General features: G+C 38.4%; 2 protein-coding genes and 1 long non-coding RNA gene across 3 annotated transcripts; 2 read left to right on the top strand and 1 right to left on the bottom strand.

Moving 5' to 3' along the window:
• The first annotated feature begins 14,967 nt into the window (after positions 1-14,967).
• Positions 14,968-52,470, top strand: SLC27A6 (solute carrier family 27 member 6). Its single transcript, XM_053968780.1, has 10 exons — positions 14,968-15,965; positions 23,882-24,088; positions 26,183-26,341; positions 27,392-27,516; positions 37,717-37,911; positions 44,457-44,547; positions 46,286-46,484; positions 47,070-47,167; positions 49,200-49,330; positions 51,389-52,470. The coding sequence occupies exons 1-10, from the start codon at positions 15,452-15,454 to the stop codon at positions 51,563-51,565; spliced, it is 1,896 nt and encodes a 631-aa protein (XP_053824755.1). The 5' UTR covers positions 14,968-15,451; the 3' UTR covers positions 51,566-52,470.
• On the bottom strand, positions 31,204-67,084 carry LOC128802432 (uncharacterized). Its single transcript, XR_008435421.1, has 3 exons — positions 67,019-67,084; positions 43,890-43,989; positions 31,204-31,571 (listed from the first exon to the last, which is right to left on the bottom strand). It is a non-coding gene; the product is annotated as an uncharacterized LOC128802432 (long non-coding RNA).
• Positions 67,085-67,451: 367 nt separating this feature from the next.
• Positions 67,452-83,795, top strand: ISOC1 (isochorismatase domain containing 1). Its single transcript, XM_053968781.1, has 5 exons — positions 67,452-67,803; positions 77,992-78,111; positions 78,282-78,485; positions 78,866-78,982; positions 82,346-83,795. The coding sequence occupies exons 1-5, from the start codon at positions 67,528-67,530 to the stop codon at positions 82,490-82,492; spliced, it is 864 nt and encodes a 287-aa protein (XP_053824756.1). The 5' UTR covers positions 67,452-67,527; the 3' UTR covers positions 82,493-83,795.
• The last annotated feature ends 19,235 nt before the right edge of the window (positions 83,796-103,030 follow it).

The raw sequence follows: 103,030 nt of genomic DNA, 5'->3' as shown, positions 1-103,030 counted from the left end.
ATATTACAGTATGCTGTCTACCCATTGCTGTCGCCATTCTTCCTCACCCTTTTCCTCCATATTCAATTCTTTACCAACATTTAGTCTTCAGAAAAAGTTAAAGAAGAGCAAAAGACAACAATTCTGCTCCTGGCTTCTCAATTAAAAGCCAGTGGTTTATTCATCTGCATGTGTGAAGAACAAATTATGTCCCACTTCTCTCCACCTGAAAGTGTTTATCCTTAATGTTTTCAAAATGCCTTAGAAATTACATCTATTTTGTTTACAGTTCAGTTCAAATTGTATTTTAATTTCTAGTTTAAGGAACAAAAGATATGCTAACAAATTCCTCTCCATCAATGATGGGACTACCAGTATGTTTTTTTTTGGAACCAGTACTTTTTTTGCTACCTGTACAAATGTCTTGATAAACTAAGGAAGCAGTAAGATGCAAAACATGTAAGGAACTAAATGCAATAAGGAAGGAATTATATCTACACAAGAAGAAAATAATTAATCAGCAACTTCGTGAATAGAAAGCTGTACTGGGTAGAGTGATCAAATCCAAAGACATGACTTCCAAAGTCAGCACATACAAACCAAGAGTGTTTATTCTCCAGCAGGCTGCATAAAGCAAGCTCCCACTGAGGTTACCCTGGGTATGAAGCACAATGGCCAAGATGATTTGACCTGCAGAAAACTTGGTTCTTTCTGCAAGTCTAAGAATTTCTAGAATAGTGTAGGGCACAGAGAGGAATTCAGCTATGTTTGCATTTCTCCATGAAGGTACAACCAAAATGCTGACAGGTAATTTTAATTACCTCTACCACCCACATAATTAAGGACAGCAGCTGGCTCTGGAAGTGCCAGTCTCTTCCTCCTAATGGTAAAGTTTTCAAAACTGAATGTTTTGAATTGCACCTTTATCAGATGTACAGACAACAGTGAAGTAAAAGTCCTCAAAAAGCATTCCATTTGCACATGGGTCTCCCTTCACTCTCCCCTGGGCCTGCAAAGGCAGAGAATGAACTTTTGTGAGCAGCAGAGACTGCTTCAGCATAGAATTATCTCTGGATGAAGAGCTCTCAATGCCCAAACAGTGAACCAAACTATACTTTCAAGGTCAGGAGAGCTGGGCATTGTGCAACACTTTCATACATCAGTAGGTTCTCTTAGACTGCTGAGGAGGCTGAGAAATAAATGTTGTTCAAAGTTGTTTCAAAAAAAATTATCTCAGATGTGCCCTAAGCTTCTAGTCACTGTATAGCTTATTGTGGAATTACTTGAAAACATTTTACTGTATTTCAAAGAAAGCAATCATCCAGCCATGGTCAGCATTCATAGGAAACCACATTTCACATGGTACAGGGATTGGTTGCCTGTGTTGTTCTCACAAGCTGTATGTGTTGGTGAAATAAATATCAGATATACACTATATTTACTGTTGAATTTCTTTTAAAGTGAAGACATATCAGATGACTCTTTTTGGCCTCTCCCTACTCTATGTTTTGTATTTTTGTTCAAAAACAGGAGGAATTTTATCTCAGGACTAAAAGTAATCTCCTCTGTATGCATCAATAAGGTCTAGGTGACCTGCCAAAACTCAAGATATGTAGGGTTATTGTGGTAAGAATAGAAAGAGATTGCAGAGTATTTTTCCATACACTTTCATTTGCTTTACTGTTCAAAGCCTTCAGTCACCTCCCAGTGTTGATCTTTCTTTCATGTTTTTTCTTTCTCCTTCAGTACTTTCCATAATGGTATCTGACTTTGGCATCTTTTCTGGTTTTTTTTGCATTTTTTCTTTCTTGTATCAGCAAACACCCAGTTCAAAACAGTATCAGTAATATCTCTTCATTTATTACTTCAAATTTGATGACTTTGCTTTTGTTTTGCAGCAAGACATGCATTCAATTTTGAAAACAATATTACTTAAACTTATTTTCATAAAGGAATTATCTAATGAACTCTACAAAAGCCTTAAACAAATTACAATAGTTGAAACTTAGTGTTTAAGCTGGAGTCAAATCACCATTACAGAAATTAATGCCAAATATTATAATAAGAATTTTTAGTAATGAAAAGCTTTAAAATATTTTAAATATATAAATATTTAAAATTTAGTACCCCTTGCCACAGATGGGTGTGAAACAATAGTAACCTATCAAACAGAAGACCCTTAAATAAATTGAGGGACTGAATATTTAATATGCAGACCACAATATTTCTAGCGATAGGAACAATAATCCTATAAAAGGCAAAAAAAAAAATCCTTTGCACATTATTAATTTCAATAGTAAATAGGGAGGATACTAATTTCTCTATTCAAAGCCTGGATGGCTTTTAGGTGCAAGGACTTCAATCTGCTAATAACGCTGAGTCTTTTTTTGAGATCTGAAGAATGAGGGTGATACTTACATGCTTTCACCATGCCAGGAGCACAAAAAAAATCACCAAAGAAGTTTGGAAGTAATTTTGTTAATATCTGAATATATGAACTACAGCAATATTTAAATAAGTGTCTATACATACCACAAGTGATTCAGTCTATCAGCTTAATGCTGCCTTGTGTTAAGCTTATGCACCAGAAGGACAGAAAGAAATAGCCACAATTTGAATGTAAGCAAACTATTTGGCAAAGATATGCTTTGCCATTTTTCTCAAGAATCTTCTAAAATTTATACTTCTAAGATTTAGAGCTTGTTTTTGCCACTGGTCACTTTTACCTACCTCTATGACACATCAGTGCTGGTCAAGTTCTGCAGTCTGTCCCACTTAGCAGCTGAATAAATTTCCTACCCTCAGTGTTCCTGCCCAAGCTGGTGTCATGCACAGAACAGTCCTGCAGCCTCCAGAGAATCCTTGTATTTGGGCTGATGTGCATCACCATATATTAATTATTCTACTTTTCCCAGTACATGATTTAACTTGCACATGAACCATCACAGCCTATGAATAAATCTGTTCTTTTTTGAGTTGAAAAGCAAGTTAAATATTCAAAATGTTCTCTGGGAGATAAACTCAAAGAGAGAATATTACATAAGGGAGGGAAGGCATTAAAAGAAAAACCAGCCCTCCCACTTATTCCTCTAGAAGATACTGAAGAAGTTTCTTAATATCCAGTCACAAATATCTGGAGTCTTGACAGCTAAGCAGCACAGGCACCTGAAAACCTTGCATACCCAGAAACCTGAGATGTTTTTAACCTGTGGAGATACTAGGCAGTGCAGAAGCTCCAAGCCTCAAGCAGGTAAACAAACTGCCAGAAAACAGGCTAATATTAAAAAAGTCTTTTTCAGGCTGGTTTTATTCAGGGACAGCTGGAGGGTTGCATATTATTCTAATCCCCATTTTATCTGATGATTTCAAAACATTCTAATGGTTTTATGTGGCACTGCTAATTTTATCTGACATTGCCATTGTTCCCTCAGGCCTAAAAACAATTGTTATTCTGTTTCCTTTGCTTGGAATAGATGAACTATGAAATCTTTACACACGTCAAAAAAGTTTGACTTCTTCCAAAGTGCAGCATTGCATTGGTTTCCCTGTTCCCGGGCAGCTCCGGAGAGCCCGGCTAGGGCGCTGTTTCTTGGTGGGATCAGGACTGCCACGCATCCCGGGCTCTGTTGCGTTCAGTGCACCGGCAGTAGGGTTGACTGCACTCTGTGGCTAGGTGCTAGGTGCTAGGACGAGACAAAGAGGCAAAGGAATGCCCAGTCTGTCTGCACGGTTGGCTGGAGAGCTTTTATTGTCGCGTGGAGCTGCAATGGAGAACCACGGCTGCTCCCTAGCACCACATGGAGAAAATGGCACTGGGACTGGGAGCGCATGGGATTTTATAGGAGGTGGGCAGACGAGGATGGAAGCCCTCTTGCCCAATGGGGACAGGCAACGTGGCGATGACGTGGACCGCGGCGACCAACGGGGATGCGACAGGGGTGGATACAGGGCTCCGGGATGAATGGGGACACGGGGAGGGGGTAACTGACAGGGAAGTTTCAGGAATAAACAGGGGGTGGTCACAGAAGTGATGTGGGGAAGCTCCAATGGCAGGCTGCCTGGAGCGAAGCATTGCGGGGGGAACAGGGGTGTACAAAGGGGTACACAGAACCAGCTAACTAACATCATAAAACTAATCTGAACGCAACCCGGGATGCAACACCAAAGCTTTCTACAAGTAGGGTTTTAATTAATAGAACAGTTACAGAAATCAAATGAGAATTCTCTTACTGTTAGCATATTATACTGATTGTGCTATTTTAAGTCAAAAGCAACAGAAATACATGTAGTTTTAAAAGCTATTAATTAAAGAAAAATTGTATCTTAGAAGCAACAAAATATATTTCTATTGTGAAGAAAAAACCTAAAAGTTCCTTTGCAGCTCATTAAAAAAATTATATACTGTTTTGAGAGTACCAATAAGGCACATTTTACCACGTGCATCATGATGATTAAACTTTGACAGTCAAAGGAAGCTGCTGGGAATATATTTATGTCCTTCATACACAGCAGAGAGGAATAGGGGTGAGCAAATTTCAGTCCAAGTATTCTGACCTGTTGGTACTTAAATATACCGAAATAGTACAAATAAAAGATTTAAAACTTTTAAGATGAGGGATCTTCCCTTAATTGCAGATGGGCTAATCCCAAACAGACATAAAGAAACAATTTTCAAAGTAAAGTGTTTGATATTTCTTTACTTTACTAAAGCCTCTATTCAAGAATCATATTTATACTATCCTTACAGGTCCTACAGATACATAAAATTTTTGAAACTCCTCAAGTCAAAGAGAAAGATTAATGTGAGTTTTAAACTGATCCATATTTCTCAGTATGCAGACTTAACACTTCAAAAATATAAAAATATGGGGATATTTTAAATACTGAAATGTGTTTAATGCTAGATAATGCTTGGTTTAGTGTTTGTTTTAACAAATTTTTCATTGTTTTTCCTTGAATTTCATTTTTGCTTGGAGCATTTACTTGGATTTTATCAAATTCAGTGCAATTCACCAAAGATTTCTTTCAAAAGCCTTGAAAGAATATATTTAAATTAAACCATGTTGGCATTCTGTATTGCAAATAACTACATACACAGTTATTTTTAAACTAGATCACCCTGGAATGTGGAGTAATGAGTAAAGCAAGGTGTTTATAAAGTCATTCATAGCCTTCTAAATACCAGAAATCTGATAGCAACATGGCTTTTGTTACTTTTTTACCCTACGGGTATATTGTCAGATTCATTTATCCTCCACGTAGGAATTAAAAAATTTCCACAAAACATTTTCTGAAAGCAATACTGTTATCAAGTTTAGAAAGCCTTCCAAAAAAAAAAAAAAATTTCTTTTTTTCTTGACCATTATGAAAATAACAATTGCCATATGAAGTCTTGGGCCCATTTCATAACAGATACTGATTTTGTCTTCAATATTGTCTGCGTCTTAGAGCTCACATATGGTGACAGTTGTAGCTCTTGAAATAAAAGTGCTGAAGAAATGTAGATTATGTTCTAAAGCAATCTCCAGCATATGCTGCTTCTTCCTTTAAGACACATAATATCCTACAGTCCTGACTTTAAATTATAAACAGAATTGCAAGGATTAGCAGTACAAAGCTTCCCACATTGACAAAAACTACTACTATTTACTTTTACAAAACAGGTTATATAAAACTCTTGCTCTGTGTAGAATCTTATTTTCTATATACTTTTTACTTCCTGTTAGTTGGACAGCTGCATTGCCACATAGATATGAACAATACATATGCATTTTATATAGACTACAGATCAAAACACTTCAGTGCTTTTACCTCTGGACATAAAGAAAAAGAGAGCCAAAACAGTAGCATTGTTCTACTTACCTGAATAGGAAATCAGGAAAACAAGAAAAAAACTAATGAGAAAAACCACCAATATCAATATCTAGAAACCAAGATTCTCGCCACATTGAGCCAAGAATTTTAAATATACGGTATTGACAAGAACACAATAAAAATGAACAGAGTTAGATAATCTTAATGCAAGTATCACTTCCATTACAAAACTCCCTAATCATTTTATAGTTTGACTTGAAGCCTGAGATATTTTTCAGAAAGAAGAGGAACAACATTACGTCAAAGAGGTTAATGGCTTTCAGAGACAAAGATACTTACACAGCCTTACAGTGAGGTCCGTGAGCAACATGATAGAGTTGATGATAAGTGGCTTATTCTGCTTCTGAGTTTTAGAGATAGTTAATTAACATTTGGAGTCTGCCTGTTGGGAGGAGGAAAGGAAAATCTTTTTATTCAGCAATAAGTCTGTATTATATTCTGCCAGACCTGTCAAATGGCTCTTCTACACCCGCAGCAGTATTTAGCAATTTCAACTGACAATATGCTCCATGTAGAAAAACTGTTTAAAAATAACTGAACTGTTTATTGTGGAACCCTTAAAAGAGAAGCATATTAAATGGCTGATCCTTTACCTAGATTATATTTAGACATACCTCACACATAATTTTTCTGGTTTTGAAACCTCAAGGAGATGATTCTGGAATTTTTACTAAAAATTACTATGGAAACCTTTTTCAAAATACTTCACTAACCACTAGTTTATGAATACGGTATATGCAAAACACACAAATGAAATAATTTTGTTATTAAATAAACACAAACAAAGATGGAGCAACCAAATTGTGAGTACACTCAAAACTCCTTTAGAAAAGGATTTTTAGCAACTTTCAGACACAACATTTTTCACATTGCAAGGCAAGAGCCCAAAATTAATAATAAGGCACTAAAGCCCTTCAGAAAAACTGATGCAAAGAAATACTTTATTCCTGAAGTATATGGGCATAGTAAAGACTTCTGAACTTTAATTTCAGGCAAACAAATAGTCAGTATGAAAGTTGGAATAACTCTCAGGCCTTATGGTGTAACTATGATATGTTGTTTCCTTATCACCACTGCCCTTCCCTGAGTTCTCACAATGCAAAGAGCCTATATGACACATTTAGAAAGCAATGTAATGCAGAGGGACAGGGCACAGGAAAGGGGACAGGATGTGCAGCACATCACTGGCCTCTCTGGCCTTCCTACTGCACCTTTCCCTTTGTTTATCTTTGTTTTTTCTTGTCCCCATTGTCAGAAAAGGTCTGAAAAAGAAAAAAGAAAGAAAGAAAAAAAGAAAAAGGTTAACCCCCCCTCCAGCTTTTGCTGTTTTATCAGGTGAGAGGTCTTCACTGAGATACTTACAGAAAAGAACGCATGACAGAAGAGAGGTATTGCTATGCCTGTACCTGTGCTGTCTAGGCAGAAAGCTGTAGTCACTGCCATCACAAAAGTGAAACTCTTCTGCAGTTTGTGTTTTTTCTTGCTCCAGCTAGGCAATTGTCTGCTTTCATTATTACACAAGCTAGTCAGGCAAAAGCTTTCCTGCCTTGGCATAATGTTGCAATTGCAAAAGCAACTTGTAAGGTGATTTCCCCAGGCTGTTAGTTTTCAGTTATCATGGTTTGCAGACAGATGGAAATGTAGGAAAACATATCAACAAAAAATTATTCCAGTGGTACCATTTTGGCTGGTCATTTTTGTACATTGTTCCACAATCAGCTGACCTTGAAAAAGCTCACAGATTTCCTTTTGCTTTCAGTAGAAAGTAGAGGTCACTACCTTATGTTAAAGCCATTTTCAATGCTGTTACACAGTGGTACCTGAGTGAACAGTATTCTAGGGGAGAGAAGACAAAATGAGATTATCTTGACACTTATTAGTATCTCACTGACCACTAACACTTATGGAGCAAGTGGTCTGTTAACACCATTGAGACAAGACTACGAGTGTGCAAATAGCTAATAGGCCAATTGTTATTAAGTGGCTAAGCGACTGGCTTACAACACAGGCTACTAATGTATATTTCAGCAAGTCATTTATAAAAATGGCCCCTGCACACAGACATATCGTCAACAATTTCTATTTCAACACAATTTCTTTTTCTTGGCATGAAATCATTTTGCAACAAGATCACTCATATAGATGTAAGAAGTTATTCAACTCCATCCAGATTAAGCTGTTAGCAAGAAAGTGTCTTCCAGAAATAAAAACATAGCTATTTACTCAGATAATGCTGAATTTAAAAGTGCCTATACTTGCCTTGTGGTTACCATGTTCTTTTTCTTTTATTACTGGACTAGTATTTGAAGATACCTACATACTTACCTCCTCATTTTTAAGATAACCACTTAATAACAGACAAACCCCAGGCAGTTAGAAAGTAAGAAAATGGCCAATTTGTCTGAAATGTTCATGACTTAAATCTTACAAACACCATAAAATGACACACACAAAAGATATTTTCTTTGCATGTAGTAGAGACTGTATCACATAAGTAAAAAGTAAAGTTAATAATAGTAAAGTATGTGATTGAGTCACCTTGTTTGCTCCTCATTAACTTTCTTCCTACATTTGTTCCCCATTATCCTCATGAGGTTTATCAGTCAAGCTGATTGAATATGACAGATTTCATCTGCAGTTCATATGACAAGTTACCTGAATGAACATGAAAGTTTTTTTTTTTCAGAAACGCTTCTCAGAAAACTGCTGAAGATATCAGGCTCCACCAGCTTCTTAGAACCTGCAAGAATCAAGTAACAGGTAGTGACATAAATTTGCCCTAATGGCCCTGATCTCCAGCAATCACTTGGGATGTTCTCCTCCACCCAAAAGCTCCAAAGGGTCTAAGTTCAAGGTTGGGCAGCCACACTTATCTGAACTGAGCTGTCCTGCCCTGTGGATGGACATTGTCGTATTGTTGTCTCTGGTGCTACCTCTGGCCTCATCTCCTACCCTGGACCTGATCCACTACCATATCTGGGACTGCTGGCAGCTCCTATACTGAAGTGTCCCCAGCATGTTCAGGTGTAGCCAGACTGCGTTCTGGTCAGGGAGGGTTCTTTTGCCTATGTTAGGGGCATCCTCAGCACCTGTTTTGCTCCTCAGGCTGTTGAGTAGCTCTCCTGCTGCTGCTTGGTGACTCTGACTATGTTTAATGGAGCCACAGGAATAGGAAAAGGGGTTCTCTCCATCATCTCTCAAACTAAGCTGCCTTGTGAAGGGGGAAAGGGGAATACCAGAAAAAAAGGGAAGCATAAAAGCATGTCAAACATTGCCTCAAGCATCAAAATTTGTACGTGCCAGAAAGAGTTATTAGCTATGTTATTAGCACAACAATGCACCAAATCAATCCAGCAAGCTTAATACAAGATCACTTTGATTTAAAATCACATTGAACAGGATCTACAAAGAAGATGCTTGAGGAATGAGTCTCTTGTGCCACCAAATGACTGTGGTTTCAGGATTCAGTAATGCTGAAACGTTCAGAGAAGTACAAGTACCTGTAACTCTTAAGTACTTTAAATTCTTTTCTCCCTCTTCTGTTTTAAGTTGTTTCTTGGACTTTCAAAAGAGTAATTATCCTCTTTTCACTTCCACACCATAGAAAAGGAACATGTGAGAAGAAAGCTAAGAAAATGAGTCGAAGTTTTTGCTACTGAATTTAGAGAAGTCAGTATTTTTGCATATAGCCAAATCATATCAGATGGCAAAGTATTCTGAAAATGTTGTTCCATATAGAAGACCTAAGTTCTTAAAACACAAGAGACAGTATCATAACTGGTAGTACAAGTACAGGGAAGTGCTTCTAGCAAGAAGAGGTCACAGGAATGAACTATTATTCCAGCTAACATTGATAATATTATTGCCACGGTCATCAGATAAAATTTCAAATGCAACCAAAGCACAAAACAATGAAAGCACAAATAAGGGGCAGATGTTTTCTGGCATACTGTTTAACTATGTTGCAAACATGAAAGCCCAGAAAGCAGAGGCAAGTTGAAAACTATCTCTTGTGTGCCTGAAGGCACAGAAAGCAGACACCCTATTCTAACCCTTTGAAAGATGAATACAGCAGCCCTTTCACCTAGAAATTCAGCATGATAATGAAAACACTGAATACTTCCAACTGGTGCTTACTAAAAAAAACCCTGATCTGAAAGATACTTATTTTAAAAAAAAAATTCTTTTAAATTAAAATTTGTCTCCCTAGCACATACACACAAAACAGAAGCAAACAATGGTTATGGTAGGCATCTAGCTCATATGTGATTTCTTAGAGAGTTACATATTTTTTAAGTTTTGCTCATGATTTTCATGCTATATCTGATCCATGCTATTTTGACACTGGCCAACACGCCAGAATCTTTCCCTGACAATCACTGGAAGATTTCTTCTAGACTCTTATGTCATCCTATTCCAAGCCAGCTAAGATTGTATAAAAGAATGCTTTTGTCATTTGACATGAAAAGAAAAAGGAATTGGGATACAATGCTCTGCACTGGTAGTCTAGAAAAATTTAAGAATAACAAAAAAATTAAGGTGTAGAACTTTGAAAAAATAAAGGTATTTTCAAATCACCCATAACATGAGTCAAGTTAAACTACTGGTCAACAAAGTATCTATTTAAAGAATGTGAAAATGATAGCACTTTGTACTTAGGAGAGGTCTGTTTCCTTCTCTATTTCATTTCATGTCCTGTCTGGGGTTTCCCCACGCTTTCAAATCTTCTTGTTTACCTTACACCTTAGAGGACACCAGAATATTGTTTATAAAGGATTTATACTCAGATTCTACTTTTCATCTGTCTCTTATTTCATCTTTCTGTATGAACAATGACCTCTTCTTTAGAGCCATGTAAAGTATGCATCCCTTTGACAGGTCAGTGCCGTGTTTTATACATGATAAGCAGGAGCTGTGGAATGAGTAGAATCAAAACCACTGGTTTGAGATGATCAGACTACAATGTGAAATCCTTCTATAGAATTATTTTATTTCAAATGTATAAGCTTGCTCAATTCACATAACTTCTGGATGACAGTGGGACTGAACCCCAACTCTATCTTTTCAGAGACTCACTGTTGTGAATTAACTCCATCAGCAGTCCACAGAATTGTTCTAAGAGTGAAAAAATTTGAATATTTCAGTATGCTTCTTTGGAAGCTTGTGGCTAAATTTACAGTTGCTAATGTATATGGCTTCTAGTAATAACACATTTTCATGAATTCAGGCAAAACTACAAATTTACCTGTAGAGCCTATTCAAAGCTAAATAAAATAAAAAATAAAACATGGGGGTCTTAAAATTATCTATCACATTAATAGTAAAGCTTTCTGTTAATAAAATTTCATCTACCAGAGATGATATTTCTTACATCTTTGAAAGGTTGCCACAAGTCTGTAGTGCTGACATGCTGTAGTGAATTACTTGAGACAAGGCACTTTATGTAATGTAAGTATTTCAAATTAATGTCCTCACACAACTACAGAATAAACAAGCATTCCAAAATATTATAAAATATATTTTTACGTTCCTACGGATTTGAATCCTAAGTGTTCTCCTCTGATGAAAAGCTTCCATAATGTCTGGTCTGTGCCATGACAAACTTTACCTCCTCAGGTCTCTGTAATAACTGTAGTATGACTACACCATTCATTCTCCAAATTCCCATGGGACATTGTTAGTCAAGAGTTAGTTCTGTGTTAGTAGGCTGTTTCAGCATTATGACTTGCTTACTGGCCACTCAGACATCAAATTATAGTTTGTTTATTACTTGTTTAATTTTAGATTTAAGATTTTAGACTTTGCTAGACATATATTTCACAGCTAACCTGTAGAAATTAATAGATACAATTACTTGGATATTATTGTTTTACTTTCATGGTAATGGAATCGAAGAGTGAGATGTGAAAATCTGAAAATTGCATTTTCAAGATATTTTTATTTTTTATTTAATATTCTGGATTATATTTTAAAATAGAATATATATTTTAAATGCAATATGTATTTTGAAATATAAAAAAGGAAGAATTCAATTGTGGTGAACAATCTGCAAGACAATATTCAGAATATGATGCTCTTTTCTTCCTCTTCCATATTACAGCATTCTGACAATCTGAAAAGCCAGGAATCTAAGTCATAGACTTTTTATCTTGAAGGAATTTCTATTTAATCTCTTTCTGTTGTAGATTTCAAAAAATCTATTTCACATAAAAAAAAAAATCACTACTTTAAAATTACTTTAGTAAGAAATTAGAAAATAGCTGACACTTCAGAATTTATGCTATTATTTCCCCCAAGGGGACGAAAAACTCCATATATCAAAAAAACCTTATTTAAAATAGCTTTCCCCCCGCCCCCTAAATTGATACTTATGTCACTAAAATAGTCCAAGCAAATTCCCATGAGGATATTAGCCAGGTTCAGAGTTAATAAAATGTATGTACAGCGCCATATTGAGTTATTTGGATATTAAAAGGTACAATGTGTCAAAATGGTAACATCAAAACTACAGGTTTTTATGCTAAAGAAGCATTTCTGTAATCTGTATTTTCTTGCAATATTGAGATTTTGGTACAGGGAAATGCTTTATCTAAAAAAATTATTAAAAACATTAAAAAAAATACTTCCACATATGAGTTCCACCAGTAGAAAATTAAACTCCTTTAGATTTCACTATTGGGTCATAGCATACTCTCAGGCATCAAAATGTTTTCTGTTGAAGTGAAATTGAGCAGAATAATTACAGTGTACTAAATAATTCAGGGCTCAGTGGTTTGTCTGTGGTACAAGTTTATGCATCCTACATAATGTCAAAAGTAAATTAGATTCCAGCTCATGACATTTAACAATAACCTGATGAACAGGTAATTTCTCACTATATTTTTACAGTTTTGTTTACTTTAAAACAAATGTCATTACATTTAAAATATGAGAACTTTCTAGGGGTATTTTTTTGAGTTAAGCTTTGGAATAGTTTTAATTAAGGTTTCTTCACAATATGGATGTAGACTTGTAAGTACATGCTATGTTAGCAATTTTATTCTCATAGTAAGATACATTTTTTCCCAGACAACTGTTTTTCCCAATAACTTATTCAATGTATATGGTAACTCATGTTCTCTTAACTGTTCATATGTTACATTTAACAACCCATGCATGCAGATAATTGCATGCATTATATGATATGAAGTAGTTGATATGAACTAGTTAACAAGATATGAAGTGCTGATATGAAGTAGTTAACAAGAAAAAAATAATTTGAGCCATTCAAATTCTACACTGTTTACTTAAAAAAAACCCAAAAAACCCAAAAAAACAAATGTGCTTGTATTTCTACTGGATTAAGAACCAAAACTATAGAGAGCAAAAATATTGAAGGTGAATTTAACTGATTTCTAACCCATCTCCTAACTTTAGGCGCTGGACCAGCTACCATTTCACTTAGCATAGAGTAGAAACTGCAGATCCTTATGTTGTTGTGGTGTGTTTTTGCTTTAAATTTGTGTTTGCCCACTATTCTCCTCCCTAATCTCCTCCCCTCTCGAATTGCCAATCTCCCCAAGCCCTTCCCTAATTCCCTCCCTCCAAAGTTGTCAATCCTCCCTATCCCTACCCCTTTCTCCAGAATGTTCCTGGTCAATCCTCCCTGTCCCTATCCCTTTTTCCAGAGTGTTCCTTGTCTATCTTGTAGTATTCAATACCCCATTTGTTACTTTGTATTATTCCCCTCCCCTGCTCTCCCTGATAGGTTTATAGAATGTTAGTACTGCCCTAGATTCCTCCCCTGCCATGCCCTCATTGGTTGGTTGCCCTATGCCCCATAAATTGTTGTATAAAAACCTCTGCATACCCTCTAAGTCTTGTCTTGGGGTCCCAGGTCTTGGGGGTTCTTGGATCCTCATGTCATCCACCTAATAAATCCATCCAGTTATATCCCAAGACCCGTGTCGTTGTTATCTATTCCTGCACCAGACCAAGTGATAACTGGGAATAGCAGAGATCACAGGGGGAAGGTCACGCCCCTGCCATCGCTGCCCAGCATGCTACGACAGCCCGTGCTGCGACATTATGTTTTAATCTGTAACTGTTTGTGTAACCATCAAATCAAGCGACTAAGAGGGGCTTAAGCTGTAAGGTTAGGCATGTGGCTTGACTAAATAACCTAGTTTAGGGACATTGTAAGAGATTAATCCAATATCCCTATTCTGGCACAGGCAGGTTTGAATCCAATTCCAGCATGGCTTCACCTGAGTTATGTGACTTTTCCATTGCCTATTGATATTTCCTGGTGTGTCTTACCTGTTTATAACAGACCAGAAAATTACTGGAAAATAACTTATGCATTAGAGAATTTTCCTGTCTCCTTTCAGGAGGATATAAGAAGTAAGCTATTGCTCACGTTTGCAAGAACCTTGGATACTGAGTAAAGAGGATCAATATAATTTCTATGTAGAATTAACAGGAAAAGGGACAATTCAGAGACCACAAACCTACAACTTTTATTAGAAACTGCATATTTCAGAATACCAGAGTCTTTATGTTAAGGTCTTGCTCATCATTTCAGCTCTTGGGGAATTAGCAGCACTGATAACATCCAAGACACAAAATTCTTCCTGTCTGTTCAGGTGACATGTGGCAACATACTAATCATTAGTCACTTTAGTAAATACAGTGTTGCCTGGCTGATTTTTAGCTCACAGCACAGTATATTTAAAATACATCTCTCTTATCCACAGCCCATTCTGTATTTAGTTTACTTTTGTGCTCTATCAATTACCTATTGCTTCTCCTCTCACTCTTATCCATATGCCAAGAGCTTTTCATTGACCTGAGCTGCCGTATCTCCTGCTTTCTTTCCGGCTTCTTCAAAGCAATCTTTGCAAACAAGAATATCTGTCAACTTCTATCTTCCTTCAAATCATAAGTATGCATCTTCTTTATGAGATTCATTATTTATGCACATTTCTATAGCAGTTAACAACAGCCAAACTCCAGTCAGTCAAATAACTACTGTGAGTTTTTGTATAACTACTGTAGTTTTTGCGGGGCGGGGCGGGAACGGCCGGCAGGAGCCACCTGCCCCCAGCACCTCCCACCGCCCTCCCCCGGGACCGCGCCCAGAGCTCGCTCAGCCGCCGCCTCGGACCGGGGCGAGGCTTCCTGCGCTCGGCCGCCGCCGCCTTCCCCGGGAGCCATCGCCGGGCTGCGGCCGCCCGGCGGGGGTGAGCGAGAGCTCGCACCTTATGCAACCGGCTCAGGGAGCGGCCGCCGCCTCGCCGGCAGGAGCAGCCCGGCGCTGTGCGTGAGTCCCGGGGCCGAGGGGGGAGAAGGTGTCCGGCCTTAGCCGTGCGCAGGCGGTGCAGGCACTCCCGCCCCTCTCCCGCCGGGCCGTCCCGCAGGTGAGGCGAGGCTTAGGCGGGCGGGGGCTCCGGCCGTGCCGTGCCGTGCCGTCGGAGCTCCCTGTCTCCCTTGCTCCCGAGCGGTGTTGGTCCGGGCATCCCGCTGCGGAGGAGGTGAAGGCGGGAAGAGCCTCAGCCCGTGCTGGCCTTCGCCTCCGCACCCTGCCCGGCCGTGTGCCTGGCGGCCCGGCTGCGGGGAGATGCGTGGCTGGGACGACCTTTACCCGCTCCCAGTGCCGTCCTCCTGGGTACCGGGGGCTGCTGTCGGGATTCTTTCCTTGCACTTCATCCAGAAACTCCTCTTCCCCTACTTCTGGGCCGACCTGAGATACCTGCTCAAAGTGTTGACCTATGGGCTGAGAATGGAGATGTACCGGCTGCAGGGGAGGGTTGTCACCATCCTGGACAAGTTTGTGAAGCTGGCAGAGAAGCAGCCCCACAAACCATTCCTCATCTATGAAGGCACCGTTCACACCTACAGAGATGTGGACCGGAGGAGTAACAGGATAGCACAGGTCTTCCTGCAGCATGAGGCTCTGAAGAAGGGAGACACGGTGGCCTTACTGATGGGGAACGAGCCAGACTTCATCCACGTGTGGTTCGGACTGGGCAAATTGGGCTGTGTGGTGGCATTCCTCAACTTCAATGTCCGCTTCAGATCTCTCCTGCACTGTGTCAGTAGCTGTGAACCCAAGATATTGGTTGTGGGAGCAGGTAGGGTATACTACCCATTCCTACCTCCAAAGCTTTTAATGTCGTATCTCCCACATACCTGGCCCTCCTGATCGTTTGTTGGAAACCTGATTTAGAAATGTTCACAAAATGAAAGAAACATGGAGCTGGTGGGGGCTTCAAGATGTCATAAAGCTTCAGCCTCTCAGGCAGAATCAATTATATCCCTGCTTTGTGAACATCCATTTAAGGTTTTCTTAAAAAATGTGTATTGCAGGAGAGTTTTCGAGATCTAAGTACAGCCTGTTCCAAGTGTTTGTGTCAGTAAAAGTGTCTCTGAAAGCATTAAAATTATTCCTGTTAAGAATAATTTTCCATTACTTCTCAAATAGTCAAATTTAATCTTACTTAAGTAATGTAATTTATTCTCTTGTATTATCTGCCCATCCTTCTACTGATCAAACACACTGCAAAACTGGAAGGTCTAAATTTGGAGTGCAGAGCCTCTGCTGTTCAACTGTTTGCAGAGGTATGACAGTTTTCCAAGAATAAAGTTTCAGGAGTAGAGTACGTAGGAGGTTGATTCATAATAACAATCTTACTCTTGGTATTGGATTGTAGAAGAGATTGCTGTGTTTGAATAGGTATGGTATGGTGTGTGTGGTGCAACTTTCTGGAGTATTACATTTTTATTGAATGATTCAAAAGAATTTAAAATCTTGTTATAGGCATCCTAGGCATTGTACATTCAAATTGGGCTTAATTAGATAGATGTATAAACTGAAGACAGATCCAAAACATAAACTTGCCAAAAACTCATTTATAATGAAGTGAAAGTGAACCTGCAAGGCTCAAAGACTACACAGAAGCTTGACACTTGTTTGGAAGAAAATATATCTAAATATTGCACATTAATGTTGTCCCAGCTCTTTAAAAATATTGTTTCAAGTCTCCCTTGCCTTTTTTCTGTTGCACACCTTCTTGCTTTACTGCTGTTACACAAGTTGTGGGGTTTTACACCCATGACACCTAAATGATAGAATTTTCTTCCATCTGTTCTCTGCTGCTATGAAGTTGTGTTTTCAAAAATGCATTTAAGATTTTTCCCTTACATATTTTTAAATTATGAATCTTCTCATTCTGATTCTATATGGTTTGCTAGTTTAAGATGTCTGGTAATTAAATGAAGCCAATGAAACAAAAGCCAATTTAAATATAATCCAAATACATGATAACAAGGCTTCTGAACTGACAGCTTTTCATTATGCTTTCTTAATTTTTAAAAAGTCTTGTTTAGCTCCTTTTTATGAATATGTACTTTTGAGTGTATGAATTAAGGAAGGGAATTAATGTTCAGGAACTTCGTGCTTATTGACTGCAAAAAGGGAGAAACTTTGGATCAAAGCTTCTATCTGAGAGATGTTTTTATTTAAGTTAGGGGTAACTAATGGATGAAAAAAGCATTTGCCGAGCAGGGCTAGGAATTGTGTTTCTCTGCTCTTCATTTGCTACCAGCAGCTGATAGTAAGAGCAACTGTGTTGAACTAGGTTCTTCTGGGAATCTGCCTCTGCTCACAAGGGAAGAGCTGTGTGCAGACAGCTGATACAACAGAAATATCAACAAATTAGTTTCTCAGCTGGTATTTTACATTTTGGGCTTCTTATTTTAGTAATGGTTTTTAGTCTCTGCTGTAAGTCTGCCAGTCCCATGAGCCTTCTCAGTATTTGTCTTTGAGACTTACAGGCTCTTTTTTATTTTTATCTATGAAAGAAGTTAAAGCTGCTAGGTCCTCACCTATTGACCACATCATACAGGAGCCTCTTAAAAAGGAGTCCAGATTTGGCAACTGAAAGTTTATACACAGACCTGTGACTGTGAGGCCTAACTCATACCACTCTTGAAAGAAACGTATTGAATCTAATTATTATAGGTAATAGTTTCCCCCTAATGTTTATAAAAATTGCAGAGCAATGTTTAACACTGGGGTTGCACAGTCAGTTACATAATTCTTAGAGGTCTATTGAACATCTTTTCATACAGTGTTATTGTTAGTATCAAAGAATTCTTCTTCATCAATAGACATGAGTTGTTAATTTTCCTCCTGTGGCACCATTTTCACAGAAGTGTGGATAGTTTGAACATGGTATATTTTTTTTTTCTAAGTATTTACACTAAAACCAATCCACTTGTGGTCTAATATTTATCATTGCCATAGACAAGCATTGTGTCTGGCAATTAAGACCTTTTTTTTTTTTAAATCAGAGAATAGTATGTAATGGCAGTATTTTTGGACAGTGAAATTCTTTTTAAAAATTTATAGATTTTACACCCTCCACAAAGAAATGCAGGTTGACTTAGCATTTCTCTTTCTTGCAATAGTTACAAACTATATCTTCAGTATTTTGGATTACCTTTGGTCTTATTCATAGACTGCAGCACGGGAGAAATTATCCCCTTAACAATTTGACTGCCTGTGTTCAGCAAGACCAAATTTGCTCTTGAAATTATTGTCTGTAATAGCACATTAGAACAGGAACCTGTGTACAGGTTCTACTGTTATATCTTATTATATATCTAGTTAATATTAAGATTTCTTTTATGCTGAAGGGAACCTTCAGCTGCTGTCTGAAACAATTCCCACTGATGATTGTTTGTGGCAAAATCTTCCCTGCTCAGAATGCTATGTAGCCTCCTTTTGTGTGAGATGATTGCATCTTGAAGCTTTTTTGTACCTAATTTTCAAAAACACTTGTATTTTTTACAAATGTGATACTTCCATACAATTAGGCTTGATACTATTTATGGTTGCATTGTCTTTCATACCTTGTTCCATTTTTCAGGGTGCCTCTTATAAGATCACTTTCATATGCCATTTTTTACTCCTGACTTTTGTTGTGTGCCTGCATATTTGTCAGGCATTGTGGTTTGGTAAGCCCATCCAATTAGTATCTTGTCTTTGCTTCAGCACTTCGAATCAGACTTTCTTCTGTTCTGCCATTCTCTCTCTCATACTTGGATTGCTTTTTCTAAATTTAGTTCAGAGTGTTTCAGTAGTATCTAATTTTTGTGGGTTTCATTTTGCCTTAATGTATTCTATGAACTTGGCAACTGAATGTTTTATTCTTAAGCCCCAAATATGATATAAAAACTTAAAGGTTTTTTCCTCTTGTTGGTTTCTTATATGAAATGGCTATCTCTAAAAGTGTGGGGTTTTTTTCTATGACACTGATGCTCTTTTAATTAATTTAGTGCAAGCAAGTAAATTTTTTGTCTTCTCATCCAGGCTCTCGCTAAAAGGCAAATATGGATTCTATTACTTGCCAATATTTAGTCTTTCTGTTCCTTTCCAGTAATTCCATTTGCCGTAGTGTCAGAGAGAGAGAGAGTTTTTTACTTTAACTACTGTCATTTGTCTGCTATGTTCCCAGAGTACTTAGCTCTTGCTTTAATTTGTTGCTTCACCTTTTCACACTTCCATGCCCAGAAACATTTTCTCCCACCACTCCCATTTTGGGGAATGTTTCTTGAAAAAGATTCAAAAGCTAGAGTTTTAAACTGCATTTTAAATAAAACAATAGTTAACTAATTTGTAAGTCAATGAGGAAATTGTAAAAGAGAAAGAAAGAAACTGTATGCTCTTCTCTTTCAAAAGCTGTTCATTCTTACTAAATGTTACCAGACGATGCCACCCTTAATTGATTAAAAGCTGCTGGTTAAACAGAGAAGGTAAGGCACTGCTTAAAATGAAGACATGTTTTAAGGCACTATGTCCTTTTTGGCGAATATTCCTATTGATTGAAGACTTGCTTGAAGAAGGGATTATATTGTATGTGTTCTATCATTGTATCTATAGCAATCTGTATAGCAATACTACTAAAAAACACATACGGTTTAGTGACCCACAAGAAATGCACAAATGGAATTTATTTGCCAGGGCATCTCTAGTCTGTTCCTATTGGGAAGAGTTCAGCCCAGAGCAAGACATCCCAGTTTGCCATCATGGCTTCTGATGTAAGGATTCAGCTGTTAAAGGATTGCTTTCTAAACTCCGTGAGATTGATTTACATCAGTCCTGATAACAAAGGCTATTAAGGGAGTGTACATGCTGCATGGACACGTGTGGGCAGCCTGCTCTGCGTGGCTCTGCTTGAGCAGGGTGATCGGATTGAGGTGACCTCCAGAGGCTCCTTCTATTCACAGCCATCTTGTGATTTTGCAGTTCTGTACAGAGGTACATCTCCGAGCTGTATTGCATTTTTCTGGACAGAAGTTTTTACTCTTGGGGCACTAGCAGTGCTTTCTGCTGCTGTTGAGTGTATTCTGAGCTAGACAGAAGTATGTCTATATCCTGGAGAAAGAGTAAGCAATGTATTTTTTGTATTTGTAAATTAAGGTCATTTGATGTTACATACAAGCAGAAGTCTCATCCATCATGTTAGTCTCTGGATGAAAAAAATAATGGATTCTATTGAAACAACCTTTTCTTATACATTTGGAATAAAAAGCAATTTAGACCTAAACATTTAGTACAGGAGGACCGTAGAAAACCTGTGGAAGACACCTGCTCTGTTAGACACCATATCTCTTTGATCACTTCCACTTACTCTAGTGCGTCTTGTCCCAGATGGTCTTTGAGGGGGAAAAAAGAGCTGAGTGTTATTTGCAAGGTGATTTATATTTTGTTACCTTTTACTGCCTTCAGTGGCAATTCAAGATACAGCACTGATCCTGAGCCACAGCTGACTTTTCTACTATTACTACTTTGTGAAAAGCTGAGTCACTTGGGGGATCAAGTACAAGTAACAATTACTTTCTGAGGCCAGACAGTGTGGGGAAGAGTCCAGACTTGATATAACTTCCTGAGTGTATCAGCCAGGGTACACATCAAAGTTATGTAAGAACCATTTCATGGCGTTTTCTTTCTGAGTAACTTTCTGTTCAGTACAAACTGATCTCATAATCTAATGTATTCCTTTCATCAGCGTGGGACTGTGTCCTTGCCAACAGCTTGCGTGATCTCTCTTCTAGAAAATAACAAAAAACCTTTGTGCAACTAGAAGCCTAGGACAGTAGTTCAAAACATATTTTCCTTGCTTTCTCAAAAGATGTAACTGACTTATGTATTCATGTGAATATAAAGTAACAGTTTCACAAACTTTTACTGAATAATGCTTTAAAAGTAAGAGGAGAAAAAAAGCAAACAAAAGCAGAAAAACATATCCATCCTGATCAATTCCAGATATTTTTCTTCCTGGTAGGAGCCAAATAATTAGCAAATGGCAAATGTTTGTATACAAGCAATGTAAACAGCACAGATTGCCAAATTTTGTATGAGGAGACATTCTCCCAAAACAAGTTACCCAAAATCTGAATATACTTCCATAGCGTAAAAAATAAATAAGAATTATTTGAGTAAAACTCCAAGTTTAAATAGCAGAATTGCTTTACTGTAATTGCTTTTCTGTATGAAGTGCACACAGAAGGTACCTCTAGAAATATACAGATTATAGCTTTACAAGTGGGCTGTGTCTTCCTGACAGGTGGAAAAGATGATATGTAAAGACTAGACAGCCCTACATAATGTCTGGTACAGAAATTTTCTGTTTGGGGAACAAAATGTTAGTTGACCATTATTAGAATTATTATTTGGAAATATGTTAGTACAACTGAGAGTCATCTCCAAACATCCCATCTCATGTATGTTCCAAAAGTAATTTTCAGTTTCTGGCACTTTGAATACAGCTGTTTTAACTTACCTTTTTTTACTCAGGAAATAATTGATTGTTTCTACTGTTCTGTGCTATCTACTGAGGCATTTTTTCATGATAACTTTTGATTACAAGCTGTTCACGTATTGTTCCAAGTACTAGATTTCTGAGCACAGAAGAAAAATTATGGTGTCTAATCATTTAATTGTTGAATAGTAGTAAAAAGTTCCAGAGCCATTGGTTTTAAGAGTAAGTGTTTGGACAAAAAATTGAGAGTGTGTATGCTTAATATGATGATTAACCTTAATGTTTTGGGTAAATATGTTTCAGTCTGTTAAAAGGGAAATGTGTCCTCATGTGATTCTTGACTCTTAAATGAGTGTGTCTGCAGGGTTGAAATTAATAGTTCCCATCTTTCTTCCTTTGATGCACGAAAAAGGGAAAAAAGAAAAAGAAGCAAATCCTCTTCTTTTTGACAGACTTGCATTGTAGATTAAGCAAGTGCATTAATAAAGAATGGCAGAGAATGCTATATTCTCTTACTACATTTGAAAACAGAAATAGAACTCCAGCTACTTCCAACACCTCTATTTCTTCTGCTAGGTTCTACAGAAGTTATCGTTAGTATATTTGAGAGACATACATGTATAATAGGAAGACAAAAATCAATTTAAGAAAGTAATATGTATTATTACATAGTTATTCCATCACACTGGGTTTATTAATACGTGTTAGAAATGGTACATTATTGCTCAAAAATATGCAATAATTCCATAATACCACAGCTAGACAGAATTAATATGCCAATGAACCTTGGCATTCATGGCATCAGGTTTCCTGCAGTTAATACTACTGTTTTTGACATTATTTTCTATTCAAAATTTTTCACTGTTGCTCTCTATAGTGGGACTGTACTCCAATGATTCAAACAGGATGCTATCAGTCTTTCAGATTTTTAAAATTATTTGGGTGATTGCTTCCTGAATTATTCTGCAGTACTACAAGGTTAGAAAACAAAATTTTTAACATTGCACGATGTCAGATCTATTTGCTAAATGTTCATAAAATATATAAAACTTGTACTCTGCAAGCTTTAGGTTTGTAAAACATGTTTAGTTGATTATAGTAGGTTGTATATCTGTAATAGCAATTGTATGTTATTAATTAAAATAACTACATCAGTCTGTCATTATTAAAGCAGCTTTCTAAAAGATTAAAAATCTTCAGTTGTTTTGGCATAAAATTTATGCATATGGTATCCATATTTTATATTTGTGAAGTGAGTTTGGAGTTGACATCAGGGTTTCAAATGCTGGCTCTGGCAATGCCTCATTGTGAGGCTCTGGGTGAGTCATGTCAACTTTGTTTATTCAAGTTATTCAACTTTGTTTATTCAAAGTTTGCTCAACTTTATTTATTATAAAAACTGAGATAATAAAATAAATTTATACCCACAGGTATATTTGTAAGATTAATTACTTAGACTGAGATGCATCAAAGCCCTTAGGTGTAAATGAGTTGTATTGGAAACAGTATTGTTCCTGCTCTTGGTATGTTTCCTAGAATAGGACTTTAATGACTGTGCAGTCTTCTGAGAAAGTGGCATTGTAAAAATGCTTCAAAATATAAATACCAAATAGATTATTAGAGGATTGGCATCTCTACATATTTTCTTTTTTATTTATTCTGAGAAATACTTTTTTATTTACTCTTCTCTCATTGTTTCTTTCCTGATAAGTCAGCAGAATAAAACTTAGTTAAACTGCTGTTTCTTTTTAAATTAGTTACTTCTGAAAAAAAATTAGTTCTCCATAGGAGATTGCTGTTGAGGGTATCTGAGGAAACATGTACTGTAATTATTAGTTATGTATATATCTGGCTCCATGAATTTCTTCAAGATTTATTTGAAATTGAAACTTAACCACATTTCATTCTGGTCTTAACAATGACTAATCGTTACCTAAAATCATGTGGACAGTAGGAGCTAGGAATCAAGGCACACAAGTTTGCCTTGAGAGCTAGTTGACCATTCAATTATGTGGGATCAGCAGTATTTTTAGCATATTATAGCTTGTTTTCAGTGGATTTTCATTCTAGTTCATTGTTATTTTATTGAATCTGTATCCATTGAGGTGACTTGCATTTCTCTTTCTATTATAAAAAGTAAAACTTTAAGAGGAAAAATACTTTATTCTCTAGTTTTTAAGAAGGCATAATGGAATTAACATTATACCATGTTAATTTTTAAGATTTGCTTGGGACATTGGAAGAAATTCTTCCTAAACTTCAGAAAGATGTTAGTGTTTGGATAATGGCCAAGGACTCCACGTTTCCAAATGTGCATACCCTTTTAGATAAAATAGAAGCTGCATCTGAAGACCCTGTTCCAGTTAATCGATGCTCTGCCAACAACCTCAAGTCAGCTGTTTTATATATATTTACTTCGGGAACAACAGGTAAAGATCTTCTAAAGAGTCCATATTTTCCTTCAGCTTTCATCTAGAAACTTGATTTTTCTGAAACTCTAGTATCTCAATAGCAAAATGTCATGTTTCTCATCTGGAAGTATTACTATAGAAAACTGCCCATATTTCTTGTGTGTCTATTCGGTGGTTTACTGGTTTCTCTTCTTTATTTTTTACTGCCACATTGTACAAATACCATGAGAGACTTTACCTCTTATTACTTCACAGCTAAGGTGTTTATGAAACATTGCTTTTTTGGTCAGTTTACAATCATAGTAGATAGTATTTTGTGACCATATAACACTGCTTAGTTAAAGTAATTAAGATTTTTACCTAGAACTTTAAAAAAGAATCTTGAAACACACAAATAGACATTTGTTTTTCTTTCATTAAGTCATGTTTTATGCAGGTCACTGTAGAGACAGAAAATAGGATTAAGTTACTAGCCTTTTAGTTTAGAAACAGATGTCTGAATTGTGCTCCAGCAGCTAAGAAGCTAAGACTTAAAAAAACCTGATCGCTGACATGAAAGGCAGCATTGTTTTTAAGAGGAGTGGATTGGCATTCTCATTCAATTCAGCACAACAGTTTTAGCCACATGAAGACTGAAAATGCTTATATGGCTTGAGGCTTTGTTCCTTCATACAAATAATAATTTAATTAATTTGCTTCAGGTTCTCAGGAAAAATTAGGAAATGAGAACATCAATCTCCAATAAAAAGGTTAGGAAGTTATAAATATTGTCAAGAGGTGAGATTTTATTTGTAATACTACTAATAGAAATATGCTTAAACTTGCTTGTTAAGAGTTGGGAGTTAAATTAGCTAAAAAAAAAATACAGAATTATCTAAGTTTTGTTCTTACAATTAGAGTCAGACTATCTGTGTGAAGTCTCAAGTTTCAGTTATCTATAATTTAAAATATCTTTGAAATTTTATCTGAAATACATAAATATACATTGAATTTCTATTATGTACTATGTAACTAAAATCATAAGGTTTGTTTAGTCTGAAGAGTACGGAATAACTAATTTTGACTTCCTGAACATTTTCACATGTTTTGACTGATAATCTTAGTTAAAAGAAAGGAGTATTTTGCACAGTCTGTAGTAATCTCTCTGTAAAGGCAGAAGTAAAAACTCAAGACTGTAGAAAACTTCTTGCTATAAGCAATTTACTGGCAACCTAGGCATATTCCCTTTTCACTTTAGTGTAGAAAAGTGGAATAGCCTGGAGGGTAGCTTGACTCCACAGATGATACTGGCAGCTCTAGCTAAGTCTTCAAATGAACAATAGCTTTACAAGAATAGGTGAGAAAACTTTATGAATCATTACATTTTTTGAAGTATTGAACTGTTCTCACTGTTCATCATCACCCTGACTCAGACTGAAATTTGTGTGTGTGTTTGAGAACATATGTATTACGCAAGATCACATCCCCTACTTGGATTAATAGGTACAAGAGTAGTAGCACAAGAAGCCCTTGCCTGTGAGTCTGCATGTTGCTGAAGAAAAGTGCTGTGCTGAACTTGAAGGAGCTCATTCAAAGGAACCTAACTGATGTGGTCTTCTCACTAATTTCTTCTTTTTTTTTAATTTGTCATAGACTGTGTAGAGTTTAAAACAAATTGATATATGATTCTTAATCTCCTACTGTGTGGCCTACTCCATGTAGATCCCATACCTTTCTTATTTACCTTACAATCACTGTGACTCTTGCCTTAAGATCTGGTGTGATACTTCTTTATGTTAAAAGAAATCCATATCTACAGTAAATATTTTGTCCCTTCTTGCTTTATATAATTTTCTAGCAGCAAACCCATGAGTTTCTTCATGTTTCCACTTATTTGAATGGACGTGACATCAAACTAAATAGCAAAGAGACGAGGTTATAAACTGGCTAATCTTTATGTGTATATAAATGTGCAATATTGTATTAAACAGACAATTGTCTATTTATGGCCATATAAAAAGATGGTTGACAATTTGGTTACAGAAGTAAGAATTGACCCTTATAATTTTAGAGACTTTATACATAGATTCCCTTTAACAAATGCTTTAATGCATTATTTTGATTTTATTACAGGTCTTCCAAAGGCAGCAGTCATTAGTCATTTACAGATTCTTAAAGGAGCTGCTGGACTGTGGGCTTTTGGTGTTTCTTCAGAAGACATCATTTATATTACTCTGCCTCTTTATCACAGTGCAGCTTCTCTTCTTGGCATTGGTGGATGCATTCAGCTGGGTAAGGCTTGTTTGCTTTTGTTGTTAATAGAGAATTAATTATTATAAAAATGTATAAAACATGCTTAGATTCACTATCCCTAGGGAAGCTAATGCTTTGCTCAAATTCAGTGAGTAGTCTTTTTTGGAATAGTTGTGTATTTTGGGGAGAGGGGATGTTTTGTACTAACAAGGGATCTTTACAAGCTCTCTCTGTGGAGAAGAATTAGTTGTTGTAATTTGCATCACAAATTTTTTGACTTCTTTATATTTAGGTCAACAGGAAGTTAAGGACATATGCAGTATTTTGGCAGCGTATATGGTGCATTACTGAATGTACGACTAAGCATTGTACAGTAGAATAGAATTAAAATGTATTTGGTGAACTTAAAATATTGTAGACAAATACATTGACTACTACAGATTGTACAAGCTTTTTCGTACATTTTTAAATCCCATATAACTTTTTGTGCATTTGATTTGTATAGTGTTTTGACACTGGCAATAAATCAAATGTATTACTGAGACAATATAGATGTCCTCAATGACTCTTTTATAAAAGATTTATTTGGAACTCCATGGCAAATACTTTATTTCCTTATGCATCAAGTTCAAGTCAGAACAAGGGAAAGATCCTTGTATTATGGGTTAATTCTGTCTGAATCTGCATTAATGAATACTTTCTTGAGAAATAAGGCCTCAGCGATACCCACATGATTTACTAATCTTTTACTGAATCTTTTGGGTGTTTTCAGCTAAAAGCTTGAACACAAGAGTTCAGGTTAAACTCTTAAACTCTTATGTTACAACACCAACAGTGTTGTAAGAAGAGAAGCTGACTTTTTGTTTTTAAGCTCTGATCTATTGCATTGCTGTCTCAGCCAGGAGGCTGATTTCCTCTGCCTTCTTTGTCTACCAAAGGTGTGTTTGAACACGTCTTCAAATAAAACAGCTTAAATACCACATAGTTCTCTGTGTGAGGCTGCCTTAGTTCCTCATATGTTCTGGTTTATAGGTAAGCTGTCACACAGAGCAATTGCCTAATTTCATTTTCCCTGCTGTTTCCATAAAGGTGCAACCTGTGTGTTAAAAAAGAAGTTCTCAGCTAGTCAGTTTTGGAGTGACTGCAGAAGGTACAATGTGACTGTCATCCAGTACATTGGAGAACTTTGCCGTTACCTTTGCAATCAGCCAGTGGTAAGTGGAATCAAAGTGATGCCTATTTGTCTGTCAGTACATTTATTTTTCTTCATGTGAGTATGGTAAAAGGGAAATTAAACTGCATTGGACATGTTCTTCTGCCATTCCTTTTATGTGAGGTTCTGCAATATTTGGTGACATGTAGATGCTTAATAAAAATAATGGCTTGAATCATGAAGATATACTAAAAGTATTGTAAGGAACAATTTTGAGACTAAAGGCTGATTCAGTATTATTTGGTGAAAAAGTACTATTTCACAGCATTTTGCAAGGTAAGTTCAAAAAACCAGGAGTACTTTTCAATGCCTTTTCTGAATTTTCAGAACTTTATTTCTTGGCATTTGTGTGTGTAAGAGGTCTCACGTTTTGTATACTATGTATTAGCACTGTTTTGTTTTGTGAAATGTGTATATTCTAACACCATCTAAATAATATTTTTAAACTTGGAAGGGGCTTGTTCTAGATTAGCAGCTTTTTGTTCAAAGTGAAACATTTGCTTTTTTTTTCCAATGACGGAACTATTCTAGACAACAAATATTTAAGAGAACAGAAATAATCTTGTGAAAATATACAGAAGTTGGATTCAATGCAACTGTTACCTCTTTGAAAAGCCTCCCTATGCCACAATCATAATTTCATTTTGTTATTTCAAAAAAATAATCAGTGGTTTATTTCCTTTTCAGGGAATTTTATTTAAATAATCTCTTAGGAAAAGGTACCAGTTACTCAAAGTATTTAATTGGAAAATCATTAATATCATCTTTAAGCAGTATTCTAAAATAAGAGAATGCAAATCAGTCTTGGTTTCCAGCAGAATAATAATTCACGTTAATATCTTGTGTTGCTGACCAAAGAATGGAAAAGGTCATTGGATTGCTTTTCCCTTAGGAAAATTTTAAAAAGTATGTTTAAGCAATGGTGGGTCATGGATCTAACTGCTCTATCCATGTGTGCCTTGGTAAAGTAGAAGTTCTTGAATTAAAGGGAGCATGGATAATAGCTTGGTGAAAACCACTGGTGCTGATGAGAAACCAGAATAGTGATGCCTTCTCTGATAGTTTTTTGTGGTTTTTTTTTGGGGGGGGGCTATGTCTTGGGATTTTGTTTGGTTTTAATTTTTATTTGTTGGGGGGATTTTAACTTTCTAGTAAAATAAACAAAAAATTACTCGTTAACAAAAAATCAAGTTATAGATCATAAGAAAAGTCAAGGCATTGGGGAGGCATAGTTTTTATAAATTGTGATTTTTTTTTCTTCATTGTAGGCTAACTTGATTTCCACAAAGTCATTGCCCTTCTCTCCAAAACTTCACAACTTTTGCTGTGTTTGCAGTCTGAGTTATTAATTATGAACTTTTTCTATTCTCTTACTGTACAGGGAGATGATGGCTTCTTTTCACCACCCCTTTTTATCTTAAAGCACAAATTATAGATTAATATACTTAATTTCTGAAACAAACTCTTCTATTTTTAAATCTTTACCAAAGCATCATGAAGTTAAAGCAATTTTAAATTGTGCAAATAAAGTAATTTATACCATCCTTAACTATTTATATACTGCATACAGTGGTTATGCAATCATTAACTATTCATTAACTGTATAACTATTCTATTTGTTAATTTATGTGCATAGTTTCTAGGAGCTGGCATATCTAAACTCTTTCTTCTGTGAGGCTATAAGGTATTTTTTTGTTTTGTTTTTGCTTGCTTGCTAAGCCTCCTCAAGAAAAATACAAATTATAAAACAAATCAGTTTGACAGCTAGGTACTTGACGAAAAATATTAAGTATCTGTCATATTTAAACTGGAAGAGAAACATGCTTATACAAATAAGTGGAAGGTTTAAAAATATTTTATGCAATTTACTCTTAGTTTTCAAGTAAGTAAAATAATTTCCTAAATTGGATTCACTATTTAAGTTTTGTTAATGTAGAATTACTGTGTATGCTAGCAGCATGAGAAAGATGTGGCACATTTTGAAGTTCTGTTAGGATATTATGTGGGCAGTGTTCATGAGATTAGAGTGCTACAAAGTCCTACTAATCAACCCAGATTAAATCCATAGCAATTATCTTATTTTCTTAATTTGTTTCTTTAACACTAAACTTGAAATAAATGGTATATTGTTTACAGTTGGAGTCCATGCTGTGGCCTCGTATTTCATAAATTCTGAATTGAACTTTGGGCAAGTCTCTGTGGTAGCACATAGGCTCTTGGCTGAGCTTTCCCTATTGGTTTTGTCTAGTTTGATCGTTCTGCCTCCCACTCACATCTGCAAAAGCTCTTGAAGACTCTTACAGCAAGTTTTTCTGAGGTTACTCTGTATCCAGTTTGGTTTAGTAATTTGTTTGGAAAGAAGATTTGTTAGAAAAGGAAGTTGTCTTTTTTCCTTAGGTACATGGCTTTATGTGACATTCATAGATTTTGCTGGGTTTCCAAGTGAGTAATCCTTATGCCTGCCCTCTTCCAAACACTTTTTCTGCAGCATTTTGATTGTATTGAAAATACAATGACCAGCATGGATGTCTAATAGCCATCAGTAGCTACAAAATGGGTCCACCTGTAAGATACTAGCATGACTACTCCAGTGAAGAAGAATATTCAGAAAATTGATAAATTAGTCTTGCTGGATAAACTAGTCATTGCTCAAAGTTTCTATTAACAATGATCTGAAAAACTACAAGAGTATGGCATAGCAGATCTGCCTGTCTTGCCTCTTAGCAAAAGCTTCGGAAATACTTCTCTACTAGTCTGTGGATATATTTTTCTAAGACACTTGTAATTAATTTAAATTTTAGCATATGAACTGTTAACTAAACATTCCGAAGGCAGTTGCAGATTTATTTCAAATTTGACGTAATAATTTAATATTGCATTTATTAAATTTGATAATGCATTGCATCCTGAAGCTTTTGGAAAGATGGAAATGGTAATGCAGCATCTCTTTCCTGCTTTTCTGTATAGAAGACCTGCATTCTGAAAAGTGCTACAAACAGAGGGTAGAAATCAGTGTCCTTAACCATTATGTCATGTTTTCTATTTTTGTAAGCTGTGATGCAGTATGATGACAGTATTTGTATGATTTATGAAACCTTGCATGAAATAGGTAAGCTCTCTATTAAAACCAGAGTTCACTTCTGCTTCTATTCAAAGTCTGTGTCACAAATATTTGTATCACTGCTTACAATTTCCCATTTAATATGTGTCCTTCTTTATGTCCACTTGGTATTGAGACAGTGTTATCCTCTGGCACAGGTAATATTTCTTATTTCCTTGGGGTCACCTAAGTGTATAAGACCGTGCTTATCAGCTTTCAGACATTGTTTTGTTAAGCTGAGGCAAGACAGTCTCTTTACTAGGGATTAAGCTCTCTGAAATTACTTCAGAGAAGATGCGTAGGGATTTATTGTACTAAAACTCTTCTGTGTTAGAACAATAGTAGTTTAGAAGGCAAAAACAAGAAATTCAGTGCTACTGGGATAAGGAAACAGAATGAATATTTATTTCCCTGCAGTTGACCAAAGTGTTGTGGAAAGTGATATAAGGATAGGGTTTATGTCATTGCATAGCACCATCTATCACCAAGAAGCAGTTTTACTTAAAGGAAGGGAATTTAATGGTCACATAAGCAAGGAGAAATTAGTCAGTAGGCACTTTTCTACAATGCAGATTTTACTTGTAATCACATTTTATTTCCCATTAAAGTTTAGCTCAGTTTATGCTCAGTACTGGAAATTGTTCTTTCTAGTATCTTTAAAAGGTGGAGTGGAAATTTGTCTAGCCCCTTGCAGGTTTTTGGCATAAATATTTTGTTGAATACCTTAAACCAGTAATTTGACACAGTTACAACCAACCACATCTGTGCCTTCCAAGGGAATGCTTCTAAGAATCTCTACAAGTCATTAAAATTTAATTTACAGGAGGGAATTTTGCAATTTGTTTATTCTTCTAGTGACCTATCCTTAAACAAAAAAAAATCGGAAACCATTTGCATGTGTCAGAAGAAGACGTCATTCTTAATCCAAGTACTTCTTACTGCAGTATCAACAGTGCCTAAAATAAAATTGAAAACTGTTTGGACATAATGTTAGAGAAAATTGAACTTTTAGACTAAGGACATATCCAGCACAAATTAAAGCTTAGAAAAGGCCATGAAATTTGGAAGCTTGTATTTTTTTCTCTCTAGACTGTATCATTTGACCTTACAAAAAACAGACTGTATGTCACAGCAAACATTTTGCTTTCAACTGCCATAACTACAACAACAGCTACAGCATACAACTACAACACTGTTTTTGAAAAGTGGCTTTAAAACAGATTATATACCCACCTATTTTTCTTACTGCCTTCTGATACTTCTAGATGCTTGCATACCTCTCTTGGTACCCACAGATGATCCTGTGTCTGTTTCCTCATTCTCCCCACTAATAATGGTAAAAGGTTTTCAGATGTTCTTTGTGGAAAATATCTTCTGTGATGTCTTAAGAAGCATTTGTTTTTCATATACAAACAGCACTGAAGGCTACTTACAATGTCAACTACTGATTCTAGCATGGTGGATCGTGACTTATGAGGTCATAGAACTTGACCAATTCATCTCCTTCCAGCATTCAGTTTTTCCTAGACTTGTCTTTTGGGTTAAACAAGTGGAGTCATGCAGAAAATGTTTTTATATTAAAGCCTGGAAATCATAATCATACTTTCACAGAGGGAAGCTTCATATTGCTCACAGAATACTGTGTGTAACATGCACCACAAGAAATAACCTGTATGCGCTTCAATTCTCTGAACTGACCTTTGAAAAGTTTTTTGTGATTTGTTTTGACTAGTGTGCTCCTGGGACAATCACCAAAAATACAATTATCTACTTCATATTACTGGGTGGAACACAGACAAAAGTGACTTTTTGTTTGTTGGTAGATATTTGCTGAGGAGATGGGAGTACAGCTAAACAAAACATTTCCTGTTAGAAGAGCTAATTAAAGAAAGCTTCTTTTAGAATATAATTCTAATAGATTATCAGGAGATTGATTATTAAAAATGGGGTGAGAATGAGCTATATTAAATAGCAAGCAACCAGTTCTGAACTAAAAAGATGTCTTTTTCCTCCTTCTCCTGTCCTTTCTTGTGGTGCATCTCTTCACACCCTTCCTGTTCTCTTTTATTTGTATTTTCAAATTTGGGTATGTGTTTTGCTCAAAAGATCTAGTTGCAGTTTATAATTAGGCATTACTAAATAATGAACATGGATGTGCATCCTGAAAAATATATCTATAATAGTAGGATATCTCCCATCTTACAGTCTAATACAGTCTGTTGGATTGTCACAACTACCTGATGCTCCTTTTTCAGGGCTAGTGTATCAATAAAGGAATTGGTGAATGTGTTGTTACATACACACCCTGTAAATACTTGAATGGAAATCCTGTGTCTTCTGTGGTATCATAATTTATATTTAACTGATGTTTGCGTTCTCAGGCCCTGAGATTGCTTTCCATTTCATCAAGGCCATGATACAGAGAACAATTCATGCCTCCTTTGAATTATCTTTGCTTCTCTCCATTTGGATATTCCTTGTACAGAAATAATAAAAGGGCAATGAACTTGTTTTCTTGTGTTTGATTGAAGTGGCTGCTTTAAATGCAGCACATTTTTATGTAGCTGCAATCATGAATCCTTCCTGCACCAGTTCTTATACTGCTGATAGCACTCTAAGAGGTATTTACCAACAGCTTAATCACATAGATAGTCCAAGTAGTTTATTGAGAACACTTAATGAGAAAAGACTGCCAGATGAAAAATCCCAGGTATGTGGTGTTTAATGTAGTAAGGCAGATCTTGACTTGTCAGTTAGTTAATACACGAAAGAAACAAGCATGCAAGATGGAGACACATTGTGTCAAACTGATTTATGATGTGTGCAGATGTTTGGTACACAGTTCAAAGATCTTGGCAGAATGAATGGAAAAAATTTCCAGGTGTGTGGTAAGAACTGTTCTTGCTTATTAATGCATTGATGTCAATGAAAAGGGTATTGAAAAAATGCTTCACCTTTACTGTTAGAAATAAATGGATGTAAACTGAACCCCCATTTTATTTGAGAATCACTCTGAATTAAGAAAATAAAATCAAAGTGCAGGAAAATATATAGACATTTTTGGAAACCTTGGAAAGATGTTAGAACATTCTGTTTGTGTAAAATCTCTTATCCTATGAGATAAGAGATTTGTGGAGAGCTATTAGTAAATTCAGAAACACAAATCATAATTGAATTATCAGAGGACATGCAATTTGAACTTACTTGTGGTAGGTGGCCAGGGTAAGGCACTGAATCCTTTGTAAATGAGATTTAGTGATGAAATACGGCTTTTACCTTAGGAAGTGTTAATTTGGTACAGTGTTTTTGCAGTGGGCAAATAATATACAAGCACACAATTGCTGCCTACCAACTGTTGCAGGGCAGCTGGCTGACATGCCACAGCTTGATCAGGTGCCAAGAATGGCACAGGGATAACAGAGCTTTTCTGCTGGAAGAGAGACGTATTAGGAATTCCTTCTACTCCTTTAACTCCTTGGAATTCCTTCTACTCCTGTAACTTTATTTATTGTACCAAAGGTAAGCCAGTTGATGAAATGCCATCTGAAAATGGCAGAAGTTCAAAGCCGGTTTGGTCTAGTCAGTTTAAAGCATAAATTTCTGCATATTTATTTTATTTCTTTTTTCATCAGGACTCCCTAAGTGTTCATCACTGAACCATGTTTTTGTAATTTGATTGAATTATCATCTCTTTTCCTTCCCTTCTCTTACTTGCAGCATTTGATTTACTGCACAACTATTCAGCCACAGTGCCCATGGATACCAATGTGCCTGTTCTAAAGAGTTGGATTTCGGCAGTAATCAGGACAATAATATATATGACCAGGTTTGATGTTAAAAACAGATGACAGATGTTAGAATGGCTAACTCTGTTTTATTTACTCTGTGTCACTTTACATTGAAAGTTAGTTACACATAAAACTAATATGAACTAATGTCATATATTAGTTACAAAAAAGATAAAAATAGATAAAATATTGCTATATTAATTTACTCACATGTAAAACTAATGTGAGTAAAACTCACTGCTTCAAGTTTCTCTAATTTTAATAATTTTTTCATAGTTATTAAAACTATTGGGAGATGAAATTACATATAATTTCAACATCAACATTCTTGCAGTTGAAAGACTGCTAAATTCATTATGTCAGTTTTAATGTCTTCACCAGAAAGCCCTGCAGTATTCTTCAGGGAATCTTGTATTGACAGACAGGCACAACTATGGTGGGGCTGACTAAATCACAAATACAGCAGTTGCAGCAATGCAATCTAACAGTGGATCTACCTTGGTTGTGAAGAAGTGAATTACTCCTCCACCTTTTAAGAAATCTGCTTTCTGTGATCAGTTCTTGATAACATTATACACCTTCTTTGTATTTTTGCAAAAAGCCTGAGTGCTGTGACAGCATCCCTTCCTAAAGTGAAATTGTTTTACATTGTATTGTTGATGTTGATGATAGGTGTTAACATTGCAAGCAAAGTGGGATGATGTAGTCCTCTCAGGACTACTCTGCATTTTTTCCACTAGAGAAACAACTTTGTGCTGTATTAATATAAACCAGCCAAAGTAATGTGAGGAACTGAATTTACTGCATTTTTAAATGATATGGTATTTGTTCTTTTGGGAAAAAACCCCAAACACTACAATCCATATAGGCCACTGTCTTCTAGTTCATCATAGAAGATGAACTAGACTAGAAAAAAACCTGTCTTTTCAGCAAACAGCTATCAATGCTTTTATTTTTCTTAAAGTAAAAATAGTAGAAGCAAAGTCTTTTTAATACCTTGGTCTCTAGAGGTTTTGAATGTTCCTAGACTCAATTACTGTGTGTATATATATGCATATGTTTGTCTTTTCTGTTCATTGTGGAACAAAGAATTTCCTTGAAAGCTATTTTTTGTATCTTAGCAGAGGTGCAGTAGATTTAAATAATTCAGTGGCATCAGCAAGAGATAACTGCAGTTTGGCTATGGACACATTTCAGTTTCACATTTCATTTCAGTTTAGCATTTAAATTGCAAGGAAAATAGTCCACTTTGATTTTTATGTTGAGCTGACAGGAATATTCTAAAAATGGTGAACAATTTTGTGGAGGAAGGAAAAAAAATTAAAAGCTTTCCTGATTAAGTTCAAAGTATCACTGAAGCATTTTAGCTTAAAAAATAAGAATATTATTGTTGTTCATTGACAGTATAATGAATTTGAATATATAATATAACAGATGTTATTATTTCAAGTATGTAAAAACCTACACTCTTGCATTGTGATATTGTGTCTGAAGTTGAAAAAACAAACCACTGTAAAAATGACATCTGTGGGCAATTTTTAGATACTTTGTTCCAGGCTATGTCCATGTCAGATTTGTAGTATTGTGTAATGCAGCATTTGTTAATAATGATTTAGCATGAGTTCAGTGGAGTATGCGCCTATGTGTTTAGAAATTACTTTCATCTGAAGACAGAAGGGAAAAAGCAGGAGTTGGGTTCTTGTAGAAAGAGAGTTGTTAGTGCCCAGGGGAGGCTGGTGAGTGATGTAGTTTTGAAGTAAAATTGCGGGATAACGCTTCAGATTGTAATCTGCCAACACTTATATGTATCTGGTGAAATAGGTACTTTCCTTGCTGAATCATTTCAGCAAACGGACTTACTTTGCAGAAGACTCTAAAAATGAATGAATACATTTTTATCTTTCTGTGAGTTACTGTTTTTGAAGAAGGAAGAAAAAAAACATAGTAGTCTTTGTGATTTAGAGGAGCTTAAAATTCCGTTGTTTGCAATTTTTTGTTACAGTAGGAAGAATTCACATCCTCATGAAAAATCTAATTTGTCCAAGACATAAGCCTTGGAGGAACACTGCTGTGTACTCAGTTGATGCTTTTCTGTTTTTGATATCCAAATTGTTCAAAAAATTCCTGTTTCTCTCAGCTGACCAGATCTCTTCACAAAAATAATTTGCTGTGATTTTATGTGAGACTAGAGGTGTTCAGATGGGTTTTTACTATAAAGCCATAACTAATTCATACTTGTTTGGTTGGGGGTGGGGAATGGCATAATAGAAAAGTAGAAAATAGGAACTCTCTGTTTTCTATAGCCTATGTATGTGAATGTGTACATATCTGAATGTATGAAAAGAATGTGAACATGAGCAGATGTGTGCATTTGTATATAGAGAGGTGTTTGCATACATACATATAGGAGTGTAGATAGATAGAGGTGTATAGAGACAGTTGCAGTGGCAGAGTGCTGTGCAGTTCTGAAAGTATGTGGTACCAAATTGTACCTACATTTATTTTGAGCTCTCTCACTTCTAGAGCATTATGTATTGCAGCTTGAAATAATTGAAAAGAGAGTTGTATTTTAGAGTAGATGAAATTAAAATAAATCCAAACAGTATAGATATTTTGCTTTCTGGTACTTCAACTTAAATATGATTGTGTTTTAAAGGTGGTCCATGCAATCCCAATGTTTTGGAATGTATAAGTAAAATTAAAACATCTTACTGAACTGGATGCATACTATTGTGTTTGTTATGGTAAACATGGGACCTGACAAATGTAAAGATTCAAGATCACTAAGAGATAATGTATTCTGGTAACATTGAACAAAACCTTGCGAGTCTTAATATTGAAAAAGGTACAGAAGATGACTCATACACAATATGTGGGAAGGAACTGTTTCCTTATAATCAGTCTGAAGACAGAAGAAAGTAACTATTCATCTCTTCTGACTTTAATCCCATGACATAAATCATTCCCGTCTTTCTCTGTTCTTCCCAATTTTTTAATTCATCTGGAGAGAAATAGACTGAGACAATACAACATTGAAATTATGGCATTGTTTATATAAATCATTGTAGTAATTTTTCAGGAAGCAATTTGTTTGTTCAACAAAATAATAGGTTTTAGATTGCAGCTTACTGCTTTGCAGCTGTCCACCAGCTATGCCAGCCTTCTTTAACTTCCTGAGCATTATTTTTTCTTCTTTTTGTTTTTTTTTTTTGGGTGTATTCCAAAGAAGGGATGTTTTTCCCACAATATATGCACCAATCAAATGCTGTTATCAGTATACTGTATTTTAATTTTTTTTTTCTTTTTTTAACAGAAGGAAGGAGAAAAAAATCACAAAGTCCGACTAGCAGTTGGAAATGGAGTAAGAAATGATGTATGGAGGGAATTTTTGGAGAGATTTGGTGCTGTTAAGATCTGTGAGTTCTATGGTGCTACTGAAGGAAACATTTGTTTCATGAACCACACAGGAAAAATTGGATCTGTTGGGCGCACCAATTTCTTCTATAAGGTGACTACTTATTTGCATTCTGCTTAGTAGGAGTGCTGAAAAATTGTGTTTCTTAGTTCGAGTACAGTCATAAGTCCAAGACAGATTTTCTAACTCAGGTATTGCAAGTTAGTTGACCCTCTGTAGAATCTTGGCACCAAACCCACTTGTACACTCAGCAGTAACACTGAGATTTCTCTATAGAGTTCACAAGAGTCAAAAAGGCTTTGGGTCTCTTCTGACAGTTTTGAGTAATCTGACAGTTGCCAAGTATAGTTTCAGGTCTCTACTACATTAGAGGACAAAATAAAAAGTTGGATTTATTTTTAACACCTAAGAACTCCTCATAACTGAAATAAGGACACAAATTTCCTATTCTGATTTACTATTCTACAAATTATAGTTAGAGATGTGTTTAGCATACTGCTATGTAAATATTTGGTATAAATGGAAATTAATAATAATTAATATATTGTAATAATTACATACAGTAGCATATGGACATATATAAATTTAATAGATATTTTATACCTAGGTGCAAATAAACATAATTAACTCAAACTACATCTAGTCTGTATCAGTATTCAGAAATGTTAAAGATAACACAATACATATATAATCACTCTTGAGGTATTGTCACAGAGAATACTTGGCAAGATTATTAATTTTAAAATGCTATACCCCTTTGTCTACAGTCTACTGCAGGTGTTTGCTGTGTTCTAGGTTACTGAAACTAAAAAAAAAAACCTGTTCTGTATTTCATAGCTTTGAAAATGGCAGTCATATTTTGGGGAGGAGGATTACATGTTATTATATCACATGTTTATTTATATCACATATTATGACTTTCCTCCATCCTTCTGAGTAAATGAAGAATTAATTTCTACTTGAAATTCACAGATGGATTTTTTCTTTTTGATCCTGTAAGGACAATCTTTTAAGTGATTTGAAAGTCCCAACCAAAGTAATATATGTCCCAAGCTTTAGCTAATAATATGAAAGATGTCTAGCCTTTTTGCAAGGAGACAGCATATTTATCATTATGTTGCTGTTTATGCCAGTTTTTACTCTTCTTGAAATAAATAGTACTTCATGCATTGCCTAGAATTTTAAATTGAATGATAGCTATCTACATACAAGTCCTGTTGACTTAAATGACATTTGTGCTCTGTAGGAGAACTGATAGCAAAATGTCCTGACAAAACTTTTTTAAGGAGTAATGTAAAACCATTGTTTGGACATACAACAGAGCTATCTTCTGATGTAAATAGGTTTCTAGGCAGCATATGTTCCAGAGTCCTCAACTTCAATATTCCTATCACCCACCCAGCACAATCACTACACAGACTTGGGGCCAGAGGAATTCTTCACTTCTTGTACAGGAACTCAGTGAGGATTCTGGAACCACTCAGAAAATACCACAAGAGCTATTGTGTTGATCAGAAACCACTGAGAGCTCAGGAATTTAAGCAGATCATTCCACTGATTCTCTGTCCTACATGTCTGATGCTCTGTAGCAGACAGTGACTGCCCAATGCTGTTGGATATCTCCAGAAGTGTCCAGAACTGCTACAGGAAACCAGAGATTTAGAATTTAGGGAGTAGTAGGTGAACCAGGAACCTTACAGTTGATGTTAGTTTTTGTTTTAGACTTCCCGCAGCCAGATGCCTTATATTCTTACAAGATTTTGCATGTGTTCCAAACTTGTGTAAACTTGTTTTTGGTATTGCAGAACTTGTCAGCAGTTTTTTGTCATAAGTCATTAACCTGTTGGAAATACCATGTGAAGTCTACAGCAGATAAAGATTAAACTTGAAACTACCTTTATATTTATTTAATCATCTGTCTTTTTAATCAAGTAGTATGGGGATTTTGTGTGCCACACTAAATACATATTTTAATGCCATAGATAACTTCATTTTTCCTTATTTCAGGCATTTGTTCTGGGGGGTTTTCAAATACATTTTGGAGCTTGCAGATTACTAAACAATGCCTTCTGAAGTCTAGCTGCTGTTTGTTTTACTTCAGCCTAAATGACATCCACTAGACAACTAGTGATAGGTAAAGGAGAGCAGCATTATTTCTGATTTGTTGACTTGTGAATGACCTGAGACCGGAAGGAAAATCTGTCTCCTGCTGTAAAGTAGACAATGGCACAGACAAGGCCCAGCCACCCAATTCCTAACATTTGTTGTTTCTTCAAAGACACGCTACATCATCTTTTGAAACATTCTCTTGACAGGCAGGACAACATGAGATACCCTTTAACATGCTTTCTAGGGATTTCCTAAACACCTATTTCTAGAATAGAAAGAAACAGAACTGAGAAAATGGGAAAAAGGTTTGTGTGTTATACGTGTGATGTACTAAGGAAGAAACTTGCTCTCTTCCTACAGCATAAAGGCAGAGCTTGCAACAAAGTAAATGCAGTACAAAGCCCTGTAGATCAAGGTATTGGGAGTATAGAGGGAATAATAGCAGAAAGTTTCAAAGTATAACATTTTTAGTGGGGGGTGTAAGGGAGGAAGGGAAAAAAATATGGGTGCATTCTATTGTAGGTAGTGACAATGGCACAGTTTGTAAAGGTGAAATACAGATAAAAATTACAGCTTTAAGAGGCAACCTGAGCTCTCAGAGTGAGCAAAGTTACTTTTCTACCAGTAACTGCTAAGGGCTGGGGATAAATGCTTGTGGTAAATATTAAGGTTATACAGAACACATTTATTTTCATAAAAATATTGGAAAACATAAGGTAATAGGAAGAAACAGATGAATGTTACAGAAGTTGGCAGAAGTCACTGTATTTAAGATGTTAACTAAAAGCAGTGCTCTTGTTTTCACTTCTTTCTTTTCATACTGTGTTCTTTTTATAAAAGGGATTGGTTCATGTGCTTGAAAACCTCCCTGTAGAATATGAATAAATCTTTCAATAAAGATGTTTACACAGAGTCAATGAACAGAAAAGTAGAAGCCTCTGAATAGCTTTTCAGCTGGTGAAACTTAAAATGTTTTCCAAAAAATACAATGTCTTGATAATGTAATACAATGTCTTGTCACAGTAATATAATAAATTACTGTTTAATCTTCACATCTGACATACATATGTGTCTAGGTAATGTTAATAATCAATTATATAGGACATACATTATGTGTGTATTTATATAGATATGATATGGGAAAAATCTTGAAGACCCTCAATTGTGTCTTTCAATATATAAATCTCTTTCTTATACTGAAATAAATTCTGAGTGATGACAGACAACAAGGGAGCTTGGGATTAATTAGATCCAAGGAAGCTTATAATAAGGGCTAAAAATAACCCAGAGCATGTTCACCTGAAAAGCATTATGTTAAAAAAAAAAATGCAAACTTTATTTGTAAATGTAATTTCCCATTATTTTAAGCAAAGATACTCAAATTATCACAGGAATCAATATCTCTTACGCAAAACTGTATAGATAAAAATCAGCTTTGAGCTGGGAAACATTTAAATCTTATAACAAAAATAATTTCAGCATATAAAATTGCTTTCACACAGCCATTCAGAATTAGTATTATGAACTTTTTCATGCAGTCATAGAACTTGTAGCAGAAGACAAATTATTTAGTTTAAAAATAAACAAAGTTAGTTTAAAGCAAATTTTTAAATCCTGGAAAACTGGGTTGAAAGAAAGAATACTGATGTGTAAATCAAATAAATGGAAGCTCCTAAGTTCATTGGCTAATGAAAATTGATGTTGTTTCTTCTCCTTTGACTAATTTTGAGCTAAAATAATCTAAAGTACTACAAGTGTTTTCTAAGGTATTGTATTCTTATATGTCATGATTCAGTTAATATCAAACATAGCTTAAAAGATTTGTTTCTTGGTTTTGTTTACTTTGTCTCACAAAGTTGTGTGGAGTACCTATGCATCTGCCCTTTACAGCATAAATAAGGCATTTCAAGTATGTTTTTAAAACTGTCTCTAAAATGTGATGACACTATGCTCCAAATTTTTTTTCTTACATTTCAGTTTTTAAAGATGCTTGAAACTAAATCTAGTACATGTAATGCTTTGTTTTCAAAACTGATATTCTTCAAGAGAATTCAAAAATACTCCATCTCTAAAACCAGTAGTAAAAAGCTTGTGATCTCTATTTCCTGGTAAAGGTTCTCTGAGCATTCTCTGTAAATTGAAACATTAGGAATGTCAAAACTACTTTCAAAACAGTATTTAAATTCACATAATTTCCAATCAATTAAAAAATAAACAATGTGAGGGAAGCTGTTATTAGATAACATCTAGGCAGCATAGTAGTAGACAATATTGCACATTAACACACTGTCAGCTCACTAAATAGTGCTTTTTGTTTGCTACATTTATGTTGTGCTTCAGAGAATAAGATGTACATTAAAATGATGAATGTTGCATGCAGTATTCTGTGAAAATAATATGGTAATGTCTCAACAACTCAGGTCCTTGTCCCATTAGAATGTAAATAATGAGGTGAACCAAATGTTAGTCTGTGCCCAGACTAAATACTTTGCTGTGGGGCTTTCATTTTCTAGTATTTAATACGAAAAGCGAGCTGCTAAGAATCAGAGAATGATTTAGCTTGGAAAAGACTTTTGTGCAGGCACAGCTGTTTGCACTAACTATGTATATTTTCATTATGCATATTTAATACAAGATGTGGTTCTTTCTTTTAATTATGTATTTTCATTATTATTATTTCAGAAACCTGATTGGAATACGCCTCATTAATACTCTGAAGTTGTAGGCAAAAGAAGTATACAATATAGTATAGTTACATATAATAATAGTCTCAACAGTTTTTAGATAATCTCAGATACTGAATTACAGTTGCTGAGTGTTTATAACAAAATAATTCTTCATTCTTTCAGCACTCAAAAACTGCATCTTGTCAAAATACTACTCTGTATGATGCATTATTTTAAGCTATTCTAATCAGACATGAAAACAGAATTAACATTTAATTTTTTAGACCATTTCATTCTTATTATTTATATTACTCATTGCATTTGGTCATATAAAACCTATTAAAGTAATAAATATCAATGTAAAAAGAAAGGAAGTGAGAAAGAGTAGCATTTAAATGTACACAGCTAAAAAAAAAAATACCCACTGCCACTTTGTTCCTCAAGAATAATGAGTTGTTTTCTAATTGAGGCAAACTTTCTGGCCCTCAGATTCTTGACTTTGGTAAATGGTTTCATCTGAGGTTAATAAAAATAATTACTCTTCACTTAAATAAAATAGTGTCCTATTCGTGAATCATTACTTTATTTTGCAGGCTATTACCTTTTTCCTTTGGTTAACTGTTAAAAATATCTTTTTGTTTCAGACTTAGGGTAGAAGAAAAACAGTGCTGAACACTGAAAGGACTCAATGAACTAGTTTTGTCCATATGGGACTGAAATGGTGGGATTCATGTTGCTCTTTATTTAGATTTCTTTGAGAAAAAAATATTTATTTACAACATTTCCAATTAGGATAATGATGCAACTCTTCATCCAAGTTAGTGGCAGAAGAGGAAAGGTTTAGGTTTTAACATCCTGCCCTTTACTTCAGTCACTTCCATGTAATCCGCCTCAAGTTATACTGCATTTCTTTATTGTGAAGAGTGCAGGTGTATAGTAATATTTTATAAAACTGTTCCCCTATTGCTGAGAATTCTCAGGAGAAGATAATTACCTTGGTTTCACTACTGATATATATACTGACACTGATATAATTGCTGATACATTTCTTTTTGAGAAGGCAACATGGAATCCCAAGCAGGGCAAATTGTCTCTTTCGAACAATAAAGAGACAATTTGGACCACTTCAAACACAGTTGTCCAAATAGTGTCAGGAAGTGTCTCTTAAAGGTCCAGTTTGGATTCATATCACAGCAGAAAAATAAAGCAAAATAGTAGTCACATGCTGTATATTCAAGAAAAAAAAAAAAAAAAAGACAGAAGAAGGAAGAGAGTTGCTAGTTTTGCTAGGAGTACCTTGTCCTCTCCTTCAATTTGCATGGAGCCATGGAAGGATGTACTCTTCTGCTGGTGCTCATGTCCCATCACCATACCTGAGAAAATCACCATCACCAGCCTGAGAAAGCAAGAGGGCAGAACTGAGGCTAGTTTAGTAATAGTAAAGCCCAACAGGAAGCAAATTTCCCTTTGTGAGGCCTTTCCCTTGCCAGCTGTTTTCAGTGCCAGAAGACCCCAAGAACACATCATATCAGCCACCACCATTAAATGTCACTTAAACACTAGAGCTAAGGCTTCCATTATGCTCACTCACATTGCTCTTTCACTGATGATGCAGATCCCATAACTTGCTTGTAAGAAAATTAACAAAAGGACAGTTCTGTGTCTTCATTTAGAAAACTGTTTTGATGTTGCTTACCTCCAGGAAATGGCATAAATTTAACATACAGAGTATTTTCAGTTTTAAATGAAACTGCATTCTCCTTTCAGATGAGGAAGACTGAAGTACAGGTTTCCTTATGTGTATTTGCTGCCACCAGATGTCACTGTGTAGATGAGTAACTGATCACTTCTTCCCCTTTTTAGCTTTTTTTCCCATTTGATTTAATCAAGTATGATTTCCAAAAAGATGAACCAATTAGAAATAAGCATGGTTGGTGTGAAAAAGTTAAGAAAGGTAAGTATGTATTTTAATAGGCTATTACACCGTATTGAATTTAATAAAAATACTTCAGAGAGTTGTTTTAAGGAGTCTTGCTATTGTGTTATTGCATTTTACCAAATTAACTATTACTCTTTGCTCTGAAACAAAGCAATATTATTTTTGATCTCAGATAAAACAGCATTAAACATACCAGTGCTGATATCAGAAGCACTCAGGATCTTTGGATGAATTCACAGAAGAATAGTGTTCAAAAGTGATGCTATGGCATTATCTTTGAATTTACACTTAGTGACATCTGTGTTTTTTAAAGGAGGTTAACACAAGGAAATGGTTGCCTAAGATATCTACAGGAAAGACTGGTGGATTAGAGCAAGTGCTTTTTGATAAGAGATTAAGTGTTTCCAACCAGGTGATGTGATTTAGCTTAATAATTAAAAAAAAAAAAAAAAAAAAAACAACAAAAAACCAAAACTGCTTGATTATTGCTGTCCTAAAAATATTTTTCAAAGTGTTACCACATACTGGAGCATACATTGAACTGTAGGAAGGTAACAATTGAAACTGAAGCAAGAAAAATTCATTTTAAAGGTCAGGCAGACAGCTTTAATAGGGAGCTGAAACAGATTTTTCAAAGAAGTTATGAGATTCTCTAACAGTTGGTAATCAAACATGGGCACTTTGAAGATGATATGTCACCAAAAGGTGAAATTTTTATCTCTAGGGATGTCACACTGACCTGTGAAGGGAGCACATGCTCTAATAAGGCACTTGGTCTAATTTTTTTCCAACTGCACCACTCAGTTTAATGAAAAGTATTATCTCTGTCTATAATCTTTGTCTTACCCATGTCTTATTTCTTCAGAGCATTATGGCTGCAGTGATAGTACCAGTGAACTAAATACTTCTATTTTAAACATTACCAGTTTATGGGAAAAAAAGGCACAGCTCTTTTTTTAAGGAGGCAGTATTAAATTAAAAATTGTGCCTACTTTTGGAAGCATTTTGATATATAATTCTTGTCTCCACTACAAAGTAATGGAACTCCAAAGCTATATTGTTGAGAACCTGGTCCCAAAAAGGTTATTTCATACAATTATTCCATGCCCTGCAAACTAACACCCTGGTGTTACATGTATAAGCGGATAATCCTTTCCCTTACTCTTCCTACCTTGAGGAAAAAAATTATGTTAAATTTCTACATTTTGCACCAAAAAATAAATTGATGATTCTATATCACTTTAATGAATATTCTTAAGAAGCCACAGAATCTCCAAACATTCTGAGTTGGAAGGGACGCACAAGGACCAAGTCAAACTCTTTAAGTGAATGGTCCCCACAGGTTTTAAACCCACAAGCTTGATGTTATTAACACCAAGCTCCAACCAAGGTAATTTCAGCGTTCTCAGAACTTCTGAAAAGAGACTAAATAGGAACATAGTGCCTGGGCTGAGCACCTACAACACTAGTTTTTCATTAGGAAGCTGATAAAGCTTGTACTCGTCATGGAAATTCAGTAATATGTGGGGAGTCAATTCAATATTAACTTGAATTGTGCACTTCCAGAGGATAATAAACTACTAGTGAGTTTACAATTGATAGATAACCATTCTGGGAGAAAACTGGTGAGTCACCAGGAAGAAATATAAGTGACTGTGATTTTGCATGGACAATATTATAAGTAATATTAATGTCAGGTACAGAAATGTCTAATGATATCTTAGGTTTATAATCTTTCAACTTCTCTGTATAGGTGAGGCTGGTCTTCTGATTTCCAAAGTCAATGCGAAGAACCCCTTCTTTGGTTATGCTGGCAATAAAAGACACACAGAAAAGAAATTACTCTCTGAGGTATTTAAGAAGGGAGATCTTTATTTTAATACTGGAGATCTCATGGTTCAAGACCATGACAATTTTCTGTATTTTTGGGACAGGATTGGAGATACCTTCAGGTACAGTTATTGTTTCTTTTCATATTTCTTAATTAAAAAGATATATAGAATGGAATAATGTGGTTGGATTTGTTTTCAACTGGAACTGTTCGATTTATTGCTACTGTGATGTAGTTTATAATGATTCTGAAGTGGATGATGCAGGTTTAATTTTGTCACAAGTGTTCTATGAGTAATATTCCTGTGGAATTGCATGATTCATTTTCAGAATACTTCGTAGGAATTCCAGTTCTTTGATCATGCTTTTCATAAGGATATAACTAGTTATGGATTTGCTATGAGCAAATGAGGAAGTCAGATACTGATATGGAGAAAAAATTATCAAATAGCAGAGATTGGTCAGTTTTGATACATTTATATACACGTAAAAAACTTGGAAAAAATTGTATTGATCTTCAGTGGCCCTTACGGTGTTATAATGCCCAGTAGGGGAAATGAGTTGCAACATTGTCTTCTGGTGATCAAATTGTAATGTGACAAGTATGAAAAAATGTGAGGTAGGGTCTGAAATGAATGGAGTTTCTACTAAAGCTTTTTTAAAAGGACAGATGTCATGGGATTTAATTAATTTTACACACATTTTAGATGGAAAGGGGAGAACGTTGCCACTACAGAAGTTTCTGATGTCATTGTAATGTTGGACTTCATACAAGAAGCAAATGTGTATGGTGTGTCTGTGCCAGGTAAAAGTTTGAGTTATACATTTTGCTTCTCCCAGGTTCATTGTTAACCCTCATAACTCTTTCTATTTCATGTTTCAAACCTATGAATCATATTTGATTGAGTCATCTCTTTAATATCCAGCTAAAATGTAGATGCGGGTAATGAAAATATGACCTGATTGTGAATGAGCCAGTGAATTATGCATTTTTTATCTGTATGCAATGAGGAGTATTTCTGAAAGTCTACTGTGCAAGCATTTGTGATAGCTATATAACCTAAATTAAAATATAAAGATTTATTAAATTCACATCTGTGTAAAGTCCAGACATATGTGCCAAAATAAAATGTAAACAAGGTAATTCTGAAGTAACTCTAAATGAAAATATGTGAAGACATTTTGCTGTCTTATTTCACTCATGAAATAACTGTAAACAGTTAAGTTATAAAACCAATAAGAAAATGAAAAAGAATATAAAGAGAAAAATAATTTTTTTTAATGAAGAAAATACACTTATTTCTTTTAACAGAGTTTTTTGTTATTTTTCATGAGATTGTATGGGCTTTCTTCTCATTCATGCTAAATCTTTTTTTTAAACACATGTTTGGTCTCACTGGGATAAAAATTATTTTCTATATAGGAGACTCTCTGGTGCTCTGCTTTGACCAAACTAAAACAGTGGCTAAAACAGTGTTGATAAGTTGATAGTGCTTGGCTACCAGTGACCAGAGCTTGCACAGTACAGGGCTTTCTCCATGCATGAGAATGCTGGGGACAGCAAAAGCTTGGGAGCAGATGTAGCTGGTACAGTGGTCTGAAACTGACCAAAATAATATTCTGTATCATATGATAGCTATGCTTAGTTATTAAAGCTTGAGGAAAAGAAGCAGATGAGAGGTTTGTGGGTGTGATGCTTGTCTCCCTAGAAAAACACTGTATGCTCCAAGTAAGGCCCTGCTCTGCAGGAATTAGCTGGGACATCTATCTGATGATGAGGAATATTGAACGATGTCCTGGTTTTGCTTTGCTTGTACATGTATCTTTTGCTTTCCCTATGAAACTGCAATTACCTTAACACTTGAGCCTTGCTTTCCTTCACTTCCCATCCCATGGCAGAAGGGATTGAGCACAAAGCTGGCTGGATGTTTGGTTGCTGGCAAGAATAAACTCACCACAAAATGATAAAGGAGTTTAACATGAGAGAAAGTGTCACTTTCTCTCATGTGAAGCATGAACACTCACTTGAACAGTATTTTAAAGCCATAGAACATGAAACATAATGGAAGACTGTCTGAAAATCAGATTCAAAAGTATGAGAGTAATTTCCTGTACAACACTTACCTGTTTACCTACTCAGTTTATCTGACTGTCTTGATAATTGCACTTAAGGATAAAAAAAATCAAATTCCTTACAGATTTTGTAGCTTTAGCAAAGCATAAAAACAAATTGAAACAACTATAAGGTTGGCAGAACATCTCTGCTGTAACTACTAACTTAAAGTGTTTAGTTACTTAGACAGTTGAAGTGTTTAGTTAATTTTGATAGCTGAAGTTCATTGCTTTTACCTCTTTGTTCTTTACCAAAGACCCACAGTGCTCTCCTTTTCCAGACTAAACAATAAGAACTTCCAATTGCTCTCTCTATTAATTCAGATCCACAGTTTTGAGAAAAGATACAGGCAAGAGAAAGAGACTAAAACAGAAGAAGACATAATTGGCTACTCCAGGAAAGATGCTCTTCACTCTTGTTTTCAAGAGAGGAATGTTGTTGATGTTTATCCACATTTATTGATTATATCAAGCATAGGACTCCATTTAGTTTTACCCACCACACTCATTTACAGCATTATTGCTTAATTGATCACTTGAGTGATCTCCAAGTACATGTAATACCACATAAAATATGAATGAGATCTTGCAGCTTTACTGAAAGTCAGAATATGATATATGACTGTTGGTTTGTTAATGCACTGCGGTACTTTCTGTACAGTTTATCATTACAATGTCAACTTTATTCATGTTACAAAATTATCATCTCACTTCCTTTCATGCAGATCATGAAGGAAAAGCAGGAATGGCTTCTCTTATTTTAAAGCACAATGCATCATTAGACTTGGAGCAAATGTATAAGCAAGTAGTGACCTATCTACCAAGTTATGCTTGTCCCCTTTTCTTAAGAGTCCAGGTAAGCTGCATTATTGCCCTGCGTATACAAACATCTACATAATTTAAGCACAGAGATAGCTAAGTGAATAACAAAAAGTGCTTATTAATGTATCACTAGATTCGTTTTAGACCAGGTCCTATTTGCTTTCTTTATTAATGGAGTCCTGGAAAAGGGATTACACAAAAAGTCAATGAATTTGCAGATAATGTTTAAATGAGAGAAACTGTACAAATGAGCAAGGACGGAAATCATACAAAAGGATTTGGGGAGATTAGAAGCATAATCATGGTGAAAGAAAAAGATCCAGGTTTAAAAACATGAACAATTGCATCTGGAGAAAGGAATCTAAAATCCATTTCACTCAGTGAAAATGAGAGAGAAGTAGGGCTAAAGCAGGAGATAGTGGGCTGTGCACAATAAAAGGAATGTTATTTTCTGTGTAACAATGACAAACATTAAAGCATTTCAAAAGATACTAGGTAAATTGAAAAGGTGAATGAAAAATGTGTGTTATTGTTGCCACCATGGTAATCACCAAAGTCATCCTTATTTGTGCACTACTTTGCTCTAGTAACTGTCCAGTTTGGGGAAAAATAGTCCCTCTCAGAGATTGTAAAAATGTAAATATAATGGAGTGGACTACATAGAGCTAGGAAGAAATGTGTGAGTATCAAAAGCACACAATATTGATAATCATGATAAATGAAGTCTGATGAGCACTTGCATTTCTGGTAAGTGTTTTGCAAACATCATGATAAAGACAAACAGAAAAATGTTTCTGAAGATGTTTATGGAGGACTCCCCTAAGTTAAAGGAGCAGATGAAAAAAATAGTTATTGTTTAAAGAGAGAAGTTAGGGAAGTTGGTATCTTAGACCACCCAGAGATTGAATATTGGTTCAGAATAAAGAGGGGAAACAAAATCTGTGAAAGACCTTGAAAATGAAATATGTGTGTATTTATCTATCAATCTATCTCATAAGCCCAGGAAGATATCTTGCAGCAGCATTCTGATGTGAGCAAGCAAGATTAGACTTGAGAATGTTGCAGTAGTCAGTTTATGAGAACCTAGTCTAGATTCACTCCTGTACAGCTGTACAAAAAAGCCTTTACACTGGACAGAAAGAATTTGAATCTTGGGTATTACATTGATATTAAATATCTGGAATTTGAATTTAAATTAAAATTTAAATCCTTCCAATTACAGATGCATTGTTGTTGGTACAGCTGTCATCAACCAAGGAAGAAGGTAGAGGGTGGAACTTCAAGGGAAAAAAATTAAAAACATATTAAGCTTGATCTGACATATATTTTAGATGTCAGACCATTTCCTAGACCAACCAGAGCAAGTAGATAGAATCTGTAGGTATGCCTGGAGTAGATAAAGGGGCTCTTTGACATTTTTTTTAACATAATACTTAATTTTTTTTAATTCAGAGATTGTTTGCATATATTAAAAAATATAAAAACAGAAGAGAAGATGATGGAGAGAGGTCATAAAGATGATGGAGTAGAGGTAGTTAGAATAGAGAAGACAGTCTTATTACAGATGCCTCACACCGCTTTTCCAAGGGATACCATAGCACTGGAGCAGTCTGAAAACAAGATGTAGGGTCAAGATCCATCTTACCTTGGACCTGAATATGATTGTAGCTGATTTAGTACGTGATTCTTTCAACCCCTTCTGTGAGGTGACAATAGTCAAAAATACAGTAAATTTCTTGAGTTTTATCATTAAGGAGTTCTTGGCAATAACAGGTCTTACTTTCAGAAGCCTCACGGTGTGTAATTTCCTTTCATGATGTGCCCAATGAAGAACATTGATTGTCTTTGGCATGCTGGGGCTCCATACATCACATGTGAGACTAAAGAGACACTGCACAGGGATGCACATAGAAATGGGCTCTAGCTTTTGTCAGCCGTGTGTCTGGTCTGGGTCTGCAGCAGCACAAGCTCCGGTTTTTCAGCACAATGAGAATAAACTGACTTACATCAAGTAAGACTTTGAAAAACAAATGTTAATGTGAGAAAAAGAAAAGTATTGTTTTTGAATAATGTATCTTTTTCTCTACTGCAGGAAAAAATGGAAATGACAGGAACATTCAAACAACAAAAATTTCGACTTGTGGATGAAGGTTTTAATCCATCTACAATTACTGATCCTCTTTATTTTTTAGACAATTCTAAGAAAGCATATGTCTTGTTAACCAAAGAATTACATGACATGATCTTATCTGGGAAAATTAAGCTTTAATTAATTGACCATATAATAGGCTATTCTGTACAAGCTATTGTATGAGAAAACAATGCAATTAATTACCATTTATACATAATTATCCAGAATAATGGTTTTTTATATTTGATATTTACATTCAGGTATGTCTTTACTTACTTGATCATTATTTTTTACTTATCACTTTTTACCTCTTGAGACAAACTTCTAAGTAAATAACCTGTAAAACATAACTGAAATCTATTTTATATTAACTTTGGAATATAAATGCTGTATCTGATACTTTTTTTAGTACTAAATGAACATAAATGATACATGGTAGAAAAAGAATCAGCATATAAAGATATTGTGTCACATGTTGTGTCTAAAGGAAGAATATATGCCACCAACATATTTTTTTCTGTAGTTTACATACTTCTGAATATGCATTTTAAGAAGTAAAAGCTTGACACTGGTTGGAGAAAAAAATATTCTCTGCAGGGGACTTTTTGGATGGAATATATAAGATAAAAGAAACTGAAGCAGAAGAAACTCCTCCAAACAAACCCAACTACTAACATCACTGCTGAAATTTTTTTCCTGTCATAGTCTGTGCTCTTTCATTTGTTAAACTGGCTGTTCAGAGTGTCAAATTCTGAAAACAAAGCAAACCTTATCGAAATGTGTAGCAGCAAATCAACAATAGCCAGACAAAATCTGCATGCTTAATGGGGAAAATCATTTATATAGCATAAAAAGAATTATTGCATCACTTGTATGTCATGCATATTGAGTACCAAATAGCTTCCATACTCCTAGTAATGACTGCTAGAGATTATTATTTTATGAATTTAGAATATAGCTGAATTTTTAAAACACTAGATTTTATGTTCTAATAATTGCTTTTTCTAAGTTTTAAAATAAAGTATAAAATTATTTAAACCAAATACCATTCTATCTCAGTTTAAGTCTGATTGCACAAAGTCTGTTTTCTAGCCTCTTTTGATACTTTATTTGCACAATGCCTTCTTCTAATGCAGCATGATACCCACTTTGATCAGCCAGGAGCAGAATCACAGAATACTGAAAGGGTGCCTCTCCAACAGTGGGCATTTTAAGTCTCTTTTCCATCATCACAGTGGTATGAAACTAGGTTCTCATGAAAGAGTAGGATATAACACACTTTAAAAATAATCTTCTTGTGTCTACCTTTTTCATCTAATAAGATATTAGAACCTGTGTCAATTTTTGAACCTTGATTATTACTTTTACTGATTTTCTTTAAAAACCCAAACCAAGGATGCAGTGAAAAATATATAAGGATCATAACTTACTTATATTTTTGAACACAATATTCCTTATAGGACTGTCAGTATAAATAAGGAAGTTTACAATTTTGCAATTTACAAACGAGTGAGAGCTAACAAATACTTACACCAACATCATGCCTTATGGTAGATGTTAATGTAAAGTACATATTGGGGAATGAAGAGAACTTCCATAAGGATGGAAGGGGGTCACTATGATCTAGCATTTCCTGAGCAGTCCCATTTTTTCTGTTTCTTTAAGCAGTGCCCAAATGACTGTCTGTAGCTGAAAGCTGGGGCAGGGGATGTTTGCCACTTACTGAGACAAATGGAAGTGGCGTTACCTAGTCAAGAACTGCAAATTTAAGAATGAGGTATTTATTATAAAGTTAAACCCAACTTTGCATGTTAGGCTGAAATTTTTAGCAAAGGATTGGTTGTTGAAATCAAAACTACTTTAACTCTTACACAGGCATATGCTGAATATACTTCAGGAGTCCTTTTATTACAACAGTAAAAATTACATCCTTTCTATGGAAAATAATTATTTTCTGATTTTTTTTTTAAATATGGCACCCTGACATCCACAGTATCATGTTTAATCTTGTAGTAGAATACTAAAGAATTTAGCGAGATCAATTGCTTAGCTTTGGTAACATAGCACTTCTAAAATTAATTTAGCTTTATAATACTTGTTCCTATATATGACTAGTGAAAAGGTTTAATCACTTAAATGCAACAAATGCAAGAAATTAGAGGAGAAAAAAGAATTTTAAAAAGAAGATAACTCTTTTCCATTAAAAAAAAAAAAAAGGGAGAAACAAAACCCAAAGGCTTGTTCATGAGTGTCAGCATTTGGTCACTTCTTTTGTAGTGTATCTAAGATGAAGCAGATTGTTTCTGTGAACAGTGGTTGGGTCAGAGAAAGCACCAGAGGAAGAACAATGTCTGTGTGCTACCTTTCATGCTCTGTCCACTACAGGATCGGCCACCTGGTGTTTCCAAACTCTTGGGTACATTTTCAGCAGCAGTGGGAGACTCTTCTAACACAACAACCTTGGGAGCTTAAAGAAGTGTTTGTTTCCCAGCTGTGAGCACTAGTGAAATACAGAGTTCCAGCTTCTCCTGTGTTTTCCATAGTAAGTAACTAAAAGCCTGGGCAATCTGCCTATTTTCAAAGGTGAGTAAAACAGTACTGTTCCATGCACTACCCCAAGAAATAAGATGTACATGACATCAAGAAATCAACATACAGGCTCTGTATTTCCTAAGGGGCAAACAGTCTATTACTCTCAGTCCAGTAGTTTTCCTTCTTTTAGCCAATAAGTTGGGTGCCAGCAGATGCACTGAAGCATGTTCCAGCAAAATGAATTTTCATTCCTCATGAATACCTGACTTCTTGAACGAGCACTGCAGTTAGGCTGAATAATGATGGTGCTCATGTCAGACACCACAAAGTGTCTTCCTTTCAGAATGAGAAAATACTGGGACTAACCTGTTAATTTCCTACCTTTACACAGATCAATATTTGGACTGGCTGAGGTATGAGAGTTTGAGGGTTGCTGCAAAATGATGTCTCAGTATTTGTCTGGGAAACTTAATTTCATGTAGTAGGTGGTAAATAAGCAGATGAGGGGTGGTTGGGGTGTGGATGGAGAGTTGCACTACTAACCTCATATATTAAAAATAGAAGGAAGAGAAAGATTAAAATAAATGAAGGTAATTATTTTTGAGATTTAATGTATATATTGTTTCCCTCTGCATTTAAGGAAGGTCAATGATGCAAGAAATATTTATTAATAATATAAGAAAAAAGAGGTTCAAGTTACCCTTTAGAAATGGTTAAATTTTGGAAGGGTAAACACATATTCACTCCCTTGTCTTCATGAATCTGGCACAGTTAGTAGAGTTACAGTGTATTAATTTAAATAAATCTCAGGATCCCCAGAAAACAGTAAAAAACCACAAGCAGATCATGGCCTGAATCTTAATCTCCTTACCCAAGTGAGATAAATAGAGCTTTTAAAGAGAATTCACATACCCATAAGAGCCACCATAAAGAATATATTTCAATTGGCATACACATTTCCTGCAGATGACATACAGAAAACTCCAACTATTTAATTTTTTTTTTAAGGAAAAAAAGAGGTAAAGGCAGGAGGAGCACTCTTTCCTGCATTTTTTAAATTTAAAAGTACTGGATGGCTATGGGAGAAAAGACAGAAAAGTCACTCTTCTTAAAAAAATTAAAGCTCATTTTCAGTAGCCTGTCCCTAGCTAACAATTCAAGTAGTAATTTGATGTGCATTATCACAGCAGAAATAATGACACATACCAGTATGCAAGAAACTTATTTAGTCAAGACTAATTTCAAGCAAATAATGTCTTTCAATTTAATATCTGCTATCACAACAATTAGATGGAAAGATTCAGCAGACAGCCAAAGAAAACTTGCATGTGAATAGCAGCAATTTTAGATATAATTTTAGTGTGATGTGTATTATTAGCAGTACTGTTAATAACTGACAGCATAATGTGGCAATTAATTTGGCCGTAAAGGTAACATCAGAAAATCATCTGATTGTGTCCTGATACTCAGGAATTAATACTTTACACATTATACCCTTAGAAAAATAGATTATATTATTTGTGCCGTGATAATTTTAAACAAACTGGGTCATTAGCAGAGTGAAATGCAATTCCTATGCCACTAACAAATCCACAAGTCTGAGACTCTATTACCAAAGTAGACTTCATTGAGTTTCTCCAAAGGCTGCAATAAGCACAGCCCAAATCAAAAGGTGAGGAATTGCTTTTCCAATACAACAAAGCATTCCTTATTTCTGCCTTGCAGTAGGTGGTACACTGACCTATTCCCATTTGGAGCTGTTCTGGCACCATGAGGTTTGCATACTTCCTGTTATTCCATAGTCCTGCATGACAAGTGGGAGGTTTTGCATTACATCAGCTGGATCACACACACATATTTATAAATAAAAAGGCCACTTAGACTGGCAGAAAACCACTTGTTATTGTGTCTCCTTTACTTCGTGTAACTGATTCTGCTATGCTGACAAAAATAATGTTTCTTACAAGTATGTATGGACAGTGTTACCCATATAGGACAGTCCAAGTCTGGTAAGATGATTTTTGTGGTGGTTCTGTGTTTAAAATTCAGCTAAGTATCTCTGTTCATTTAAAAACCAACAAATCAAGCAGCCAACCAACCAAATAAAACCCCAATCCCCAAAATCCACATTATAGCAAATATAGTAGAGTATTCAATTATTTGAAATACATCTTGCAAGAAGGGAGTCAATCCCGTGATGGGAATTCTAATATGAAAAGAGTCCTGCTCATTCAGTGCAAACGGCTAAGAGCAGATAAACAGAACTGTCAGTCTCTTATGGTGCTTATGCTATGGAAGGGCATATATTTGGTTTTAAAATACTTCGTAAACTTGTGGATTTGATCCAAACCCACACAACTTATTTCATTATATAGTTATTTGCCTGACAGAATTCGCTATTAATCTGTTTTTGCCAGGCTTTCATGCATCATTGTTAACTATATGTGGCCAAAATATGTAGTAACAGGTGCTCCTATGGGATGGTAGATGACAGAAAAACTAACTGATGGCTTTCAGAGTAATGACAACAAAAGTGTTAGCTCTGATTCAAGAAAAAACGTTACATTTTTCTATTTATTCTGCCTTTTTTGATTATTTTCTCTTTGCTAATAACAAAACACACTTGCATTCCTAATTTTTTAAAATTGGTAATAGTAAGTGAGGAAATCAGTGATGCTGAAACTAGTCATGTCACATTAAAATTCTGCTGAATCAACAACACATACGTACTTTAGTAATCTCAGCACAGTTTTACACTGTGTATGTGAAATTTTACTCGGGGATTTAAAACAACATTGCACTTGTTATATTCTTGGTGTCTTTGAAAGCGTAGAAATTAAATGTGGAGGCTTTACCAGGCAGCAAGCTTTGAAAATCTGGGAAATTACTTAAACCACTCTCCAAACACGGGATATAATCAAAGTAATTTTAAAATCTAGCTAACTATGAGATCATTAAACACTTGTCTAGCTATCCAATAATTTCCAAACTTCTTTTTCCAAAGTAATTTCTAGTAGGCAGCTTACAGTACTTTTCTAAATAGATGTGTCTTCACTAAATGCTAATAATTTTCTCCACTGGGTGGGCTTCACTTTTATAGTAATACACTTGATCAATAGTACTTTAGTACTTTTTTTTTTTTTTTCCCTTTTTACCAGACATGCTTTTTCCACAGCTTTTGTGGTTTAGGCAGAAACACCTGCGCTATACCAGTCCTAGGTCATAAGAATCTGTGAAGACAGATTAATTTGTGCCAGACTGTACCAGACTGTACTCCCCATGTATACGGATTCAACTTTTTGGTATGGAAAAGCACAAAGATGGATCTCTGGGGAGATATGCCTAAGCATTAGCTCACTCTGATAGCTTCTTGTCCTGAAGATATGTGGGAACAGAATGCTACCTCAGATCTTGCTCTAGTTACATTTCAATGATAAGACTTCTCAAGAACTTAAGAAAATTCATAGAAAAATGGACATGAACATCAAAATTGTCTTCTGATATTTAACTTTTGTTATCCAGGAAAACTACCAGCTATTAGCTTTAGTGGGTGCATAAAGAGCTAATGGTGTCATTCACCTATCAAAATGAAAGGCATTTATTTATTTGTCAGCTTTTAAAACCAGCATGTAGTTTGCCTTTCACTTCACTAACGTTACTATGAAATTCAATACTTCTAGAGTACAATTCTATTCTGGAATTAAATGAATAGCATGTGTGTGGTTGAAAAAGACATCTCTTAAATATCTCAATCAGCTGCATTTCATGGTGCAAACTTTGGAAAATTTTTCCTGAGTTTTTAAAAATAAAGGTTTTAAAGAAATTCTAAATTGGCAGTAAACACTGTATATCCCAAATGAGACATTGCAATTTAGGGATTTGGAGTTGATTAATCCAATCAGATAAAGTGAGATACAGGGAGAAAAGATCAGGTTTCAAACACCTTACAATCTTCTGGTAGAGACATGTCATTTTCCTTGGCTATGTAAATTTTCGTAACAAAGTGGGATTAAATCCTGAGAATTTTTTTTTTAAAAGCAAGAAACAAAACACTAGCTATGAAATTGTGGAGTCCAGATTTGTGAGTAGATCCTTATTTCTGTAATAATCTAAATGAAAATCTTGCATACAAAGAGACTCAGAGAGTATCATTTTGGAAAAGTCTGGAATAAAATTCCAAAGGTATGGGACATTTTGAAGTCCTAATACTAAGAGCTCTTCCGCTAGATAGATAGATAGATAGATAGATAGATAGATAGATAGATAGATAGATAGATAGATAGATAGATAGATCGATCTATATTAGATTGGAGAAGAACAGCCTCTGGGAAGATGTTATAGAAGCCTTCCAGTAGCTGAACGAGGCTACAGGAAATTGTGGAGAGGGACTTTGTACAAGGGCATGGACTGATAGGACAGGGGAGAATGGCTTTAAGCTGCAGAAGCATAGATTTAAATTGGCTATTAGGAAGAAATTTTTTACTGTGAGGGTGGTGAGACACTGGAACATGCTGCCCAGAGAAACTGTGGCTACCCCATGCCTGGAAGTGTTTATGCCCAGATTGGATGAAGCTCTGAGCAGCCTGGTCTAGTGAAAGATGTCCCTGCCCAGGGCAGGGGCTTGAACTAGATGGTGTTTAAGGTTCCTTCCAATGGAAACCATTCAATGATTCTGTGATACTAAACAAGAGAGATCTAAGTTCCTGCTTTATTTGCAGCTATCATGCTTCAGGGGCAGAGTTGCTCATTTCACAGCTGAGCAGCTGCAGGAAATGTAGTTGTTGCAGGCATTGTTTCAGTGCCTAGCTCAAGAGCTCAAATGCTGAGTGAAATTCACAGGACACCATGACAGAGCCTTAAAAAATGTGAGGGAAGAGTTACGCACCTGCAAATAAGATCCACAGAAGTCAGTTCAAAGAAATGCCTAAAGTGATTAGTAGAGAACAGTGAGAAGAAGATTATGTCTTAAATCCATCTCCTGTCAGCACATAGGTATCTAATTCTCATTTGCTGGGAGCACAGAGATAATTGAGCTCTCACCTAGAATTACACAAAACCAATTTGTTTTGCAAATACAAAAAAATTCTACAGATCATGATGAAAAATGCAGCTATATACATTCAGCTCAGATTCTATCCAAGTATTTAATTAGAATAATACATTAAAGAGAGAAAATTATTTATTGGTAACGTGAAAACGCTGCAATCAGTATATCTCTGCAGTAACAAAGCCATATTCTGTCACAGGATAAGGAGAACCTCTTTTGGAGTATAAAAAAATATAACTCCATTTTCATTTTGCTAGTCACAAAAATCCAATTTTTGTGAAGAGAAACTTACATCTACTCAAATGCCTGTAATCTGCCATTAACAAAGTCGTTTTGTTCGGAAATTCACAGATCAAAGCAATAAGAAGTATGTTTCATCATTGTCTCAGTCTGGTTTTGGTGAATCTCTGCTACAACAAATACCATTTTCCAGGTATATTTGGAACTAGCTTGAGGTAGTAAGTTTTCTCCAGAGGTACAGACTATTTTAAAGACTCTCCTCTTTTGCTATATTAAAACTACATTTCTTTAGAGAAATGACATATACAGAAAGCAAATTTTTGCGAAATATTTTGGAGATAATTCACTTTGTTTATCTAGTTAATAATATTAAACACTACCTAACTAAAATTTTGATCCTATAGTCTGTATTTTCTTGAACCTCTCTCTGTGATGTTCAGTACAAGTTCCTCCTAGACAATTTTTGACCTAGTTAAGATAATCTCTGCCTTGCTTTGGTACATAAAAAATAGTGTCAGAAAAACACATCCTAAAAAATAGTTTCCAGGACTGATTGAGGACAGGGAATTACCAATTGCTTTTTATTTACACAGCCAGTGGATGACAATTACCCTCATGGTAGCTGCACTGTACATGTTTTGTTGGCAATTTCCACAGTCACGGTCAGAACCTGTATATTCAGGCATATTCACAATTTAAGTGGAAATCATTCTTTCTGCAACCCATAAATCACAGTATCTTGCTTCCTATCACCACCATTCGGTCTCTGTTTAAAAAATAAATATTTTAAGTATAGGAGCCAGCAGTACATTAAAACTGCACAGTGAAATCCAATACACTAGATAGCATTGTTGCATTTAATAAAAGGCCTGATGCATTCAAAAATATATTAAAACAAAAATGTATGACTCATTTTGATGATAATCTATTGTAAAAACAGTTCTACATATATGTTTCTTAACCTGCAAGAGAATTAGGTATTTGCTGTGACATGAGGATTGGAGTCACTAAGAAGCACTTATTTGAAAACATACTGTCATTTCTGAAACTGCAGGTTTTAGAAACCTTACTACAAGTTTTTCAGACAAAACTTGTTTGAAAAGGATAGAATTTGGGTTATAACTGGTGATTCACATATCTGGCAGGTGGTGGTCATTGCAGAGGCTGTCACTGCAAATTCTCACATTACACCAAGCAACACAGACAGCTCAAAGCCATAGCATTGCATTTGGCACTGGAGTTCTGCTTTCTTTTCTTTTTCTGAACAAAATAATAAAAAGAAATCACAACAACAACAATAAAACAAAGTGGCATCTGAGTATTTAACAGGATTACAGGTCTAGAAGAGTTATGTTGAACTAGAGACAAAGAACACAACCCAAAGAAGGAATTGCATAGAAAAGTCTTTCAAGAGTGGCTTGTGACTAAAGCTTATTTAATCTAAACATGTACAAGTCATCAAAGACATAAAAATAAACTATGGATCAAGCAACAGGCACAATACAGGCAACACTCAAAACACTCTTCACTATGGACACTGGTGTCCCATGTGACCAAACATTATTGATTCAAAGTTAAAATTAAGCAGAAACTAAATAACCTCCAAAACCTAATGTATATAAAGAGTGGAAGAGTGACTGCAAGAGATGCAAATCAAATTATATCATAAAAGAAGTTGTCCTAGGGTGATGGTATGGTGCTTGTATCCCAAATCGTGTGTTCTGTTTATGCCTGGTATTATGTTCTGTGCCTTCAGGACTGACTCTGAAAGTGAAGGATTGTTTTGTTTTGTTTTGTTGCTCACCTCCCGCCATGGTCTGTGTCTAGGAGAGGCTTGGCTGGTTTGGCTTGCTTGCTTGCTGGCTTGCTTGCTTTTGCTTTTGCTTTTGCTTATTAGTTAGTTTAGCTAGGCAGTCCAAATTTTACCCTGGACTGTTTCTTTTTCCCTTCCCTTTTGCTTTCCTGAATATCATCTGAACCTGCTCTGGACCTGGACCTGGGAAACATCAAGAAACACCGAGAGTCTGCATTTTGTGACCTGCAGCAGCCATCCCCAGCGCCGGAGACTGATAGCTGGGCGACCACTCCCAGGAGAGACTTTCTGAATTTGTCATCTCTTCAGAACGGTGAAAGGGTTTTGTCATCTGGTATTGTTTTTTTGTATTGGGGAGTGTTTTTGCTTGTTAAATAAACAGTTTTTTTTCCCATTTCTCTCTGAGGAAATCCTTCCCGAACCAGGTGGGGGAGGGGCCGTGGGGGGTTTGCTTTCTGGCGGCTCCTTCCGGAGGTCTTCTCCCAAATTTTGCCCTAAACTAGGACAGAAGTGCTGTAAGTTTTCAGGCTTATCAACCTAAGATCTCTGCCACTGTCATTAGCCAGCTTGACAAAAGGAGATGAGAAAAGCCCTCTTCTATTTGGTCTCTGCCTGCCTGACAAAGCATTTTTTTACATTTACATCAACAATGTTGGAAATCTTTTTGTAATAAATCTCAAAAGTAAATTTAAATTAAGTAAATTTAAATCTCAAAAGTAAATTTAATAAATCTCAAAAGTAAATTTACTCTTAAAAGTAAATTTAATTTTTTGACCAACATCTGGTGTAATTCCAAGTTATTCTGTGCCCTGAAAATATATAGTTGGAATACTTAATCATGAAGAAATAATTGCCAAATTTGGACAACTTTGTCTGCTGTGCTTTGTGATTTAATGGGAAAACATACTCATTAAGACTGTGCTTTAATAGAATTATCATATTTAATGCAAGTAATGAAGATATGTAATTATTTATATTCATAGAAATATGGGGCTACCATATCTGAAAATAGGTCTAAGAAATTTTATTGTAACATATCACTGTGAAAACAGTTATATGACTAGCCAAAGAGTAAGCTCTTTATATGTGGCTGCCTCATAATAGTGTAATTGTTCCCAGCTGACATACTTACTCCCGCAGCCCCCTGGAGTCACAAGGCTAGCCCAGATCTGAGAGAGCTTTGGGGGAAATATTTCAGGGTTAAGGCAAAAGATTCCAAAAGAGGCTCTAATCCCTGATGTGGTCCAAGACATTTATTCCATGAGAGGAAGAGGGGAAGAGAGCGAACAATGGAAGAGCAGGGCCTCTTCTAACCTCCTGCTCAGGAAGGGACAATTGGCTCACAGCCAATTGGGTCCAGAAAGGAAGGAAGGGTCAAACTAACATGGTTACAGCTACAGGTGTCTTTGTGCGGAGTGGGGGGGAACCATTCCCCAGAGCAATGCAGCACCCAGCTTCAATCCTTTAAATTCCTACAGGAAAAAACAGCTGAGTTTTGTAATTTAGCTTATATTGTGACATCATCATTTTTATAAAATTTGCTTTAGCAAAAGAAAGAAAAAAAACTCAGCAGAGTGCTTTGACAGCGTTATCTTTTTTTCCATGAGAATTTGAATTTTCACATCTTTTGTACTGGTAACATAGAAGTAGGGTCTTGTCTATTGGGTCTGTTTTGGCTCTACCTCACGGCACTGTATTACAGTTGGACCCAGTGATCATACAGGTCTATTCAGACCTAAACAATTCTATGACTCTTTGATTCTGTGGTTACCATTTTCACATTCTGCTATCCTGTTCTGAGTGCTGTTATATAGGAAGGGAATTTAAGATATCAAAATACAGCCTACAGGACATGATGTGGCTAACACTAAATTTCTAGCAAAAGCAACATTTTTCTTAATTGTGTACCAGAAGTGATGACATACTACTTGCAATGTGAAATGCCAGAGAGATGTGTTACAAATGCTGTTATGTGGCTTTTGTTCACTGTGGCCTCAGGCGGCTGGGAAGCCCGGCTAGCACTGCCCTTTGTGAGACCACAGCTGCTGCATGCACGGACGCTCCGGGGCTAAGGCGTTCGCCTTCCTGCTAGTGCCGAGCGCTCTGGCGTGGGTATACAGCTTTCGTAGCCTTACACTGAGAGGAAGCAAAGGGACGAGAGAAGGCACACTTTGCTCTGTGGGCCTGAGAACTTTTTATTTCCCGCGTGGTCGCAGTGATGGCTGGAGCGACCCTCCCCAGGTTGGCACGAGGCAAAATGGCGAATGGACAATGAAAGCATTGGGTTAAATAGGGGGCGGGTGGACAGGGGCGGAAATCCCTCTCGCTCAATAGGGACAGACAACAGGGGGAGTGACGTGGATCACAGCAACCTATGGGAACATAACAGGGGTGGGTACAGCATTCTGGGACAAATAGGATTGCAAAGGTGGGGTGATTGAAACAGAACTTTCAAGAAGAACCAGGGAGTGGCTACAAGATTGACATGTAAAAGTTCCTGTGGTAAGTAACTTGGAGCAAACCATTTTGAGGGGAAATAGGGGTACAGAGAAATGAACTAACTAACATTTATTAAAATCTCTAGCTGAACCACCCCAGCATACAACACTGTTACACACTTGTGTTATTCAAACTATTGAATTATTGAGTTTCAAGTACCATGTCTGTTTAAAACCAATGTAATGGGGATCATTGGGTACTTTTCCTGCATAGTGCATCATACTCTTCTCTTTCTGTGAAGCAAAAAATGTTTGCTGGATTTATAGGTCAGCTAAGCCTCATATTTGTAATGGTGTGATGTCAGCGCAGCGGGCCAGGATTGGGCAACAAGTTACATAGACTCCATGCATTTACAGAAGGCTGATCATGTTCTTTATTAAGAAACCCATTGCTTTTTTCTACCCTAGTTCACTACAGGTAGACCTAATTGGTCCTTCAATCCAAACACCATCACCATTGGCTAATTAAGAAACCACCCTTTGGTAAACAAATCTCCATAACACATTCCACATGTTCACAATACCAGGTGCAGCAAGTTAAGATAAGAAATGTTTCTCAGTCTTTTCTCTGATCTTCTCACAGACTTTTCCCAGAACAATGCCTGGGAAAGTTGTCTGTTTCTCTCTGTGGCCAGATAGCTGCTGCCACAGTGTGATACCTCTGCAACTGCCATAGGAGCTGTAAGATTAAGAGACACACTAAAGATAATTTAATCCAACATTCAGTTGGTGATGCTTGTAAAGTGTCCCTTCTCAAGTCTGGATCTCAGGGTGATCCCTTGACAACTGAAGATGACCAAAGCTGGCATGGAAAAATACATAGTCTGAGATATGCTTGCACCAGAAGTGATTTCTTCTATGGGACAATACTCTCCAAGCACAGACAGCTACAAAGAAAGAAGAATGAAAGAAAGAAAGAAAGAAGGAAAGAAAGAAGATTAAACTACCTGTGAAAAGACTGACTGTGAAGGTGCAGTGTAAGAGACACAATTTGAAACGTGAAAGATCCAATGCTGCACAATATGATACCAGCAGAAATAAGACACAGGCCAAGATTAGCTGTCACTTGGTAAAGACAGATTGGTTGTGTGGTAAATAAAGCAGCTATGGTGTTGTCTTTATGTGTGTGCAGGGGGCCTGGTAGCTGTGCTCCTCTGCCTGTAAGACCTCCCATGCAGGGAGGACCAGCCCCTGCTCTGGGTCCTTGACCTGAGAGGCAACAGAGAGAGCAATGGTCAGCTGCAGTAGAAAAGCCCCTCATCATCCAGATTTTGGATGAATGTGGATAATGCCTTCACAATTCCTTGTCATTGCACACATTAAATCCTGTTAGCAAAACTCTTTCTGTTATTTAAGTGAGCTTGAATCTGGTGAACGTACTAAAATATGTTATGTTGTTCTGCATAGTTGACTGATTTTTATTCAAATGTATTCATTATAGACAGCAGTTTAGCAAGGTAAGAACCTGCTATGGCTTATTTTGTTAATACAGATGTATCTGTCTTTCTGTAATGGAAAAAGGAAATCTATTTAAAAGGCACCATTAATGCACAAAATCACTACCCATGCTATGTTTTAGAAGTATATTTAATTTAAGAACTGCACTCAATTAAAATAAAGTACAAATTAAGAAATAGGAACCAGTTTAAGTCACAAAAAAATAAACATAATTCAATGGGTGTTCAATTTGTCACCTTTTCTTTTGGAAAACTGGAACCAATTCAAGTCAGCTAATGACTAGGCCATAAAATTGTTCACCCTGTATTCCTCTACTGTAACAGCATTAATGACTGTCTGTATCAATAAATCAAAACAGCATAACAGCAAGCATGGACAAATAATTAAAATAAGCCCTGAACCCAGACTACTGGATATTTTTTTATAGCTGGCAGGTGGAATAGAGTTGTATATAATTCAGCAAACACTCCCAAGTATTCACCTCATTTTTAGAAGTGAAAATTTCTTTTTTCCCCCAGCTACATATTGTTCTATGCAGGACACAATCCAGTGTTTAAAATGAACCCAGACAGACAGGCTCTCCACTCTTCTGAAAGTATATCTTAACCACACAGATGTGTTCACTAGAGTGAATACATAAGTTTGACACTATCTACTGTGGAAAGGAGGTGGAAAATATGTATGAAACTACTGAATTCATTGGAAATTAGAGACAGCAAAAAAAAAAAAAAAAAAAAAAAAGAGTATTTTAGCCTTCTGATTGAATCCTTTTTAAACCTTAATATGTGTAATTTCTGCCTCAACACAGTATAACTTCAATGTTTTTCCTGTAATGTGCAGGTGCCATTGCACATTTGTTTCTTGGGTAGTGGAAATAATCACTTCATGCTGCTTCAGTGCCTAGTGAGTACATGAGTGAGTAAATTAATAACTGCAAAAGATTACTTATCCTTGCAATTTTTAAATCAAATCATATCAACAGTGTATTTTCCAGTGGAAAAAACCCCAACAAACCAACAAACTAGTGAAAACATAATACTGTTATTTAACATGACAGTTCCAAATTTCTGATATCAGTAAAGCCTGAGAACAATTTGCATAAAATCATAGAATGTCCTGTGTTGGAAGGGACCTTAAAGATCACCTAGCTCCAATCCCCCTGCTTTGAACAGGGGGACACCTTTCACCAGACCAGGTTGCTCAGAGCTCCATCCAGCCTGGCCTTGAACGCTTCCAGGGACTGGGCATCCACAGTATCTCTGGGCAACCTGTTCCAGTGCCTCACCACCCTCACAGTAAAGAATTGCTTCCTCATACCTAATCTAAACCTACTGTCTTTCAGTTTGAAGTCACTCCCCTTTGCCCTGTTACAACACGCCCTTGTAAAAAAGTCCCTCTCCACCTTTCTTACAGGCTTCCTTCAGGTACTGGAGGGCTGCAATTAGATCACCCTGAAGTCTTCTCTACTCCAGGCTGAACAATCCCAAATCTCTTCACCTTTCCTCATATGAGAGGTGCTCCATCCTCCTAATCAACTCTGTGCCACACAAACATGAATTAACCTTAATGGTGCTGCCACTACACTGGCACAGTGCATGAAAATATCCACTTGTTTTTAACAGAGAATATTTTCTTTCTATGCAGGTATTACACTACTCAGATCTTTCCCTCAAGCCCACTTTAATATAACAGAAACTTTGGTAATTATGGCAAAAATATGGGCAATAATTTCAGCTGTCAGTCATGCCTGGAGAAAAAATAGAATATGGTAGAGAGCATGAAACTGCAAAGGAAAAAATATGCGTTCTATCCTACTCACTTCCCCTCATCCATGGATGGAGCTGGAAGCTCGAAGCCGCGGCTCGGGCACCCCTCGCTCCTCAGAAACGGACAATTCCGAATGAAGCCTCGTAGAGAACTCAGCTATCAGTCCCCGATACAGATCTGGGCTGGATCACCCTCCAAAGCAATCGGCCATGTTTCAGGCTCTACCAACAGGTTACCTTCTCAGGTTCCACGGGACGCGGCCGCGCCCGTCCCCGCCGAGGCTGGGCCCGGTGTCCGCCCGCGCTCCGAGCCCGCCTTGCACTGCGCACCCCGCGGTGTGCTCTACCCCGCGGTCCGACCCTGCGAGGGCACCGCCGGGGCCGCTACAGCGGCGGTGTCCCTTTGCCCCTCTCCAGGAGACACGGCCCCTCTCCGCCCGGACGAGGGCGAGCGCGCCCGTGTGGGGCTGCTCTTCTCACCGTCCGCCTAGGCAGGGAAGTCACCATGCCCCCGCCCAAGACACCCCGTGTCCGCCCGACGAAAGCTCCCCACTGGCGCTCTCAGCCTCGTGGGGTTGCGGGGCAGGGCTGAGCCCCATAGCAGGGAGGAGGAGCAGGAGCAGCCACAGCTGGGATTGGGGCCCGCCGGCACCGCCCGGCCGGCCGGGAGGGAGGAGGCGGCGGGAGGAGGAGCGGCGGCGCGGACCGCAGGGAGCTGGCGGGGCTCGGCGCGACGGTCCCTGAAGATGGCGGCGGCGGAGCCGTTCGCTGCTCCGGGCGGCGCCTCCGTGCCCGTCCTTTTCTGTTTCTCGGTTTTCGCGCGGCCCTCCAGCGTGCCCCACGGCGCCGGCTATGAGCTGCTGATCCAGAAGTTCCTCAGCCTGTATGGGGATCAGATAGACATGCACCGTAAATTCGTGGTGCAGCTCTTCGCCGAGGAGTGGAGCCAGTACATCGACCTGCCGAAGGGCTTCCTGGTCAACGAGCGCTGCAAGGTGCGCCTGGTCCCGCTGCAGATCCAGGTAATAGCCGGTGGCGCGACAGTGCCGGCCGCCACAGGTGCATGTGAGGGCGGGCAGCCCGTCCTGTCCTGCCGCGGCAAGCCCCGGCCCCTTCCGGGAGGAGTGAGGAATCCTGGAGCCGGCTGGGACCGTGGGCGCAGCTCCCACAGCCCGCGCTCATTTGTCTCTCCGTGGAAACTTTTAGTTTCCTAAGCCGGGGAGGCAGGTGCGCTTTGCGCCACACGTTTGTGGAAGCCGGCCTTTGCCTTCGCCTAGCCAGGACTTACTTGGCGTCATGAATGGGAAGACAGGTCGCTGAAGTAATCAAGGCTCTCCGTTAAATCAGGCGGCTGGTGCTACCCGGCCTTAGCCGGAGGTAATGCTGCGAGGTGGAAACTCAAAGAGTGCCGATAAAGTGGACTCTGCCAGAGCTCGGTATCTTGGCTTCTAGTTCATCAGGACCTCTGTATCCCTCTTTGCCTCAAAAAGCTCTTTCTGATATGCAGGTTTATAGTTTGGTAGTTCTGTAGCCACAAACTAGGAAGCCAGACTGCCAGACAGATGCAGTTACGGGTACTTTCCTATGAAGATACTATGTCCACTAGAGATTGGTGCAAGTAATACTTCCACTCGAAAAACATTGCTTCTTCCTTTCTCCATTCAAATTAAAAAAAAACCACACAAACCAAAACAAACCTCAGGATTAAACCCCACATCATTGCTGTTTGCATTCAGAACATTTTTTTAAAAATTTATAATTAGCAAATTTTTGTTTGCCTAGCCGACATTTCTCAGAAGTTGGAAAAGCGTTATCATAAGAGCTGAAACATTGCTTGTCTTCTCTTAATGTCTTAAGGAATGGCTGATTAATCCTGTTTGTAAACTCTGCTTAATCATAGTGTCTTGTATGCATAAACTCTAAAGGTGGTCTGTTTGCTTACAGTGTATATTAAGGATGCTTATGGCATATTTTGTTTTATTTTTAACTTTATGTATGGAAAGAATGGTTAAGAAGAGCAAACTAGTTGAATAAATTATTAACACTCATCATATTCCGTTTAAAACTTTTCTGTTTCAGTGTTGTAAACAGAATTTATGGGGGCCCAATAGAAAAACTGGAAAGAAACAGTCTTTCCAGCTTGCAAAAATAGTTGGTATATGTGTTAATTAAAGCAAGGATTTAAAAAGAATTTGAGTATTCTGGGCATATAACAGTGTTTCAGGTTAAAATTTGGTTCTCATTTGTGCATGCAGATCACTACTCTGCAAAGATTCCCTTGCAGATGCCTTCTGCACTGAAACTGTAAATGCAGCTCAAGCATTTGTAGCAGGACATACTTCTTGGAATAAAGGTCAGTATCGAGACAAGGATACATCGTTCCCAGGGTGCAAATGCGCTAGACAGCTTTGGCTGCAGGTATTCTGGATGAAACGTTGTATGCGTTATTGCCTCTTTGATTGTCTGCTTACACCAATACTGTTGCAGTTTTGTTGCACCTGTTGATATGAAAAACAATGGTAATTGTGTGTTTTTCCTTGATATGTTTCAGCAGCTGTGAATGAGCTGAAGATGTCTCAAATGAGACATCACAATGATGTCAGTCAGCTTGCCTTAAGCCAGAGACAGGTGCTCAGAGATCACTTGTTTGAGAAACATTTGGTATGATACAGACACAAGCTGAGCTTTTTAAGACTTTTAGGACTTAGTGATAGGAATATTATACTTTCTGTATATTCATTCAGGCATTGCCACTATTATATGCTCTTTTTTCCTTCCCTCCTGCTTTCCTTCCCTCCCTCCCTCCGTGATACTTTATCTGCAGTTACACACAACATTGATTTGTCAACTCTGTGTGTGGCATAGTCACTTGAATCACTGTTTTGGATGTATGTTTCAAGAGGGACAACTTTTACTCGCTGATGTGATTAGACTTTCATATTTAGAAAGATATTTCTGGTTTAAAATTAAAATTCAGAGATGCTAGCAGCTGTATCACTAGACAATAATTTCAGTGTTTTTATATGCATGTTTTATGAGGAATATGTATGCATCTAGTTGGAAAGTAGGATTTTAACCTTTAAGGCAGCTAGTGCCCGTAATCTCTGGTATGTTATCCTTCCATTTTGATTCCTGTGCAGGCCTGTCATAGAAGGATGCCTTTTGGTATAATAGCTCACAAAATGTCAGCATCAAATGATGTTTGACTGGGCTGTTTCAATTTCTTGTCCCTGCAACTGAGGGGGGCAGTAATCTCATGGAGAAATTACCATATGCTGCCCTTGGAAAGCCACTTCTTGAACTCAGTTCAAAGCTTGATCTGTACAGGGACATTTGCTCTTTCATTGTTTTATGCCTTTGTACCATCCTCATATATGTTTGGTCTGGGTGTCCTGACACAAAACAGTCACTTAAGCTTTTGATGGCCATGCAGTGTTAGGCAGGCTGGTGGGGTGCACTACACCATGATGTTCTGCCCAGCTGCCACTCCTCAACTTGAATCTCTTCAACTCCAGACATGCAGTGAAGAGGGACATTTCCTCAGGCCTCTCTCAAATGGAGGGACTACATCTTCTTTTTATAAATTTTAAGCCTTATAAAATTTTCTAATATTTGTAGTTTGGATGAGGGAATGCAGGATCACTTTAATCGTCTCTACATACAGTTAAATAGTGCTACAAAAGTTTTTGTATTTTCCTGTAGTGTTGTAGCTGCCTTTGGAGGAGAGAAATAAGGAAAAAGACTTTGGTGATATCCAAAGAAAAGACAGCTATATGCACATTACAGCTGTGTAATAGAGGAGCTTTCAAATACATAACCAAGAGAGAATATTTCACAGTAACTGTCATAACTTCAAGGTGGCTTCTCCTCAGGAGGACTTGCGCTCTGTATTTACAAACTGGTAAACCTTAAGTTACTGAAGCTAAAAGGGTAAAATTATTGCTGAAACCATTGCATAAAGCACGTCTATTTCAGGATGGTTTTTTGAGACAGGTTAGTGTTCTGGGCATATCTGTCTTAAATAAAACTGCTTGCAAAATGACATCCAACTTCTGCTGAATGATAAGGTAAATAAAATATAACAATTAATACACAGATTTTCATTCTTATTGGAAATACCCGATATTGCTCTGATAGTCTGGAACTAGAACTAACTAATTAACTCAGGAACCCAAGTCCATTTTCTGAAGCCAGGAAAAGCCAAAGCATAAATTGCAGGGATGTTATTTGGGGGTTTTAGGGTGAAATTATAAATTTTGATAAATTAGGACATTCCTAAATAAATAAGTTTTTTGGAAAGCAGCATGTGGGGCCTTCAAGAAGGGGAGGAAAAGGGCTGAAAACACTGAAAAAGGATTTTTTTTCCTCAAATCCAGACTCCTTGTTTGTTTATCTTTACTCTGCAACAAGCACTTTAGTAATTTTAAATTTTGCTGAAGACTTTTGTACTGCATTAGTTATATGTACATCATGTTTTTTTTAACTAAATCTGTCCTTTTTAAATGCTGACTTACATGTAAAAGGCTGAACATTGGCTTAGCATAAGATAAATATTTATGTTTCTAAATTGAAACACTTGTAATCTATTTTTCTCTTGAAGTACATCAAACTGAATTTATTCAATTTTTTTACATTTGAAAGATAGGCAGCAAAGTACAACTGAATCTTACTAATTTCCTTTAAGAAATACAGAAAAAAGGTGGTAGCTTCATTTTGTTGTTGTCTCTTTTATGCCATTCTTGAAATACCAAGGTTGTAACATCCCCCAGTCTGCCTTTTTAGTACGTAACCTTGATGTGAGATTTATGAAGTCACTAGTGATGTCAAATAGGGTTATTCCTTTGCTTCCAGTTTCTTGTTCATTACAAATACTATAAGGAAATTTCATTTTGTATGTATTATGATTTCCTGGACTTTGAACAGGTAAAGGACAGATAAAAAGCCAGTATATGTGAATATTTTTGTAAAGCTGAACCTGTAATTATAGGACTTCATCGTAATCACATTTTCTCTGATTAATAACAATAATGAGCAGAGATGATATAGATGTGGAAAATCACCTCTCCTTTCTCACCTAGGTCTTTTCTAGAGTAGGATTTAAAGCTGTATGTAACTCGTGGCAGCATACCTTTAAGTCCTGGTCTGGACGAGGTCCTAGAGATGACTTCTTTAGCTGGGTAAAAGAGCTGCATGAGGTTACTTGACCATTTGATGTACCTATTCTGGTTGTGTTGTGGGTAACCTTCAGCTGGAGGACAGAAAATCCTAACTAAGAGAAATGAAGTGCAACAAATGGAAATGCTTATGTACTGTTGAGAGGAACTTCAGGTCATTTGGGTTTTGAAAGGTTTTTTTTTTTTTTCTTTTATTTTGAGTTCAAGGTGTTTAACATTATTGTGGCTGAGTAGATGTTATATGCAGGGTGGATTTAGATACTGTGTGGCTGCAGTGGCTCACAATCCTTGCCCAGCCTGCCTCTTTCTGCAGTGAAATCAAACAGGTGTTGATGTGCCAGCCCAGGTTTGATGTTTAGGTGTAGTTCTGCCCTCCCCCAGCTCTTTGGAATGTTGCACTGGGGAGGTCTGGGTGATTTTCACTGCCAGGAGATGTGAAGTGGAGGTGCCACAGCATTCTTGTAGAAGGGGAGGATGGCATTGAAAGCAAGTGAGCTGTGGTAGTCTGTTATTTTACAGTTTGTTCTTCTGTAGTATGTTTTAATATTCCTTGTTATAAGTTTGTAGTGGTTCATTCTCTGTACCCCATTTGGCTTCCCTAATGGTTCAGTACTGAGTTGTTTACCACAGTTTTCCACGCCAAAATATATGTCAATCTACATGTCAATCCACCTGTATACCTCCCTTGTTCCCTTGTCTTACCCCTGTCTGTCAAAGATAGCACACTCCTTTGGTTCTGGAGTGTTCCCTGTCTTCATCCCTTCCTCGAAGCAGAATTGGATTGTAAGGTTTGCTCCCTCCCCATGTTGGCTTCTGTTGGGGAGCCCTTACCCTGCACCCCTCCCCGAATGCCTTCCTATTGGTCAAAGGTTGTGTCCTCCCAGTGTTCCCCCTACCCTTTAAAAGTAGCCCCTTCAGGTTCAGATTTGTCACTTGCTCTGCCCCCCTTGGAGATTAAATATTGGAGACTCAGACAAGTGTCCTTCCCTTATTCTTCTGCCTCGGTTTCCTCGTGCTCTGTGCCTCTGCTGTGCTACCCACACCGCAGCAATCACCGCCACCTGCAACAGTCTCGGCAGAGACTCGGGGGTGGCCACTCGCATGTCTGCCCTCCGGCCACCAGCGGGACAGCTAGCCGGCGAGCCTCCATCCCATGGCCGCTGCGAGCCAGACGCAAGTGAGTAGTAGGATTTACATGGCACAAAACAGAACTAGTAAACTAAACCTTACCTTTATACATAGCAAATACTTACATGAATTTATTTATGGACTGTATTAGCTACTATTTATGAAACTCAATTTAAAACTGCTTTCTGCTACACTCTGCCCTTCCCACATCTGGTCTTCCACATACCACCAGCAAATATTGACTCTTTGATCTTAGCATCTCTTTCTTCCAGTTTCCTCTTGTTCTGCCACAATTCAAACTGCAAGTTAATCAGAAATAAATAAGAAAATCAATATATGAATTATTTGTGTTAGACTATGTAAAAGCTTTTATTTAGCAAATATACAGTTGACACTTTATTTTAGAGAGCTGCTGGCATGAATCTGAAGGCATAAATTAAATCATATGAAACCAACTTGACAATAAAGAAAAGCAGATATAGTGCTTTTGCTCCAGCTCCCTGTGCTTTTTGACATAAACATATGAGTTTCAGTGGAAGTCTATAATAAGGATACTCTCTGGCTGGAAAGACAGTTTTCTTCTGCACTTCACTATCAAATCAGAATTAAATTGAATTGTGCTCTATAAAATGGATTCCAAATCCACTGTTTTTAATTATTCCATTGTCCTTATCCTTGACGAAACTTAGGGCAAATACTGTTTTTGCAGAAGATACCAGGCTGGAAGGAGCTACAAGCATCTGAAAATGCAGATTTCGGGTATTTCAAGACAAGCTGGAGAAACAGGGTGCAATAAGATGCACTTCAAAATGGAAGTAGCAATGTAGAAATAATCAGCTACACAAACAGAAGATGAGGGAGAGTTCAGGGGATGATTTATAAGCCTAAAATGCACCTCAGGAGTCTAAGTATTATCCATTATGAAGAGAGCAAATTATGTACTGGAAAGCACAAAATAAACAGGGCCTGGAAGGGCTGTGAATTGGCTGATATTTGAGGCCCTGCTAGAGCAGTGAAGTAGCATGGGCAGAGAAACACTGTTGTGACAGTCGTATTGAGTGCCTCATTCCAGACTGCAATTTGAAAACCGCCCCAGGGAGGACCATGAAAACCGTTCGAGTAAGAAATACTAAAAGCATTAGATACATTTTAGAATAAGCAGGGGGAGAGGAAGGCCTGAAGGGAGACCTAAAGGTCTGATTCTTGAGGTCTGGTAATTGTACATGGTTATCCATGTGAAGGAGGATGGTAATACTCTTGTGTTTCAAATTCACTGTGGACCTAGCTGGAAGTAACACTCATAAACGTGACCAAAGGAACTATGGATGAGAAAACACGGAAAGGTAAAGGTAACAGAGCTGTGGGATGGGTTTTATAGGAGTTCTGTCTCTGATGGGTCAGACCATGTGGTTTTCTATGAAGAATATTTGTGTTTGTTTCATCCTTCTGTAGGATGAAACATCCTGAACATCCTTCAGACTATGCAGCTACTTACAACTTTCCAACTCTATTCACATTTATTCCTCTGCTAGGGGTGGTAGGACCATCTGCTGCACTGGCAGAAGAAGGTGCGTATCAAAGCAGTAGATTAACATCACATTGGTCATTCTCTAGTCCATGATGGTTTGTGGTTCAGACAGATCTTAAAAAATTACAGAATCAGACTGTAAAAGACCTCTGAGATCGAGTCAATCCTGTGGCTGAACCCTGCCATGTCAGTTAGATCATGGCACCAAGTGCTACCTCCAGTCTTTCTTTCAACGCCGACAGTGACTCCACCACCTCCCTGGGCAGCCCATTCTAATATCTAATCACCCTTTCTGTGAAGAAATCCTTCCTAATGTCCAACCTAAACCTCCTCTGGTGCAGCTGTTAAAGTGATGGAAAGATTTAAATGAGAAAATAATAGTCTTCGCTTGTCATATAAAATGCTGAGACAAAATGACACATTTATGAGTAGGAACCACATTTATAAATATTTTTTTTTATTCCAATTATTCTATTTTTATTGCTGAGCAGTGGGAAAGTTAAATGTCATAATTGACTTCTGTGATGGTAGTAAGTGTCAGACTTGGAATGTGTCAGAGTAGAAGTCATAATTGACTTCTGTGATGGTAGTAAGTGCCAGACTTGGAATGTGTCAGAGTAGGTGCTCCCTGTGGTGTTGAATTGTACATTAATACTGCCTGCCAACTGCTTTTTTCATTGTTCAAGCAAATGGTATGGTATGATGGATAGTATTCAAAAATAAGGTGATTATTTAATTTTGTGTCCAGTCTTTCTTGGTCCCAGGCCTCATTCATTACCTGGTGTAGAGTTGCAGAAGTGTTACTTGGAAAAAAAAAATCTAGAGGGTGCCTTCCCTAACCCCTTGATCAAATCAGCTGCTGCAGTGCTGAATACTGAAAATCTCCTAGGATTGAAGATCTTACATCTGTGGTAAATTTTTTCAGTGCAGCTGAAAAAAATTCTGGTGAAAAAGATTTCTCTAAAACCTGTTGTGATGCTCTTTTGTTTTCCTGTGGTATCAGTGAGCTCAGTATTACATCATCTGCACTGTGGTTTTTACTGCATTTGCCTCTGTAACTGCTTGTACGAATAGTGTTGCTGTTTGGCTCACAAGGACTGGAGGAACCATGTTTATGAATGGTTGCTGCTTTGGCAGTAGTGGTGTAATGAATCTGAAAATTGAGGGAATTTAGCATCTACAATTGCTAGCATACAAGTAATTTTCCCAACAATTTTACCAGGCCATTGCATATGTTTAAGCATGGCCATTATTAAGCATGGCCTTGGGAATTGAGATCAGCAGCATTTTACTCTGGAGACATGTGGTGAATCAATGAAAGTTTTGGAACTAATATTTATCGATTCCCAATTCCTTTGTGTTGAGTTGACCTTGGCTGGCCACCAGGTGTTCATCAAACTACTCCATCACTTGTCCTCAGTAGGACAGAGGGGAGAAAATATGACAAAGAAGCTTGTGCATCAAGATAAGGACAGAGAGGAATCACTTGCCAATTACCATCATGGACAAAACAGACTTGGGGAAATCAGTTTGATATAGTGCTAATCAATAACCAATTAGAATAATTGGAAATAAGAGCAAATGTAGAAACATCTCTTCCCTATCCCTCCCTTCTTCCCAGGTTTAGCTCTACTTCCAACTTCTCTGCCTCCTCCCTTCAAGCAGCACAGAGGGATGGGGAGTGGGGTTTGTGGTCAGTGCATAAAACTTCACCTCTCCCATTCATTCTTCTCACACTCTTCCCCTGCTCCAGAGTGGGGTCCCTCCTCTGGGAGATAGTATGTCATGAGTAAATGTGCATCCTTCCCACAGGCTGCATTGCTTCCCAAACATTCTCCAGCATGAGCTCCTCTCTAGAGAGTCACAGGTCCTAGGAGCCTGCATCAGTGTGGCCCCTCAGAGTCACAGCCTTCTTTAAGGCATATTGCAGGCCTTCTTCAAGGTTCTGCTGTGGGGTCCTCCATGGACTGCAGGTGGATTTCTGTTCCGCTGTGGAAGCCCATGGGTTGCAGGGGCACAGCTGCCTCACCCTGGTCTGCACCAGTGGCTGCAGGGGAATCTCTGCTCCAGCACTTGGGGTACCTCTTGCCCCTCCTTCTGCACTGACCTTGGTGGCTGCAGGGCTATTTCTCCCACATATTCTCACCCTCTTTTCACAGCTGCTGTTGGACAGTGTGGTTTTTTTACCCTTGCTTAAATATGTTAGCACAGAGTTGTCACCAGCATCACTGATGTAACAGATCTGTCTTGGATTCAGCAGGCATTAGCGCTCTCTTGACACGAGGCTGTTTCTGGCATCTCACAAAAGCCACCCCTACAGCCTCCCCTCATTACCAAAACCTTGTCACATTAACTCAATACATCTGCACTCTTCCAAAATACATTCTTTTACAAATTTTGTAATTTTGTTTCAGTTTAAAACATTACAGCCTCAGATTGCAGTGTATGAAGTGTATATAGTTAATGGGTACTTCCCATAAGCTCTTTATTCCATTTGATTTATCTGTCTGGTGAAAAGCTCCTGAATGGATGTAATTTCTCTTGAGTTGCCTTACAACTAAATGATAGTATGTAACTCTTTTCTTTCCCTGTAGCTTCCATCTGAAGCTCTATACATTGGTTTGACAGGCAGTGCAAGTAATTTGTTTATGCAAATACAAAGCACCCTTTCTAAATGTAAGAAAATTAGGTATTTGGTTTATTTTTCTTATCCCCATCCTTCTACCCTACTTGGTACCTTGTATGAGGGAAACTCTAGGAGATTACTTTTGTCATTAAAATGTGTTAAGTTTGGTTTCTAATATTTACAGTCTTCTCTACTTTCATTCTAACCTTTGGACTTGTGCTAAAAGATGTCATAGACAAATCAAATTGCCTACACAATGGAAGTATTGAAAATATATGTACTTACAGTATTTGAAAGCAAGTGGAAGTCTGAATTTTTTTTAACTTTAATTTATCCTGAGTCTATATCAGTTCCAAGAATTGTGGATTTAAAAATGAATTTGAAGAAGGTAATTTTGCTTTTGGTATTTTTTCTTTTTTTTTTTTCTTTTTTTTTTTTAATGGTTTAGGCAGTATGTTCCTCTGCCCCCTTCAGAGTTCAGAAATATCCATGTACTTTTATGTTGACTGGTGCTTCCCACCTAATAAAATCTTGATTACATAGTGATGACTATACTGTACCATTCAGTATCAGCTATTCATTTGAATTCAGAAACATACCAAAATAAGGCTTGAAAAACTTTTCTCCTGTTTTGACTCAAAGTAACGTAAATCCATAATCTAGCAGAGGTATTGCAAACTCTTCCTCATTTTGCTGCATTTCTGAAAGGATGTCCACTGCCATGGAAAACATTGCCTTTATTTCATTTTTTTAGATTACTGCTTTGGGCAACCTGACACCCTCAAGCACTGTCTTTTTCTGTTGTGACATGCAAGAACGATTCCGGCCTGCCATCAAATACTTTGGTGATATCATCAGTGTGGGCCAACGACTGGTATGTTTGCTTTTTTTTTTTCCTGTAGTGAGTGAGTTTTGATTGCTCATTGTAAACTATTATTTTACACACAGTCTAACAATTACTTCATTTTAGGTAATAACAATGTCTTTGTTATTTTTTTTCTTTTTTTCTTTTATTTTAAAATGTTTTCCTTTTTCCCCTTACAGCTCCAAGGTGCACGGCTCTTGGGTATTCCAGTTATTGTCACTGAACAGTATCCCAAAGGTCTTGGCAGCACTGTGCAAGAAATTGATTTAACAGGAGCTAAACTTGTGCTTCCCAAGACAAAATTTTCAATGGTGTTGCCAGAAGTTGAAGCAGCATTAGCAGAGATCCCTGGTGTCCGGAGTATTGTCCTCTTTGGAGTAGAAGTAGGTGCTTTGCCATTCTAATACTGGTTTATGGCAATGTCTATTGACCCTCAAAGGGGGCATCACTTTCTGTAATGAAAAAAACAACTCAATTTATATTACTTAGAGCTTAGATATCCTCTACAGAATAAATTATTTTTGTGTTGTCTTTAATATTATCTCATAAAAGAATTTGAGATGAGATTCTTGTAAACTACAGGCACTTGTCTCAATCTTAACTGGCATTTAAAATGCATATTGAGTTCCCTTGTAGTGCCTGGTGTAGAAAAATACGTATTTGAACTCTAATTAATTATGAGCTCTAATTTGTGGTTGTGTTACTTTCATTTCATAATAATGGTTTGTTGGTGGCTTTTCTGCCTTTGATTTCTCCCCCGTAGACTCATGTCTGTATCCAGCAAACAGCACTGGAATTAATTGGCAGAGGTCTGGAAGTTCATATTGTAGCTGATGCCACCTCGTCAAGAAGTATGATGGACAGAATGTTTGCTCTTGAAGTAAGTTTCTTAAGGCTTTTTTCACCTTGGGTTGGTATGTTAAGTTCTCTGCTTATTGTAAGCTAAGAAGGAATTTCTATGGGCAAAGCAGTGGATAAAAGTAGATTTGAGAACTCTGATTCTTAAAATAGCATTGAAAATGGAGAAGTACTGGGGTTTTTTTTATCTCCTTAAATTATGATTTAATGTGCATAACCCAGTTTGTGATGTTTGGAATTTCAAACATTGCTCCATACAATATAGATTACTCTGTATAAACAGTAGTATTTTAGCATATCCCTTTATGCAGTGTTGTCTCTACAGCACAGTAAAAGTGCTATAGAGCTTTTGGCTTTGTTGTTCCAAAGAGTATTTATTCAGGTGTTGAAATTCTTGAACTGCAATGAAATACAGTATGTGATACTGTTCAAATCTCCTTGTACCTCTGTCCCTCCTTCTGCTTTTCCTCATCAGTGCAAATTAAAGCTTAAATCACAAGACCCTGATTATAGTAAAGATTCCCCTCCCCCCTGTTTTAGGAGCTTAGTCAAATGAAATGTTGAGAAAGTGGAGATAAATGTATCAAGAAGATTTAAAAGCACATACAACTATGTGGTAGCAAATTCATGCAAATGATTTTTTGATGGTGTACTCCTAACTTGCCTACAGGCATAACTGTTGAAAGTCAAAATCTGATACATATATTAAGTATTGCAATTTTTTGCCTCGGGTCCTAACAATTATTTGAAGTAGAAACTGATGATAACCACAGCATGTTATACTTTTTTATGTATTTTGAGAAGACTTAATTTCTTAAAGGCTAAAGTGAAATCCCCAGCATACAGTGATTGATGAAACTCGTGACTTCAATTAAGGGGAAACCTAATGTCAGCTGTCACATAGAGCATAGGGACACATACAGAGTACAGGAGTGACTGAAGTAATGGACTTCCCAAATAATTGTGGTGCAGCAGCAGTAGGAGACAAAACAAATATAGAAAACCTGAAATCTGTTGGCCGTATTGTGTATGTTTTTGTACATTTATTACTTACAATGTGTCTGTAAGCATAGAAGTTGGGCCAATGTATTAAAGGTTAAAACAGTGACTAGCTAGCTTTGCTTTACTTTCTAGGCAAAAAGGTATTGATCTTAGAAGTGTGATTGCTTGCAAAAGCTGTAAATGTTTCAGTTTTAGATAACTTTTTGGTACACCTTTGCAATGCTTTCTCAATAAGCAAAAGAAAGTGTTTTTCTGTGATCCCTTATGTTGTCAGTCATTACAGTGATAACAACTAGCTTCCTTAGCAGCCCCAAATAACTCCCACCTGGCCCCACCTGCCCCTTCAGTTCACATTTCCCATCACGTAGCATGTGTTTTGATTGTGCTGGTAATGAATATACAAATATTTGAGTGGGTGTACTAGGAAGAACAATTTGTCTTAATTGATAATGAAAGCTTTCATGCCTGCTTGGATAACAGGTTGTCTCCACTTCTGTTGTGTGCTTCAAAATGACAGCAGGCAACAACTTCTAGTTAAAAAAAACTCTCAGAAACAAAAAAATCTCGAAATTTTCACTGATGAAATAACTCAGCACAAAAGGTCAAGATTGTGACTATTCTGAATCTCTGCCCTGTCTGATGAACAAGTCTTATGCCGGTGCTTGGTCTCAGATTGAGACAGCTTAGTCTGCTCCTGCTGGATTTCTTTTTTGTTCTTTCTCTTTTCTACTTATTCCAGCAGTGTGGATGCAACATACTGTCAATACTTTCCTTCTCCTCAAAGACAGCATTCTAAGAGAACTTGTGATTTCCTTGGAAATGATCCAATATACTTAGCAAATGCACCTCTTATTTTCTGCTAATCTGAAATCTATAAAAATTATATCTAGTCCTAGAAAGGGTATAAGGCAATGCCAGCCTCTTTTGACATGTTGTGGTGTGTTTTGCTTTTTAAAAAGATGTTCTCTCTTTTCAATCAACATTTCACAGAGAGAAATTATTTTTTAAGTGTATAGATATTTTTTTCTCATCCATACTAGTTAAAACCAAAATCTTTGTATTCTTGGAGAGGCTCATGTTGAAAACATTGCCATAATATTTAATATTAATTTTTCTATTTTTCTTCTTTTTTGTATGTGTGTGAAATTTAACAAATATGGTTGTACGGAGTAGGAAAGCTGAGGAATGTAGTTCCTTTGTTTCAGCGTAAGAATATTGTGAGGCTTGTTGCTGTAATGGCAAGCAGGAAGTATTCAGTAAATCCAGTGTTGTTAGTGTGTTGTTATGTAGACTGTAGTTGCATATACTTTACTGGTTGGTCCCTTAAAGCTAGTAACTTCCACCCACCAGTTGCTTTGAAATTGAAGAGCTAGAAAGTTTGGAGCTTCTCTTTGCTTTAATGATTACAACTGAAACCTGTATGTACGTATCTCTGTTCTCTGCTGCTTGCCCTCCCTTAGCTCATTCAGGATCCCATTAGATTGGTGAAGCATGCAGCTGAGTAGAGGATGAGGGAGGGAAAGCTGACTCTATGAAGAGTTTTACTGCCAAAGCATCTGTATGATGGCTGGGAAGATGATGGGGGACGTGGGTTGGTCAGCCTTTGCTAAAGGTAACTTTGTTATGTAAGCAACAACCACAGTTCTGAAAGTCCAATAACTTTATAATAAGTCCTGTGCCTTGAGCTATGTGAAGCCCAAGCCCTGTTGAGTTCCACACTTGCAAAATCTAGCAGACCTCTTTTGGTTTTGCTTTCTCTGCAGCTCTATTTTATCCTGTAGCCTGCAAGCACTGACACTGGAGTTACTGTCTGTAATGAAACATCATTTAAAAAGAGCTGCTGTTGTGCCAATATGATTTATAATGTCTGTAGAAGAGATTTTCCCTCTTTCTCCAGAGATTACTGCTACTAGTGTGCTCTGTAGTCCAAAAGCTGAAGTAGTCATATATAACAAGGACTGAAAGAGAAATTGTTATAATTTCTTGCTTAATGCTGTTAGGTTGGACCTTGCTATTTTATTTTTGGCCCAGGCCTTTCATCTGCATGAGAGTGAAGAAAGCTGACCTCTGGGTTATGCAAGAGAAAAGGATTGTTATTAAGATGTGTGGGGCTGCTGCCTATTAAATCTGACTTGGGGAAATAATCTAGTTCGAGTAGAAAGCCTTATTTGTAATCCAGGGCAGCCTTTTGCCATAGGAAAGTCTAAACCCTGTCAGTTTTTTGTCCTAGCTTTATAAATTATGCCACTAAGAAATGCTGGAATGAAATTGGCAGTACTTTTGTTAATAGGAGATGTTTTTTAAAATGCTATCTGTCTTTTCTTGCAAAATTCACTCATTCATATTTGCAAATATCTTACCTCCCTGTTCTTTTATTTTTCAGCGTCTTGCACGTACTGGAATTATAGTTACTACCAGTGAAGCGATATTGCTGCAGCTGGTAGCTGATAAAGAACATCCGAAATTCAAAGAAATTCAAAATCTCATTAAGGCAAGTGCTCCCGAGTCTGGGCTTCTTTCCAAAGTTTAAAGCAGGCATGGAAGAAGCAGATCTCGCCATCCTCTTTACAGAGGAAGGAAAGCGATAAGTGCACATGTACACATTCTTTCGCTCAAAGTTTCGTAGGAGTGTAAAAATAAAAATTGACATACTTGTGCTTAGCAAATTTGTCTGGTTATATGTCTGGGTGCCAGTGTGTTCTGTTTAGTTACAGCTGTCAGAAGTTTCGGTTATCATAGGACCCTTTTATTGTCAAATTTCTTTATTTAAAAAAATAAATTAACAGAGGTGCCTGCTAGTCCATACTATACACTGATTGTAACAGCTCAAAAAAATGCATATTTCTGTGACACCCCTTGATTGTGTGCTTTGCAATTGTTCTGTGATTTTACTTTTGTACTAGTAGAAGATAATTACTTATTGGATAAATGTGATGTGATACGCTTTAATGTTCTATATAAATGAAGCATTTTATTAGGTCATAAATTAAAACTGAGTAAGATATATGACCTGTATGTGCGCTTTTGTTCTCTAGGATAAAATTTAAGCCCTTTGCTTCGTAGACAAGACACATAAATCAAGCAGAGCTGATGTTTGATTGCTCTAGGTAGCTGAAGTCTGCATCATGACTTTTGATTATACTGAAATTGACTGCCCAAGGCTGTACTTTCCTTAAGTGTATACAAACAGAAGACACCTTATAAACAACTGATGTAAACTCCTTCAGAACTTGTGAATATTATCAAAGCTTTAAATTGGAAATGCTAAGGATGTTTAATAATAAAACTTTTCAGGTTCGAGTGCTAAGTCTACTAATATGTTTAGATTTATTTTGCTTTTTTTACCTCCAGTTTAGTTAGATTGAATAATTATATCCAATTTGTTCAAGAGAGCTCTGGAAGAAGGTTTACCTTCTCTGGGTTTTTGTGCTTTTTTTTGCGGTCAGTAGTTGGGTGGAGTTTGAATAGAATCTGGGCTAAAAAGATTCTTCAGAAAAATAGCATCTGTAACATATATTTTTCCTATCTAGAGCTAGTCTTTTAACATGTGATTATTCATAAAGGCACTTCCTTCATGTTCTAGGGGATTAAACAATGTTGTATAAAGTTTACAGTGTGCCTGAGACATCTATTTTTTTAAAAGAGTGCTAGAAGATGTCATAGTAACCACTGATCTATTTGGTAGAAAAGGTATTAAAGCACATGTATTGTTTTAAATTGTTTATTTTCCCCACAAGATGGCTCTAAAAGAATTGTTTAATAAATAAATAGTTTCAATTGTTTCATATAACCTTTATATGTTCAAAAGAAATAAAGAGTTAACATTTGCTGTCTCTCTTTTGCTTGTGATATTTATTGTAGAGCAAATCCTGAAGGTTGTGTTTGCCATGGACCTTATTCTAGTTTGTACAGCTGTGGAAGTTATATGGATGCCATGGGAATTTTTTGTAAAGATCAAGGGTGGATAATGTTGAATTATTCTTGCCTTCAGCATCTAGTTACAGTGTTATTTAACACTCTAGAATATGAGGAATTAACATTATGCATAAGCTGGAGACTGGGATGCAAGTTGTGTTAAGAATACTTGCTATATCACTGACCTACTTTTAACCTTCTTTCCTGGTATATTAATTGTGTTTATTAGCAGTACAAAGTTCACTCATATAAATCAACAGCTATGCACAAAAATACTATAAATTTCTTATGAAGTAATGGGTTTATTGCCTTCTTGCCTTTATGTGTTGATGGTACCAAGAGACAGTAATTGAAGGAAAAACTGCAGCATTTTTTCCCCACATTTATTTTTCGAACAATATCAATTGCCTCAAAAACAAATACATGTATTTTTATGAGGTAATGGTATTGTTACTAAAATTTTACCACTTTCATAGAAAAGTAAGTTGGAGGACAGATGTCACATCTTCCTTTACATTCCTCTTTTGCCACAATGGGAATCATTGGGTAGCAAGATGGCACTAAAGAAGAAGCTATAAAATACATTGATAGTCCCCATGATGATTCTACTTTTTTCTTTTCTTTAATTTGCATTGCCTTCTGTAGCACACTAGATTTTGTCAAGATCCTTAATTTGTGGTTTTTTTTTCCCATAAGCTTAAATTATAAGAATGCAGAAATACCCAGTGTTATCTTATAAAACTGAGCTCTTAGATGTGAATGTAGGGGCGAAATACACTCCTCTTCTGTTAGATGGATGCATTATTCAGCATCACATGGGTTGTTCAGATGAGATTGTAAGAGTGTTTATTTAAAAAGAGACAAAAAAAAATGTTGCTACCTTACTCGTATGTAAAGTAAGTTTATTCACAGGACATAATTTCCTTTGCTTCTTCATTGCTCTCACTTGTCTGTATTTTCTCTTCTCTGACAAGTGGGTATTCTAATGCAGCAGAAGAGAAGTGAGTTGTTTGAGATCTGTGGGCGGTTGTGCTGTGTAGAGTAAGTACTGTTTTGCTCTGCAAGGATAGGAAATGAATTAATGAAATAACATGGAGGAGGATTGCTTAAGGGTATACTCAACTGATGGTGAAGAAGCTCTCTGTCAAGCTTTTCTTTTTTGAAGACTTCACCACAACTATGGCTGAGCAATACAATTGTCACCTACTGTAGGCGGCTTCAGCATAATTTCTCTTTTTTGGGGGAAGCAGAAATACACTTCTTGATGGAGAAGGGTGGTTTATTTTCCCTTGTAGGAGTTCTGGTTCTGCAGTAGCTGATACATATAATGCTGCATTAAGTACAGTAAGATATGTGTGTGATCAGTTTTAATCTGCTAAATCCTTACAAAGATGAATATTTTTTTTCTTATTAGGACAGTTTAGGTTTTGAGTTTAAAATGTGATCCTGTTTATCCACAGAACCATGGTCCTTTTATTATATTTCCATATGCATGATTATTTTGTATGAACTAAATTGAGTAGGGTTTCCAGTAACCTTTGCAAAACCCAAAAACAGAATGAATAAAGTATCAGCTATTATGAGGCAATGTTTTCTATTATGGCTGAAGAAATTATGCTGTGGGACCGTTCCACCATCATTTTTGCACTTGCTTGTTAGTAGCTATCAGGCACATGTTCACTTAAATCATGCTGTTTATTGAGTACATTTCCTATTAGACGTAGGAAACCCTCTTTTAACTCCCCGCTCTGCCCCATATTTACTACTTTATCTGAACAATTACATTAGCCTTTCGGGAGAGAATTCCAATCAGTCATTTTCTATTGCTATAGACTGTTTTCCTCTTAGGAAAGAGAGGAAGGCTAGTGTTGCATCCTGGAGTTTGGGTTTAGATTAGGGTTTTTAATTTATGTTAAAATAAGTCAAGTTCTGTAATCCCGCGCACTCCCCCCTGTTGTTTCCCCCCCCGCAGCTTCTGGCCCCATGCTGCCTGCTGCCGGAACTTTCCCCTCTGCTGCTCCTGTAACTACCCCCCCGTCCGGCCCCGGGAAACCCCGTGCCTGCCACCCCAATCCACACGATCCCACTCAGCCCGAGGCTCGGTACCCGCCCCTGTGCGGTTCTCTGGTTGGTCGCTGTTGCTGGCGTCACCGCCACGGCAGCCGCCCCTATTGGATGGCAGGCCGTGGATCCTCTCGCCCCACCCCTCCATAAAATCCTACCCCGCCAGCACCCAGGTGCCATTTTCTCCCATGTGAGTGCCAGCGGTTGCGTCTTTCCATCGAGCCATCCCATGTGACCAATAAACGGTTCCTGCCAAGCACAGAGTAAATGGACAAATTCCTTACCCCTTTACCAGATCCCTAACGCACAGTAACAGCGGCTGGCCAGCCTGCGCGCCTGAGACACGGAGCCGTGTCCGGGAACCCGCGGCAGAAAACCCCGGCAGCATGTGGAAGCTACGCCACAGCCGGGCTCCCAAGAGCTGCGTGCAGCTGCGGAGAGCGAAAGCCCACGCCGTAATTGGTGCCCAAACGCGGGGCCGAGGCCAGTGCTTAGCTGATTGCGTGGGCGGAGGTTCACCACGGAGCTCCAGAAACAGTGCCGGGAGCTGCTGCAGACGGCCTGGGGCTGCGCGCCGCCAAGGGGGGAGCACCGCCGCCAAGCCAGAGCGGGCAGCGGTCCACGCCGGATCACCGCTCCGTGCCGGACAGAAACCGAGAGCAGGGGCTCTCCAAAGTACGTCAATGAAGTCTCTGTCACCGACGGGGAACCAGACAGTGTACCCTGCGTGGGACAGGAAGTGCAAACTCGCAGCCAAGAGGGCAGCAGAAAGGACACTTCTTGGGACGCCCAGACCCTGGTGGCAGCTTTTCTTTGCAGAGACTTCCGTCTGGTAAGTATTAGTCATGGAAACGTGTCCAACTAATACGGGGAGGGCTGGCTGTGTTCCCGAGGTTGGGACGTGCGGCGCGCAGCACGAACGGCAGCCGCTGGAGTCGCCTGCTTATTTTTGCTTTTTTTTCTTTTTACTGCCCCAGGGGTGAGGTGGGTTGGGTGGAAGAAGCATGGGGACTGTGCTATCTGCCCAACAAAACTAATTTTATTCCCAAGTTAAGGAAATCCTTTCGGTGAAGGGCCCCTACCCAAAAAATTTAGTGAAGAAATTTGTCCGGTGGTTGTTCTTTGCTTTCCCCCGTCTGTCTGCCGAGGACGTGTGCAAAAGAGAATTCTGGGAGCAAGTGGGAAAAAGGCTAGCAGAGGGGATCGGTAGGGATCCCTCCATAGATGACTGCTTCCCTAAATTCCATTTGTTGATCTCAGATGTGGTAAAGTCAGACCTTGTGCGTAACTCGGTTGGGGAAGGGAAAGAACCATCCAGAAAGTCTGTTACTCCCCCTGAATCTGTTTCCCCATCTCCTTCTCCAACCCCTTCTTCCCCTGGCCTGGGTAGGCGGTGGGGGGCACCCCGTCAATCTGAGACGCAGGGCAGCTCCACAGACGTGGACCATGCTCCTGGTTCCCCCAAGCCATCCCGGCATCCCCGTCTTGGCGAGATCGGTCGATTCGCTGAGGCCACGACCCTAAACCCCTTTTCCAATCCCTTTTTCCCAGTTGAAAATCCCAGTTTCGGTGCTACCCCGCGCAGTTCTGTTTCTTTGAACCCCTTCCTTTGTCCCCCTGAGGAGGCCGAAGTCTCGTGGTCGATCACTTTGTCTTCCCAAGATGGAGAGCAGCCACATGGCAAGGCTTCCCCTTCCCACAATCCCTTTCTTCCCTTCATTCCCTATGACCCCACCCCCTCCTGCTTCCCGGTGGGCACGGGCACCGCCCACTCAAGGCATCGGGTTACCACCCTTCCTCCTGTCCCTCCTCGGGTAGGCGTAGGCATTCCCTCCTTGCATGTTCTACCTGCCACGTCAGCAGCCCCGCTCTCTCCCAGCCGGGAGGGCTCAGTAGCCTCCTCCCCACCTTCCAAGGAGGAGGATTCTCCACGCCCTGTCTGTCCTCTCCCTCGCGCTCCGCCCCCACGTCTTCCCGCTCCTCAGAGACCCAGGGTGGGGGGAGGGGGGGGACAAGGAGGAGGGGGGGTGCAACAGAACCCGGTCCATGAGATCGAGCAGTTGATCCACACTCCAGTCCCCTACACAAGGGGAGGGGAAAACCCTACATGGACACCCCTCTCCTACGATTCAGTCAAAGAGGTCTGCAAGACATTGCAAAAATTTGGCAGAAAGAGTCCGTTTTTTAAAGTGATTCTAAAAGCCACTTTAACATCTAAAACTATAGTGCCGGCTGACCTTAAGCTTCTATTTAACTGCCTGCTTCTCCCGTCTGAATATGACCTGTGGGAGAGGAGGTGGAAAAGGCTAGCAGCAGACCTGCTTCCCGAAATCCATGAGGGACCTTATAGCCTGGATTTCGCGGAAGAACAAATCACCCTAGACCATCTTGTGGGCGAGGGAGAATGGAGTGAGGGGTGACTGCAAGCTCGGGGAATTCCCACAGCTGTGTTGGACATGTCCAGGAGTGCAGCAGAGCGTGCATTCCTGGGCATGCCCACCAGGGATCTGGGGATACCCTACACGGCAGTCAAGCAAGCTGTGTGGGAGCCTATGTTAGATTTTGTAGATCAGATCCGGGCAGCCGTGGAGAGACGCATAGAGGTACCTGAACGCCGGGAAGGAATGGTCCTAGAAGTGGTGCACATGAATGCCAACGCCATGTGCAAAAGAGTCATCATGTCAATGCCAGCCTCACCACCGCCAACCTTCAGCCAGATCATCGAGGAATGCATGCTGAAGGCACACCTGATGGAAGAGGAGGAGGCCCCAAAGAAAAAAGAAAAGCAAGTCGCCTCAGCTGCTGCTCCTTCGAGGAACCCAGCACTGAAGCAACTTCCATCCACACGCCGGTGTTACCATTGCCATCAGGAGAGACACTTCCAGGCTCAATGCCCACTTCTAGGGACTGCGCCGCCCAGGGCTGCGGGAGGGGGGATGGGGGATGGGAACCCCACGGTCTAAAAAACTGACCCATGAATGCGCATTCAGACAAAAATGAGGCAAGTCGCGGTGCTGCAAGAGGAGCCGCAATGCACCATCTAATACCATCAGTAAGCGGTTGCCTTTCGACTAGTGACAACCGGGAGCCTTATCGACTCCGACTCACTAACTCTATTCAGTTCCGTTCCCAGGAGTGGCAGTTTTTCATAGCAGATGCAGAGCTTCTATCGCACATCTGCCGCTGTGAGACCAGGAAAAAGGAAGATCTCTTAAACTGCAGGTACCTCATTGTTGGGGACACAAAGAGCACTCCACTGGAGATAGAAGTCCCTCCGGTAATATCCATCCTCAATCCGAGGCTCTTCTATCTCACAGCACGCTGTGTCCATCCCCCCCCTGCTCTTCCTGCCTAAGGACCAGGTAATTGCATAGGCAATTCCCATTCCTCGTGCTGTGTGCAATGACCTGGAACTCTCAGTGTTTTATGCTGGGAAGTTGGGAGAGGAAAAACCCCTCGTATGGTGCAAACTCAAATGCGAGGGGCGATCTGTACACCTACAGGGGATGTTGGACACGGGCAGACGTGACGGTCATTCCACCACACAAGTGGCCGTCACACTGGGAGCTGCAAAGCTTGGCCACACCAGTCTTAGGACTAGGCGGGCCACAGCTGGCAAGACAATCTAAAAACATTGTCCAAATTAAGGATCCGAATGGGTTGCTGGCGTGTGGAATGGAATGCAGTGCGTCCATTCGTGATCAACTGCAAATTTACATTATGGAGGAGGGATGTCATGTTGCAATGGGGAGCCAAATTGGAATTTCCAGTCCCCCAGCATTTTTTGGTGCGGCCACTGAAGAGCACCCCACACAGAAAGTAACATGGCTCACAGATAAGCCCATCTGGGTGGAGCAGTGGCCGCTGAGTAAGCAAAAGCTGCAGGCGCTCACAAAATTGGTTAACGAGGAGTTAGCAAAAGGACACCTTGTAGAAACAAACAGCCCCTGGAACTCTCCTGTGTTTGTAATAAAAAAAAACAGGGAGAGACAAGTGGCGACTCCTCCACGATTTGAGAAAAATTAATGAGGCAGTGCAAGATATGGGCTCCCTCCAACCGGGTATGCCATCTCAATCTATGCTACCCCAGAATTACAATTTGGCTGTAATTGACATTAAAGATTGTTTCTTCCAAATCCCACTCCGTCCAGATGCTGCTCCCCGTTTTGCATTCTCTGTGCCTTCCATCAATTGAGAAACCCCAATGAAGCGCTACCACTGGACGGTACTACCACAGGGTTTCAAATGTTCCCCTACTATATGCCAGTGGTATGTTGCTAGGGTTCTATCCCCAATGCGTGCCAAGTGGACATCCTGTATTTTCTATCATTACATGGATGATGTGCTGATTTGTGCCCCTGACAGCGAGATCCTGCAAGTAGCACTGGAGGACACTGTTAGGGCCTTGTCGGTGGCCGGATTTGAGTTACAGAAAGAAAAAGGTACAGTTGCTGCCACCCTGGAAGTATCTGGGCCTGGAAATTAACAACTGGACAATCAGGTCTCAACAGATACAGATAAATGATAACCCCAAGACGCTGAATTATCTCCAGCGCCTGTGCGGGTCATTAAATTGGATCAGGCCATGGCTAGGACTCACTATGGGGGAACTATCCCCCCTCTTTGATTTGTTAGCAGAAAGGGAGGGGGATGAGGGTTTAGGTTCCCCGAGAGTCCTGACCTGAGAGGCCAGAGCAGCACTCGAGAAGGTCCAGAAAGCCACCACGAGCAGGCAGGCCCACTGTTGCCAACCAGGGCTGCCTTTCTGATTCATCGTCTTGGGTGAGTTGCCCCATTTGTATGGTGTGATATTTCAGTGGGACAAGGGTCAACGGGACCCCCTCTTAATAATAGAGTGGGTGTTCCTTGGCCACAGGCAGTCCAAGAGTATCACCAGGCCACAGGAGCTGATGGCACAGCTCGTAATACGGGCCAGGGCTCGTCTGCAAGTACTAGCTGGCTGTGACTTTACATGTATCCACCTCCCCATCAAAACATCAACGGGGAGGATGACCAAGGAGGCTTTTGAACACCTGCTAAGGCAGAATGAGATTTTACAGTTTGTTCTAGACAGCTTCTCAGGCCAAATTAAGATCGGACATCCTGGCCATTATTTGTTCAATACTGAATTCAAATTGTTACCTAAAGAATTACAGTGCAAAAAACCCCTCCGAGCTCTAGCAGTATTCACGGATGGGTCAGGGAAGTCCCACAAGTCAGTGGTGACTTGGAGGGACCCAGAGACTCAGGTGTGGGAATCAGATATTAAGGTAGTAGAAGGTTCCCCACAGGTGGCTGAATTAGATGCTGTAGTGAGAGCTTTTGAGAGGTTTGAACAACCGTTTAATTTGGTAACAGATTCGGCATACGTAGCTGGAGCAGTGTCTAGAGCTGAACATGCAGTTGTAAAAGAGGTGCCAAATCAGGTCATCTTCGGGTTGCTCACAAAATTAGTACACCTGGGGTCTAACCGTGAGCATCCCTTTTATGTGGTACATGTGAGATCACACACGGATCTCCCAGGCTTTATTGCCGAGGGACACCACAGAGCAGACGCCTTGGCAGCCCCTGTACTCCTAGGAGGCCAGCCGAGCATAGTCGCACAGGCCAGGCTGAGCCATCAGCAGTTCCATCAGAATGTCCTGGGGCTGGTACTCCAGTTTAATCTGCAGCGTGACCAAGCCAGGGAAATTGTGGCCTCATGCCCCAGCTGTCAGGAGGCAGCCTTACCAACACTGGGAGCAGGTGTGAATCCCAGAGGTCTCCGCAGTTGTGAGGTGTGGCAAATGGATGTCACCAAGGTCCCTGAGTTTGGTAAGCTCAGGAATGTCCATGTAACTGTGGACACCTTCTCAGGGGCAGTTTTTGCTTCAGCACACATAGGGGAAAGGGCCACAGACGTCAGGAAACATCTTGTCCAGGCCTTTGCCACCTTAGGGGTCCCAACCACGATTAAAACAGACAATGGTCCAGCCTATACTTCCAGGGTGTTCCGCAGCTCCCTGCAAGATTGGGGGGTTCAACATAAGACCGGGATTCCCCACTCCCCCACCGGCCAGCCCATAATAGAGCGAACCCACCAGACGCTAAAGCAAGTCCTCCAAAAACAGTGAAAAAGATGTGCAAGTGCTGTCACCGCACAAGAGGCTCTGCAAGGCATTGTTTACCATCAATTTCCTGAACTGTTCTTTTGACAGACCGGAACCGCCAGCCCTGAGTCATTTCAAACAGTATCAGGAGCTCCAGCCAGAGGAGCGGCCTCCAGTGTTAGTGAGGGATCCGGACTCTAAAGAAATCCAGGGTCCATTTCTACTTTTGACTTGGGGACGGGGATACGCCTGCGTGTCCACACCTTCAGGAGTCAGGTGGATCCCCAGGAGGCATGTTAAACCCTACATAGCAGAGCAGTCAGTGAGTCGGAGTGATACGGTGCCAGTGGATGCAACCTGTGATCCCACAAACCTAGGGGTTGCATCCAGTTGCAGACGCTGCAAGGAAGGAAACTATTCTACCTCTCCCTAACCAATACTTCCCTTACAACTACCTCAGCCCAATTATACCCCCAGTTCTGTGTTTATAATAAAGTTGTTTCCCTAGTTTCCCTATCCCTAAACACCCTAAGAAGAACCAGCACCAGCACCATCTCCAGTCCCTCTCCACCTGTGTAGCAGTCACCGCAGTTGCAGCAGCAGAAGAAGCTGGGAGAAGAGGCCACCGCTCGAGAGACTGAATCAACACCACTGCTTTCTTTTTATATTTTATTAAGCGGGAAGCATCTGTTGCATCCTGGAGTTTGGGTTTAGATTAGGGTTTTTAATTTATGTTAAAATAAGTCAAGTTCTGTAATCCCGCGCACCCCCCATGTTGTTTCCCCCCCGCAGTTTCTGGCCCCATGCTGCCTGCTGCCGGAACTTCCCCCTCTGCCGCTCCTGTAACCACCCCCCGTCCGGCCTGCCACCCCAATCCACACGATCCCACTCAGCCCGAGGCTCGGTGCCCGCCCCTGCGCGGTTCTCTGGTTGGTCGCTGTTGCTGGCGTCACCGCCACGGCAGCCGCCCCTATTGGATGGCAGGCCGTGGATCCTCTCACCCCGCCCCTCCATAAAATCCTACCCCGCTGGCACCCAGGCACCATTTTCTCCCATGCGAGTGCCGGGAGTGGTTGTGTCTTTCCATCAAGCCATCCCATGTGACCAATAAATGGTTCCTGCCAAGCACAGAGTAAATGGACAAATTCCTTACCTCTTTACCAGATCCCTAACGCACGGTAACAGAGGCTGGCCGCCTGCACGCCTGAGACACAGAGCCGTGTCCGGGAACCTGCGGCAGAAAACCCCGGCAGCACGTGGAAGCTATGCCACAGCCGGGCTCCCAAGAGCTGTGTGCAACCGGGGAGAGGGAAAGCTAATGCTGCAGGCTAGATACTTTGTTGCTTTAAAAGCTTTGTTTGAATTAAAAAGTCATTCCTGGACCTCTGGAGCCCTGAAGATTGGCAAATGATGCTAAAGGTTTTTCCTTTGGTAAGGGGTGATGCTGACTAGTAGTGCTTTGTAGTCCACTTGTTCTTCAGAGTGTTTCTTTACCACTTTAACTGGTAGTGGCAGAAGATGGCAGTGATTTCTAGAATCTGGGGTTTGGGGTTTTTTTGCTTGCTGGATAAACTAACGATAAAATGTACTCAATAGGTATAGCAGATGTCCTTCAAATAGGTTTAGAAAATCTGCTCAGCAAATGAACTATTGAAGGAAATCCATGAAAAAAAATCTGTTTTGTTTGTCCAGTGCCAGTTTCATCTTAGAAATTGGAATACTTTCATCAAGCTGTTGTTAGCCTTTTCTGTAGTCTCAAGTAGTACTTCTGGTACAGCTGAGATTGCAGTTGATGGTATGTACTGCTCCTCTTCAATGCAACTGTGTCTATACATATATATACCCCAAAGTATGGGGTCTGGTCCTTTATTACTCATTTAAATTGCATAACCTAGCTTTCCATATGAGATAAAAGGATATTTGCAAAGGACTGCTGTGAATAGAAGGAATTTATTAAGTATTAGCATGCTTAGGTCAGCTTAATAGACTTTAGAAAACTGCCAGGGTTGGCAGCTCTCCTGCCACTGACAGCATTAGGCTTTACTTTAATGAAACCTTTTTATCTGCTCAAGAGAGATGATTGAGCAAACAAATGAAGAGAACAGTTGATAGAGAATAGATGGTGAAATGCAAAGGCTAAATGGGAAAGAAAAAAGTTATCTAATTATTACTGGTTTGCTTTTTTTTTTTTTTTTTTTTTTTTTTTTTTTTTTTTTTTTTTCATGGGGGTGTTAGGAAGCTGGAATATTGTTAATACAGAGTTACATACCTTAATTTTCAAAAACTGAGTAGGTCACAGGAGTCATTGCCTCTATCTTACTGTGCCCTTTATTTTCTTCCTGTACTGATTTTACCTAGTTTTCATTATAACTGTCCAAAAAGCAGACTCTGATAAGCTTATTTTGGCTTTAAGTAACACAAAAATTGCCAACTGGAAGGACAAATTTTCTGCTATCAAATAAAAAAGAAGGAGAAGGTGTTGGAAAAAGACTAAAGATCACCACATACTTGGTACTGATGTTCCCAAGGCAGGTATTACCTGTGCTATAGCATTCCGACTTTCAGATTTTGATTCAGATTTTAAAGATTTCATTTAGTATGCTAATAATTTCAAGGGGACATGAATTGAGGTATTGCAGATAGGGAAGACTTCATAATGTAGGAATCTTTTCTAATGGGAATAAGCTAACTGTTCAGCAAAGTGTTTAGTCAACTTGTGGCATCAGTATTTCCACTTTAGGTCTCTGGATAGCTTAAAACCCACAAACTTAGAGTCATTTCAGCCATTATCTATCTTCTGTTTGTGTGTATATTCGCATGGTGGCATTGTTCAATTTTCTTCTATTTCTACTCAGGCACTAAAAATCTTGGGGGTTTGTAATTTTGAATAACCCTGCTGGATGTTCCTAGTAAAAATTCTTTTACCCAAGGAATGTATTGATTACTGTGTTGTTTCCTAGCAACAGTCAACTCTGTTGGTGCTGATAGCAGTGAGCTACTTGATCCATGGGTGACTGTGACTGGAGATGACAAGGAGCATCAATGCTAGGACCATCCAAAGGTTCAGAGCAGCCTTTGCTGCTCCAGGAGACAGACCTTTGCAATGCATAGTATCGGTCACTCCAAGGAAACATTGCAAGAAGCCTGTGTGAGCAGAAAAGCAAGTTTCTTCCTAGGAACCAGAAGTAGTTGAATGCTTTCATCTCTCTTCTGGAGTCACATTAAAGGGAGGAGAGGCTAAAGTCTGCTACGGAACCACTCTTCCCCTCCTCAGTGTTAAACATCTCGTAATTACCTGAAGGTCAAGCAGAAGACTGAGACTGAAAAGCTGAAGAACATCAATTTTATTGTTTTAGACAGTTATTTTAATGAGTACTCAGGAGGATACTCAATCTACAGGAATTGAGCCCAGTAGCGAATGACAGTCCAAAGTTCCCCAAATACTGAAGATCTACCAATCTCCAGTCTGTAAAGTGAGATGGGGTTAGAAAATTTTCCTGCAAAGTCATGATTTGTGGATGTCACTGTATTATATTAAATGCTTCCCTCTAATCATGTATCTATGAACCATGGTTTCTCCTATAAAAAGTGTCATAAGTTCATTCCAGATGGCATATTTTAGTATATTTTACTAATATTAAAAATTATGTTCATATTATCATTAGTTTAAAACAACTGGGTAGCATTTAGCAGGTTTACATAGTGTGTTTTCTGATGGGAATAGCTAATGTGATCTCCTTATAGAAACATGTTTTCATGTTAAAAAACATCTGTATTTCATATTCCACATATGGAAAGAAGAGCAGCAATATTTGCATTCCATGTTATTAATTACCTAAAATCTATACATTCTCAGTGGAAAACTGACTAACGACTGCTGAAATGCTGTGCTGAAGTAATTTCCTCTATGAAAAACCTGTTCTGAGCTTGCAAAGAGTAATAACTGAAAATATTTATTGTAATGCATTGTGGTAGAAGAAGATTAGGATGTGTAACAAAATACCAAACCTTGCAGGGATATGCAGGGATAGCAGGGATGTGCAGGGATAGCAGTGAAGGACAGTAATGTAAAGGTGGTTAAAATTATTTGAATGCGACTTTTTTTTCTGCTAGATAGGTTAGTTAATGTAGATAATCTATATTTCCACTCCTCATTATCAGTAGTTTTCATTACATGGGAAATAATTTCTGCACAATTTTTAACTTGTGCTCCAAATAGAGTTTAGAGCATGTTTTTTAACATCACTAGTGTTGAAAAAATCTTCAGATTTTCTCAACATTGCCTTCATTATGGCTTTACACTGACATACAAACAAGAGTCACAGAGGCCAGCCTGATTTGAAATAGATTCAGATAGATCACCATTCCCTTGGTTATCCTGCACCAGTGCTGCACAGCTGCACCAGGAAACTGAGGCAGCTCTAGTCCAGCTGCTGGTGCAAAAATGTGTTTGTGACAGATGCCACATAAAGTGGACCGAGATAAGACATCTGAACTGCTTTTGAAATAGCTTTTGTCACACCTGTTATTCTGATGACTGAGCAGAGACAGCAATCAAGCCTTTTGAATTATATGCCTTCAAGAAAAGATTGTTAAGGGCTGAATTCCTGCCTCATGTAGTTCTGAAAGGTCTTCTTTTCTGTTCTGCCATAGGAGATGACTGCTCAACACATTGCTTACCTCCTGACATTATAGATTTGAAGAAAACGCATTAATTCCCAAAAAGAATCTGGTGGCTAAGTGGAATTTGGGCACAAATTTGGGCACAGCACCAGACTCTTTTTGTAATGTGTTAATTTAAGATGATCCTTCAAAACTTCTGTAATATATTGAAGAGGAAATCACTGTAGCCAAACCTTAACATTGGCATAGGAATGGTAAGAATTTCTGCTATCATAGACTTGTTTCACATTTTAAATCTTATAGGGAATTTTGTCATTGAATGTCAGAAATCCAGGATATGCATCAAACAAAGAAGAATAATAGAATTCAAATCCAAGTGCCAGTGTTGTCTTGCAGGCTTTAGCCCTGGAATGCAGTACTTACACACCTAATTTGTCCACAGAAAGAAATTGATGTGAAGTGAGGAAAAAATAGGAAGTAATTGTGACTTTATAGTGGCATTCACACAAAACAAGGTTCTTAGAGAAACCCTACTATCATTGATGCCTGATATAACCCTCTGCTCCCATAAATACTTTTAATGAATATGTCTTCTCTTTTCTTTGCATGTGTAGGGAACAATAAGAGATCATTCCTTACTGGAATAAAAGCCAACAAAGAAAAATTTCTGAGTGCATAACATCTGGAAACAAAACACATATGTGCAGAGACTAATTCTTCCTAGCAGGGTTTTTGCAGGCACTCAGGTGAAGTATGGGGCAGTATTCTATTGCTTGTCTCACACCACAACCTGTTTCTGAATACCAATAGAAAAAATGCAGTAGAAAGCAATTAGAATAGAATTTTCAAATGTTACTTGGGTTCGAATACATACTAGAATGTATTGAAAAACTTCACTTTGCAGATAAGGGAAATCACTTTATTTTGATTCTTTAGAAATGTCAGTTGTTTTAAAAATGTGGGATATTTCAAACTACTGAGTTTTGCACTGATCTGTTATGGTGGGGTAGTTTATTGGAGACATACAAACAACACAACTCTCAAAGGTCCTTGTGACAAACAACCTTGAGTTTATTCTTGCAGCTCCTTTTATAGGAGCTTCAATTTTCCCTCACTTACACATGTGATTGGTTGAGGTCTTAGCACAGTCCAGCTCTTTGACCAGTGATACATCTGCATTTAGGGCTGAATGACATTAGCTAGGAATTCAACCTATCCTTGTTCACCCAGGGACTTGTTTTTATGTCTAGGCTGGTTGAATTTGGGGGAGCAGCTTCAGATCAGCTGCAATGTGACACTGATCCTCCTAGGTTATCAGTATTTTAAGTCTATTACCTGCATAAGCACACAAGTAAATGTTTATTAAAATCTTTGCCCTTTCACAAGTATATATTTCTATTATTCAAGTGGACTTATTTTCATGTCATCTTTTGTTCTGTAGCTAAGAGGCACATGAGATGTCTCCCCACTGGCCACTCATCATCATTGAAATTGCTGGATATCACTCTCCTGATACTTAGTTTCTCTGAGGATTTCATTCTGGAATCCAGATCATGACACCAGTTTATTTGGGTTAAGGACATCATTCTGGAATCCAGATTATGATTCTAGTTTATTTGGGTTAATGATTTGATTAAATCATGGCTAATCCCCTTGATTGCAAAGAGATTAGCCATTACATGAAATGCAGTAGTTTCACCATGTGTTCCTTTAAACAAGCTAAAATACTCTTTACTGGTTATCAAGATCTTTCACTGTTTCCACAGTCTTTATTGAGTTAAATTCATTTTTCCCAGGGAAAGTAATTAATCTTTACTTTCCTGAATAATGTGTGGAATAAACAGAAGCAATTACATTCTCTCAGAATAATTATTATTTTTTAGCAATTGTTATTAATAGCCAAAGCATTTTTTTCTGAAAATGCTAGTTGCATTCTTTTTATTCTTATGTGCAACCTTGCAAAGACTCAATTATTCTTCTAGTCTTTTTAAAACCTGATGGAGTAGACTCTTCTGTACAGAGCATTACCTATTGCTGCTCTGTAAGATGGAAAGGTCACATCTGCATTTCCACATTGCATCCTTGAAAAAAAAAATCAATAGTATTCAAGGATCAGTGAAAAGGAAGTCCAGAAAGTTGTAGGCAGGCATTATTTGCTTCTTATATTTAGCAATATAGTAAAAGGTCCAGTCTGGCTAGATCTAACTGCACTATAATGGAGACCTCAGTTGGCCACAGTTGACAGCTTGAAAAGCTGTTCCTCATTGTTTTTCATTTGTTAGCCATTGGTTTGAAAATGAAAGGCTGGTGTCTGTCTGTGTCTTATTTTGGATGTTGTAAAAATTTAGTAGTCCCAGGCACCGGCCAAATATTCAGTGTGAACATAACTTTTAAATGGTTGACATTTTTAAACTAGTGAGGTGAAAGGCAATACTTGCTCTCTAGAAGAGCATCCCAGCAAAAAAAGAAAGCCATCAGAACTTTAAGAGTCATAATCACAAAGACAAAGACATCAGCCAGGTGTGGGTTCAAACAGGAAATTAAAGACAATTGCAAATCATCAGAAGAATGTGTTTTTAAAATATTCCTCCAGTGTAAATGGCAGCACAAATTCTGACTAGTTTCTAATAACATATGCATGTGTTTCCTGCATATCAAATCCTGCTAATAAATAGGGATATATTTGCTTCCAAAAGTCAGTGGCTGGTTAAAATTTAAATGTTGACCCAAACTCTGAATATTTGCCACTTCACAGAGACAAGCGCTTTGAATCTGCACAGACAGCCTGAGGCTGATGGGCCTCCTCACATGTGTATTGAATCGTCAGTGGGTCAAGACCATAGTACTCAACCAGCATTGTTTCAGACAAAACTCCCAACAAACTAGAAGACTTTTATGAGAAAAAAAATCAGTCCAGGGCCTGAATCCAAATCCCCTAATAGGTTTAGTAAATGTTAAATATATACATTTATTTTTGTTTTTGTATGGATAGGTAAGTCATTACCTGTTTAATTATTTTATCACTTTTAAAAATTTTGTATTTATTTTGCAGGGCAGTATAACCTGCCTGATCCAAAAGCCTGGGAGGGACAAGGCTGCTGTCCCTGTATCCAACCAGCATGTGGCTGGAGATGAGTTTCCAGAAGGCAGAAGCACATAGAGTGTATGTACACACCACATACCTGCCAATACACACATCCAGGCAGAGCCCTGGCATCCTCACACAGACACAGACTACACTGAGTGTGTCATTCCACTCCCCTCTCCAGGGGATGGGGGTCAGTGGGTGACAAAATACACACATATGTGGATGAGGTGTGTCCCTCTGGCAGCTCTCTTAGACCCTGAGTCTGAGCAGCCACAATCTCCTTATCCCAGTCTCCCGAGCTGCTAACATCAGCTGCCAACACAGCCTGAGGTTTTGGTATCATAACGGCTGCTGTGTGTTGCACACACACATGCACACACACACATGCACACACACACACACACACACACACACACAGAAAAAAAAACCATACACACACCTGGCTGGGACTCCTCTGTCCCCGTAGCCAACTCCCCTGTGCTCTTGCCCTCAGAGGACCCCACACGCACTTACTCCTGTCCACTTCACCAGCCAAGCTTGTCATCCAGCATGATTCTCACTGGTGTTTGCACACTCACTCCCACTATGGCTGCTCCACCACAGATGTAGGTGCCTGTTCACCCTCTGACTCCAGCTGCTGCACTGAGACTCCATATGTATGCACATACATGTGCACATATGCAGTGCACACACACACACACACTCTCATATATAAACATAGAGTTGTAAGTGTGACAAAGCAAGGAAGGACTCTGGTGAGCAGCTGGACAGGCTGCACTACCTAGGAAGGGGCATAGCTGACAAGCACACTCACTGGCCAGCTACTCACCTGTCATCAGCCCTTTTTACCTCCTCTCTCCTCTTTTTTCTCTTCCTGGTCTTCCTGAAATCACCTCAACTTCTGATCCTTTCCCAAATATCTCATAGTAAATCCTATGGAACACCAAGCTGCCCTACCCTTGTGTGAAAAATGTGTTCCCAACCCTTGGCAGCAGCGCCAGTCAGAATCATAGACTGATAGAATAATTAAAGCTGGAAAAGACCTTCAACGTCATTGAGTCCAACCTGTGACCAAACACCATCATGTTAACTAGACCAATGCACTAAGTGTCACATCTAGTAGTTTCTTGAACACTTTCAAGGATGGTGATGCCACCACTTCCCTGGGCTTAAGCCCATTCTGACACTTAACTACCCTTTCAGTGAAGAAATTCTACCTGATGTCCAACCTGAACTTTGTTGGTGTAGCTTGAGACTATGATCTCTTGTGCAATAGCTAGTTGATTAAAGAGACTGACTCCCACCTGGCTATAATCTCCTTTCAAGTAGTTTCAAAGAGTGCAAAAATCTTCCTTGACCATTCTTTTCTCCAAGCTGAACACCCCAGCTCCCTCAGACTCTCTTGGTGAGGTGTCTTGGTGAGCTCCCTCAGTTCCCTTGGAGGAATCCATCCAGTCCCACAGAATTGTGAGGACTAAGTGCCACAGGAGATCACTAATGATTTCTTCCTGGATTGCACAAGGACTGTGCTGTTCCCTGCCCCTGTTGACCAGCTCAGAGGGCAGGTTGCCTGGGGATAACTGGTCTTACTGCTAAAGACTTGGCAGGCATTAAGCCTTTTCCTTACACTTGGTTACAATATTCCAACCTGGCTCCAATAAAGGATGGCATTTTCCTCGGCACTCCTTTTGTTAATAATCTATTTATAAACACAGTCTTTATTGTTTTTCACAGCAGTGGACAGATTAAGTTCTAGCTCAGCTTTTCCCTTTCTAGTTTTGCCTCTACTTGACCTACAAACAACCTTGTACTCTCCTTCAGCTGCCTGCGTCTTCATACAAAGCTCATAAACTTTTTTTTTCTCTGAGTTACTGCTAAAGCTCTCTGTTCAGCCAGCCTGGTTCTTTTCCCTGCCAGCTCATCTATTGGCACATGGGGATGGCCTGCTTCTACACCTTTAAGAGTTCCTTCCTAAAGTATGTCCAGCCTCCTGGACCCTTTTGTTATTAAATGCTATTTCCCAGGGGACTCTCTGAACCTGTGCCCTGAACAGGCCAAGGTCCACCCACTGGAAGTCCAAGGTCCAAGCATTTTGCTGATCCCCTTCCTTACTTCTCCAAGAATCCAAAACTCTGTGATTGATTCCATGGTCAGTATGCCCAAGATGGCCTCTGACCACCACATGTCCCACAGCCCTTCTCTGGTTGTGAACAGCAGGTCTGGCACGGCATGCCCTGGTAGGTTCCCCTAACAGCTGTGTCTGGAATTTACCTTCCACACACTGCAGGAACCTCCTAGACTCTCTCGTCTCCACTGCTGAGTTTCCAGCAGACATTTGGCAAGTTAAAGTCTCGCACAAGAAGGGCTAGTGATCATGAAACATCCACTGATAGAATATTTCACTTCATCCTGGCTGGGTGGTCTGTGACAGACTCTCAGCAGGATCTCTGCCCACAGGCACTCAGCTTTATGCCCACTGTCCCTGAGCTCTGTAGAGCCAAAACCCTCCCCAGTGCACAGAGCCACCCCACAGCCCCTCCTTCCTCACCTGTCCCTTCTGAGAGCTTGTAGCCATCCACTGCAGCACTCCAGTCATCCCACCACATTCCTATGGTGATAACTGCATCACAGCTTCCTGCTGCCAATGGCTTCCATTGTTTGCTATCTGTGCTGGGTGCAGTGGTGCAGATGCACTTCACCTGGGCTGTCCATGCCACCCACAACACTGGTGCGTCACCCCAGGATCATCTCTAGCTAGCCTGATCTAGTCCCTTTCCCGCTTTAAGCCCTCAAAGTCCCTTTGACCCTTCAGTCATCGCTGTCAGCTCATGGGCTAGAATCTTTTCCCCCCTTTTTCATAGGTGAATCCCACCTGCCTGCAGCAGTCCTGGTGCCATAGGAATTATCCCATGATCAAAACAGCCAAAATTCCCTCAGTGACACCAATCTGTAAGAGAGAGTGAGAAGCATGGCCTGGAGGCGCTCCTGATGGCTAGCCATGGGTTTCCTGCTGGATGCAGAAAGGAGTGTGATAGGTCCTGTGGCAGCCCTGGGGGAGCCATGGCAAAGTGGTTTGTTCCTCAGGAAGCCTTGTTTGAGTTTCTGCCTGCCATCCTGCCACTGGGCTCCTCACTGGGCTTGTGCTGTGGGCCTCTGATGAGTGGGTGCAGCCAGGACACGATATTATCTGGGGAGTCCCCCTCATGCTGTTGTAATCCTGCACTGTTTGGTGGGTGTCCATACCAGCTTTGTTGTGTAGCCTAAGAAAATCAGTTCAGTAATCAGATCT

This window comes from Vidua chalybeata, chromosome Z, assembly GCF_026979565.1.
Source record: "Vidua chalybeata isolate OUT-0048 chromosome Z, bVidCha1 merged haplotype, whole genome shotgun sequence".
NCBI classification, from domain to species: Eukaryota; Metazoa; Chordata; class Aves; order Passeriformes; family Viduidae; genus Vidua; species Vidua chalybeata.
Note: the sequence above shows the minus strand (reverse complement) of the source record. Positions and strands in the feature narration are given on the sequence as shown.

Bases quoted from the DNA above. Each gene is read 5' to 3' on its own strand.
- SLC27A6 (XM_053968780.1), top strand. From the start codon at position 15,452: ATGCGTGGCTGGGACGACCTTTACCCGCTCCCAGTGCCGTCCTCCTGG. The intron at 24,089-26,182 runs GTAAAGATCTTC...ATTTTATTACAG, and splicing joins ATTTACTTCGGGAACAACAG to GTCTTCCAAAGGCAGCAGTC. The intron at 44,548-46,285 runs GTAAGTATGTAT...TTCTCTGTATAG, and splicing joins GTGTGAAAAAGTTAAGAAAG to GTGAGGCTGGTCTTCTGATT.
- ISOC1 (XM_053968781.1), top strand. From the start codon at position 67,528: ATGGCGGCGGCGGAGCCGTTCGCTGCTCCGGGCGGCGCCTCCGTGCCC. The intron at 78,112-78,281 runs GTATGTTTGCTT...TTCCCCTTACAG, and splicing joins TCAGTGTGGGCCAACGACTG to CTCCAAGGTGCACGGCTCTT. The intron at 78,486-78,865 runs GTAGGTGCTTTG...TCTCCCCCGTAG, and splicing joins TTGTCCTCTTTGGAGTAGAA to ACTCATGTCTGTATCCAGCA.